The sequence below is a fragment of the Bos grunniens genome, chromosome 22, assembly GCF_055505025.1.
Source record: "Bos grunniens cultivar Pamir isolate PY7600 chromosome 22, Bosgru_T2T1.0, whole genome shotgun sequence".
In the NCBI taxonomy this organism is placed as follows: Eukaryota; Metazoa; Chordata; class Mammalia; order Artiodactyla; family Bovidae; genus Bos; species Bos grunniens.
Genome location: NC_141186.1, coordinates 477,427 through 597,719, shown reverse-complemented (window position 1 = coordinate 597,719; position 120,293 = coordinate 477,427). Strand labels below are relative to the sequence as shown.

The following is a 120,293-nucleotide window of genomic DNA, read 5'->3' as shown; positions in this document are numbered from 1 at the left end:
ACATAGAAGGATTAAGTAAACAATATGAAAATTCTAAGAACTATTGCTTTAATAGACGTGAAATGTCAAGACAAGATTACCATTGATCAAACCACATTTAGAATATACAGTGAGCAGAGGAAAGATTTCCCACTGTTTCCCCATCTATTTCCCATGAAGTGATGGGACCAGATGCCATGATCTTCGTTTTCTGAATGTTGAGCTTTAAGCCAACTTTTTCACTCTCCTCTTTCACTTTCATCAAGAGGCTTTTTAGTTCCTTTTCACTTTCTGCCATAAGATTGGTGTCATCTGCATATCTGAGGTTATTGATATTTCTCCCGGCAATCTTGATTCCAGCTTGTGCTTCTTCCAGCCCAGGGTTTCTCATGATGTACTCTGCATAGAAATTAAATAAGCAGGGTGACAATATACAGCCTTGACGAACTCCTTTTCCTATCTGGAACCAGTCTGTTGTTCTATGTCCAGTTCTAACTGTTGCTTCCTGACCTGCATATAGGTTTCTCAAGAGGCAGGTCAGGTGGTCTGGTATTCCAATCTCTTTCAGAATTTTCCACAGTTTACTGTGATCCACAGTCAAAGGCTTTGACATAGTCAATAAAGCAGAAATAGATGTTTTTCTGCAACTCTCTTGCTTTTTCCATGATCCAGCGGATGTTGGCAATTGATCTCTGGTTCCTCTGCCTTTTCTAAAACCAGCTTGAACATCAGGAAGTTCACGGTTCATGTATTGCTGAAGCCTGGCTTGGAGAATTTTGAGCATTACTTTACTAGCATGTGAGATGAGTGCAATTGTGTGGTAGTTTGAGCATTTTTTGGCATTGCCTTTCTTTGGAAGTGGAATGAAAACATCTTTTCCAGTCCTATGGCCACTGCTGAGTTTTCCAAATTTGCTGGCATATTGAGTGCAGCACTTTCACAGCATCATCTTTCAGGATTTGAAATAGCTCAACTGGAATTCCATCACCTCCACTAGCTTTGTTCATAGTGATGCTTTCTAAGGCCCACTTGATGTCACATTCCAGGACGTCTGGCAGAATACGCAGTATATGCAGAATACATCATGCAAAATGCCTGGCTGGATGAAGCACAAGCTGGAGTCATGATTTCCTGGAGAAATATCAATAACCTCAGATATGCAGACGACACCTTCTAGGGGACCCATGTCCCTGTCCAGGGTACAAATGGCTGCAGCAAAGATAGTCTGATCTTTATTCCATTTAGGCCGCCACGGATCAGCTGCTTCACTCTGAGCCTCAAATGTTTCTCCTCTGACCCAAACAAGTGCTCTTTTGTGGGGATCAGACCCTTCCTTCAGTTCCCCCACCCACCTAAGGCAGGTCCAGTCCAACTAACTCTCCTGTTTCCCCCCCTACTTCCTTCATCCAAGTTTTGCATTGGTCTATATATTCCTTTCTGGTGGTTAGGTACTCCTGTCCATGTTCAGCTGTTGTTCTGCAAGCACTTTTGTGTCTCTGTTATGTATATTTCATCACAGTAAAAAAAAAAAAAAAAAAGACAATTGAGCCCATGTGCACTGGAAACTTAATCTTTGATCTTGACAGTTTTGACAGCCTTGTGAATAATGGAGTCAAAAATCAAATCCAAGACTTGTTGTTGTTGTTCAGTTGCTAAGAATACGACTCTTTGTGACTTCATGGACTATAGCATGCCAGGCTCCTCTGTCTTCCACTTACTCCCAGAGTTTGCTCAGATTCATGTTCATTGAGTTGGTGATGCTATCTAACCATCTCATCCTCTGCTGCCCAAATCTTTAATCTTTCCAAAAATCAGGGTCATTTCCAATGAGTTGACCATTCTCATCAGGTGGCCAAGGTATTGGAGCTTTAGCTTCAGCAACAGATCTTCCAATGAATATTCAGGGTTGATTTCCTTTAGAATTTACTGGTTTGTTCTCCTTGCTGTTCAAGGGAGTCTATAGAGTATTCTCCAGCACCACAATTCAAAAGCATCAATTCTTTGGTGTTTAGCCTTTTTTATGGTTTAACTCTCACATCTGTAGATGACTACTGGGAAAACCATAGCTTTGACTATATGCACCACTGTTGGCAAGGTGATATCTCTGCTTTTTAATACACTCTAGGTTTGTCATGGCTTTCCTTCCAAGGAGCAAGCAGCTTTTAATTTCATGACTGCAGCCACCATCCAAAGAACAATAATAACAAAGGAGGCAAAAGAGCTGGAGCAGGCAATGGCAACCCACTCCAGTACTTTTACCTGGAAAATCCCATGGACGGAGGAGCCTGGTAGGCTGCAGTCCATAGGGTTGCTAAGAGTCAGGCACGACTGAGGGACTTCACTTTCACTTTTCACTTTCATGCCTTGGAGAAGGAAATGGCAACCCACTCCAGTGTTCTTGCCTGGAGAATCCCAGGGACAGATGGCAGACATAGTGGGCTGCCGTCTATGGGGTCACACAGAGTCGGACGCGACTGAAGTGACTTAGCAGCAGCAGGCAAAAGAGCTATACTCTGAAAACTTTAAAACACCGATGAAAGAAATCAAAGATGACAAACAGATGGAGACATATACCATGTTTTGTATTTGAATAATTAATATTCTGAAAATGAATATACTACCCAAAGAAATCTATGGATTCAGTACAAGTCCAATCAACTACCAATGACATTATTCACAGAATTAAAACAAATAATTTTACAATTTGTATGGAAACACAAAACACTTTGAATAGCAAAAATATCTTTAGAAAGAAAAACAGAAGTGGAGACATCAGGATCCTCAACTTCAAACTATACCACAAAGCTACGGTAATCAAGACAGCATGGTACTGGCACAAAAACAGAAATATAGACCAGTGGTACAGAATAGAAAACCCAGAGACAAACTCATGCACCTGTGGTAACCTAATCTATGACAAAGGAGGCAAGAATATACAATAGAGAAGACAGCATCTTCAAGAAGTGGTGCTGAGAAATCTGGACAACTACATATAAAAGAATGAAATTAACATTACCTAGCATCATACACAAAAATAAACTCAAAATGGATTAAAGACCTACATGCAAGACCATTCACTATAAAACTCTTAAAGGAAAACATTGGAAAAACACTCTTTGACATAAACCACACAAGATCTTTTTTGACCTACCTCCTAGAATAAAGAAAATAAAAACAAAAATAAGCAAATAGTACCTAATTGAACTTAAAAGCTTTTGTGCAGCAAAAGAAACCAAAATAAGATGAAAAGATAACTGTCAGAATGGGAGAAAATATTTGCAAATGAATAACATAAACAAGTTTAATCTCCAAAATATACAAATAGCTCATGAAGCTCAATATCAAGAATACAAACAACCCGATCAAAAAATGGATGCAAGGCTTAAATAGATCTCTCTTCAAAGAAGACACATAGATGGCCAAGAAGGACATGAACAGATGTTTAACATCACTAATTATTACAGAAATACAAATCAAAACTACAATGAGATACTGCCTCACACCAGCTATTGTAAAAAATTTACAAACAATACATGCTGGAGAGTGTGTGAAGAAAATGAAACCCTCTTACACTGTTGGTGGGAAGGTAAATTGATACAGCCACTGTGGAAATAGTATGGAGATTCCTTAAAAAACTAAACATAGAACTACCATATGACCAAGCAATCCCACTACTGGGCATACATCCTGAGAAAACCATAACTCAAAAAAAAAAAAAAATGTGGTAAATGGATTAAACACACCAATCAAAAGACATAGACTAGCTGGGTGAATGAAAACATGTGCATGTATGCACTTTCACTTGCCATATCACTCTACTTAACTTCCAAAATTGTATTTAATTATTTTATATTATTAGGTGAACCATTTTTCCATTATGGCTCACAAATGCAATAATCTTTCTTTTCCCTGGCTATTGTTTATAAAAAATGATAAATATTTTTTTACTATTGAAATTAACTGTTATTCATTTTAATAGTATCTTTATTGGTCAACATAAAATGATATAATTCTATATCACTAAAACTACCATTTATAGAAAAACCTGTAATTACTTTTCAAAATCCAAATGTACATTAGAATTATCTTGGAATTTTTTGAAAAGTATTAATGCCCAGGTGCGTGCTGAGATTCATCGGGTCACAAAGAGTCAGACATGACCGAGTGACTGAACTGAACTGAACTGAATGCCCAGGTATTGTTTTTTTTTCTCGAAAGCTCCAGATACAATTATAATGAGCAGCCATGTTTAAAAACTGGACTATATCATGATCTTTTATCTAGTCTGTTTCACTTTTTCTATTCCATATTCAGTGCTCCCATTTCATTTAATCTATACTTTCCAATTTCTCGATCTCTTTTTTTGTTGTTCATTCTTAAGCCTTTATCAAGTATAGTAGAAAGCTTTTGTATACATATATATCTATAAATAGCATGTATAATATAATACATATGTTAGAAAACTTATGTTTTTGCATAAATAAAAACAATATAACATTAATTCCACTTGTTTGACTAAGTATGAATAGAATGTTAGATTTCTAATTTTATTCACTCAAAACTTTGATATAGTTCCACTTATTCTGGCATCTAATATTACAGCTAAAAGTCTAGAAAGGTATTATCTTAGTGATTTTTCTGGTCACGTGAGCTGCTCGGACCTCGGAAGGGCACAAAACGCAGGCCCAACTGAGTCTGCGCCTTTGTGGAGTACCCGAGAACCTGAACCTGAGCAACTTAGACCTGGGAAGCGCACGCAACCCAGGGCCTGCCTCTGACAGTTCCCAGCAGAGCAACCTAGAGCCTGAGAAGTGTAGACCATGAAAGCACACAAGCCCTGAGCGGGGGCAAACCCAGTGCGGCTGACAGCTAGCACTCCCCACACATGCCAGTGATGTTTGAAGTGTTCCTCCCTCCCCACAGCACGACTGAACAAGTGAAGCTAAAAAAGTGACCACCATCGCCCCCTTGTGTCAGGGCGAAAATTAGACACTGAAGAGACCAGCAAACAGAAGCTAAAATAAACAGAGGGAACCGCTTTGGAAGTGACAGGTGCAACAGATTAAAACCCTGTAGTTAGCACTAACTACATAGGAAGGGGCCTATAGATCTTGAGAAGAAATATAAGCAAGATCAAGGAATTATCTGAAAATGAATTGACCCCACACTGTCTGCAACAGCTCCAGAGAAATTCCTAGATATATTTTTACTACTATAATTTTTTAAAATTAAAAAAAAATTAAGTCCTATATTACTCTTTTAATTTTCATTTTTATAACCTACTATTACCCTGCAAAGAAAGACCTTCGTACATATATATTTTACAATTGTTGTGACTTTTTTTTTTTTAATATTGTATTTTTGAGAATCTAATCTCTACTCAAGATTTTTAAACTTTGCTTTTTGGTATTTGTTATCAATTTTGTACCTTTAAGAACCCAATCTTCAGTATCCATTTTGACTTGGGAGTGAAATTACTGGCTTCATTGTTCTATCCCCCTTTGGACTCCTTTTTCTCCACCAGGTCACCTCTATCTCCTCCCTCTCCCTTCTCTTCTCTATCCAACTCTGTGATTCTTTATGTGTGTTCCGGGCTGTGGAGAACACTTAGGGAACTGATTACTGGCTGGATCTGTCTCTCTCCTTTTGATTCCCCCTTTTATCCTGGCCACCTTTGTCACCGTCCTCCCTCTTCTCTTCTCTGTGTAACTCCATGAACATTTCTGAGGGATCCAGATTGTGGAGAGCACATAGGGAAGTGATTACTGGCTAGCCTGATCTCTCCCTTTTTGCTTCCCTGTCTTCTCCTCCTGGTCACCTCTATCTCCCTCCTCCCTCTTCTCTTCTCCATGTAACTCTGTGAAACTCTCTGGGTGTCCCTCACTGTGGAGAAACTTTTCATCATTAACCTAAATGTTTTATCATCAGTGCTGTATAGATGGAGAAGTCTTGAGGCTGCTGTAAGAATAAGACTGAAAACCAGAGGCAGGAGGCTTAAGTCCAAAACCTGAGAACACCAGAGAACTCCTGACTCCAGGGAACATTAATCAATAAGAGCTCATCCAACGCCTCCATACCTACACTGAAACCAAGCACATACCATGCAAATTCTCCAGCAACACAGGAACATAGCCCTGAGCTTCAATATACAGGTGCCTAAAGTTACTCCAAACCCACTGACATCTCAAAACTCACTGCTTGACACTTCATTGCACTCCAGAGAGAAAAAAATCCAGCTCCACCCACCAGAACACTGACACAAGCTTCTCTAACCAGGAAACCTTGACAAGCTACTCATCCAACCCCACACACAGCAAGGAACCTCCACAATGAAGAGGAACCACAAAGAGCCAGAATACAGAAAGGCCACCTCAAACATAGCTGTTGGGGGCCAGCGTGAGGTACTCCGCCCATGGCAAAGGTCATGAGGAAGGAGGCTCGACATACGCAAAGGCGGGATCGAGCCTCAGGAGTCCCCCTGGAAATCCTCGAGCATCTACCTCCATAACCAGAGCCTGCCTACTTTACTACTTTGTGCTCTCCCCTACACCTCTGACTTTACGGGGGGCTGTCCCCCACCACCTCTTTCGGAGAAGGAGTTAACCTAGAGCTCCAGTTAATCAAAACTCCTGGGCGTGATAAGAGTGTTTTAACCTACAAACTCCTCTGAAGGTTCTCTGGCCTGCCTGACAGGCTTGTCCGGCCACATGTGATTGCTCACAGCCTCCCAACCGTGAGAGGCATGAGATGCTTTAAACCTTCTAAAAACAGGTTCCTTAGAAAAGTTAGAAAACTATTAGTATAAGTATAATGGGCTGATTAGAAATTGTATTGGTGAAGGGTTTTTCATTTGTTGAGCCAATGTTTGTTGCTAAGACTCCACATCCCCTGCCCTTACACACATTAATGAATATATAGAAGAAATAAGTATTAACCTTTGATATTAATCACGTTAGACCTTAGGCTAAGTAAATTCTTTCCTTAACTAAAACCCACTATACCCTCACCCTATAGGAATGTAACTTTATTTGGGTGGCGTCTGTTTTAAGAATAATCACCCTTGGAGAAAAAAGTGTTCTGGTTGACTGACCACTGTCACAAGGAGAGGGTCATAAATTGTCAGCAGCCCCCCCCTGGCCAGAAGATGATGTAACACCCCTAAGACCTCTGTATACATTTGTGTGAAGCACCTGACTTTTTATTTTTTTGAATTAAAAAAAAATTTTTTTTAAGGCTTAGAAGCTGTAATTTCCTGCACCCAAAAGACTAGATCACTAAATCCAAATGCTCTGTGGCTCCTAGCCTGAGAAGTCAAGTTTTTTCTTGTCTGATAATAAGGTAAAAAGCAAAAGCTGTGTTACTCTTTGACCTTTATTAATTTGCACAGTTTTAGTAGGTGGTGAGGTCAAAACTTTAATTTCTCAATATAATCAGAATCTACTACACCATGCACCACCGAAATTTTTCCTTTTTTCTTTTTCTTTTCTTTCTTTCTTTCTTTTTCTTTTCTTTTTTTTTTTAAAGAAAGCTAGCTACGCCCTAGCACAAGTCCTACAATGCCCTCAGGTAGGGGGCCAGCCACTCCCGTTGGCTTGTCAGGGGTTAATATTGTTGCTAAATCCCCTTACCATTTTGTTTTTCTCTTAGCGTGGGTGAGACCCCCCTGAGGGGGGTTTCTCCAAGGAGCACGCTCTGCATATTGTGCATGCAGTCTGTTTTAAAAGCTCCACTCTTTAAAAAACTTTTTATCTTTTTCAGGCTTAGGCAACACTTTGAGAGGCTTTGGGGGCAAAGTGGGGAACTTTTGGGCCCTGAAAGGCACAAACGGAGGTGGCAGCGATCGCCTTAAATCAGAAACTGGTGGATAGGTTTTTTTAAAGGTTTGCGCAGAGAGGGAGGGAGCTCGCCAGGGCACCTTGCCACAGTGTCCTGTAAGTCCTCTCCTCTCTCCTCTGCTGATTTTTTCTTCCTTCTTCTCTTTAAATCTTTCTCAAGTTTTCTTTCCCTCAGTCTATCTTTTTTCCTTCCTCTTCTCTTCTTTTACTTTCTATCATTTCCTTCCTGTTTCCCTCTTTCATTCTCCCTTCTTCCTTACTTTCTCTTTCCCTCTCTCCCTCTCTTCCTGCCTTTCTCACTTTTCTCTCCCCCTTCCTTTCTTGCTACCTTCTCTTTCCTTCGTTTCTTTCCTTTTACCCTGTTTCTCTCTAACTTTTTCTTCCCTCCTCCCTCTTTCTCTCTGTATCTCTTTTTTTTAACTTCCTTTTTTCCTTTTTCTATCTTGCTGCGTTCCCTGATTCCTTCCTCCTCTGTTGCTCTCTCCTTTTCACTCTTTAGTTCTTTCTCTATCTTTAGATCTTTCTCTATTGTCTTTCCTTTTTTCCTTATTTTTTCTTTTTCACTTTTTTTTTTCTCTCTCTCTTTTTTTTTTTTTTGCTTGGGCGAGGCGCCCCCTGAGGGGGATTTCTGCAAGGAGCAGGCTCTGTATATTGTGTATTTTTTTTAAAGCTCCTTTGTTTAAAAAGAAAACTTTTTTTATCTTTTTCAGCTTTAGGCAATGCTCTGGGAGGCTTTGGATGTAAACTGGGGAATTATTAGGCCCTGGGAGGTGCAAGCGGAGGTGGGGTAGTCATCTTAAATCAGAAATTGTTGGATAAATTTTTTTAAAGGTTTGTGTAGAGGAAGAGGGGGCTCGCCAGGGCGCCCCGCCGCAGCGTCCTGTAAGCCCTCTCACTCCTCGGGAGGTAGAGCACAGTCTCCCTCCTTTTCTTCGTCAATGGCAGAAAATATGATCTGCGCAGAAGGTGGAGACCCACTACCATCCACCGCTATAGCCTCTCCCATAGGTTATCCCACAGCCTCATGACGGGGTTCCAGAACATTTTTAATCATATTTATAGGATAAGTTTTTAGTTGTGTTTTGTTTTGTTTTGTTTTGTTTTTTTACCTTCACCCATGTATCTAAATTAACAGTACCCTCTTCTGGAAATCAAGGACATTGTTTTTGTACAAATGGAAAAAAATTACTCATATAAAGAGTTGTCTTTCGTTTGATTCAGTGTTACCCATGTCAGAAAATTAAGTATAGTAAAAGATTTTGCTTTTAGCTATCAAAAGATTAGGCCTTTTTTGTCAGCCTTTTTGGAATCCGTTTTTTATCACTAACTCTTCAACACTTTCAACACTTCCCACCCCTCTTCACCCTGTCTATCCTACAGGGGGGTCTGCAGCACCCTAAGTGGGGTCCTAGCCGTCCCGAAAACTCAACACTGGGGGAATAGGGCTGGGGACTTACCTTCGAAGTCCCTGTCTCGGGCGCCAGCTGCCGGGGTCCAGCCCTGGCTGATCCAGGGTATTCGAAGGGGAGACGGCTTAGGCGACTATTTAAATATTCATCAAAGATATAAAGAGTAATAGAATGAGGATAGCTCAGTAGGAAAATTCAGTGAAGAAAAGAGGCTGAGTAGCTTGGTTTACGCGGGAGACCAATAAAACTTCAAGACAAGAAGCTTGCACCAGTTATGTAGGCCGCAGGCGTCCTTCCGTTCTCCCGAAGGAGAGGAGACACTGAGGCTTCCCCGGTTGGATCTTAGAAGCCCAGGCATAATTAGTAAGCATGGTGGGTTCCATGCTCCAGATGGAGACTCAGCCAGAGTGAGAGAGAGAGAGAGACATGGGGAGACCAGTCTTTCGAGGAACTGATCCCAATTCTTTATTTTCCAGAGTCTGTTTTTATACACTGAGATGTTATACAAAAGTCATGTGGGGACAGCAGTCCTGACTTTTATTAAAGTCAGGTGCTTCACACAAATGTATACAGAGGTCTTAGGGGTGTTACATCATCTTCTGGCCAGGGGGGGCTGCTGACAATTTATGACCCTCTCCTTGTGACAGTGGTCAGTCAACCAGAACACTTTTTTCTCCAAGGGTGATTATTCTTAAAACAGACGCCACCCAAATAAAGTTACATTCCTATAGGGTGAGGGTATAGTGGGTTTTAGTTAAGGAAAGAATTTACTTAGCCTAAGGTCTAACGTGATTAATATCAAAGGTTAATACTTATTTCTTCTATATATTCATTAATGTGTGTAAGGGCAGGGGATGTGGAGTCTTAGCAACAAACATTGGCTCAACAAATGAAAAACCCTTCACCAATACAATTTCTAATCAGCCCATTATACTTATACTAATAGTTTTCTAACTTTTCTAAGGAACCTGTTTTTAGAAGGTTTAAAGCATCTCATGCCTCTCACGGTTGGGAGGCTGTGAGCAATCACATGTGGCCGGACAAGCCTGTCAGGCAGGCCAGAGAACCTTCAGAGGAGTTTGTAGGTTAAAACACTCTTATCACGCCCAGGAGTTTTGATTAACTGGAGCTCTAGGTTAACTCCTTCTCCGAAAGAGGTGGTGGGGGACAGCCCCCCGTAAAGTCAGAGGTGTAGGGGAGAGCACAAAGTAGTAAAGTAGGCAGGCTCTGGTTATGGAGGTAGATGCTCGAGGATTTCCAGGGGGACTCCTGAGGCTCGATCCCGCCTTTGCGTATGTCGAGCCTCCTTCCTCATGACCTTTGCCATGGGCGGAGTACCTCATGCTGGCCCCCAACACACAGCAATATAAACAAGATGAAAAGGCAGAGAAATACACAGCAGGTAAAGGAACAGGATAAACGCCCATCAAAACAAACAAAAGAGGAAGGGATAGGGAATCTACTTGATAAAGAATTCAGAATAATGACAGTGAAAATGATCCAAAATCTTGAAAACAAAATGGAGTTACAGATAAGTCGCCTGGAGACAAGGATTGAGAAGATGCAAGAAAGGTTTAACAAGGACCTAGAAGAAATAAAAAAGAGTCAATATATAATGAATAATGCAATAAATGACATCAAAAACACTCTGGAGGGAACCAATAGTAGAATAACAGAGGCAGAAGATAGGATAAGTGAGATAGAAGATAGAATGGTAGAAATAAATGAAGCAGAGAGGAAAAATGAATTAAAAGGAATGAGGACAAACTCAGAGACCTCTGGGACAATGTTAAATGCCCCAACATTTGAATCATAGGAATCCCAGAAGAAGAAGACAAAAAGAAAGGCCATGAGAAAATACTTGAGGAGATAATACTTGAAAACTTCCCTAAAATGGGGAAGGAAATAATCACCCAAGTCCAAGAAACTCGGAGAGTCCCAAATAGGATAAACCCAAGGCGAAACACCCTGAGACATATATTAATCAAATTAACAAAGATCAAACACAAAGAACAAATATTAAAAGCAGTAAGGGAAAAACAACCAATAACACACAAGGGGATTCCCATAGGAATAACAGCTGGTCTTTCAATAGAAACTCTTCAGGCCAGAAAGGAATGGCAGGACATACTTAAAATGATGAAAGAAAAAAAGTACAGCCCAGATTACTGTACCCAGCAAGGATCTCATTCAAATATGAAGGAGAAATCAAAAGCTTTACAGACAAGCAAAAGCTGAGAGAATTCAGCACTACCAAACCAGCTCTCCAATAAATGCTAAAGGATCTTCTCTAGACAGGAAACACAGAAAGGGTGTATAAACTCGAACCCAAAACAATAAAGTAAATGGCAACGGGAATCATACTTATCAATAATTACCTTAAACATGAATGGGTTGAACGCCCCAACCAAAAGACAAAGACTGGCTGAATGGATACAAAAACAAGACCCCTATTATGTTGTCTACAAGAGACCCACCTCAAAACATGGGACACATACAGACTGAAAGTGAAGGGCTGGAAAAAGATATTCCATGCAAATAGAGACCAAAAGAAAGCAGGAGTACCAATACTCATATCAGATAAAATAGACTTTAAAACAAAGGGTGTGAAAAGAGGCAAAGAAGGACACTACATAATGATCAAAGGATCAATCCAAGGAGAAGATATAACAGTTATAAATATATATGCACCCAACATAAGAGCACCACAATATGTAAGGCAAATGCTAACAAGTATGAAAGGGGAAATTAACAATAACACAATAATGGTGGGAGACTTTAATACCCCAGTCACACTATGGATAGATCAACTAAGCAGAAAATTAACATGGAAACACAAACTTTAAATGATGCAACAGACGAGTTAAACCTAATTGATATCTTTAGGACATTTCACTCCAAAACAATGAATTTCACTTTTGTGTCAAGTGCACATGGAACCTTCTCCAGGCAGATCACATCCTAGGCCATAAATCTAGCCTTGGTAATTCAAAAAAATTGAAATCATTCCAAGCATCTTTTCTGACCACAATACAGTAAGATTAGATCTCAATTACAGGAGAAAAAATATTAAAAATTCCAACATGTGGAGGCTGAACAACACGCTGCTGAAAAACCAACAAATCGCAGAAGAAATAAAAAAAGAAATCAAAATATGCATAGAAATGAATGAAAATGAAAACACAACAACCCAAAACCTGTGGGATACTGTAAAAGCAGTGCTAAGGGAAGGTTCATAGCAATACAGGCAAAACCTCAAGAAACAAGAAAAAAAGTCAAATAAATAACCTAACTCTACACCTAAAGCAACTAGAAAAGGAAGCAATGAAGAACCCCAGGGTTAATAGAAGGAAAGAACTCTAAAAAATTAGGGCAGAAATAAATGCAAAAGAAACAAAAGAGACCATAGCAAAAATCAACAAAGCTAAAAGCTGGTTCTTTGAGAAGATAAATAAAATTGACAAACCATTAGCCAGACTCATCAAGAAACAAATGGAGAAGAATCAGATCAACAAGCTTAGAAATCAAAATGGAGAAATCACAACAGACAACACAGAAATACAAAGGATCATAAGAGACTACTATGAGCAACTATATGCCAATAAAAAGGACAACTTGGAAGAGATGGACAAATTCTTAGAAAACTACAACTTTCCAAAACTGAACCAGGAAGAAATAGAAAATCTTAACAGACCCATCACAAGCACAGAAATTGAAACTCTAATCAGAAATCTTCCAACAAACAAAAGCCCAGGACCAAACGACTTCACAGCTGAATTCTACCAAAAATTTAGAGAAGAGCTAACACCTATCCTACTCAAACTCTTCCAGAAAATTGCAGAGGAAGGTAAACTTCCAAACGCATTCTATGAGGCCACCATCACCCTAATACCAAAACCAGACAAAGATGCCATAAAAGAAAACTACAATATCACTGATGAACATAGATGCAAAAATCCTTAATAAAATTCTAGCAAACAGAATCCAACAACATATTAAAAAGATTATACATCATGACCAAGTGGGCTTTATCCCAGTAATGCAGGGATTCTTCAATATCTGCAAATCAATCAATGTAACACACCACATTAACAAATTGAAAGATTAAAAACCAGATGATTATCTCAATAGATGAAGAGAAAGGTTTGACAAAATTCAACATCCATTTATGATAAAAACTCTCCAAAAAGCAGGAATAGAAGGAACATACCTCAACATAATAAAAGCTATATATGACAGTTCAGCTCAGTCGCTCAGCTGTGTCTGACTCTTTGCGACCCCATGAACTGCAGCACGCCAGGCCTCCCTGTCCATCACCAACTCCCGGAGTTCACTCAGACTCACGTCCATCGAGTCAGTGATGCCATCCAGCCATCTCATCCTGTGTCGTCCCCTTCTCCTCTTGCCCCCAATCCCTCCCAGAATCAGAGTCTTTTCCAATGAGTCAACTCTTTGCATGAGGTGGCCAAGGTACTGGACTTTCAGCTTTAGCATCATTCCTTCCAAAGAAATTCCAGGGCTGATCTCCTTCAGAATGGACTGGTTGGATCTCCTTGCAGTCCAAGGGACTCTCAAGAGTCTTCTTCAACACCACAATTCAAAAGCATCAATTCTTCTGTGCTCAGCTTTCTTCACAGTCCAACTCTCACATCCATACATGACCATTGGAAAAGCCATAGCCTTGACTAGACGGACCTTTGTTGGCAAAGTAATGTCTCTGCTTTTGAATATGCTATCTATGTTGGTCATAACTTTCCTTCCAAGGAGTAAGCGTCTTTTAATTTCATGGCTGCAGTCACCATCTGCAGTGATTTTGGAGCCCTAAAAAATAAAGTCTGACGCTGTTTCCACTGTTTCCCCATCTATTTCCCATTAAGTGGTGGGACCAGATGCCATGATCTTCGTTTTCTGAATGTTCAGCTTTAAGCCAACTTTTTCACTCTCCTCTTTCACTTTCATCAAGAGGCCTTTTAGTTCCTCTTCACTTTCTGCCATAAGGTTGGTGTCATCTGCATATTTGAGGTTATTGATATTTCTCCCAAATAATCTTGATTCCAGCTTGTGCTTCCTCCAGCCCAGCATTTCTCATGATGTACTCTGCATATAAGTTAAAAAAGCAGAGTGACAATATACAGCCCTGACGTACTCCTTTTCCTATTTGGAACCAGTCTGTTGCTCCATGTCCAGTTCAAACTGTTGCTTCCTGACCTGCATACAAATTTCTCAAAAGGCAGATCAGGTGGTCTGGTATTCCCATCTCTTTGAGAATTTTCCACAGTTTATTTTATTTCTTTTTCTGTTCTGATTGCTGTGGCCAAAACTTCCAAAACTATGTTGAATAGTAGTGGTGAGAGTGGGCACCCTTGTCTTATGCCTGACTTTAGGGGAAATGCTTTCAATTTTTCACCATTTTAGCAAACAGTATCCTCAATGGTGAAAAATTGAAAGCATTTCCCCTAAAGTCAGGCATAAGACAAGGGTGCCCACTCTCACCACTACTATTCAACATAGTTTTGGAAGTTTTGGCCACAGCAATCAGAGCAGAAAAAGAAATAAAAGGAATCCAAATTGGAAAAGAAGAAGTAAAACTCTCACTGTTTGCAGATGACATGATCCTCTACATAGAAAACCCTAAAGACTCCACCAGAAAATTACTAGAGCTAATCAATGAATATAGTAAAGTTTCAGAATATAAAATTAATGCACAGAAATCCCTTACATTCCTATACACTAACAATGAGAAAACAGAAAGAGAAATAAAGGAAAAACTTCAGTTCACCATTGCAATGAAAAGAATAAAATACTTAGGAATATATCTACTAAAGAAACAACAGACCTATATATAGAATACTATAAAACACTGATGAAAGAAATCAAAGAGGACACAAATAGATGGAGAAATATACCATGTTCGTGGATTGGAAGAATCAATATAGTGAAAATGAGTATAATACCCAAATCAATCTATAGATTTAATGCAATCCCTATCAAGCTACCAATGGTGTTTTTCACAGAACTAGAACAAATAATTTCACAATTTGTATGGAAATACAAATAACCTCGAATAGCCAAAGCAATCTTGAGACAGAAGAATGGGACTGGAGAAATCAACCTGCCTGACTTCAGGCTATACTACAAAGCCACAGTCATCAAGACAGTATGGTACTGGCACAAAGACAGAAATATAGATCAATAGAACAAAATAGAAAGCCCAGAGATAAATCCTCGCACCTATGGACACCTTGTCTTTGACAAAGGAGACAAGAATATACAATGGAGAAAAGACAATCTCTTTAACAAGTGGTGCTGGGAAAACTGGTCAACCACTTGTAAAAGAATGAAACTGGAATACTTTCTAACACCATATACAAAAATAAACTCAAAATGGATTAAAGAGCTAAACCTAAGACCAGAAACTATAAAACTCCTAGAGGAAAACATAGGCAAAACACTCTCTGACATAAATTACAGCAGGATCCTCTATGACCCACCTCCCAGAGTATTGGAAATAAAAGGAAAAATAAACAAATGGGACCTAATTAAACGTAAAAGCTGTTGCACAACAAAGGAAACTATAAGCAAGGTGAAAAAACAGCCTTCAGAATGGGAGAAAATAATAGCAAACGAAGCAACTGACAAAGATTTAATCTCAAAAATATACAAGCAACTCTTGCAGCTCAATTCCAGAAAAATAAATGACCCAATCAAAACATGGGCCAAAGAACTAAACAGACATTTCTCCAAAGAATACATACAGATGGCTAACATGAAAAGATGCTCAACATCACTCAGAGAAATGCAAATCGAAACCACAATGAGATACCATCTCATGTCAGTCAGAATGGCTGCGATCCAAAAGTCTACAAGCAATAAATGCTGGAGAGGGTGTGGAGAAAAGGGAACACTCTTACACTGTTGGTGGGAATGCAAACTAGTACAGCCACTATGGAGAACAGTGTGGACATTCCTTAAAAAACTGGAAATAGAACTGCCTTATGACCCAGCAATCCCACTGCTGGGCATACACACTGAGGAAACCAGAATTGAAAGAGACATGGGTACCCTAATGTTCATCGCAGCACTGTTATAATAGCCAGGACATGGAAGCAACCTAGATGTCCATCAGCAGATGAATGGATAAGAAAGCTGTGGTACATATACCCAATGGAATATTACTCAGCCATTAAAAAGAAAACATTTGAATCAGTTCTAATGAGGTGGATGAAACTGGAGCCTATTATACAGAGTGAAGTAAGCCAGAAAGAAAAACACCAATACAGTATACTAAGGCATATATATGGAATTTAGAAAGGTAGTAACAATAACCCCACGTGTGAGACAGCAAAAGAATACATATATATAGAACAGTCTTTTGGACTTTGTGGGAGAGGGTGAGGATGGGATGATTTGGGAGAATGGCATTGAAACATGTATATTATCATATGTGAAATAGATCGCCAGTCCAGGTTCAATGCATGAGACGGTACTCAGGACTGGTGCACTGTGATGACCCAGAGGAATTGGATGGGGAGGGAGGTGGGAGGGGGGTTGTAATGGGGAACACATGTACACCTGTGGCAGATCCATGTCAATGTATGGCAAAACCGCTACAATATTGTAAAGTAATTAGCCTCCAATTATAATAAATAAATTTATATTAAGAAATAAAATAAATAAATAAATTTTAAAAATAATAAAAGGAAAAGAAAGACTGAGACTAAAAAAATTTTTTTTAATAAAAATAAAATTTGAATGAGGCTTGAAACTTCTAATCCAATTCTGAGAATATAACGAAATACTATGTTGTAAAGAAAACAGGAAACTAACCTTTCATGGGGTCACAAAAAGTTGGACATGACTCAGCGACTGAACTGAACTGAACTGAACTGATGATAAATTTATATATATATTATAAATTTTAATTGATATGCACAAATACCAAATAATCTACATGAAAAGAAAATAATTTTAAATGTCTTATTACACCTAATCTACCTCTTTTGAGGAAAAGTTCATTAATCATGTTACATTAGATAACAGGATTTTAAATTTTCACTATGTTTTTTCTTGTATTTTCATCTCTTACATCACTTATATTTTCTCTCTTAAGTAAAGAGCTATGTAATTTTATTTCCAATTGAATAGTATTTACAAAAGTATTTACAGAAGCAGAAGGTACAGTATCTTGATATATTTCTGTAGCCATGAAGTTAAAAGATACTTGCTCCTTGGAAGAAAAGCTGTAACAGAGCTAGACAGCATATTAAAAAGCAGAGACATCACTTTGCCAACAGAGGTCCATATAGACAAAGCTGTGGTTTTTCCAGTAATCATGTACAGATGTAAGAATTGGACCACTGAGTGGCTTAGTTCTGAAGAACTGATGTTTTTGAACTATGGTGCTGGAGAAGACGCTTGAGAGTCCCTTGGACAGTAAGGAGATCAAACCAGTCTATCCTAAAGGAAATCAATCCTGAATATTCATTGGAAGAACTGATGATGAGGTTAAAGCTCCAATACTTAGGCCACCTGATGCAAAGAGCCAGCTCATTGGAAAATATCCTGATTCTGGGTAAGACAGAAGGAAGAAGGAGAAGAGAATGACAGAGGATGAGATGGTTGAATGGCATCACTGACTCAATGGACATAAGTTTGAGCAAACTCTGGGACATAGTGAAGGACAGGGAAGCCTGGCATGCTGCAGTCCATGGGGTCGCAAAGAGTCAGACATGACTAAGTGAGTGAAGAACAATAACAAAAGCCTGTCATACAGAGTCAAGTAAGCCAGGAAAAAAAAAAAAGACCATATATTAACACATATACATGGAATCTTGAAAAATGGTACTGATAAACTTATTTGCAGGACAGGAATAGAGACACAGATGTAGAGGATGGACTTGTGGACACAGGAAAGGAAGGAGAGGGTGGGACAACTGAGAGAATAGCATTGACATATATACACTATCACATATAAAATAGAAAGCTAGTGGGGAGCTGCTGTATAGTACAGGGAGCTCAGCCCAATGCTCTGTGGTGACCTAGAGTGGTGGGATGGAGGGGTAGGAAGGGGGCTCAAGAGGAGGGGATTTCAATGGCACCCCACTCCAGTACTCTTGCCTGGAAAATCCCATGGATGGAGGAGCCTGGTAGGATGCAGTCCATGGGGTCGCTAAGAGTCGGACAAGACTAGACGACTTCACTTTCACTTTTCACTTTCATGCATTGGAGAAGGAAATGGCAACCCACTCCAGTGTTCTTGTCTGGAGAATCCCAGGGACGGGGGAGCCTGGTAGGCTACCATCTATGGGGTCACACAGAGTCGGACACGACTGAAGTGACTTAGCACAGCATAGCTATTTTACATTATTGTACATCAGAAATTAACACAGCATTGTAAAGCAATTATATTCCAATAAAAAAAATAATAAGGAAAAAGCTCAATGGAAAAAGCAGGTGAACAGTATGAATAACAACTTACAATGGAGCAAATCCAATGATTGAAGACAGTTTGAAATGATTCCTAGCCTCATTAGTGATCATGGAAAATGAAATTGAAAAACAACAAAGGGATATTCTTTTCCATTCAGCAGATAGTCACAATACTACAGAGCAGGGCCTCAGATCCTCCTGATGGGAGTATGGATTGCTCTACTCTTTGGGAATAAAAGCCTGGAGGTCGATTTAAGATGAAAAATACACATACTCTCTGAAATTTCATTTTAGATAATGTATCTTGTGAAAATTAAGCTTACGTGAACACAAACAAACATGCATTTTCCACAGATATTTTTCTATGGACATAAATATATACACAATTAACAACTGAAAGCTACCTTAATGCCAATCAATAGAATGTTTGGCCAAACTAGAGTACATCTTTACTATGGGTTATTTATTATGCAGTCATTAGAAAATGAATTCCATTTGTTATGGTGATCTGTGATCAGTGATCTTGATATTACTACAGTAATTGTTTTGGGATGCCACAAACTATCCTTAAGGAAGACAGTGAATTTAATCAATAAAAGTTGCATGCATTCTGATATATACTATGATAATGAACATCATGTTTTTCACTGTCAGAGGGAAAAATGCTATGCTATTGCTTGCAGTGAATTAGATTCTGAGGTATTAGTTTGACCTTTTTAATATGTATTTTTATTGTGGTAAAAATACATAACACAAAGTTGTTATTTTGATAATTTTAAAGTATTAGTCCAGTGAAAATAGGTATATTCACATCATTGTACAAGCATTACCATTATCAATTTCCAGAACATTTTCATAATCCCAAACTGAAACTCTGCACCTACTAAACAATATTTCCCCATTCTCCCTCCCCCCAGCCCCTTATAATTTCTGTTCAACTTTCTTTGTGTTTTTAACTCTTCAAACTCCTTCATATAAATGTATGCATACAATATTTATATTTTTTTGTTTGGCTTATTTCATGTAGCATAATGTCTTCAAGGTATAGCTACATTGTAGCATGTATCAGAACTTCATTCTTTTTTAAAGACTATATATACCACACTTTGTTTATCCATTCATCCACTGATGGACATTTTGGTCATTTCCACCTTTTGGCTATTGTGAACAATGTTTCTTTGAACACTGATTACAGACAACTGCTTGAGTTCATCTTTTCAATTATTTTAGTTACATACACAGAGGCAAATATCTGGGTTAAATGTTAAGTCTATGTTTAATATTTTGAGGACAACCATATTTGTCCACAATGACTGCACCATTTTATAATTCCACTATAAACCCACAAAGGTTCCAGTTTCTCCACATCCTTGCCAACACTTTTTGTTTTCTGCCTATATATATATGTGTGTGTGTGTGTGTGTGTGTGTGTGTGTGTGTGTGTGCTAATGGATTTTTAAATATAGATGTGTGTCTATATGACTTAGTATATACATATTTCCTTTTTCTGCCAGCTGAGAGGACCTAGAAGCAGCAACACAACAGTGGTGATGAACTAACTACCTAGCACAGAGATTTTGGTTTCTAAATACCATTCTCCATTAAAAATGACCAGGGCCCCCTGGAGAAGTGGTTAATTTCAGGGCTGAGACAAGGAAAATGTGAGATAATTCTGGAGTTTCTTTTGTAGCAGAAAGTCAGGAAGTGCTAGGGGAAACCTGAGAGAAAATGGGAACATGTAGAAAGACACAGTAGTCAGCCTGAAAGAGCTCCCGTTATCACAGCTGGAAAAATTTGAGTAATATTTCTGTGATATTTCCCAAAACTTATAACCTCAGACTACTTATAAGATAACATCAGGCAAACCCAAATTGAAGGACATTCTTTGAAATACTGAACCTGTACTTTTCAAAAGTGTCAAGGTCATGAAAGGCAAGTGCCGGGGTCCAGCCTCTGCTGATCCAGGGAGTTCGAAGTGGGGACGGCGTCGGCGAGGGTCAGGATATGATAGCTTCAATTAGATATTAATTAGAGATATAAAGAGTAATAGAATAAGGATAGCTCAGTAGGAAAATTCAGTGGAGAAAAGAGGCTGAGCAGCTTGGTTTACACGGGGGACCAATAAAACTTCAAGACAAGAAGCTTGCACCACTTACGTAGGCCGCAGGCGTCCTTCCGTTCTCCCGAAGGAGAGGAGACACTGAGGCCTCCCCGGTCGGATCTTAGAAGCCCAGGCAAAATTAGTAAGCTTGGTGGGTTCCGCGCTCCAGATGGAGACTCAGCCAGAGTGAGAGAGAGACATGGGGAGACCAGTATTTCGAGAAACTGATCCCAATTCTTTATTTTCCATAGTCTACTTTTATACACTGAGATGTTATGCAAAAGTCACGCGGGGTCAGCAGTCCTGACTTTTATCAAAGTCAGGTGCTTCATACAAAGGTATACAGAGGTCTTAGGGGTGTTACATCATCTTCTGGCCAGGGGGGCCTGCTGACAATTTACGACCCTCTCCTTGTGACAGCAGTCAGTCAATCAGGACACTTATTTCTCCAGGGCTGATTATTCTCAAAACAGACGCCACCCAAATAAAGTTACATTCCTACAGGGTGAGGGTGTAGTGGGTTTTAGTTAAGGAAAGAATTTACTTAGCCTAAGGTCTAACGTGATTAATATCAAAGGTTAATTCTATATATTCATTAATGTGTGTAAGGGCAGGGGATGTGGAGACTTAGCAACAAACATTGGCTCAACAAATGAAAAACCCTTCACCAACACAATTTCTAATTAGCCCACTATACTTATAGTTTTCTAACTTCTCTAAAGAACCTGTTTTTAGAGGGTTTGAAGCATCTTGTGCCTCTCACGGTTGGGAGGCTGTGAGCAATCACATGTGGCCGGACGAGCCTGTCAGGCAGGCTAGAGAACCTTCAGAGGAGTTTGTAGGTTAAAACACTCTTGTCACATCCAAGAGTTTTTATTGACTGGAGCTCTAAGTTAACTCCTTCTCCGAAAGAGGTGGTGGGGGACAGCCCCCCGTAAAGTCAGAGGTGTAGGTAAGAGCACAAAGTAGTAAAGTAGGCAGGCTCTGGTTATGGGGGTAGATGCTCGAGGATTTCCAGGGGGACTCCTGAGGCTCGATCTCGCCTTTGCGTATGTTGAGCCTCCTTCCTCATGACCTTTGCCATGGGCGGAGTACCTCACTCTGGCCCCCAACATCTCCCCCTTTTTTATTTCTTAAAACAGCCAGATGCAGCTCAGTCGCGAGCCTCCGAATGCTCTGCCGAAGAATCCTGACAATACAAGGAAGAATGATTACGAGAAGTAGGATTAGAGCACCAAAAACAACATAACTAGGGATATTAGACAGAATATTTTTTCCAGAAATAAAATTAGAGAAGGTGTGAAAAAAGTCATTAGCTGCTCCAGTGGCGGTAAAATCCAGTCGAGAGTGTTCCAAGGTCTGTATTTGATTATGAAGTTTCCCTAAGTCCAGGCCAATATCAGAACTATTCCAAACACCTGAGATATGATTTTTAATCTTTTCCCATTCATAATCTGTCTCGTTTACCTTCAAAGATGTCACGCATATCCACCTGTAATCAGCGTGGCATGTCAAAGCCATCTTCACCTTCAAAGCCTGTAACTCAGTCCCAATATGCATAATTGCTTCTTCTAAGGCGTCTACTCTCATCTCTAATTTCCTATCTATAGCTTCCTGAGTTGCTAGAGTTAAAGAAACATTTTTAGACATGGTATCAACATATTGCGCAGTATGCACTTGTTGAGTCAATGATATTGCTGCTGCAGTAACAGAACTAATTGCTGCTATTAAAGCTGATATTCCTAAAATAAGTAAGCCCACAAACCGTCGTGATCGCATTAAATCCTGTAGTTGTTGTAACACGGCGAGACCGTAATTGTCATACCAGTGGGAGGTCACTGTCACGGGTATCATGAGATAGGGTGGGCGTCGCAACACCACAAAAGAGCAAACATTATATTGAGGGGTCAAACAGGATGAAAGCATACATTGTTCACAATTTACCACGTTAGGTCCACCTGAATAATTCATGCGTACATTAAGTTTGTTGGAGTCATTAGTAAAAAGGAAAACATAAGGTGAGGGTAAACAAGCTAAAACAGAATAAGTGGAATCGTTATCTGGGCGAGATAAAGAAACGGGGGCAGTAGCAGCAAGGGCTCTCCAAATCTCAGGTTGCCAATAGGTTTTGCTTTTAGTTGTATAAGACAGCATGGGAGGAACAAATTGGTTAATATGCCATCTAGTGGCTTGCGCAGGCCAAGGGAGAGGAATCCTATTCCAATTCTCAAATCTGCCTTTAAATGTTATCTTGATCAATGGATCCTCACCCGGATACGGGTTGCTCCAGTCCTGAATAGTATAATTCCCACCGTCTGGTATTCTATAATTGATCCTTGAACTATAAGTACAAGTTGTCCAAGTCGGATACCCAGTACGGCCATCTATGGTCTTCCACACTTCATCTGAAGGAGCAACCTTATAACACTCTGGATAACCGGGAGGGGGTGTAAAACGCAGGGTCACAAGGGTCACGGATCCCGGGCAAGCGGGCCACTAATACCCAAACTACCCGATGACGTAAAGACTGGGAATCTATTTTTGAGGAATCTGTTACAATTATTTTTGTAGAGGCCCCAATGCACCCTTCTTTAGTGGGTGTAATAAAACTCTTTGGATTATTGGGGAAGTTAAAGCAAACAGGAAGGTCGTCTACTAAACCCCTGAAGGTATAATTAAAATTAATAGGATATTTATCTTTGGTGTAAGAAGTATAGAATCCTCCCAAAAGCTGAGATTGGTCTGTGTTGACCTGTATAGGCTCATTATTCCAGGAAACAACCTGGAAAGTTGGAGGATCTGGGAGATATGCCCAATACTTAGCTGGAATAGGAGAGGCGCTTACCTAGCAGGAAAGCAAGGCAAGCATGGCAATAAACATTTTCTCAGGAGAAGCTGGAGATCCCTGCGAGGAAGTCATTCCTCGTGCCTGGTGACAAAGTGTTTTTATTTGTCCCCATGTGGCTATGGGGGCATTCCGGGTCGCCTGAGTTGGGCGGCCTGGGATGTTTCTGCGGTGCAGGGAATCAGGGGGAGTAGTGTCCCGTATGTGTAGTTGAGACATCTGTTTGGTGGGCGGATCCGTTCCTTGCTCATCCGAGGTCCCTGAAGTTAATTGTCTCGATGTCGGCGACATTTCCCGTGCTGGCGGGGGAAGCGGAGGCAGAGGGGGTCCCTTCCTCTTGCGGGGTCGTGGCAGCCGTGGAGTTCGGTATCCGAGGGGCTGAGACATGACGAATCAATCTGTCTGGAACCCAAATTGGAGAATCTGCGTCCTGTGGAAAAACACAAGCATATCCTCGACCGCTGGTTAACAATGAGTCGGGACCTTTCCATTGTCCGGAGAGGAGGTCCTTCCATTTGACTAATGGCTTTGCATTCAGTTGCTCCGGGCACCAACGGCGAAGCATTGCAGTAGTTCCGGCCGAATCGGCATTTAAAATATTTATTACAAAAAGAGCATGTTGCAAGATTTGATGGGGACAGCTATACTTAAACTCTCCTTCTTTTAATTTTTGAATTTGAAGCTTTAATGTTTGATGTGCTCTTTCCACAATGGCTTGTCCCTGGGGATTATAAGGGATGCCTGTATTGTGTTTAATTTGAAACTGTAAACAAAATTCATGAAAAGACTTAGAAGTATAAGCAGGGGCATTATCAGTTTTCAAAGCCTTTGGCAGACCTAGATATGAAAAACAAGTAAAGAGATGTTGTATAACGTCTTTAACTGCCTCTCCGGTACGAGCAGTTGCAATAATAACATGAGAAAAGGTATCTACAGTTACATGAACAAAGGAAAGTTTTCCAAATGAAGAGACATGAGTTACGTCCATTTGCCAGAGTACGTTAGGTTTGAGACCACGAGGGTTAACTCCCATAGGTAGACTATTATAAACAGTGGGGCAGTGTAAGCAAGAGCGCACAATCTCCCTAGCAGTTTCTCTGGGAATTTGGAATTGATATCTTAAAGCAGTAGCATTTTGATGATGAAGTAAGTGAGAGGCTCTGGCTTCCTCAATCGCCGTAGCCACTGTATTTCTGGTTAACAAGTCAGCCAAGTCATTAAAGGCATTTAAAGGGCCAGGCAATCCGGAATGAGCCCGAATGTGTCCAATGAAAAATATTTTATTTCTTTTCCAAATTTGTTGCTGTAAATTACTTAACAAATGAAATATGGTAGTCTTATTTTCAGGCAAAACCGCAGTTTCAATGTGTGGAAACAACCTGACAATATACTGAGAATCAGAATAAAGGTTAAATTCTTCATCTGCAAACATAGCAAAAGCCTCTATGACTGCTGTTATTTCAGCTTTTTGAGCTGAAGTTTCCCGTGTTTCTAAAACCTTTTGGTGATTTTTAGTGACTATGGAGGCTTTACCGTTTGCTGACCCATCAGTAAAAACTATCTGAGCATTTGGAATAGGAGATTGTTTACATCTGACAGGGAAAATAACTGGATGTCTGGATATAAAATTCAGCAAAACATGCGAAGGTAAATGATGCAGAATTTGACCACAATAATTTCCTATGGCAATCTGCCAGTCCTCATCAAACATTAGAAGAGCATCAAGTTGTTCTTTATTATATGGAATTACAATTTCTGCTGGTTCTTCACCGAACATTTCAATGCTCCGCTTTCTCCCTTTTAATATCAATGTAGCTATCAGTCCTGGATAAGAAGCCACTACTTTTTTAGCTTGGGCGGGGAGATGGACCCATTCTAGGGGGCCGTTTTGCCATAAAACTCCCGTAGGTGCAGTTGGAGTAGCTAAGCAGAGGAATTGCCAGTTTGTCTGTAAATTAACTCTTTTTACATAGCTATCAGATAAGGCCGCTTCTACTTTGTCTAAAGCTTCTTGAGCTTCAGCAGTTAATTGTCTTTTAGAAGTTGGGTCAGGATCCCCAAGTAAAATATTAAAAAGAGGCTTTAATTCAGCAGTGGTTAACTTCAAATAAGGTCTGATCCAATTAATATCGCCTAAAAATTTTTGATAATCATTTAAAGTAACAAGGTGATCTTTTCTCAATTTTAAGGGGGCATGAGTTACAGTTTCTGAACTGATAACCCGTCCTAAGTAGGTTATGGGCGGATTGACTTGAATTTTCTCTGGGGCAATTTTTAAGCCTCTGTCTGTTAATGCCTGGGTCAAATCCTGGAGGACAGTTTGTAAATGAGCCCTATCAGGGTGGGCAATTAAGATGTCATCCATATAATGGATCATATAGACTTGTTCATATTTACTTCTATCATCTTCTAAAGCAGCACTAACAAACTTTTGACATAGGGTGGGGCTATTTTTCATTCCTTGAGGCAAAACCTTCCATTGAAACCATAGATAAGGCTGTTTAAGATTTTCTGACGGAAGACTAAAGGCAAATCGCTTTTTATCCTCAGTATTTAAGGGAATGGTGAAAAAACAATCTTGTAAATCAATTACAATTACATTGTATCCCTCTGGAATGGCTACTGGGGAAGGGAGCCCAGGTTGTAGGGCCCCCATGTCCTCCATGGTGGCATTAATAGCTCTTAAATCTTGTAAAAGTCTCCATTTACCAGACTTTTTCTTAATAACAAAAATAGGAGTATTCCAGGGGCTATTGGAGGGCTCGATATGTCCCAAATCTAGTTGTTCAAAAATTAATGTTTTAGCTGCCAGAAGTTTTTCTTTAGTCAGAGGCCATTGTTCTACCCATACTGGGTCCTGAGATTTCCACGTAATGGGGTCGGCAGCAAAAACAATGGCCTCCATCAAAAATTTGGATACCTTAATCCAGCACGGAACTTTAGAGGAGCAGGGCAAATTGGCTCAATTATTCCTGTCTGCTGTCTACCTAACCCTTTTGAGGGATCATAGCCCATTTGTAGCATTTGAGAAGTTACTTTATCATCAGGGCTAAAAAGTAACATGCCCATTTGAGACAGCACATCCCTCCCCCACAGCGAGAAGGGCAGCGAAGGAATCACATATGGTTGGAATGTTCCACGGGTATCCTCAAATTGCCAGTCTAAAATTTTTGCACTTTGGGCTACTGCAGGAGCTCTCCCGATGCCCACTAAGTTATTTGCGGTAGTATGTGTGGGCCAGGAATTGAGCCAGTCTTTCCCAGAAATACAGGAAACATCTGCTCCTGTGTCTAATAGCCCTTCAATAGACTTGCCACTGACAAGAATAGATTTCATAGGACGCTTTTTAGTAATTTCTGTTACCCAAAAAGCCATATCCCTAGACCCAAATCCTTTGTCCTGTCTTTCATTTTGGGTGGCTGTTTGCCCAATTGCAGTATGATAAGGCAAAAGTAAAAGTTGGGCTATTCTCTGTCCCTGATGTATTTGGAAAGTTTTAGTCGGGGGTGAAATCATTATTTGAATTTCTCCTGTATAATCTGAATCAATTACTCCAGGAATAACTGTAAGACCTTGCATAGCTAGTATAATTCCTACCAGGCCAGTTGGTAATGGCCCTTTAATTCCTGTAGGAATTTTTACACTCGGGCTATCTGGAGTTAATATTGTTGAGGTGGTGGAACTGAGGTCCAGTCCTGCACTGCCTGGGGTTGCTCTAAGAAGCTCTACGACGGGACGAAGGGAATGAATGGGTTCAGTGAGGCTGCCCCAATCGTTGTCGGGGCCTGGGGCTGGCCCCTCAACCCGTTTCCCGAGTGCTGGTCGGGGCCTAAAAAAATTCCGTTTCTATGGAATCGTGACCTACAGTCCCTTGCCCAATGATATCCTTTTTGACAGCGAGGGCAAAGAGACCTAGTATTCATGGGCAGGGGGGCCTGCTGACAATTTACGACCCTCTCCTTGTGACAGCGGTCAGTCAATCAGGACACTTATTTCTCCAGGGCTGATTATTCTCAAAACAGATGCCACCCAAATAAAGTTACATTCCTACAGGGTGAGGGTGTAGTGGGTTTTAGTTAAGGAAAGAATTTACTTAGCCTAAGGTCTAACGTGATTAATATCAAAGGTTAATTCTATATATTCATTAATGTGTGTAAGGGCAGGGGATATGGAGACTTAGCAACAAACATTGGCTCAACAAATGAAAAACCCTTCACCAACACAATTTCTAATTAGCCCACTATACTTATAGTTTTCTAACTTCTCTAAAGAACCTGTTTTTAGAGGGTTTGAAGCATCTTGTGCCTCTCACGGTTGGGAGGCTGTGAGCAATCACATGTGGCCGGACGAGCCTGTCAGGCAGGCTAGAGAACCTACAGAGGAGTTTGTAGGTTAAAACACTCTTGTCACACCCAAGAGTTTTTATTGACTGGAGCTCTAGGTTAACTCCTTCTCCGAAAGAGGTGGTGGGGGACAGCCCCCCGTAAAGTCAGAGGTGTAGGTAAGAGCACAAAGTAGTAAAGTAGGCAGGCTCTGGTTATGGGGGTAGACGCTCGAGGATTTCCAGGGGGACTCCTGAGGCTCGATCCCGCCTTTGCGTATGTCAGTGATGCCATCCAGCCATCTCATCCTCTGTCTTCCCCTTCTCCTCCTGCCCCCAATCCCTTCCAGCATCAGTCTTTTCCAATGAGTCAACTCTTCGCATGAGGTGGCCAAAGTACTGGAGTTTCAGCTTTAGCATCGTTCCTTCCAAAGAAATCCCAGGGCTGATATCCTTCAGAATGAACTGGTTGGATCTCCTTGCAGTCCAGGGGACTCTCAAGAGTCTTCTCCAACACCACAGTTCAAAAGCATCAATTCTTTGGCGCTCAGCCTTCTTCACAGTCCAACTCTCACATCCATACATGACCATAGGAAAAACCATAGCCTTGACTAGATGAACCTTTGTTGGCAAAGCAATGTCTCTGCTTTTGAATACGCTATCTAGGTTGGTCATAACTTTCCTTCCAAGGAGTAAGCATCTTTTAATTTCATGGCTGCAGTCACCATCTGTAGTGATTTTGGAGCCCAGAAAAATAAAGTCTGACATTGTTTCCACTGTTTCCCCATCTATTTCCCATGAAGTGATGGGACCAGATGCCATGATCTTCGTTTTCTGATTGTTGAGCTTTAAGCCAACTTTTTCACTCTCCTCTTTCACTTTCATCAAGAGGCTTTTTAGTTCCTCTTCACTTTCTGCCATAAGGGTGGTGTCATCTGCATATCTGAGGTGATTGATATTTCTCTTGGCAATCTTGATTACAGCTTATGCTTCTTCCAGCCCAGCGTTTCTCATGATGTACTCTGCATATAAGTTAAATAAGCAGGGTGACAATATATAGCCCTGAAGTACTCCTTTTCCTATTTGGAACTAGTCTGTTGTTCCATGTCCAGTTCTAACTGTTGCTTCCTGACCTGCATACAGATTTCTCAAAAGGCAGATCAGGTGGTCTGGTATTCCCATCTCTTTCAGAATTTTCCACAGTTTACTGTGATCCACAGTCAAAGGCTTTGACATAGTCAATAAAGCAGAAATAGATGTTTTTCTGGAACTCTTGCTTTTTCCATGATCCAGCGGATGTTGGCAATTTGATCTCTGGTTCCTCTGCCTTTTCTAAAACCAGCTTGAACATCAGGAAGTTCACGGTTCACATATTGCTAAAGCCTGGCTTGGAGAATTTTGAGCATTACTTTACTAGCATGTGAGATGAGTGCAATTGTGTGGTAGTTTGAGCATTCTTTGGCATTGCCTTTCTTTGGAATTGGAATGAAAACTGACGTTTTCCAGTCCTGTGGCCACTGCTGAGTTTTCCAAATTTGCTGGCCTATTGAGTGCAGCACTTTCACAGCATCATCTTTCAGAATTTGAAATAGCTCAACTGGAATTCCATCACCTCCACTAGCTTTGTTCGTAGTGATGCTTTCTAAGGCCCATTTGACTTCACATTCCAGGATTTCTGGCTCTAGATGAGTGAGCACACCATCGTGATTATCTGGGTTGTGAAGATCTTTTTTGCACAGTTCTTCTGTGTATTCTTGTCACCTCTTCTTAATATCTTCTGCTTCTGTTAGGTCCATACCATTTCTGTCCTTTATCGAGCCCATCTTTGCGTAAAATGTTCCCTTGGTATCTCTAATTTTCTTGAAGAGATCTCTAGTCTTTCCCATTCTGTTGTTTTCCTCTACTTCTTTGCATTGATCACTGAGGGAGGCTTTCTTATCTTTTCTTGCTATTCTTTGGAACTCTGCATTCAGATGCTTATATCTTTCCTTTTCTCCTTTGCTTTTCGCTTCTCTTCTTTTCACAGCCATTTGTAAGGCCTCCTCAGACAGCCATTTTGCTTGTTTGCATTTCTTTTCCATGGGGATGGTCTTGATCCCTGTCTCCTCTACAATGTCACAAACCTCATTCCATAGTTCATCAGGCACTCTATCTATGAGATCTAGGCCCTTAAATCTATTTCTCACTTCCACTGTATAATCGTAAGGGATTTGATTTAGGTCATACCTGAATGGTCTAGTGGTTTTCCCTACTTTCTTCAATTTAAGTCTGAATTTGGCAATAAGGAGTTCATGATCTGAGCCACAGTCAGCTCCTGGTCTTGTTTTTGCTGACTGTATAGAGCTTCTCCATCTTTGTCTGCAAAGAATATAATCAATTCGATTTTGGTGTTGACCATCTGGTGATGTCCATGTGTAGAGTCTTCTCTTGTGTTGTTGGAAGAGGGTGTTCATTATGACCAGTGCATTTTCTTGGCAAAACTCTATTAGTCTTTGCCCTGCTTCATTCTGTATTCCAAGGCCAAATTTGCCTGTTACTCCAGGTGTTTCTTGACTTCGTACTTTTGCATTCCAGTCCCCTATAATGAAAAGGACATCTTTTTTGGGTGTTAGTTCTAAAAGGTCTTGTAGGTCTTCACAGAACTGTTCAACTTCAGCTTCTTCAGTGTTAGTGGTTGGGGCATTGGCTTGGATTACTGTGATATTGAATGGTTTGCCTTGGAAACAGAGATCATTCTGTCATTTTTGAGATTGCATCCAAGTACCGCATTTCGGACTCTTTTGTTGACCATGATGGCTACTCCATTTCTTCTGAGGGATTCCTGCCTGCAGCAGTAGATATAATGGTCATCTGAGTTAAATTCACCCATTCCAGTCCATTTTAGTTTTCTGATTCCTAGATTCCTGATTCACTCTTGCCATCTCTTGTTTGACTACTTCCAATTTGCCTTGATTCATGGACCTGACATTCCAGGTTCCTATGCAATATTGCTCTTTACAGCATCAGACCTTGCTTCTATCACCAGTCACATCCACAGCTGGGTATTCTTTTTGCTTTGGCTCCATACCTTCATTCTTTCTGGAGTTATTTCTCCACTGATCTCCAGTAGCATATTGGGCCCCTACTGACCTGGGGAGTTCCTCTTTCAGTATCCTATCATTTTGCCTTTTCATAGTGTTCATGGGGTTCTCAAGGCAAGAATACTGAAGTGGTTTGCCATTCCCTTCTCCAGTGGACCACATTCTGTTAAATCTCTCCACCATGACCTGCCCATCTTGGGTTGCCCCACGTGCATGGCTTACTTTCATTGAGTTAGACAAGGTTGTGGTCCTAGTGTGATTAGATTGACTAGTTTTCTGTGAGTATGGTTTCAGTGTGTCTGCCCTCTGATGCCCTCTTGCAACACCTACCGTCTTACTTGGATTTCTCTTACCTTGGGCGTGGGGTGTCTCTTCACGCCTGCTCCAGCAAAGCGCAGCCGCTGCTCCTTACCTTGGACGAGGGGTATCTCCTCACCGCCGCCCTTCCTGACCTTCAACGTGGGATAGCTCCTCTAGGCCGTTCTGCATCCGCGCAGCCACTGTTCCTTGGACGTGGGGTTGGTCCTCCCAGCTGCAGCCCCTGGCCTCAGGCATGGGGTAGCTCCTCCCGGCCGCTGCCCCTGACGTCGGATATGGGATAACTCCTCTCTTCACCGCCCCTGACCTCAGACGCGGGGTAGCTCCTCTTGGCTGTTCCTGCGCCGTCGCAGCCTGGCACTCTCGGCTGCTGCCCCTGACCTTGGACGTGGGGTAACTCCTCTTGCCACCCCCCTTCAGGCATGGGGTCCTCCCGGCTTCTGCCCCTGACCTCGGATGTGGGGTAGCTCCTCACGGCCCCACTTAGTGCGCCGGTCACAGCCGCCTCAAATACATCCTTATTGTTTTTAAGGCCAATGTTAGTTTAAATTTATCCACAAAGTTACTGCTTCTTGTGCTCTTTATTACCTCTTGCTGCCCAGATCTTCTACCTGCTAATTTTCCTTTTCCCTAGAGTATATTCTGTGTATTATGCATTTCATTCTTATATAACCAGGTATGGATTTCTTTTTGTTTCTTCAGCTTGAGATTTGTTTAGCTTGTTGGATCTGTGAGTTGTTCCCTTTCCTCACTTCTTAGTCATTATGTTTTCAGATATTGCTGCAGGTATTTCAGATATTGCTTCTTCTCCACATTCCCTTCCTTTCCAGCTGGATCAATAATTACATATACATTAAACTTTCTTCATCTTCTGTGTTTCTTAACCCTTATTCATATTTTATCTTTGACTTTTTGTTCCATTCTAGATAATTTTTTAACTTCTATATTTCAACTCACCAATTTCTTTTCAGTATGTCTAATTTGCAGTTAAACCCACCCATTACACTTGTGATTTTAATTATAATTTATTTGTTTTGATTATTTTTCAAATCTCATTCACATGTTTTGATAAATATATTTAAGATTATCTTTTATTTCTTTAAAAATATTAAACATAGTTACTATAAAATCTATGGATAATAATTCCATTTACTTAGAATTCTTGAATGTTTGAGTTTTTTCTCACTCATGGTGCCTTGTTTCTGTTTGTGTTATTTTCGACTATCAGACGCTCATTTTTCTTGGAATTTTATTTCAGAAATTCTTTGAGGCCTAGAATAAAATGTGTATTTTTCCAGAGGGGATTTGTGCTTGTGTCTTCCAGGCTCCTGGAAGGACTCCCAATCCAGAATTTACTCTAAATTTACTTCTCAATTTTCAGATTTTCCCAGGTAATATTAATTCAGGCTGTAAACTCATGTGAGGACCACCTCTCACTTTGATATTCTCAGAGGTTATCCTCCTAAGCCAAACTGGAGACAATCAACTCTCCTCTGAAATGGATGCCAGTTTGCTCCTATTTCACTCTCAATCCTGTGTATATGGCCCTTTGTGGTACCAGCTTTAGAGATGGAGGCTGTTCTTTTACAGTTATTGCCTTGGGTGGGTCCTGAGATTTGTTTTCTGTTTTTCAGACTCTCAAACTTTCACTTGGTAAGACAAAGATCTCCAAGAAGAAAGAGTTTGAATATACTCTGTAGGTTCACTTTGTTTCTAACCAAAGAATTCTTAACTTCTTATGAACTCATTGGAGAGATTTAATATTTTTAAAATTTCCCAGAGTTTTAAAATTCTTTATAGCATTAGGGTCAAACTGAATAAGATAGTCTGGATTTTTTGATAATCAAAATCCACTCTTTCAGCCCTTTAACTTCAATGTGCTAAGTCACTTTAGTTGTGTCTGACTCTGCAACCTCATGGACAATAGCCCACCAGGCTTCACTGTCCATGGGGTTCTCAGATTTTCCAGGCAAGACTACTGGAGTGGGTTGCCATGCCCTCCTCCAGGAGATCTTCCTGACCCAGGGATCGAGCTTACGTCTCTTAAGTCTCCTGCATTGGCAGGCAGGCTCTTTACAACCAGTGCCACCTGGGAAGACTTTTGCCTCCTTCGGTACATTTATTCCTAGGTATTTTATACTTTTTGTTGCAGTGTTGAAAGGGATTGTTTCCTTCTCTTATTTTTCATTGTTACTGTATAGGGATACATGGGAATTCGGTGCATTAATTTTATATCCTGTGACTTTATGATATTCTTTGATGAGCTCTAGTAATTTTCTAGTGTTATCTTTAGGGTTTTCCATGTATAGTGTCATGTCATCTGCATACAGTAAGAGTTTACTTCTTCTTTTCCAGTCTGGTTTCCTTTTATCTCTTTCCTTCTCTGGTTGCCATGGCTAGGACTTCCAAAACAATGTTGAATTATAGTGGCAAGAGTGTGCACCCTAGTCTTGTTCCTGATCTTAGAGGAAATGCTTTCAGTTTTTCACCATTGAGAATAATGTTTGCTGTGGATTTGTCATATATGGCCTTTATTAAGTTGACGTAGGTTCCTTCTATGCCTACTTTCTAGAGAGTTTTTATCATGATTTGTCGTTGTTCTTCAGTTGCCAAGTCCTGTCTGACTCTTTGCAGCCCCATGGACTGCATGCAGCTCGCCAGGCTTCTCTATCCCTCACCATCTCCCAGAGTTTTCCCAAATTCATGTCCAGTGAAATAGTGATGCCATTCAACCATCTCAAGCTCTGTCACCCCCTTCTTCAGCCTTCACTCTTTCCCAACATCAGGGTATTTTCCCTATGTCACTGTTGAAGATGGGGTCCTGAAGTTTGCAAGTGTGCAAAGTTAGGTTATTGCAGCAGTGATTTCTTGTCTCTCTGGCAGGCCCAGGCTTTCCCCTGGACTTGCTCAGCTGTGTCATACTGGCCTCCTCAGAGTATATTCATGGCAAGTAACCAGAGTCCTCTCTCTGGGGTCCAGCCCCTAAAGCCTGAGCCTCAGCATCCAACCCCTACTCACCGCGGCAGGTGTGCAAACAGTGTTTTGGCTAGGAAGTGTTGGTTTGCAATGATTTCTATGGTGAACTTTCCACTTTGTTTTCCAAGCACCTGTTGCTGGTTCCCCTCTGAGATTCTATATCTCCACCTGTCCCTACCTTTAAGGGAGTTTCCAAGTGTGCAGAAAGTGTTTCTCCTTCATAGCTCCCTTCCCAAGACACAGGTCCCTGTCCCAAATCCTTTGTCTATTTACTTTTTTATATCTTTTGCCCTACATCATTCTCTGGAGATTAGCTTGCTTTTTGGAAGTCTAGGGTCTTCTGCCAGTGTTCAGGTGTTCTATAGGGGTTGGTCATATGCAGATGCATTTTTGATGTATTTGTGGGCAGGAAGGTGATATGCCTATTTGACTCTTCTGCCACCTTGTGTGGGTCTCCCAAATAGACTTTAGAACAAAGTCCATGAAGAAAACAATGGACATTACATAATGATAAAAGGAAGAAGAAGGGTATATTAAACTCTTTAATATATGCACCCAATAGAGGAGTCCCCAAATATATAAACAAATAATAATAGAAATAAAGACAGAAATGGACAATAATACAATAATAGTAGGAGACTTTAACAATCTACTGACACCAATGGACAGATATTCCAGAAATAAAATCAATAATGCAATAGAGGACCAAAATGATACAATAGGCCATTTGGACTTAATTGATATCTACAGGACACTACATCTAAATACATATTCTTTTCAAGCACACAGGAAAAGTTCTCTAGGTGGACCACATTTGATGTCACAAAACAAGTCTCAACAAATTCAGTTGGATAGAAATTAAAGCAAGCATCTTTTCCAACCACAGTCATATGAAATTAGAAATCAATTTGCAAAAAGAAAAATGGGAAAAGAACATGTGGAACCTAAACAAAATACTACCCAAAAAATCCAATCAGTCAATTATGAACTCAAAGAGGAAATCAGAAAATACCTCAAGACAAATGACAATGAAAACATAGCCTTACAAAATGTATGGAGTGCGGAAAAGAAGTTTTAAGAGCGAAGTTCATAGCAAATAGGCCTTCCTCCAGAAGCATACAAACAAACAAAAACTCAAATAGAAAAATCTAACCTACCACCTAAAAGAATTGGGAAAAGAAGAACTAACAGAACCTAAATTCAGCAGAAGGAAGGAAATAATAACAATCAGTGAGGAGATAAATAAAATATATATTAATATTAAAAACAATAAAAATGATCAATGAAACTAAGAGCTGATTTTTAAAAAGGTAAAGCCAACAAACCTTTAGCCAGATTCATCAAGAAGAGAGAGAGAGAGGACCCAAATAAACAAAATAAGAAATGAAAGAGGAGAAGTAACAACCTCAGGAAAAAAAAATTATAAAAGAAAGTTATTAACAGTTATATGCCAACAAATTGGTCCACCTAGAAGAAACAGACAAGGTTCTAGAAATATAGAGCCTGCCAAAACTGAGTAAAGAAAAATTAGGTAATTTGAACAGGCCAATCACTAGAAGTGAAATAGAATTTGCAATAATAATAATAAAAACTCCATGTGAACAAAATTCCAGGATTGGACAACTTCTCCAGGGAATTTTACCAAACATACAAAGAATTTACAACTATCCTCCTCAAAATATTCCAAAAAATTGAAGAGAAAGGAACACTTCTAAATTCATTCTATAAAGTCACCAGCACCTTGATACCAAACTCAAAGACACCACACAAAAAGAGAAAGAAAGAAAAAAGAAAATTACAAGTCAATATCTTTGATGATTATAGATATAGAAATCCTCACAAAATGTCAGCAATCTAAATCCAACTATACATAAAAAAGGATCATACACCATGATCAAACTGGATTTATTCCTGGTCAAAAGTGTGGTTCAACTTATTCCTTATTGAGTTATGGTTGACAGTGTGTTTCTAGGAAAACTTTTTTAGGTTATCCAATTCATTGGTATACATCTGTTATAATGTTCTCTAAAATTATTTTTGTTTCTGTAAAGTCTATAGTAATGTCCTCACATTTACTTCTGATTTTAGTAATTTGAGTCTTCCTTTGTTTTTTCTGAGTTGAGCAAAGATTTGTTAATTTTGTTGATCTTTTCAAAAAGTCAACTTCTTAAAAAATATTTGGCTATGCTGGGTCTTAGTTGTGGCATGTGGGATCTTCTATCTTCATTGCAACGTGGAATCATTTTAGTTTAGGCATGAGGGATCTTTAGTTGTGGCATACGAACTCTTATTTGTGGCATGCAGGATCTAGTTTCATGACCAGGGGTCAAACCCAGGACCCAAGCACTGGGAGCACAGGATTTTAGCCAGTAGATCATCAGGGAAGTCCCAGAATCAACTTTTTACTTCATTGATTTTTCTCTCTAGTTTATCCTCTACTCTTTATTTTCTCTGCCCTAATCTTTAATTTTTTTTTTTTTCATTTTGCTACCTTTGAGTGCTCTTCATTTTTTTGTTTGTTTGTTTTGTTTTTCCTTAAGATACAGAGTTAGGTTATTAATTGGAGATCTTTCTTCTTTAACACAGATATTCACAAGTATAAAATTCCTTCTTAGCCTTGATTTTGCTGTGTCACATAAGCTTTAACATACTGTGTGTCTTATTTTTATCATGGTATTTCCTAATGTTCCTTATGATTTATTCTTTAATCCACATTTTTAGAGTCAGTTTTTTAATTTCCACATATTTGTGAATTTTCTAGTTTTCCTTCTTTTTTCTAGTTTCATTCCACTGTGATCAGAAAAGTAACTTTGTAGTATCTTTAAAGATCATTAAGGATGATTTGTCTTTTAAAAATTTGGCCTAACATAGGGTCTATTCCAAACAACGTACCATGTACACTTGAGAAGAATGTGTACTCTGCTGTTATTGAGTTGAGTGTTCTGTATATGTCTGTGTGGACTGCTATATCAGTAATCAAATTATGTTGCTGCCATCAGTGCCTATAGCCACCCCAGACTTTATATCCCAAGGAAATTCAGGATGGTTAAGAACAGGATACTGGTCTTAGACAGTTAAGGTGCACATCAAAGGAATATTTTTAATGAGCCTATACTCTTGAACCTTGCCATACATAGAAAAGTGCTAAATTCATTAACTTGAGATGTCTGGGTTTTCTTTAATTAATCATCTTTTGAAGTTCTGACTACCTGATTTTTGTTGCAAAACTTCTATATGTCCTGTCTCCTCCCTTACCTCTTCAGAGCAGTCCCTCAAAGCTATATGAAAGGCTGTCTTCTAGAATTAAGTCCTCAGAAAGCCTTAAAACATAATTGCCAGCTTTTAGATTGTGCACTTTTTTCAGTTGACACCTGTTAAGTAAAACTGACTTGTAGTACTGTTTAGGTTATCTATTTTCTTTTGTCTGGTTCCATCTACTATTGAAAATGATTACTGAAGTATTCACCTATGACTGTGGAACTATTTTCCCTTCAATTCTGTGAATGTTTGCTTCATTATATTTTGAGGCTCATTTTTGTACATATATGTTTATAATTAGGTCTTGTTGAATTAACTTTTGTTTACTACATAATGTCTTTATCCTTTGTGAGTTTTAAAACTGAAGTCTATTTTGTCTGAATTAGTATAGCCTACCCAGCTTTCGTTTGGTTAATATTTACATGGAATATCTGTTTCCATCCTTTCATTTTCAGTTTTCTATCTTTATATCTAAAGTGAGTCTCTTGAAGACTGTATATTTGGATCATTTTTCTAATCCATTCAGCTATCTCTGCCTTTTGATCAGTTTGATCCATTTACATTTAAAACAACTACTTGTGAGGAGGAACTTCTTACTGTCACTTTGCTACTTTTGAAAAAGTCTTATAGGGTTTTTTGTGGTTTTTTTTGGTCTCTATTACTGCCGTCTACGGAGAAGGCAATGGCACCCCACTCCAGTACTCTTGCCTGGAAAATCCCATGGACGGAGGAGCCTAGTGGGCTCCAGTCCATGGGGTCGCTAAGAGTTGGACATGACTGAGCGACTTCACTTTCACTTTTTACTTTCATGCATTGGAGAAGGAAATGGCAACCCACTCCAGTGTTCTTGCCTGGAGAATCCTAGGGACAGGAGAGCCTGGTGGGCTGCTGTCATGGGATCACACAGAGTTGGACACGACTGAAGCGACTTAGCAGCAGCAGCAACTGCCGTCTTTTCTATTCAGCTTTTTTTTTTTTTTTTTGTAATGACATGTTTTTAGTTCCCTTCTCACATATACTTTTCTGTATATTCTATAGATATTATCTCTGTGATGACCATGAGGAATTCATATAACATTCTAATGTTATTAACAATCTAATTTGGATGATACCAACTTAGCTTCAGTTGCATACAAAAACTCTACTCCCTAAAAGTTCTGTTTCCCCTTTATGTTAATATCACAAATTACATCTTTATATGTTGTATGTCCAATAATATATTTATAATATGTATTTTTAAAGTCTTTTTGGAAATAAAAACTGGAGTTGCTACCAAAATTAAAATAATATTGCCCATGCATTTCTTTTATATTGCCCATGGATTTCTTTTTTGGATTATTACATCTTCATACTGCTGTGATTACCATATAGCATCTTTTCATTTCAAACTGAAGGACTGATTTTACCACTTCTTACAGGTCAGGTAGTATACAAATAAAGTCTGCTCTGCTCCTTCCAGTTCAAGGTGACAGGAATGTGGGGATTGGAAAATAGGATGCTACTATCTCAAGACCAAGACCACTGCCACACTAGAGAATGAGTAGGGCAATGGAATCTGAAAATGCCACAAAATTTTTGTGTCATTTTAAAGATGGCTTTTTCTTTCTTGAATGTTTGCTTGGTTCCTATGAATCCTTGATTTTTTTCAGAGTATCTACAAAATTAGTTCAGACAACTTGTTTGCTTTCTTCATGTTTCTTTCTATGGGAAAAGGAGAGCTTGGAACTTCCTAGTCTACCATTTTGTCAAAATACTGTTTTTTAATCTACTAAATTTGCAATGATAAAGAAATAATAAAATTTATTGAGAGTTTTGGCAAACTGGCACCATCATCGGTGTTGGTGACTGCTGGGACAGCAATCTCTATGTGTGTGTGTTAGTATATATATCTGTGTGTGTGTGTGTGCTCTTAAGTATATATGTGTGCATGTGTGTTTGTGTAATTAAGTACACAAATACAAACAGAGATTATATATGTATCTGAAGAGACCTAAAATACTAGTATCATCTGACTCCTGGGAACTTAGCTTAAGGAAATACTCATGGGTATATATACAGAGTTTTTGCTATATTTATAGTCCACATTTTCTATAATAATGAAATATTGGAAGCAAAATTTTGTCTAATAATATGTATGGAAAAAGTGAAAGTGTTAGTCGCTCAGTCATGTCCAACTCTGTGACCCCAAGACTGTAGGACTGCAGCCCACAAGCCTGCCCACCAGGCAAGAATACTGGAGTGGGTTGCCATTTCCTCCTCCACGGGATTTTCCCGACCTGGGAATCCACCTGCACTGTAGGCGGATTCTTTACCATTGGGGCTACCAGGGAAGCCCAAAGTCATAGGTGTGGAGCCCTGTACGAAGGTCACAGGACCAAAACCTCTGGAACTGACCAAGCCTCATAGCAACTGTTGCCTTGAGCCTCTGGATCTAAACAGGCCAGTTCCTTGACCCCATATTAGGTAAAATGTCTACCCTATTACCCACCCTGAGCTTCAATTCCTAGATCAGGAAGATGCCCTGGAAAAGGAATAGGTTACCCACGCCAGTAGTCTTGAGGTTCCCTGGTAGCTCAGCTGGTGAAGAATCTGCCTGCAATGAGGGAGACCTGGGTTCGATCCCTGGGTTGGGAAGATCTCCTGGAGAAGGGAATGGCTACCCACTCCACTATTCTGGCCTGGAGAATTCTATGGACTGTATAGTCCACAGGGTCGCAAAGAGTTGGCCACAACTGAGTGGCTTTCACTTTCACTTTTCATTACCCACCCTATAGAACCCTAACCAATCACGTAATGCCACCATTCCAGTAGGAATTTTCTGTGTCTTGAGGCTATAAAAATTGGCTATAAGCCTTCGAAAGGGTTCTGCTCTCTCTCAGGCCGGCCTTCTGTTCTAACAGTGCCTCCCACTCTAATAAACTTTATTCTCCTCTCATTCTGCCTCACATATGAAAATTATTTTCCAATCCACACATGGACCACAACAATAGGGGTTGGTTAAAACATATGGTGCTCCACCATGCAGTGAAATGCTACATACCTAGTATAACTCATATTGAGGAAGAATATTTACTTTCATTGAACTAATACTAGTCATTATTTCAAAATACATTTTAAAACCAACAGCTTATTTTAAAAAAACACTGGACCTCCTCTGCTCCAATGGAAACCACTGCTGCCTGGAATCAGGCCACTTTATCAGTTGAATGGGCAACTGATAGAGTTTGCCCATTCCCCAAACTCTTCCTTAACCCTCTAAGATTCACATCTACTTTGGGTCTCACAAACCCCTGTAGCTTTACTTTTCAGCTCACACTTACAGAGCATTATCTTCTGAACTCAAGGCATCAATTGTGACATTCCATTTTACTGAAGGAAAGAGGATTCTCAAAACATTGGATGGGTTCTCTGGAGGTTAAGAGACTGAGAAATGGAATATTTCCTCCCATATCATTACACAAGAATGTCACAGTCACCAGTGATTACAGCTACCATATATGGTGAGCTGGTGAGCCACGAGGGAACTTAGGAAGGAAAGAATACCTGCCATCCCAATGTTCACTGCGGTACTATTTATAATAATTAGGACATGGAAGCAGCCTAGATGTCCATCAACAGAAGAATAGATAAAGAAGCTGTGGTACATATATATAATGGAATATTACACAGCCATAGAAAGGAATGCATTTGAGTCTGTTCTAATGAGGTGGATGAACTTAGAGCCTATTATATAGAGTGAAGTGAGTCAGAAAGAGAAAAACAAATATTGTATATTAATGCATACATATGGAATCTAGAAAGATGATACTGATGAACCTACTCACAGGGCAGCAATGGAGACACGGACACAGAGAACAAACGAATGGACATGGTGCGGGGGGTGGGGGGGGAGGGAGAGAATGGGACAAATGGGAGAGTAACATGGAAATATATATGCTTGTTCAGTCACCAAGTTGTATCCAACTCTTTGTGATCCTATGGGCTGCAGCACGCCAGGCTTTGCTGTCCCTTATCACCTCCCAGAGTTTGCCCAAGTTAATGTCCATTGAATTGGTAATGACATCCAACCATCTCATCCTCTGTACGCTACTGTACATAAAATAGACAGCCGATGAGAATTTGCTGTATGACTCAGGGAACTCAAATGGGGACTCTGTAACAACCTAGAGGGGTGGGATGGGGTGGGAGGCGGGAGGTGGGAGGGAGGTTCATGAGGGAGAGGATGTAGGTATACCTATGGCTGATTCATGATGATGTGTGGCAGAAACCAACACAATATCATAAAGCAATTATCCGTCAATTTAAAATAAATACATAAAATTTAAAAAAACAGAGAGAATATATGCCATCTAGCAGCTGTCAGACTGCAGTCACTACCTACAGTGAAAGCTGGAGTACATATCAAAGGAATGGTTTCAGGAAGCCCAGACTCTTATATCTCTCCATACATAGAAAAGTGCTAAATTCCTTAACTTGGGTTATCTAGTTTTCTTTAATGATAACCTTTTGATATTCAGACTACCTGTCCTTTGTTACAAAACTTCTATATAACTTGGCTCCTCCCCTCACCTTCTCCAAGCAGTTCTCCAGGCTTAAATTCCTAAAAATTCCCACTGAATAAAACATAACTCTCAGCTTTTAGGTTGTTAATCTTTAAGTCAACAAGGCCATCTACCAGGCAATGTATTAATCACTTTACAAATATTAACTCATTCAATTCTCATAGAGAGGAAGGGGCCTATCATGATCCTGTTTTTCAACTGAAGAAACTGTAGCCCTTGGAAGGTTCTATCTTCCTAAGGTTCCACAGATGATAATTAGTAGAGGTGAGATTTCAATCCAGGTATTTTGGCTCCAAAGCCAAGGCTTTCAGTCACAACTTTATTGTCTCTTAACTCTTATTATTAGTAAAAATAATGAAATAATGATTAATAATATTTAATATAACACAGAAGTGTAATCAACGATGATTTTCATTGTCCAGAGCTTTTTACTAAGTGTTCTTACTTACAAGAGCTCATTTACCTCTGAAAACTCATTTTGTTGAGACAAGCGCTGAGGTTCAAGTACCCATCATTGATGCTGTGAAACCCACTGCAGGAATTCCAGAGCCATTACTATGGATAAATAGTATAATGTAAAGAATAATAAAAAAGTGCCCCCACAATCCTCAAGCCTTCACAATGTGATTTTACACATCTTTTACAATGGATAACTGACTCCGAAGCCAACATTCATGCAACACAGTACACCAAGTAAGAAATAGTGAAGTTACTGTTTTGCTTAATAACAACACATCTTCACACACCAGCGCTAAAGGATTTTCTTAAGGAAATCAAACTCAAATCTGGGAGGTTCTGACTTCACCAGGGTCCTGCAGCTGTTTAGTGGCCCCAGGGCAGGTTCTCCCGCTGGTTTGGCACCGGAGGCGTCTTCCAGCGACTGCTGGCCTCTAGGCAGCGGTGCACCTGAGCAGGTGGGAGGTTCAGGCCTGCGGGTCGTGCACCGCCCCCGTTCTCGGTGCCACCCAGCGCCGTCAGCGCGCCAACTGCCCCCCGCCCCCCACCCTGGGCCGCTCGGAGCGGGCCCTGGACCCCTCCCAAGGCCCCACCGCCCTAGACGCTCAGAACCGATGCCCGGCTTCAGCCTCATCTGGCCGCCGGCGCGCTCACACCCTTCTCCGGCTGACCCCGGGCCCTCCCCGCCGCCCCCGCCGCCTGCTGGTGGAGTCGGGCCGGCGAGAGGCCCCTCCCCGGCGGAGCGGCTCAGCACGGAGGAAGCACAGGCGGCGACAGTACCGAGGCCTCGTCGCGCTCATGGCGTCGTCCGGGTGAGTGCGGCGCTCGCGGCCGCGCCGGTGCGGGCTGCGCGGTGGGTGCTTCGGCCCACCGCCGGCGGCCTACCCCGGCTCGCGGCTCCGGACCCCCGCCCACCCGGCCCTGCGGCCCTCTGCTGCCGACCTTGGTCGCGGGCGGCCGAGGCGGGGGCAGGGGCGGGCTGGGGGCGCGGGCTGAGGCTCTGAGCGTGGGGGGCGGGATCGGGGTCCCGGGCCGCGGAGGCGGGCAGCGCGGGGGGCCGAGGGCTTGGAGCGCGGGCGCGGCAATTCCCCACCCCCACTGGCGCCCGGGGCCTGAAGCCGCAGCGCCCGGAGCTCGGCTGGGGTTTGCCACCCTGCCTTCCGCATCTGTTTTCTCCTCTTGTTCTCGTTAGAGTTGATGCTGGGCTCTCATCGCAGTCAGGACGCAGCCTGAATGTACCCGAAACGTCAGGGGGTAAGGGCAGGGTCAGCCCTCGACTTGGCCAGGTCGGGGCCTCCTTCTTGGTCTGGGCCGTGGGCCTGGTTACAGTGGCTACCGCGATTCCGACATCACCTCCATTCTACCGTCTTGGTGTTAAAATGCTTCTTTAGGAAGTGATGGTGACACACGGAGTTTGTAATTAAATTTTTTTTTTTTTATTGCAAAGTAAAACCTCAGCAATTCATTATGATCATGAAAGCTAGGATTGACAGAATTAATCAAACAGCTATGCTTAACAGAGGAGGAAAATTAGTCTCAAGGTCATTGCTTTAGTCGTTACTAGTTTTCATTTGACTATTGTCCACTGTTGAAAGTGACATAGATCTAGTGGCTGTGATAGCAATTCAAGTTGTAGATCCTTTCACATCTCAAAGGGCTTTTACCTGTTCGTGGTGTGGGGGTGGGGTTGCTGGTAGAAATGATGGATATTACGACCCTTACAGGGGATGGGAGTTCACTCATGCCATGGCTTAATGAACTGACTCAGTGGAGTGGGTCTTAATGGAGCAAGCTGGATTTGACTCCAGCCAAGTCATGGGCATTTTCCATCTACCTGCTGTCTTTCTAGGTTTGGGGAGGAGCAGTCAGAAGTACCCAGTACTTGGAGGTTGTAAATGTAATAAACAGTCATTCCTCAGAAGGCCAGGTTGATTCACCCAGAGGTTCAAGGTCCCACTGTGTTGCTGGCCCTCTTGTCAGGAGAGGGTGAGGCAGGGCAGACTGGAAGCAGCAAGGGCTGGCTGAGCCAGTGTGGGGCTTCCATGAGGCCTTTTAACAAGTGATGGTGCATTTGGTGTCCACTACTTTGTAGTCATGGGTCAGAGGTGGACTTAATGCTGGGCTGGTATGCCCTTCTGTGTGCCAATAGTCCCTAAACTGTGTCCCTGTGGTAGATCATATAAGTGCAGATTTGATATTTGCAGTTTGAAGTATTTTTGAGTGATCTCATAAGTCTGCAGTTGTTACTTATTTCTTAGAGGTACCCATTTGAAAACTGAGGTCACATTTTTAGTATACTTTATTTTCATTTCATGGAAAGAACTAAGTACTTACTATGGTATGTACAAATTTGGGAATAGTCTGCATCTCCAGATGTCTGCAGGTTTTGCTGATAGACCAGTGTCTAGCCAGGCAGACCTGGTTTCCTAAGATCCTTTGGCCTTTCCAAGTCAGTCTACTAGATGAGGTGCTGCAGGAATAAGTCCAGAGATTCAGGGCAGGGATGGGAGGGGAGCCATGATTTCTGCCGGGCTGTTTATGGAAGAGCCTCCAAATCTAGTGTTCTTTTCTACGTGACAATTTCCATAAGAGGATTGGTAAGGAAAGAAGAAATTCTGACAAGTTTTGAGGACCTTACCAATGTGCTAGGCATTATACAAAGAAAATGGCAAAATGAAGTCATGAAAGGGAAAAGATATATTTGAGATGACTCACAGCTCAGTGTGTTTGGAGCTACATAGAGATAAGGCCAGAGATGGAGGCAGGGTCAAACTGCAGGATCAGATCAGATCAGTCGCTCAGTCATATCTGACTCTTTGCGACCCCATGAATCGCAGCACGCCAGGCCTCCCTGTCCATCACCAACTCCCGGAGTTCACCCAGACTCACGTCCATCAAGTCAGTGATGCCATCCAGCCACCTCATCCTCTGTCATCCCCTTCTCCTCCTGCCCCCAATCCCTCCCAGCATCAGAGTCTTTTCCAATGAGTCAACTCTTCGCATGAGGTGGCCAAAGTACTGGAGTTTCAGCTTTAGCTTCATTCCTTCCAAAGAAATCCCAGGGCTGATCTCCTTCAGAATGGACTGGTTGGATCTCCTTACAGTCCAAGGGACTCTCAAGAGTCTTCTCCAACACCACAGTTCAAAAGCATCAATTCTTCGGCGCTGAGCCTGCTTCATAGTCCAACTCTCACATCCATACATGACCACAGGAAAAACCATAGCCTTGACTAGACGGACCTTTGTTGGCAAAGTAATGTCTCTGCTTTTGAATATGCTATCTAGGTTGGTCATAACTTTCCTTCCAAGGAGTAAGCGTCTTTTAATTTCATGGATGCAGTCACCATCTGTAGTGATTTTGGAGCCCAGAAAAATAGAGTCTGACACTGTTTCCACTGTTTCCCCATCTATTTCCCATGAAGTGGTGGGACCGGATGCCATGATCTTTGTTTTCTGAATGTTGAGCTTTAAGCCAACTTTTTCACTCTCCACTTTCACTTTCATCAAGAGGCTTTTGAGTTCCTCTTCACTTTCTGCCATAAGGGTGGTGTCATCTGCATATCTGAGGTTATTGATATTTCTCCCGGCAATCTTGATTCCAGCTTGTGTTTCTTCCAGTCCAGCGTTTCTCATGATGTACTCTGCATATAAGTTAAATAAACAGGGTGACAATATACAGCCTTGACATACTCCTTTTCCTATTTGGAACCAGTCTGTTGTTCCGTGTCCTGGTCTAACTGTTGCTTCCTGACCTGCATACAAATTTCTCAAGAGGCAGATCAGGTGGTCTGGTATTCCTATCTCTTTCAGAATTTTCCACAGTTTATTGTGATCCATACAGTCAATGGCTTTGACATAGTCAATAAAGCAGAAATAGATGTTTTTCTGGAACTCTTGCTTTTTCCATGATCCAGCAGATGTTGGCAATTTGATCTCTGGTTCCTCTGCCTTTTCTAAAACCAGCTTGAACATCAGGAAGTTCGTGGTTCACATATTGCTAAAGCCTGGCTTGGAGAATTTTGAGCATTACTTTACTAGCATGTGAGATAAGTGCAATTGTGCGGTAGTTTGAGCATTCTTTGGCATTGCCTTTCTTTGGGATTGGAATGAAAACTGACCTTTTCCAGTCCTGTGGCCACTGCGGAGTTTTCCAACTTTGCTGGCATATTGAGTGCAGCACTTTCACAGCACCATCCTCCAGGATTTGGAATAGCTCAACTGAAATTCCATCACCTCCACTAGCTTTGTTCATAGTGATGCTTTCTAAGGCCCACTTGACTTCACACTCTAGGATTTCTGGCTCTAGGTCAGTGATCACACCATTGTGATTATCTGGGTCATGAAGATCTTTTTTTGTACAGTTCTTCTGTGTATTCTTGTCATCTCTTCTTAATATCTTCTGCTTCTGTTAGGTCCATACCATTTCTGTCCTTTATCGAGCTCATCTTTGGATGAAATGTTCCTTTGGTATCTCTGATTTTCTTGAAGAGATCCCTAGTCTTTCCCATTCTGTTGTTTTCCTCTATTTCTTTGCATTGATCGCTGAAGAAGTCTTTCTTCTCTCTTCTTGCTATTCTTTGGAACTCTGCATTCAGATGTTTATATCTTTCCTTTTCTCCTTTGCTTTTTGCTTCTCTTCTTTTCACAGCCATTTGTAAGGCCTCCCCAGACAGCCATTTTGCTTTTTTGCATTTATTTTCCATGGGAGTGGTCTTGATCCCTGTCTCCTGTACAATGTCACAAACCTCATTCCATAGTTCATCAGGCACTCTATCTATGAGATCTAGGCCCTTAAATCTATTTCTCACTTCCACTGTATAATCATAAGGGATTTGATTTAGGTCATACCTGAATGGTCTAGTGGTTTTCCCTACTTTCTTCAATTTAAGTCTGAATTTGGTAATAAGGAGTTCATGGTCTGAGCCACAGTCAGCTCCTGGACCTAGCCTCCTTTTGTGGGTTTACTGCCCACTGTTCATGGGAGGATGTTTGTCATACAGTTCTTGGGCAATCCATGTGACAGCAGTTTGGAGGTGGCAGAGGGGACAGGAGAGATGGAGCTCATCAGCCTGCTACTGGCTACTCTTCTGCAGGCCTCCACTCCTTACAGCCTGCATCTCTTCTTTACTCTGCCTGCTCCTTCATCGTTGGGGGTTCTTTGGGTTCTACAGTCTATCTCTGTTAATTCCTACGTAGCACATGTTCTTTGCATGATTGCATCCATTTCTGCAGCTTTAAATGTCCAAATCAAAGGTTCGTAACCTGGGGTTCATAACTTATGGGTGGGCTTCCAAGGTCCTGCATTCCTTGAAATTGTGTAAAGTATTTGGATATACTTGAATTTGTATAAAATACTAATAAAGAATTAGTATTCTTTATTATATAAAGAATTGTACAAAGTGTGTGTTTTCCTGGGACCATAGTCTGTGGCCTTCATCATCTGCAGCCTGTCTTGAAGGGGCTCCTACCCAGAGCAACTTTACAACCATCCATCCATACCTATCTAGAGTGATAGCAAACCTAGTTAACTGTTAACCTAGTTAACCTATATACACATATATATTCTATGCTATGCTAAGTCACTTCAGTCGTGTCCGACTCTGTGTGACCCCATAGATGGCAGCCACCAGGCCCCGCCGTCCCTGGGATTTTCCAGGCAAGAACACTGGAGTGGGTTGCCATTTCCTTCTCCAGTGCATGAAAGTGAAAAGTGAAAGCGAAGTCACTCATATATATATATAAGTATATATATATATGTAAGTCACACATATATATATCATATTGTTAATGGCAGATAATTTGATAAACAAAAGTATAAAATTTAAAAACAAAAAAAGTATAAAACAGAAAATAAAAATCAAGTGTAGTCTGAGTTTCTATAGACCACCAGTTTAAACATTTTGATATTTTTAAAATCAGGCCATTATTTTATCAGAGAGACATGCTCTGCTCCCCACCACCCCGCCGCCCCTGCCACCATCTTAGTTAGGCAGGTATCCTGATAGACATTTTCTATTGCATTTACATGTTTTATCCTCCCCCCCCCATTTTTTAATTTATTATTTTACAAATAACATAAAATTTGCCGTCTTAAATATTTGCTCTCTCTTTTACATAAGTGGTCTCATACTGTTCTGCAGCTTGCTTTATTCACCGGGCAGTATGCTTTGAAATGCTTTTCATGTGAAAACAAAGAACAGATCTACCTAAAATTTGACAGTTATATAATATTTTGTCATGCTTATGTTATCTAGTTAAGAATGCTTTCAGTTTTCTTTGTAAGATAATGCTGTACAATTGGTGTCTCCCTATGGACATGCACAAGTGTTTTTCTAAAATAGATAACAATGCATTGTGGTTGGAGGACCTGTCTGTTTTTTAGCTGATGCTACCAAATGCTACCTTATAAATGACTGTACCACATTCCCCTTCCACCACCACATTGTAAGGGTCCTCTACACCTTCCAACATGTGATGACATCAAACTTTAAAAGTTTTGCCTGTCTGATGGAATTATTGAATCAAGAAATAGTAAGCTAATGGCATCTTCATTCACCCTGTCTTCAAAATAGAAACTTCATCCCTGACTCCTTATATCCCCTTGGTGCTTAGTCGCTCAGTAGTGTCCAACTCTTTGTGACCCCATGGACTGTAACCCACCAGGCTCCTCTGTCCATGAGGATTCTCCAGGCAAGAATACTGGAGTGGGTTGCCATGCCCTCCTCCAGGGGATCTTCCCAACCTAGGGATCATACCCACGTCTCCCACATTGCAGGTAGATTCTTTACCATCTGAGCCATCAGGAAAGCCCTTGGAAATAGTCCTAATTTCTTTGATCTGGTTGATAACATTGAACTCTAACCACCCATAATATCTCATAAGTAAACTCATACCCTCAGGTTTTTGTTTCAGAAAATGTGCTCATTGTAACACTTAAGTAGTCTCTACACAAGGCCTGGAGTGATGATGAGATCTGTCCTGGACTGAAAGTAGGGGAAGCAAGGAGAGCCACAGAACACCTCACCTGCCCTCCTGACCACTCTCCCAGGATTCATCTCCCTTGGCAGCTGAAAGCAACTCCCATTAACATTGACTGGATATTTAAAAGTCCCCCAGACTTAATGCAACCTTTTGTCTTTCCTGTCCAGGAAGATTCTCTCCAACACCAACATTTTGTGGGAAAGGAAAGGATCCTGGGCTTCCCTTCCTGGGAAGGACTCAGCTTTCCCAGTGAAGCCTGTTCTGGTCCAAATGGACCACAAGAGCTTCAAGCTCTTCACACTGGGTGGAGGATGGGTCTTATGGCCAGGCCAGGGGGAGGAAGAAAAGGGCCCACAGATCACACCATAGGAATGAGACACTGAGGAATTCGTGTGAGGTATATATATTGCTCCTGGGTAAAGTCCAAAAGAGCTGTGAGCCTCTGCTCAGGAGCTGCTGTGGCTTCCAAAGAATGCATGCATGTGGCTTTGGCAGCAGGATGCAGACTTCGCTCTTCCTCTGTAGATCTGGGGTTGCTCAGTGAACCAGCAGCCACCCCAGTGGCTCCCCGCTGGAGAAAACTAGAGAACTGGGAGGGTTGTTATAGCTGAAGCATCCCTGGCTCTGCAAGAGCAGCTCACCAGACTCCACTTACGTGCTCACGGGTGTCAGATGTGTCAGTGCTTCGTCAGATGGAGTGCCATGTGGTGACTTCTCTCTCAACTTAAAGGAGAACCTCTTCTTACACATAACCATGAGTGTCAGGAGTTTTCCAGCCCAAAGGAATGTTCTTTTAAATTTAGATCCTGCCTGCTTCTAAGGAGTGTGTTGTTAGGCCCTCTTGAAGTGTTTTTGTTTATATTGTGTTATTTAATCTTCATAGCAACCCTATAGTAAGTACTATTATTACCTGCATTGTAAGGATAAAGAAATTGAGGCCCAGCTAAGCAGTTTAAGTTAAAACTTGATACCTAACAGGCCCATTATGGATAACTGGTTTAAATTTATTTACTGAGCACAACAAAAATGTTCGATTCAGTATTTTGTTCTGATCACAAAGCACGTGCAGCATCTCTGGCATGCTCGGAATGAAAGTGAAGTGAGGATGTGTTCACTTGGTTTATTGGAGCAAGAAGCTGTTTTAGCAGAGTGGTTATACCCTCAATTTTGCTTGTATGAAATATGGCTCAGTGTAGAATAATTTAGACACAGCTCTTTCTTTTAAAGAAGAATTCCCTCTAGGAGGTTTTACATTCCTAGTGAGATGACCTGCATGTCAGGAAGGCCTTTTTTTCTGTTATAGTTCAGACGTGGTTCTGTCTTAGATTCTCTGCATTGTAACTTTTTATAAAACTGTTAGTTGTCTTAAATGCACATGGTAAAATTTTCAAAATGAACATAAATGAAAACTCAGGCACCTTGCCTCCTGCTCCTGTCTGAGAAGCTGGCTTCCTCATTAGAGAAGCATCTCCCTGGGAGGCAGGGCACAGGGTGGATTCCAGTCCTTCTTGTTCTGTTTTAAACCCAGAATGTTTTTTGGAGATATCTTTGTTACTTTGTTTCTATTTAGCTTGGTTCTTTCTCATGGATTTGTAGATCTTTGTACATTGAGAAAACTAACTTTCATCCTTTGCGTTATACATGCTTTTCCACTGTCTGGCCTTTTGACTTTATGAAGTCAAATTTTAAAGTCTTAAATATTTATTTCAGTGCATTTTTGTTTCATTTTCTAATTTAACTTTTTGATCCAGGTAGTTTCCATTTTGGTGAAAGGAGTAGTAAGAATTTACCTTTATTTTTTCCAAGTTGTTATAATTGAATAATCACCAGATACTTGGAGCTACCTGGATCAGGGACAAAATTCCCAACTGTATTTGGGCCTACTCTGGGGTCCTCTTTTACTGAACTCTTAGTCTATTTGTGAACCAGTACTACACCTTTAATTTTTTGTGGTTTATACTATGTTTTACTGTCTGGCAGGTTTTGTCCTCCTTCATTACTATTCTTTTTCAGAATTTTCCTGATTATTATTGTACAGATATTCCTGAGTAGAGCCAACTTATCTGTTTTTAAACGTAAATTCACTTATAGGTCAATTTAGTGAGAATTGACTTTAAAATTATGGTAAGACTTTCTTTATCCAAAAAGGATATGGGCTTTCATTTGTTCAAGTCTTTTTTTTTTTTTAATATAAATTTATTTATTTTAATTGGAGGTTAATTACTTTACAATATTGTATTGGTTTTGCCATACATCAACATGAATCTGCCATGGGTATACACGTGTTCCCCATCCTGAACCCCGCTCTCTCCTCCCTCCATGTACCATCCCTCTGGGTCATCCCAGTGAACCAGCCCCAAGCAACCAGTATAATACATCGAGCTTGGACTGCCGATTCGTTTCATATATGATATTATACATGTTTCAGTGCCATTCTCTTCTTTAGTATTTAGAAATTCTTTTCATTTAGAGGTTGAACATTTTTATGTATATTAAAATTTTTTTTTCTTTTTGATACTCTACATGGGAGTCCTCCTTTCACATTGTTAAACTTGTTTGTATATAGGAAGGCAATTTGGTTATTACAATTTTTTTGTATGTCCCCAGCTTACCAAGTTCTCTTCTTGCTCACAGCAATTTTTCAGTTGATCTCTTCTATTTTCTTTCTGTTATCACGGATAAATAACAAGTTGATTCTTCCTTTGCTATGGGCAGACTGTGTGTCTTTTGGGTCCATGGTGCAATGCTGCTTTCCCTAAGTGCCCCCAGCCCCTTTGCTGCTCAACATCTCCAAGGAGGTTGTTTGTGGGTCCTGGGCCAGAACATAAACATTGGCTTACTCATGGTGCCCTCCAGCCAGGCTCATCTATAGCCTTCCCATTTGAGACAGTAGCAGCTCTACTGAGTCTTAACATTTGAGGTTTACCAGACTCTTTCTCACATGCTCTCCAGTCCTGCACAGAGTTCAGAGCCCAACCCTGTGTTGTTGCCTCTGGTGCTGCCACCCAGATCTGATCTTCCTCATCTCTAGTCTGTTCCCAATATGAAACAGGCATATTGACTTGCACTCAGACCACCTTCCAGAGTAAAAACCGGAGTCTTTTCTATGGCCTGGAAAGTTTGCTCTTACCTGACCTCTTCTGTGTCTTCCTCCTACTCACTCCATACCAGTTGCACCATCTTCCCACTGAATGCTGAGCACCTTCTGGCCTGTGTGGTGCCTGAAACACTCTCCTCATGGAGCCAACCATATGCCCCCACTTGCCAAGCTTGCACTTGATGTCCCCTTCTCCAGGAGGCCCACCCTGACCTAATTATGCAGTATGTGCTGCCCGTTCACCACATGTCTGGTACCCTGATCTTAGTCTACACTTTCTTTCTTTCTTCCACAGTGTTTGAACACCTCCTAGTGTATCTTCTATTTAAACTTTCAAAAATAGTTTGTCAGTTTCCCCTACCTCCTTGAATGTAAGCTAAGAGCAGAGGTATTTATGTCCTTCACAGATAAATCCAGAACTCCTAGAAAAGTTCCTCAGTTCAGTTCAGTAGCTCAGTTGAGTCCGACTCTTTGTGACCCCATGAATCGCAGCACGCCAGGCCTCCCTGTCCATCACCAACTCCCGGAGTTCACTCAGACTCACGTCCATCAAGTCAGTGATGCCAGCCAGCCATCTCATCCTCTGTCGTCCCCTTCTCCTCCTGCCCCCAATCCCTCCCAGCATCAGAGTCTTTTCCAATAAGTCAATTCTTCGCATGAGGTGGCCAAAGTACTGGAGTTTAAGCTTTAGCATCATTCCTTCCAAAGAAATCTCAGGACTGATATCCTTCAGAATGGACTGGTTGGATCTCCTTACAGTCCAAGGGACTCTCAAGAGTCTTCTCCAACACCACAGTTCAAAAGCATCAATTCTTCAGCGCTCAGCCTTCTTCACAGTCCAACTCTCACATCCATACATGACCACAGGAAAAACCATAGCCTTGACTAGACGGACCTTTGTTGGCAAAGTAATGTCTCTGCTTTTGAATATGCTATATAGGTTGGTCAAAACTGTCCTTCCAAGGAGTAAGTGTCTTTTAATTTCATGGCTGCAGTCACCATCTGCAGTGATTTTGGAGCCCCCCAAAATAAAGTCTCACACTGTTTCCACTGTTCCCCATCTATTTCCCGTGAAGTGATGGGACCAGATGCCATGATCTTCATTTTCTGAATGTTGAGCTTTAAGCCAACTTTTTCACTCTCCACTTTCACTTTCATCAAGAGGCTTTTGAGTTTCTCTTCACTTTCTGCCATAAAGCTGGTGTCATCTGCATATCTGAGGCTATTTATATTTCTCCCGGCAATCTTGATTCCAGCTTGTGTTTCTTCCAGTCCAGCGTTTCTCATGATGTACTCTGCATATAAGTTAAATAAGCAGGGTGACAATATACAGCCTTGACATACTCCTTTTCCTATTTGGAACGAGTCTGTTGTTCCATGTCCAGTTCTAACTGTTGCTTCCTTACCTGTGTACAGATTTCTCAAGAGGCAGGTCAGGTGGTCTGGTATTCTCATCTCTTTCAGAATTTTCCACAGTTTATTGTGATCCACACAGTCAAAGGCTTTGACATAGTCAGTAAAGCAGAAATAGATGTTTTTCTGGAATTCTTTTGCTTTTTCCATGATCCAGCAGATGTTGGCAATTTGATCTCTGGTTCCTCTGCCTTTTCTAAAACCAGCTTGAACATCAGGAAGTTCACGGTTCACATATTGCTGAAGCCTGGCTTGGAGAATTTTGAGCATTACTTTACTAGCATGTGAGATGAGTGCAATTGTGCGGTAGTTTGAGCATTCTTTGGCATTGTCTTTCTTTGGGATTGGAATGAAAACTGACCTTTTCCAGTCCTGTGGCCACTGCTGAGTTTTCCAACTTTGCTGGCATATTGAGTGCAGCACCTTCACAGCATCATCTTTCAGGATTTGGAATAGCTCAACTGGAATTCCATCACCTCCACTAGCTTTGTTCGTAGTGATGCTTTCTAAGGCCCACTTGACTTCATATTCCAGGATGCCTGGCTCTAAATGAGTGATCACACCATCGTGATTATCTGGGTCGTGAAGATCTTTTTTGTACAGTTCTTCTGTGTATTCTTGCCACCTCTTCTTAATATCTTCTGCTTCTGTTAGGTCCATTCCATTTCTGTCCTTTATTGAGCCCATCTTTGCATGAAATGTTCCCTTGGTATCTCTAATTTTCTTGAAGAGATCCCTAGTCTTTCCCATTCTGTTGTTTTCCTCTATTTCTTTGCATTGATCACTGAGGAAGGCTTTCTTATCTCTTCTTGCTATTCTTTGGAACTCTGCATTCAGATGTTTGTATCTTTGCTTTTCACTTCTCTTCTTTTCACAGCTATTTGTAAGGCCTCCCCAGACAGCCATTTTGCTTGTTTGCATTTATTTTCCATGGGGATGGTCTTGATCCCTGTCTCCTGTGCAATGTCACAAACCTTATTCCATAGTTCATCAGGCACTCTTATCTATGAGATCTAGGCCCTTAAATCTATTTCTCACTTCCACTGTATAATCATAAGGGATTTGATTTAGGTCTAGTGGTTTTCCCTACTTTCTTCAATTTATGTCTGAATTTGGTAATAAGGAGTTCATGATCTGAGCCACAGTCAGCTCCTGGTCTTGTTTTTGCTGACTGTATAGAGCTTCTCCATCTTTGGCTGCAAAGAATATAATCAACCTGATTTCGGTGTTGATCATCTGGTGATGTCCATGTGTAGAGTCTTCTCTTGTGTTGTTGGAAGAGGGTGTTTGCTATGACCTTATGTTCAATGTGTCCTCTTGTTCTCTCAGAGAGAGAGCAAGCTCTTGGGGGTCTCCTCTCATAGGACACCAATCCCGTCACATCAGTGCCTTACCCTGGTGACTTCATTCAACAGTAATTACTCCTCTAAAGGTCATATATCCAAATATAGTTTCATAGGGGGTTATGGTTTCACTATAGGAATTTGGGGGAATATAATTCAGGCCGTGCAATCATTGAAAGGAGAGTTGTAAACTAAAATGCATGAGACAAAGGTGTGATTCTGCTGCTGCTCTCTCTTGCAAGACTTGGCTCTGCTTCCAGTTGAAACACAGAGACTCAGTTAGATGTGAAGTTCTTTGATGAGAAAAAAGAAGAGATTGTATATTTTTATAAATGGGCACAAATTCAGGGTTGTCCCTGTGATAATTACACTCTTGTCTTCTACCTCTTGCATGGAGAAGAAAGGGCTGAAGTTAAGTTCCTGTCTTGGTAAGTTCTGACGAGTGTGTCCTGAAAGCCTGTGTGCAGGGGGAAGAGGCCAGGGAATACCCTCGGTGGAACTACCTGTCCTCTGCCCTTGTGCTCCCTGTGTTTCAGCACAGGGCTCCATGTCACCGCCACGACAGGCCTGCTTCTTCCCCTCTGGAAAACTATTTTTAACCAGTCATGGTTAATTTTTTATTCTTTTTACAAAAGCTATATATGTTCTTTTCAGAAAAATGAAGCAAAGACAATGAAAACCTCCATTTTTGTCAGCAATAGGATCAGATTTAGTTAGAGAGTTGCCTAGTACTCTGCAATGATAACCTGGAGTAGGAAATAGCAATCCACTCCAGTGTTCTTGCCTGAAAATTCATGGACAGAGGAGCCTGGTAGACTATATAGTCCCTGGTGTCACAAAGAGTTGGACACAACTGAGCACACACACAGTGCACTGTTAAAATGGCTAAAACAGCTGTGAACACAGTAACCACTGGGGTTACCAGATCTCTTTTCAGAGAGGGCTAAAGATGAGACCTTCAAGGAACATGCTGGAATAATAACCAATGGTCCTGAAATCCTTCTTTCCTCTAGGAGGATGAATTTCATTAACACAAAACATTTGTTTTGCTGATGAATTAAATGGAGCTAGATTACTTGTCTCTAAGGGGGCCTGCCACAGTGTTTTACACTCTTGGAAAAACATTGGTTTGAAGGGGCAGCAGATTACAAGTTTTCTTGGGGCAGACACACATACAGTTCTCACCCTGACCCTGAGTAATAGTATTACTTTAATAGCTCATTTAGCTTTATTAAATCAGTATGTGCCTCTTCTATTTAAAAAATTCAAATAAGACAAAATAACCTGATATCGTACTACCCACAAATAACTAACACTATTAACTTTAACACATTTTGTTTGGAAATAACTTCTACTTAGAAATAAGTTAGAAAATTAAAAAGGCACCTCATACAGAGTCTCCTATTCTTAATCTTTTAGCTCATTTACCATTCCCATTTATCGTTCTATGGGTATGCATGTGTATACACACACACATAAATACATACATATATACTTTTTTCTTAACTAGAAGTTAGGAAAAAGTTAGAAACTAACTTGCATGTATCATTACCCTTTATTCCTAAATTCTTCAGTACCTTATTTCCTAAGAGTAGAGATATTCTCTTACATAACCACAGTACCAGTTCTCAACATCAGTAAATGTGACATGGATAGCATCTATATTTCAATTTAGTCAATAGATCACAAAATGTCTCCTTCTGGTTTAAGATCCAGTCTAGGGGTAGTTACTACATTTTTTCCTTATCTCTGTAGCACCCTTAATCTGGAAAGTTCCTCAATAATTTTTTTTTCTTTTGAGACATTCATTGTTGTTGTTTAGTCGTGTCCAACTCTGTGTGACCCTATGGACTGTAGAGGAGCCCCATTCTTCAGGGTCCTCTGTCCATGGAATTCTCTGGGCAAGAATACTGGAGTGGGTTGCCATTCCCTTCTCCAGGGGCTCTTCCCAACCCAGGGATCAAACCCGGGTCGCCCTCATCACAGGCGGGCTCTTTACTGCTGAGCCACCAGGGAAGCCCAAGACGTTCATACTTTGTGATAATATTTTTTTCCCCTGTCACAATACATTTCATTTTGGGTTTGTCCTTATGCTTACATCAAGGTTCTACAGTCTCAGCCAGAGTGCTGCATAGGTGATGGTGTGTACTTCCTCAGGGTACCGCAGCTGGAGGCACATGCAGCTCTCTATCCCCATGTTCACTGGCTTTGCTTACCCCGTCAAGTATAATTGCTAGTTTTTTCTTTTTTCCTCCTGGCACCTAATAAGCAATCTGTGAGGAAACATTTTGGGCCTGGGCAAATATCTTACTGCCTGTCAACATTCTCTTGCCAGAACTGGCATTCATTGGTGTTTCTAGCTTGACCCATTCTTTATTAGGATAATTCTAAAAGTCATGCTGTGCTACCTGCAGCACCGTCCACATTAGCATTCTATTATAAGCAAGAGCCCTCATTTCCTCCCCCTGCCATTTGTTTATCTGTTTGTTATCTATACAGACTCACTAATACCTGTTTTTCAATGGTTTTAAATTGATTACTGTATTTAATTATATTCATGCTCAAACTGACTAACACTTGGTAGTGGGAGCCCCTTCAAGGTGGCTTCTGTGTCCTGTGACGTACACCAGCATTTTCTTTTTTCGAGTACTTCCTAGTTTTCAGAGGGATTCTCTGGTAGCTCAGCTGGTAAAGAATTAGCCTGCAATGCAGGAGACCCCAGTTCAATTCCTGGGTCAGGAAGATCCGCTGGAGAAGGGGAATGGCTACCCACTCCAGTATTCTGACCTAGAGAATTCCATGGACTGTATAGTACATGGGGTCACAAAAAGTCGGACACAACTCAGCGACTTTCACTTTCACTTTTAGTCTTCAGAAATAAAATGCTCAGGCTCATCTTGTTCTTTTGCTGCTCCAGCCCTGGACTCTCTAATTTCTCCAAGGAGACCTGATAGCTTTTAGTGTGGTGTGATATTGAAGGGTACTTGGTATGCTCACTAATATTGTAGTGTCTTTGCTTCGGGCCTTTTCAATGGACAGAGCTAGGAAATGTATGCATGTGTACACAGATACACGGACATGCATGTAGAAATCACGAGTGCGTACCAGTACCTCCAATCCCAGAGTACCTCTGTGAATTCTTTTTCTAACTTCCTTCATTCTTTATTTGTGTGCCCTTTCTTCAACAATGGAATCCTGACTTCTGACAAAATGAACACATTTAATCATTCCTATAATATACCTTAAATAGTTTATTCTTAAATAGATTATACTTATCAAGGCTACTTAAATTAATTCAGGATCATCCCTCCCTGCCCACACTATTAACTTTTGATGAACATCCTTCTAGATCTCCCTGTATACACCTTTAGATAAAAAGACAGTTTTATTAAATAGTAATCAGACTCTACATACTCTTCTGTAACCTGGCTTTTCCCAACCAATGAAAATATCATTAACATCATCCCATATCATACAACATCTTTTTTTTCCACAAAATGAGATCCATAGAATATTTTTTAATGATTGCACAACAAGACTGTACCATAATTCCTGTTATTGGACTTTGATTTAAAAGATGTCCAATTTTTCACATAATAGTGTAAAAGAATGAAAATCTATCTTTTATCCACTTGGCATCAACATATTTGTAACTAAATTTTAATTGTTTCAGTAGGATAGAAGTGCACTTACTGGTCAAAGGAGATATATATATATATATATATATATATATATATTTTTTTTTTTTTTTTTATGCTTTTCTGGATGGCTGTTTGCTCTGTTCCACAGTTTTTGAGTGCTGGTTTTTCTAGACACATACGGGCCTGGCTTCGAGATTCTACTTTTGAGGATCTAGAGTGTGACCAGGATTTGTAGTTTTTAAAGGCTTCTTAAGAGATTTTGATGTGCATCCAATTTGATAGGTGAAAGTGGCATTTCATTAATTTAATAATAATTTTCTTCTGAAATTGTTTCAGACACTCAGATTTGGGAGAAGTAACATCAGAAATAAAAGCTTCGGAGAGACGAACAGCTGTGGCCATTGCAGGTAAAGTTGGGCTTGGGCCCACCCCGAAGCAAATCCATTTCTTCTGTCCCATTGGGATTCTGGATTCCAGAATCATACTGGGCAGGATCATGGACCTCAAAAATAAATAAGCATAAGGAGCTTGCCAGGCTCCTCTTTCCATGAAATTCTCCAGGCAAGAATATTGGAGTGGGTAGCCATTCTCTTTTCCAAGAGATTTTCCCAACCCAGGGAAGCCCCCATTTTGGATCTATCTTTTATTAATTTGGTGCTCCTCAAAATGAATGTGTCCTATTGGATATTAATAGTGTTATGCAGAAATAACCCTACAAAAATACGCAAATAAGTTTGGGTTAATCAAATTTTATTTTATCCATTCAAACATTTGTTGACTATTTACCATGTGTTGGGTTTATTGTAGGGATTGTGAATATAAGAAACAATAGTGAATGCAATAACCAAAAATCCTAGTCTTTTGGGAACTTAAGTTCTAGAAGGTAGGCATTGTGGGAGTTCATGGTCAGTTGCTCAAGGCTAAGCAAAGCTGAGATCAAGCAATAATTGCTCAAAGCCCTTCAGTTTCTCCAGACCTTGAATTGTACTATTCATTAGCCACTAGGCACACATTTAAAATTAAATAAAATTAAAAATCCAGTTCCTCAATCACACTAGCCATATGTCAAGTGCTCAGTAGCCATACAGCTAGTGACTGCATGTTTAACAGTGTAGATAGAGAACAAGGCAATCTATTGGCAGGCAGTGCTGTATAAAATTGGGAAAGAAAATTTCAGGGTGGGCTGGGGAAAAGCAGTGGCCTTACTGGCTTATTGTGAGCTACTGCTGCTCCTAAATCACTTCAGTCGTGTCTGACTCTGTGTGACCCCATAGACGGCAGCCCACCAGGCTCCCCCGTCCCTGGGATTCTCCAGGCAAGAACACTGGAGTGGGTTGCCATTTCCTTCTCCAATGCATGAAAGTGAAAAGTGAAAGGGAAGTCGCTCAGTCGTGTCCGACTCTTCACAACCCCATGGGCTGCAGCCTACCAGGCTCCTCCATCCATGGGATTTGCCAGGCAAGAGTACTGGAGGGGGGTGCCAGCTAGGTTGCCCTATTTAGTTCTTTACAACAGCCTCATAAGATAGTCATTATCAGCCCTTTGTTTCATTTGAGGAAACTGAGGCTCAGAGATGTTCTAGCCCTTCTCCAAAATTCTATCTTCCCAGTGAATAAGGCTTTTGTAATTATTAAAAAAAATTTCTTCCTGAGGCATGTGAATTCCTCTTAAGCATATTTTTAAGACCTAAAGCAAGCTTTTCAACCTATAAGATTAAAAAAAAAAGTTGTATTGAAGTATAATATAAATATGGAAAAGAGCCCATATTGTAAGTGCATAGCTTCATAAAGTTTCACAAAGACTGACCTATGTTAGCCAGCATCCAGGAGAAGAAGCTAAACAAAAACATTGCCTAAGAAGTCCACCTTCTAATCACTTCCTACCATGCCTTTGCCAGACATAACCACTCTCTAGACTTCTAAAAGCTTAGATTAATTTTGCTTGGTTTGTGCTTTATATAATTATCCTATAGAATATATTTGCTTTTGCTTTATCTCAAGTCTGAGGACTCTAATTACTTCATAACTTTTTCTTTAAAAAAATTATTTAAATCATTGAAGAGAATTCTGGAATATGGCATAGCAAGATGTGCCAGGAATACCTCTCCTCACCTGGACAGCAGTTGTGCTGGCAGAATCTGTCTGATGTAATTACTCTGGGACTCTGCAGTCTGATGGAGGCTTCCAACTTCCAGGGGAACAATTAGAGGGTAAACTGCAGTTAATTTTGGTCAGTTTCAGCTCTTAATACAGTAGCAGTTACCCATCTCTACCCACAGCCAAGTGGCAGGCAACTGTGTACATGGTCTTGGAATAACTTGACACAGCATGTGGGATCCAGGGTGAGCAAAAAAAACCCACCCTCTAAATATCCAGTATCTGTGCTCTAATTGCTGATTGCTGTTTCTGATCACAGAACTGAAGGCAAAGAGGGGGACAGCAATTGTCAGAACTCCAAACATTGTTGCAAGCCCCTCCCCCTCTGGCTGAAGGGCCTTACAGGGAGAATCAAAAGATCAACACCTTCCCACCTATCATTATTTGCTTATTTCTATTTTGTAAGCCACACATTAAAGAGTAGAACATTCAAAAACAACTGCATATCTGGGAAAAATTAGAAAATAACTGTGCATTCCCAGGAAAATGCTCAAAAAAGATCAGTTCAGTTCAGTTCAGTTCAGTCGCTCAGTTGTGTCCGACTCTTCGTGTCCCCATGAATCGCAGAACTCCAGGCCTCACTGTCCATCACCAACTCCTGGAGTTCACTCAGACTCATATCCATCAAGTCAGTGATGCCATCCAGCCATCTCATCCTTTGTCGTCTCCTTCTCCTCCTGTCCCCAGCCCCTCCCAGCATCAGGGTCTTTTCCAATGAGTCAACTCTTCGCATGAGGTGGCCAAAGTACTGGAGTTTCAGCTTTAGTATCATTCCTTCCAAAGAAATCCTAGGGCTGATCTCCTTCAGAATGGACTGGTTGGATCTCCTTGCAGTCCAAGGAACTCTCAAGAGTCTTCTCCAACACCACAGTTCAAAAGCATCAATTCTTCAGCGCTCAGCTTTCTTCACAGTCCAACTCTCACATCCATACATGACCACTGGAAAAACCGTAGCCTTGACTAGACGGACCTTTGTTGGCAAAGTAATGTCTCTGCTTTAGAGAAGACTTTAAGTTTACATCTTAAGCTGAATCTCAGCACAGCAACAGCCAACTGCAATCAAAAACAAACAATAAAAAAATAACCATAGCAAACCCCGAGTAAGGGGAAATAATCTGATTTCCATAATTAGCACATTATTAGATTCAAAGGTGTTCAACAAAAACATCAGAAAGCATAGAAAAAATAGGAATATGTGGTCCATTCAAAAGGAAAAATATATCAAGAAAATCTGTCCCTCAAAAGACTTTGTGGCAGATATATTAGACAGACTTTAAAACAACAATCCTAAAGATGCTAGAAGAACTAAAGGAGGATATGGAGAAAGTCAAGAGAATGGTGAGTGAACAAAAGGTGAATATCAATAAAGAAATAGAAAACCTAAAAATAAGCCAAAACAAATTCTAGAGCTGAAGAGTACAACAACTGAAATGAAAAATTCACGAGCAGGATTCAAAGGCGTCTGACTTGGCAGGCGGAAGAATGAATTAGTGAACTTGAAGATCGGACAGTGGAAATTATCAAAGCTGAGGAACGGAAAGAGGAAAGATTGAATAAAAGCAGACAGAGCCTGTTTGACACCATCAAAAGGACCAAGATACTCATTGTAGGAGACTCAGAAGGAGAAGAGAAAGAAGCAGAGAGAATATTTGAAGAAATAATGGCTGAAACTTGCTGAATCTAAAGAAAGATGTGTATGTAATCATCCAAAAAGCTCAGTGAACTCCAAGTAAAATGAATTCAGAGAGACCTACACCAAGACACATAATACAAAGAAAAAGAAGAAATCTTGAAAGCAGCAAGTGATAAGTCACTACAAGTGATTTTCAAAGAGATAATCTGCAGATTTCTCATTAGAAACTTTGAAGGCCAGAAAATATAGTCAAAGTGTTTAAAAAAACTGTCAACCAGGATTCATATATCCAGCAAAATTGTGCTTCAGAAATGAGGGAGAAATCAAGACATTCCCAGATGAACAAAAGCTGAGGGAGTTTGTGACCACTAGTTATCCCTAAAAGAAGTGCTTAAGGGAGTGCTGCAAAGAGAATGGACATTCATTGGACAGTAACCTTATGCTGTATGAGAAATAAAGATCTCGGTAAAGTAGATACATGGGCAATTATATAGTTAGTATTATTGTAACAGTTGTTTGTAACTGCAGTTTTTGTTTTCTATGTGATGTAAGAGACCAATATATATAAATTAAAAATTAATATGCTAGCTAGCATTACTGTAACATTGATTTGTAATTCCAAATCTTGTTCTGTATGTAATTCAGGAGACTAATACATTTGAAGAGTTATTAGTTTATGTTTAGGGGCATACATTATATAAAGATGTAATTTTGTGATATCAAAAAACAAAAGGGGTTTTGGGTTTTACAGTGTGTAAACAATTAGAATATATGTTGTTGACATTAAATTAGTATAAATTCAAATTAGAATGTTATAAACTTAGGAGACTAAATGTAATCCCCATGGCAACCACAAAGGAAATTGTTATAGAATATACACAAAAGGGAATCAAGAAGGAATTTAAACATTTCACTACCAAAAAATAAATAGAAAAAGAAGATAGGAATGCAGGAAATGAGGGACATAAAGATATAGCACAATGACAGAAATAAGTGCCTCCTTATCAGTAATTACTTTAAATGTAAGTGGATTAAACTCTCCCATCAAAAACCAGAGATTGGCAGAATTGATAAAAACACATGACCTAACTCTTGCCTGGAAAATCCCATGGATGGAGGAGCCTGGAAGGCTGCAGTCCATGAGATCACTGAGGGTCAGACATGACTGAGTGACTTCACTTTCACTTTTTACTTTCATGCTTTGGAGAAGGAAATGGCAACCCACTCCAGTGTTCTTGCCTGGAGAATCCCAGGGACAGGGGAGCCTGGTGGGCTGCCATCTATGGGGTCGCACAGAGTCGGACATGACTGAAGCGATTTAGCAGCAGCATAAGAGACTCACTTTTGAGATCCAAAGACAACTTGTAAAAGTAAAAAGATGGAGAATGTGCAAATAATTATCAAAAGAGAACTTCAGTGGCTATACTAATTTCAGATGAAATAGGCTTTAAGTAAAAAACAACTACAAGAGAAAGAGAAGGACATTACATGTTAACAAACATTTCAATATAGCAAGAATATATAACAATTATAAGCATTTATGTAATGTCAGACCATCAAAATATAAAAAGCAAAACCTGAGAGAACTGAAGGAGAAAATAGACGGTTCTACAGTAATAGTTGTGGATTCCAATACCCCACTCAGAATAATGGATAGAACAACCAGACAGAAGATAAGTGAGGAAATAGAGGCCTTCAACAACACAATAAACCTACTAGATCTAAGAGACATATGCAGAACATCCCCCTCCCCCGGCCAGCAACAACAACAGCATACAGATTCTTCTCAACTGGATATAGGATATCCATATATAGATATATGGATAGACCATATATAGGGCCACAAAGTAAATGTCAGTGGTTTCTAAAAGATATCATACAAAGTATCTTCTTTGACCATTGAGATAAAGTTAGAAATCAATAACAACCTGGAGAATTCACAAAATTTTGGAGACCTAATAATGTCCTTTCAAACAACCAATGGATCAAAGACAAAATCACAAAGAAATTAAAAAAATAGTTAAGAAGACATGAATGAAAATATAAACACATCATATTAACACTTATGGACTGCATCCAAAGTGGTACTAAGGGGAAATTTATAAATGCTCATGTTAAAAACAAGAAACATCCCATATAAACAGACTAACTTTACAACTTTAAGTTGTAACAGGAAAAGAAAAACAAGCTAAATGCAAAGCTCACACAAAGAAAGAAATAATAAAAGATTAGAGCAGAGATCAATGAAATAGAGAATAGAAAACTAATAGATTCCAGTTCAAGATGGTGGAGTAGAAGGATGTGCGTGTATCTCCTCCCATGGGAGCACCAAAATTGCAACTAGCTGTTGAACAACCATCAACAGGAGGATGCTGGAAACCACCAAAAAAAGATACCGCACATCCTAAGACAAACAAGAAGCTGCAGTGAGACAGTAAGAGGGGCATGAAGAGAAAGAGAAAGGACCTGGGAAAATATTTGAAGAGATAATAGCTGAAAACATCCCAAACATGGGAAAGGAAATAGTCAGCCAAGTCCAGAAAAGACAGAGTCGTAGAAAGTAAAACCCCAAGGAGGAACACACCAAGACACAGACTAATCAAACTGACAAAAATTAAAGACAAGACAAAATATTAAAAGCAACAAGGGAAAAACAACAAATAACATACAGGGAACTCCCATCAGGCTATCAGCTGATTTCTAAGCAGAAACTCTACGAGCCAGAAGGGAATGGCATGATTTATTTAAACTGATGAAAGGGAAGTACTACAACCAAGAATACTTCCTCTACCCAGCAAGACTCTCCTTCAGATTTGATGGAGAAATCAAAAGCTTTCCAAGACAAGCAAAAGTTAAGAGAATTCAGCACCACCAAACCAGCTTTACAACAAATGCTAAAAGCACTTCTCTAGGCAGGAAACACAAGAGTAGGAAAAGACCTACAGAAAATAAACCCAAAACAATTAAGAAAACAGTAATAGGATTATACATATCTATCAGTTCAGTTCAGTTCAGTTCAGTCACTCAGTTGTGTCCGACTCTTTGCAACCCCATGAACCTCAGCATGCCAGGCCTCCTGTCCATCACCAACACCTGGAGTCTACCCAAACCCATGTCCATTGAGTCGGTGATGCCATCCAACCATCTCATTCTCTGTCATCCCCTTCTCCTCCTGCCCTCAATTAGATGGCCAAAGTATTGGAGTTTCAGCCTCAGTGTCAGTCCTACCCATGAACACTCAGAACTGATCTCCAGTAGGATGGACTGGTTGGATCTCCTTGCAGTCCAAGGGACTCTCAAGAGTCCCTGGTGGTCCAGTGGTTAGGACTTTGCGCTTTCACTTCCCAGGGCCTGGGTTCACTCCATAGTCCAGAAACTAAGATCCTCTCAGCTGTATGGCATGCCCCTCCGACCCCGCCAAAATAGTAAATTTTATGTTACGTGTATTTTAACACAATTTTTAAAAACGGAAAAATACTGAAGGAAAAAAGTGTTTTATGGTGAACAATTCTATGACATTTAGTACATTCATAAACTTATGAAATCACAACTTCTTATCTATTAATTTCCAAAACATTTCCATCACTTGAAAGTAAAACTCTCTACCCCTTGAGCAGTTTCTCCCATCTCTCCTCCCAATTTCCAGGCTGGACCACCAATCTGTGTTAAGTCTTTGTTTATATTTATGTTAAGTATTTTCCTATAAATGAAGTCACACAATATGCGCCCTTTTGTGTTGTTGTTGTTTTTCACCTAGCGTAGTGTTTTGGAGTTCCTCCGTGTTGTTCCTTTTTCGGGTTGAATCATATGCTATTGTATGGATAGACTGCACTTTGTTTATCTATTCATCTGTCAAGTGGACGTTTGGCTATTTGGTTTCCACCTTTTGGCTATTGTGAGTAATCATGCTATGAACATGCATGTACATGTACTTGTTTGAGTCCCAGTTTTAAGTTCTTCTAGGCAGATACCTCAGAGTGGAATTACTGAATCAAATGGTAATTCTGTGTTTAACTGTTTGAGGAATAGCCAAATTGTTTTCCCAACAGCTGCAGCGCTTAAAGTCCTACCAGAAATGTACAAGGGTTCTGATTTCCCCCCATCCTGTCAATGCTTGCGATTTTCCATCCTTTTTTAAAGTCACCATCCTAACAGGTGTGCAGCGCTATCTCACTGTGGTTTTGATTTGATTTCCCTTGTGACTGATGATGTTGAGCATCATTTTATGTTCTTGTGATCATTTGTATATTTTTTTGGAGAAATGTCTATTCAAGTTCTTTGAATATTCCACTTTTCAATTGAGGTTTTTTTGTGTGTGTCTTTTTTGTTATGAAGTTGTACTTGTTTACATATTCCAGATACTAGATCTAATCACATATGATTTGCACATATTTTCCACATTCATAGGTGGTCTTTCACTTTCTTGAGAATGTTCTTTGATGCATAGAGAATTTTACTTTGATGAAGTCCAGTTTATGTATTTTTTGTGGCCTGTACTTTTGGACTGATAATCCTAGAGCAAATCATTATCTTGTGTGTGTGGTTATTACTACTTTGTGTCCTGTTTGGGATTGTAAGCAAATTAAATTTACATAGGAAAAACTGAAACCAATAATAGTACTCAAAATAAACATTGTATCTTCACTTGAATTTTCTGGTAGAAAGGTCCTAAGTTGCTGATGAAACTAAATGTGTATATATGTTTTTTTCTTCCAGATTTGGAATGGAGAGAAATGGAAGGAGATGACTGCGAGTTTCATTATGGAGGTAGAAATTACAGGATTGGCAACAGATTGGATTAGGGAAAGAGATAAGGAAGTGATGGGCAAAGATAGGCAAAGTGAAAAAAATTACTGGGATTTTAGATTTTGAACAATTGGGAGAAGTTACTACCTTAGTAAGAAAGAATGGGGGTTCTAAGTTTAGCCTAAATTAATTTGTGTCAATTCAAGCCCCCTAATTTGATTGATATTTCATTTTCCTTTGCTTTTTTTTAGAGGGTCCAAATGAAGCTCAGGATAATGACTTTCCAATAGGTATGTTTCATCTCTCTGCTCTGTCTGTGTTATTGATGGAAAACATCATCTGGGCTGATAGTTTCAACCCCTGACTGCATCAAAAGCACTGCTAGTCCATTAATCCTTTATGTGCCATTAATAATACTGCCAGGAAAATAACGCCTGGGGAGCTGTTACCATACAGAGTAACATAATGAATTTGCATATTTGTACATAAAGCTCAAAAACCTTATTTTTAACAAGTTCCTAAAGTGATTCTAAAGCTTATCCAAGTTTGGGAGTCATTCATCTGATCTGGTGGTTTCATTTATAGATCTGCCAAGGGTCATGGACTGGGCATGGGTGTACACATTAATAGGTTTGTTTGCTCTGGCTTTCCCTGTCACATTTAGCTACATGCTGCTTAAAAAAGTTATTCTATGCCTGGATAAGAAAAACAATGTCCCTGGTTTTAATTCAGGCAACAATCAGAAAATTAAGTTACTTATATGATGGATTTCTACTAAGGTGTCTCTCCCCATGTGGTTCTTTTGTTTCTGCAACAAGTTTGCCAGCTCTTGACTCTCTGGGATGGTATGGCCAGTTAGCCCCTGTGGAAGGCTGAGCTTCTGAAGAGAGACATTAGGCAGCAAGTGGATCCCTACAGGGGAATGAGTGCTTTGAGTCCTGCTCTTCACCCAGGCATGGTCCTGATCCCATCATATAACTTACTGGGAACAAGAAGGCTGATAACCTGCACTTCCTCCTGTGGTTTCTGTCAGCACCTAACGTAGCATCATAGGCATAGCTTCCTCTTTTAAGGAAAGAATGGAGAGAATCCTAGAGCTCAGCAGGATTTATGTTTATTTGTTTTGTTAATATATTTAACATTTAAAGTTTTCTAATTATATGCAGTGCTGTCAAAGTGCTGCCCTCGATATGTCAGCAAATTTGGAAAACCCAGCAATGGCCATAGGACTGGAAAAGGTAAATCCTCATCCCAATCCCCAAGAAGGCAATACTAAAGAATGTTCAAGCCACTGGACAATTGCACGCATGTCCCCTGCTAGTAAGGTTATGTTCCAAGTCTTGCATGCTAGACTTCAGCATTACATGAACAGAGAACTTCTAGATGTCCAAGCTGGGTTTAGAAAAGGCAGGAACCAGAGATCAAATTGCCAACATTCACTGGATCATAGAGAAAGCAAGGGAGTTTCCAGAAAAACATCTACCTCTGTTTCATTGACTATGCTAAAGCGTTTGACTGTGTGGATCATAACAAACTGTGGAAAACTCTTAAAGAGATGGGAATACCAGACCATCTTACCTGTCTCCCGAGAAACCTGTATGTGTCAAGAAGCAACAGATAGAACCAGATGTGGAACAACTGACTGGTTGATTGAGAAAGGAGTACGACAAGGCTGTTTATTGTCACCTTGTTTATTTAACTTATACACAGGGCATATCATGTGAAATGCCGGGCTGGATGAATTACAAGCTGGAACCAAGATTGCCGGGAGAAACATGAACAACCTCAGATATGCAGATGATTCCCAATGGCAGAAAGCGAAGAGGAACTAAAGAGCCTCTTGATGAGGGTGAAGGAGGAGAGTGAAAAATTTGGCTTAAAACTCAATGTTAAAAAAACTAAGATCATGGCATCTAGCCCCATCACTTCATGGCAAATAGAAGGGGAAAAAGTGGAAGCAGTGACAGATTTCCTCTTCTTGGGCTCTAAAATCTGCAGCCATAAAATTAGAAGCCAACTGCTTCTTGGCAGGAAAGCTATGACAAACCTAGACAGTGTGTTAAAAACCAAAAACATCACATTGCTGACAAAGGTCCGTATAGTCAAGGCTGTGGTCTTTCCAGTAGTCATGAACGGTTGTGAGAGCTGGACCATAAAGAAGGCAGAACACTGAAGAATTGATGCTTGAACTGTGGTACTAGAGAAGACTCTTGAGAGTCCCCTGGACTCTCAAGCAAAGAGATCAAACCAGTCAATCTTATAGGAAATCAACCACGAATACTCATTGGAAGGACTGATGTTGAAGCTGAAGCTCCAGTTCTTTGGCCACCTGATATGAACAGCCAACTCATTGGAAAAGACCCTGATTCTGGGAAAGATTGAGGGCAGGAGGAGAAGAGGGTGACAGAGGATAAGATGGTTGTATAACATCATTGATGCAATGGACATGAACTTGGGCAAACTCCAGGAGATGGTGAGGGACATGGAAGCCTGGTGTGCTGCAGTCCATGGGGTCACGAAGAGTTGGACACGACTTGGCGACTGAACAAATTATATGCAGTAAATTATATGCAATGAAAATTGGTAAGATGCTGTGGCCAAGAACAGGGATGGTGGAGGAAACCTTTGCAGGTGACATTACTGTTCTGAGCATCTAGTGCTTGTAAGAATTCATACTCTATTGGATGTTATGGCTGAAAGTCTGAACAAATAAGTACAGACTTATGATCTCTACCAAATATTTTAATACAGTGAAAATTTAGAACCATACTAGCAGCTTCAAGTTTGGAGAAATGTTATTTAAAAGTGATTGCTATTACTCTGTACCAAGAGTAACTCCCTGTTTCCTTTACAAAATTTCCAGCTTGTTTGTAGACAGAAAAGAACATCAACCAGAAAACCACAGTGAATCAGTGATTGTGTCCACTGTGGAAAGTTCCTGGTAACAGTGTGAGGGAATCCACTGCTGGGCCAGAAGCACAGGAGTATGTTGAAGGGAGCGGGGTATGGCCAGAGAATGAGGCCTGTGTTCCACATCTCAAGCGCATAGCTGCTCACTCTAGCCAATTAAATTTGGGCTTGGCATTGCTAAATCTTGGTAGCTTCAAGAGAAACAAGACATTTTTTACATAAAATCTCCCAATTCTTAAATGTAGCCCCTGGATGTCCCTTTCTTTTTCGTCTCTAATGTCACATGTATCTGGCCACACTTGGGTCTGGGGTGGGTGATGTTACCTTTGTCTTGTTCTCAGGTGGCCTAGGGGTGCCTGCATTTTGCTCTGAAGGAGGCCATCTCCTACCTGCTGAGTTCGGCTCTCCCTCCCCACCTCTAACCTGGATCCTCTGACATGCAGAGTATGTAATTATATCTTCATTTCTCTCCACAGAGGAGAGGAGCAGACTACAAGAAATGCTGTTCCTTTTGGGACTAGAGACATACCAAACACAGAAACTCAGCCTCCAGGACGCCTTACAGATCAGCAGTGACAGCATGAAGAACTGGGCTCCTCAGACTCCCAAAGACTTGCCCTGGAATTTCCTCAGGAAGCTGCAGGCCCTCAATGCTGAAGCCAGGAATACCACCATGGTCCTGGACCTTCCCCTGGACACCAGGCCTGTGGAGAAGGAGAGCCAAATGGAAGAGGAGATCATCTACTGGGACACGGCTGAGGACATCTCAGCAGACATCTATTCCTTCTCCGAGCTGCCAACACCCGACACACCTGTGAATCCCTTAGACCTTCTCTGTGCCCTTCTGCTTTCCTCTGATAGTTTCCTGCAACAGGAAATTGTGTCAAAAATGTCTCTCTGCCAGTTTGCACTCCCTCTCATTTTGCCTGACCCAGAAAACCACTACCACACATTTCTGCTGTGGGCCATGAGGGGGACTGTGCGGACATGGGGGTCACAGCCCCCAAGGGTGATGGGAAGCTTCAGAGAAGACAGCATGGTCCTGTCCCGAGCACCTGCCTTTGCCTTTGTGCGCATGGAGGTCAGCAGCAACTCTAAATCCCAGCTTCTCAACGACGTGCTCAGCCCTGGCCACAGGCAGCAGGACTGTTTCTGGCATCGGGATCTGAACTTGGGCACTAACCCTCGGGAGATAGCAGACGGGCTGGTAGAAATTTCCTGGTTTCTTCCCAGTGGCAGGGAGGACTTGGACATTTTCCCAGAGCCCATGGCCTTCCTAAACTTGAGAGGTGACATTGGGTCTCACTGGCTGCAGTTCAAGCTCTTGACAGAAATCTCTTCGGCCATATTCATCTTGACTGACAACATCAGTAAGAAGGAATACAAATTGCTGTCTTCCATGAAGGGGTCAGCCACAAAATACTACTTCATCCTGAGTCCCTACCGTGGGAAACGAAACACAAACCTGAGATTTCTGAACAGGTTAATTCCTGTGCTGAAGATGGACCACTCTCACGTCCTCGTGAAGGTCAGCAGCACAGACAGTGTAGGCTTTGTGCGTAGGGTCCGCGCCATCATCACACATGTGACCCGGTCCCCCTGCAGGAGGGTATCCGTGGAGGACATGGCGAACGCGGCCCGCAAGCTGGGGCTGAAGGTCGATGAGGACTGTGAGGAGTGTCAGCGGGCAAAGGACCGGATGGAGCAGATCACCAGGAAAATCAAGGACTTGGATGCCTACCGCAGGGATGAGCTGAGGCTACAGGGGGAAACTTGGAGAAAGGTGGCCCAGGTGGAGAAGGAGCTCTGCCAGATCCAGTGGGCCAGCGACCCTCCTGAGAAGTACAGGGCTGAGCTGAGGCATCGGTTACTGGAACTTCGAATGCAGCAGAATGACCATGACCCTTCCTGGGGGGTCCAGGAGTTCATCTCGGGCATCAGCAGCCCCTCCCTGGGGGAGAAGCAGTATTTCCTGAAGTGGATGGAGTGGGGACTGGCCCGGGTGGCCCAGCCAAGGCCAAGACCATCTCCAGAGATGATTTTTACCCTGAGACCAAAGCACTGTGGGGCCGTGGACTTCAGTGAGCCGTTCTGGCCTGAGCCCCTGGGGGTGGAGCATTTCCTGCGGGAGATGGGACAGTTTTACGAGGCCGAAAGCTGCCTTGTGGAGGCAGGGAAGCTGCCAGCAGGGCAGAGGCGGTTTGCCCACTTCCCAGGCTTGGCCTTGGAGCTGCTGCTGAAGGGGCTTCCTCTGGAGCTGATCGATGGGAACACCCTAAGCCCCGCCTTGCGCTGGGTCACAGGGCTCCTGAAGGAGCTACACGTCCGCCTGGAGAGGAGGTCACGCCTGGTAGTCCTGTCAGCACTTGGCGTGCCAGGCACGGGCAAGTCCACTCTTCTCAATACCATGTTCGGGCTGCGGTTTGTCACAGGAAGGGGCCGTGGTCCTCGAGGGGCCTTCATGCAGCTCATTAAGGTGGCCGAGAGCTTTAGCCAGGACCTGGGCTGTGATCACATCCTGGTAATAGACTCTGGGGGCTTGATAGCTGGAGTCCGGACCGAGGCAGGGGAGAGGTTTGAGCGGGAGGCTTCCCTGGCCACTTTGATTATGGGGCTGAGTAATGTCACTGTGGTCAGTTTAGCTGAAACAAGGAACATTCCACCAGCTATTCTGCATGCATTTCTAAGGCTGGAAAAAACAGGGCACATGCCCAACTATCAGTTTGTATACCAGAACCTTCATGATGTGTCTGCCCTTGGCTCCAAGCCAAGAGATCGGAGGCAGCTTCTGGACCAGCCCAGTGATGTGGGCAGAGCCACAGTGCAAATGGAGAAACACGGTGACGGGATCCAGACGCTGGCTGACCTGGCCTTTTGGGACCCTGAGAAGCAGCACATTTGGCACATCCCTGGCTTATGGCATGGAGTGCCTCCCATGGCCGCTGTGAACTTGGCGTACAGTGAAGCCATTTTTGAACTGAAGAGATGCCTGCTAGAAAACATCAGGAATGGCCTGTCCAACCAAAATAAAAACATTCAGCAGCTCATTGAGCTAGTAAGACGGCTGTGAGTCATCAAAAGAAAAGATCAGCTGCCAGAGGCCTCCTCTGGGCAACCTGTTCTGATGGGCCTGTCCACGTGGGGCTGTGCCCAGCTTCTGAGAGGGGAGAAAAGTGAAAATGGGGCTGGGTCTGGAGTTGCCTACACAGTGTTAGGAAAGGAAGTTACCTCACAGACCAGCTCAGAGATGCTTTCAGGAGTATAACAACCTGGGGCAGGAGCTGTTGACACAAGCAGTAAAGTGTTCTTTGTCTCTGAACTTTGCAGCCCCTGGTGGTTTGCCTTTTGTACAGCTACTCTCTGTCATTAGCCTCTGAAGCAGAGAGTGGCTCCTGAAAACTGCAGCCCAGGCAGACAGTAATCAGGATAGGGCTGGGAAGGTGCCCTGAGGAAGCAGGTAGGCCTTCCCAACTAGCAAACTTCAGCGTCAGCATGGGTGACCCAGTCCTGCCCACTGAGGGAGTGCCTGCTGTGTGCACGCGATGTATGGACTGCCCGTGCCCCAGGAGGGCTCCTGCTGGTTCTGTTGCACCCACAGCACTTTGTTTACACCTCCGCCACAACACTCAACATGTGCAGTGTCTTACCTGTGCATATGTTTGCCTCTTGCCTAGACCTGTGAGCTCCTTGAGAGTACATGACCCACATCTGTACCCCCAGAGCCTGACACACTGTAGGCACTTAATAAATGTGTGTTGAATGAATGAAATTAGTGAATGCACAAATGGTAAGTAATGGGCAGGTTCCTCTCTGTGCCTTGATTTTTCTTTTTCTTCAAAGAGGATCACAGTGTCGTCTTAGAGGGTTGCTTACTAGAACATCTGAAATAGTGGACACCTGGGAGAGCATCTTTAAAAATGCCATCATGTCCCCTTTCTTTAAGCAGAGATCCAGTCTTCAGGGTATTAATAGAAAACTGAACTAAATATCTTCACGGGAACTCTGTGATGGTGATGATAGCTCCGTCATTACCCATTTTAGGAAAGGAGGCCTGGAGCAGTTCAGCAGCTCATCCAGCCTGCAAACCTGCATCAGGGGTGAGGAGCTGATGAGGAAGCGGGTGCCCTCTGCCCTGCACCTCTGCTTGTGACCACTTATTGTCCCCAGACTTCCACAGCTTCCAGGCTGAACCTGAGCCTGGCCCCTTGGGTGTCCCCAGTTTCATGCCTCCAGGACAAGACCCCTGACATCATCCATGGCCCACTTGACACCATGAGCCAGAACATGGAGTTTTTCCTCTGGTGAGTCTCCAGCTGGAATCTGTCTGTGCTGGAACAGCTTGAATCAATGTTTAAAGGAACTGATTGGTTTTCATCCATCATAAAGAGATTTCCAGTGCTTGAATTTGGGACCCAGGAATGTCCTGGGTGAAATTCCTATAAGTGCTAGAGAGGCAACTGGGTAGTTTTCATGACTCTAAGAGGGAAAAAGGAAGGACAGGTTTTGGTATTTCCAGGTAAACCAACATCTTACTATTTGTGTATATAATGATCTAGGAAGAAATGAATTTTTAGTGCCTGAGCACTAGAAACTCTTTTGAGTTTCAGAAGTGATATGTGAAAGTCATGTCCAACTCTTTGTGACCCCACCTACTGTAGAGTTCATGTAATTCTCCAGGCCAGAATACTGGAGTGGGTAGCCTATCCCTTCTCCAGGGTATCTTCCCAATCCAGGAATTGAACCCTAGTCTCCCATATTGCAGGTGGATTCTTTACCATCTGAGCCACAAGAGAAGCCCTCAGAAGTGATAAGGTTTTCCTAAATTTGTTAGCAAAAGACTAGGTTCCCCAAGTTCCAGCACTTCTTCCAACCTCTGTTTCACATATCCAGAGCCAGGCTCCCAGAGCACAGGGACCACATTCTGAACATCAGGGGCAGCAGGCGGAACATCCTGGGGCTCTGGAACAGGGGCTGAGCAGCCTGCCATTAAAGAAAGGGTTCCAGTCTGGAGGGCTCCCTTTCCAAGTCTGGTAGAAGGAGTTCAGGGAACAGACAAGTTCCTGGTCCCCACCTGGAGGCCTCATTTTCCTGAAATTGCAAATTACAGAGGGGAGGAGGCCCTAGGCCCAAGCAAGAGACTTCCAGAACTAGTGACACAGCTAGGGTTGGGGTCTGCGGCTCAGACAGGTGACCCTGGTCCTGGAGCTCAGAACACTAAGCATCAGCCTACTGTAGCCATTCACGGGTACACCACAGTCAGAAGGCCTCCCTGCATCAGACCTGAAGACATCTTTAGGGTCTGAGAGGTCATGGAACTTGCTGTAGGGCTACTGGGCAGTAATGTCTTTAGAGCCCAGCTTTGTAATGTGAGAGTGTCTCAGAAGAATGGGTGGGTGGACAGCTCACAGGGTATCAGGTGCTTTGATGAAAACATAAACCATGTCAATGATCTTGGAGTAAATGGGCCTATGAGTCTTAAGATTGGGCACAGAACACCTGCCCCATTCTCTGGAGACAGAAAGTAGGATGTGGAACTCAAGGTCTGGTTTTGAACTTGGCCTTGCTTCCTGCTAATTACATGGCCCTTGAACAGAGTCATTCAACGTCTCTAAGCCTTATGTCACTCCTAGCACCTCCTCTGTGGTGAGTGCACAAAAGCTGGTTTTGGAGGAGCCAGTCTGTGTGCACAAACAAGTAAGGCACCTGAAGATGTGTCTACACCAGTCTGCATGCCCATGAGACTTACGCAAAGGAAGCTGCCGGCCTTCTCCATCAAATTCATTTTAACAGGCCAAAAAGGATTTATCTTGTAATTGATTAGTGATATCTTAATTTACAGCCTTTTCTCCTTCTAATTAGTGATGTCTTCTAAACGATGTGATCTTAGATTTACTGAAACATATTGTCTAGCAGGGCTACTGTTGAGAAATCTGTGCCAGTGTAAACCTGATCTGGTAGCTCTCCCCAGCTCCTCAGATATGAATTAGCCCAATAAAGAGAAATCCTTTCTTTCTGAGTCAGTAGTAAAAAAAATGATTTTTGCTGCAAACCTATCCTGAGTTCCTAAAATTTCAACAAAATTATATCAGAATGCAGCCTTACAAGCACTGTAAGTCAGAGCCGCAAAAGAGAGCTCCACGGTGGTCTTGCTCTGGCTTCTGTGACTTTCCAGCCCCCATCCACAGCACCCACACTTGGGCTCCATGGCTGCATCTACGCTGTCTGTCTGGGGCCTCCGTCCACCTCTCCTTGGTCCTGGCTGACCCTTCTTCAGGATGGCTTTGACGGCAACCCCACCTCCACTCTACACCTAAGGTCATGGTCCTCATCTAAGCCCCTTTTACTTGTCTCCTTCTCTGCCCTCCCCATCAGAAGAAAGGATATCAAGCCTATTTTTTTGTGTCCAGGTCTAGCACAGTAGCTAAGGACCAGGGAGTGACGTCTCAATGCCTTTCATACATGTGGCCCACTCCTATCCATCTACTTCAAGGCGTCCTGAAGTAGGATTGTTTTAGCTTAGGCTACCAGTGTAGCAAAGGGTGTTTCTAATTGGTTCCACCATCAGAGACTGGACTTCCTCAGGATGGCAATGCTGGTCAGTAATGATAGTTTTGGATGTAACCCCTCTTCTTGTGCCTCAACGGAGAGTTGAGAGGTAGGAGTAGAGGCTCATGGGGAAACATGGGATTAGGGCCCCTTCAGCTTCCTATGCAAGAGAGAAGACAATTCAAGACTCTGCTTTAATTTGGTTTCAGTGGTTGTTTGGCACAATTCACAGAAGAGAGGTCGTGAGAACCTCTGGGATTCTCTTGGTGAATGGGTTGGTTATTAGCAGAAAATGAATTACCAACAGTGACACAAAAACCATAGGGTTACAAAATTTAAAGTATCAGCAGTTCTGAATTAGAACAAGTCCATCTTGTGAGGAGAATCAACATGAATGGAGCTGTCTCCATGACCCCACAGCCAACAGGATTGCAGACGTCTCTGCCTAAGACACCTCTCCCAGAGGGTGCATTCTTGTGCGTTCTAGGAAACAAACACTGTTCTAGGCTGTGCTGTGCTATGCAGAGTCTCCTTCTCACACAGTGCCACCCCACAGCCTAGCCACTGCTCTATCCTTTGATACAAGTCAGCCTTTGGGCTACACTGGACCCACCGAACAGACCATCTTCAAAAAAAAGTCCAGACCACACAGCAGCCCCCTCCTTTTTCTAGTCCCCTCAGAATAAGAGCTGTGATGGTCTCACAAGACTGGTGGTAGGAAAGGGTTGTAAGAAGCATCTAATGTCCCTCTCCTGCAAAGGGGTCTCAGGTTCCGAGGGTCTTTCACATAAACCTGGAGTTGAGGATGCTGTTTCTCAACCTGGGCTGTAAATTGGGATCATCTAAGGAGTGCTGCCACTCCTCTGCCCAGTACTGTCCTTGTGGTATGGGGTCCAGTGGGCTCTAATATGCAGTCAGGGTGGAGAATCGCTGCTCTGAGAGTAAATAGGGGAATCTGGATCCTCCTGGCTACCATGAGGAGAGCAAAGGAGCTCACCTGTGAGAATAAACAGCCGGACACCCTTGTCTCCCCAGGGTTCTGGTCTGGACTCCCAGCAAGGGAGTCCCCCAGGGCCAATCCTGAGCACTCTGTGCCCAACCACAGACACATGGGCCATTCGTCCATTCTCTATGGTTCTGAACACTCACCCCCACTCAGTGATGCAGTGGAACCCCAGATACGGAATGAGCACATGCTTTGGAACAAGAAGTCCGCTACCCTTTGCTAGTTCTGTAACCTCAGAGGAGTCTCTGAGCTTCCATCTTCTGATCTGCAAAACCTGGACAATACTGCCTCCTTTCTAGGATTGATGGGAGAAGCAAAGTACATAAAAACACCGTTAGTGTTTTGTTAAATGGAAATTACAGAAAAATAAATATCCTACTAAATTATTTTTCTTGGTGATCTAAAACAATGTAAGTTCATGCTAATGTATTAAAATGTACTTTTAAGTTGTTTAAATCATGCAAACACATTTATGTGATCCCCCCTCCTCCCCCACCCCCTTTCAAGGAACCAGCTGAATCCCTTTTTGCAACAAGGCATAGTATAAAATAAAGATAATAAACAAAAGGTAGCAAATGGTCTGGATCAGTTTGGAATTCCTGGGAGACTCTCAGGCATAAGGAAGAGTGGCAAAACTTGAACCCCAAGCACAATAGCTCCTGCTCGGCTGGACAGCACTGCCTTCGGCTGTGAAGTCCAGGCCATTGTCACCTTGATGGAAAACCAGGCCTTTCCTTGGGTGAAGGTGGTATTTCAGTGAATTCTCATGAACCCTCAATGGCTGGTTCATTTCTCTAAGAGGATATAGATACCAGGGACTTTATTATTTAAACAATAACAACAAAATATTTATTAGCTGCTCACTCCGTCAGGCATTTTACAATGTGAGTTTCACAACAACCATCATTGTCCTCATTTTATAGATCAGAGAAACTGAGACTCAGGAAGGTCAAGTCACTTGCCAAAATTTACAAGCCAGGAAGTTGTAGTTCTACCTGATCTATATCTACCAGATCCCACGTGCCTCACCACTTTGGAGATTTAAAAATGCTTCTCTTGTGGCTCAGCTGGTAAATAATCCACCTGCAATGCTGGAGACACAGTTTAATCCCTGGGTTGGGAAGGTCCCCTGGAGAAGGGAAAGTCTACCCACTCCAGTATTATGGCCTGGAGAGTTCCATGGACTGCAGTTCATGGGGTTGCAGAGAGTCAGACATGATTGAGCAACTTTCACTTTTCAAAAATTTACCAAAATATAAATTACCAAACTTTATGGAAACTTTTAAAAGAAAAAAATACTATCAGCTTAAAAAAGTCCTTCAGTTAAAGTTGAAATTTCTTATATTTGAAAAATATTGTGATTGAAGAACATCTCAGTCCTATTCTGTCCCCTTATTCAATATGCAGAACAGCTGGAGGCCACAGTTAAACATTTTAGAAATAAAATGTTCCTAGTAAAGTGGGCTTGAAAGACGTTGTCCGTTTTTGGAGAAGCCAGCTCCCAATGGTCAGAGGAAACGTGATCATGGAAAATGGACTGCACTGAAGCCAAGAGTCCCCTCCAAACCTCCCCGTGTCGTCTGAGGCAGCTCACCGTTTGCCTTTGCCTCTGTTTCCCTTCCACACACATGATAATCTAGTCCTCCCTCCCATGGGAAAGCACAGCAGTTTTAAGCAGCATTAGGTGAATGATTTAAGTCAAAATGGTCAAACGGTGGCAACTTCACATGATTCACCCTAACAGTACCAATAACAGCACTATGAGGTGGTATTATTAACAAAACCAATTATATAGATTATGGAACTGAGGCTCAGTTGTACAAAAATTGTTATATCTGAATCCAGAGTCTGTGTTTTTTCCATTACTATGTTGAATTCTGAACTAAGATATCCAGTGTTGATATTTTCCCCTCTGACAATTTCTGGATATAATTACAATGGCAATGCTTTGGCAATGCTGAGTAGACCAGGTTCTATAATATCTTCAAGAATTTTCTGACCATCAGTCCTTTCTCCTTTAAAACTTCCCTTCCTCAAGGACCAGATCCTAGGGTATGGTCAGATGTGAAAACCTACCCTCTGCATAACGCATCCTTGAAGACTTGGATGATTTTTAAGTTTAAGTTACAGCTAATTGAAAACTTACCCTCTGCATAACCCATCCTTGAAGACTTGGATGATTTTTAAGTTTAAGTTACAGCTAATTTATTAATATTAGTGTACAATATTATATTAGGTGCTAAACTAAAAAACTAAACTAAGTCACTTCAGTCGTGTCCAACTCTGTGCGACCCCAGAGACGGCAGCCCACCAGGCTCCCCCGTCCCTGGGATTCTCCAGGCAAGAACTCTGGAGTGGGTTGCCATTTCCTTCTCCAATGCTTGAAAGTGAAAAGTGAAAGTGAAGTCGCTCAGTCATGTCTGACTCTTAGCGACCCCATGGACTGCAGCCCATCAGGCTCCTCCATCCATGGGATTTTCCAGGCAAGTGTACAACAATATTAATAATTCAATATTTTTTATAGATTTTGCTTCATTTAAAGTTATTATAAAATTAAAAACTTTTTATATTCCCTGTAGTGAACAATATTTCTTTTACCCTGCTTATTTTTACATTGCAGTCTGTGTCCCTGAACCCTGTCAACTAAAAAATATTAGTTACAACCTGTAAATAGTTGTTTTATTTGGTGGGAATGTTTAGGACCCTGAGCCTGGGAGACAGCAGCTCAGTAGCTCTGAGAACACTGCTCCAAGGAGGCGGGCGTGGGTGCCAGGTGTGCAGTCAAGTTTGCAACAAAGGGAGAGGTAGGGGCAGGCAATCTAAACATCGAAGATTATTGTCAAGTAAAGAAACCCAGCTATCAAGTTTAGGAATTTAGTATTCTTCTATGTAATGGGAAGATGCAAGAGTGTGGGATTATTTAAGTCATTCCTTTCATATGCTTCTCAGCTTGGGGCCACCATGTTGCGTATTTACAGAGATAATTTCTCTTTCCTGAGTTCCCTTAGGGCCTTCTGGGTCACACTGGAGGCTGTAACTGTGACTTTGGTCAATCACTGGTGACTGTGACATCCTTAAGTACGTTATGTAGGGAGTGGTGCCGACTGCCAGCATGGCTCAGTAATTCACATTTGGAAGGCTGGACTCACGCAGAAAGCTGTGACATCGCTTGCCCACCAATATGGCAGGAAATATTTCATTTCACAGTTTCGTACCCCTATCTTGCCCCTCCCAAGAACTGTATAAAGTTTTAACCAAAAGATATTTCTTCTTTATCTGTGGATAAGTCAGTACCCCCCACCTTTTTTTTTTTAAAGGATATTATTTGAAGACAGAGCTTAGCAGCCTAATCTGTCAGAGGTGGTAAAACGCTGTTTCCCTAGAGACCCTGGCCAGGCGGTAGGGTTAGCACCAACCCTCCGAAACACTCGTCATTCCACCTGTGAGAACTCTCAAGACAGCGAATCCTCGCGTTCAGCATCCTTCAGTTTCCGCATAGATGACGCAAACCACGACTGTGGCACGGCGGAGTGGTGCGAGACATGCACAGGGCTGCGGGGGGAGGCGCTGAGTCCAACTCCCCGCACCTCCCGGCCCCACACAGCCCGTCTCCTGAGCCGGGAGCCAGGGCCTCCACCACCCACAGCAGGTCGGTGCCGACGGTGCGCGCCCCTGCGCCGGCCCGCGGGTGGTCTCGCCCTGGTGGAAGCCTCGCGCGGTTTGTCTTTACGCGGCCCGCTCCGCTCCGCCCCGCCCCGCCCCGCCCCCACGTCCAAGATGGTGGCGCTCCACTGCGGTGGCGGGCTCAGGCCTCTGGTGAGTGGGCGGTGCGGGCCGGACGGCCGGGTGGAAGTGAGGGCCCCTGTCTGGGTCTCACCCCTCACTGTCCCTACAGATGCTGTCCTGGAGCCGGGATCTGCCATGCATCTGGCGCGCCCTGCATACCTCCGCGGTCTGCTTCAAGGTGAGCGCAGCATGGGGACTCGCGGCCTCGGGGTCTGGGACCTGGGGGTGGGGACATGACCCAGGGCTCGTCCTTGGTCAGTGGTCGCGGAAAGTCACGGCTTCTCTTTTCAGAACCGGGCGGCCCGAGTCCGAGTGGGCAAGGGGAACAAACCAGTGACCTACGAGGAAGCGCATGCGCCTCACTACATCGCCCACCGCAAGGGCTGGCTGTCACTGCACACAGGTGAGGGGACGGTGCGGGACAGAGACGTGCTGTGTCGTGACTGTCACATAAAACACGAATTGAACACGTGTCAGATATTTAGTTAACTCAGTAATAAATGGGTGGATCAGAAATCAATTAAAGTAAAGGAGAATTAATATAGATGAGAGGTATGTGATACGGTATGTCCAAATGTATTTGAAGGGATGCAAAATTGGTTTTTTTCCATGGGGGGTGGGCAAGGACTTTGTTGAACTTCCACAGAAATTACTTGCATGCCTAAAGATAATTGTTTTGCATTGCTGTCGGTTATTTGGGGCTTCCTGCATGGTTCAGCCTGGAGAAGGCAATGGCACCCCACTCCAGTACTCTTGCCTGGAAAGTCCCATGGACGGAGGAGCCTGGTGGGCTGTAGTCCATGGGGTCGAGAAGAGTCGGACAGGACTGAGTGACTTCACTTTCACTTTTCACTTTTATGCATTGGAGAAGGAAATGGCAACCCACTCCAGTGTTCTTGCCTGGAGAATCCCAGGGACGGGGGAGCCTGGTGGGCTGCCGTCTATGGGGTCGCACAGAGTCGGACACGACTCAAGTGACTTAGCAGCAGCAGCAGCAGCAGCATAGTTCAGCAGTGATGAATCTGTCTGCAGTACAGGAAACCTGGAGACACTGGTTTGATCCCTGGGATGGGATGGCAACCCACTCCATTAATCATGCCCGGAAAATCCCATGGACAGAGGAGCCTGGTGGGTAACACAGTTCAAGGGGTTGCAAAAAAAGTCAGACATGACTAAATGACTAAAACAATAAAACTTGATTATAATTTAGAGATATAAAATAGCCCAGAGGCAGTGAAAAAAGTGAAACCTTGTAGAATTTGAACAACCCAGGAAACTGTTCTAAATATTGCAGTTTTCCACCAGAGCACAAATCTACATACAGTTGATACCATTATTTGCAGATTCCATGTTTGTGAATTTGCCTGCTTGAGGTGCTTTTTGATTTCAGACCTGCGTAACACTAGGCGGTAGCTTGCAGCAAGTAGCAGTAAGCGGTAGCTAATAACAGGCCCTTTGTTTCCCAGACAGGGAGTCCTAACCACTGTACCACAGAAGCCAGCAATTAGGGCCACGTTCCCTAGTCTTGCCTGCCTAGTCAAGAACAAATTCAGGTAAGGAGGCAGAAGATAAAGAATAAAGTAGAAAGTTTATTGAAAGGAAAAATACATGTAGAAAGGTGCATAGACAAGCTCAGAGAGAGCCAACCCTTTGGGAAGTTTAAATCCTTTGTAAAGGGGCAGTTTTCTAAGTCTGTGTCTTCCCTCAGGCCAGTCACCTTGCTTTGTTCCCTTTGGTTAATTTGTCTCGGGACCCTCCTCTAGGGTGCCTACGCACACCCTAGCCAAGATGGATCTTTAAGTGAAGGCTTCTGGGAGGAGCAAGAGTCACTGTGGCCTGGAATTATCCTCTGACTTTTGACCCCAAGGAGCCCTTCCGTGCATGTGTAGTGTTCCCCTTATCAGACAGGGTTTTTTCCTTTCTTTGTCCTTGCCATGATTATTCCCTTGAGGTGTTAGCAAGAGACAAAGACTGGCTATATGCCCTGTTTTTGTTGCCTGTAAATTCCTCAACTGAAGCGCACCTGTCTCTCATCTCAGGAAATGCAAGCAGAAGAGTGGCTAATTATAAATGTCCAACCTGAATTCCATCTATCTCCTACCTCATTTTGACATTCATCCTCAGATGTGGGCGGAGCAACAACTCTGCGTATACCTTCCCAGCTGAGGTTGAATAAGGCTCTCTGCCTTCTTGTTTCAGCTTTCATGCTGTAAACAAGTAGTCTTTTTGAGATCTGTTAGAAGGCAGTGGCAACCCACTCCAGTACTCTTGCCTGGAAAATCCCATGGAAGGAGGAGCCTGGTAGGCTACAGTCCATGGGAGGCGAAGAGTCTGACACAACTAAGCGATTTCACTTTCAGTTTTTACTTTCTTGCATTGGAGAAGGAAATGGCAACCCATTCCAGTGTTCTTGCCTGGAGAATCCCAGGGATGGAGGAGCCTGGTGGGCTGCCATCTATGGGGTCACATAGAGTCGGGCACGACTAAGCAACTTAGCCAGAGTGCAGTGTTTTCAAGTTTTGTGCTTTTTGTTGTTGATTCCCCTGACATGCTCTTGTTACCAGCAAAATCTTGCTTTTCTCTGTCCAATGATGCTGAAAAAAAAATACAGGCAGAGTTTCGAGAGAATAGAAAGATGGCTTTAATCTTCAGCCAGCTGAGGGGAGAACACAGCAGGCTAGTGTCTGAAGAGCTGCGCCCCACTCCTAGGGGAAACGAGAGTTTATATAGCCTGGGTCTTGTGGTCTTAGGGTAAATGATAATGCTTAAAGTAATGAAGATCTTGAATTTTTCTTGAATTCTTTCAAAACAGTCATAGTTGGCATCAGGTAACCTGGTAATTGGGTTTTGCAATCTGGTAGCCCAGTAATTGGGTCCATTTGTCTCTGGTTTATTGTACTGTGGCCTTCTTTCTGAAATGCAAAAAGCTACAAGGGTGGTCTGCAAAGGGAGTGCAATGAAGGTAAGTAAGCACAGGTCCAGGATGTAATTAGCATTAGAGTTAAAGCGTAGTTGTGCAGGATGTAACTCATGCAGAATTAGGGGGCAGTAGGCACAGGATGTAGTTTATGTAAAGTCAGGTTAGTTTTAGGAAAAGCAACCCTAGTTGCAGACAAAAATTGGGAATAGGTAAAGTAAAACTAGGTAAACTAATCTAAAGTAAAACTAGTAAAACTAAAATTAGCTCTTTCAAGCCTGTTTATGTTTCTTCTCCAGCCTGTTCAGTATTCTCTTTATTTTCTTTATTTTCAGGAAAGGGAAAGGAAAATAAAGAGAAAGTCATTCCTCTTTTTTCCTTTTCACTGCAACAAATTCCCCAGTGTTAATTTATTTACTCCCTATCAGTGGAGGATGGGAAATAGGCATCATTCTTGTCTGGCTGAGGATAAAACCTCAGTTTTGCTCCACTTGACAGTCACCAGCTGTCCAACCAAGGGTCTCATTTATGTCGTATTTCAAATCCCCTTTGAGAGATGTGAACCCCAAGAAATCTTTATTGGGAGGATGAGGGACGATGGTCTGTCTTCTGTAGCTTGTTCAGACTGACAAGGGACTCGTTGACCCTACCTGGTTGGGGTTGCGGAGTTCTCGCTCTGTTTCATTATGTTTTATTAAGGGGCCCTCTGGTGAGTTCTCTTGTTTTTCCTCTAGGATCTGTTCTTCAGTTCAGTTCAGTCGCTCAGTCGTGTCCGACTGTTTGTGACCCCGTGAATCGCAGCACGCCAGGCGTCCCTGTCCATCACCAACTCCCGGCGTTCACTCAAACTCACGTCCATCGAGTCAGTGATGCCATCCAGCCAACTCATCCTCTGTTGTCCCCTTCTCCTCTTGCCTCCAGTCCCTCAGAGTCTTTTCCAGTGAGTCAACTCTTTGCATGAGGTCAAAGTACTGGAGTTTCAGCTTTAGCATCATTCCTTCCAAAGAAATCCCAGGGCTCATCTCCTTCAGAATGGACTGGTTGGATCTCCTTGCAGTCCAAGGGACTCTCAAGAGTCTTCTCCAACACCACAGTTCAAAAGCATCAATTCTTCGGCGCTCAGCCTTCTTTACAGTCCAACTCTCACATCCATACATGACCACTGGAAAAACCATAGCCTTGACTAGATAGACCTTTGTTGGCAAAGTAATGTCTCTGCTTTTGAATATGCTATCTAGGTTGGTCATAAGTTTCCTTCCAAGGAGGAAGCGTCTTTAAATTTCTTTAAATTTAAGCGTCTTTAAATTTCATGGCTGCAGTCACCATCTGCAGTGATTTTGGAGCCCAGAAAAATAAAGTCTGACACTGTTTCCACTGTTTCCCCATCTATTTCCCATCAAGTGATGGGACCAGATGCCATGATGTTCATTTTCTGAATGTTGAACTTTAAGCCCACTTTTTCACTCTCCACTTTCACTTTCATCAAGAGGCTTTTTAGTTCCTCTTCACTTTCTGCCATAAGGCTGGTGTCATCTGCATATCTGAGGTTATTGATATTTCTCCCAGCAATCTTGATTCTAGCTTGTGTTTCTTCCAGTCCAGCGTTTCTCATGATGTACTCTGCATATAAATTAAATAAGCAGGGTGACAATATACAGCCTTGACGTACTCCTTTTCCTATTTGGAACCAGTCTGTTGTTCCATGTCCAGTTCTAACTGTTGTTTCCTGACCTGTATACAGATTTCCCAAGAGGCAGGTCAGGTGGTCTGGTATTCCCATCTCTTTCAGAATTTTCCACAGTTTATTGTGATCTACACAGTCAAAGGCTTTGGCATAGTCAATAAAGCAGAAATAGATGTTTGTCTGGAACTCTCTTGCTTTTTCCATGATCCAGCGGATGTTGGCAATTTGACCTCTGGTTCCTCTGCCTTTTCTAAAACCAGCTTGAACATCTGGAAGTTCAGGATTCACGTATTGCTGAAGCCTGGCTTGGAGAATTTTGAGCATTACTTTACTAGCGTGTGAGATGAGTGCAATTGTGTGGTAGTTTGAGCATTCTTTGCCATTGCCTTTCTTTGGGATTGGAATGAAAACTGACCTTTTCCAGTCCTGTGGCCACTGCTGAGTTTTCCAACTTTGCTGGCATATTGAGTGCAGCACTTTCACAGCATCATCCTCCAGGATTTGGAATAGCTCAACAGGAATTCCATCACCTCCACTAGCTTTGTTCGTAGTGATGCTTTCTAAGGCCAACTTGATTTCACATTCCAGGATGTCTGGCTCTATGTAAGTGATCACACCATTGTGATTATCTGGGTCATGAAGATCTTTTTTGTACAGTTCTTCTGAAACTCCAGTACTTTGGCCACCTCATGCGAAGAGTTGACTCATTGGAAAAGACTCTAATGCTGGGAGGGATTGGGGGCAGGAGGAGAAGGGGATGACAGAGGAGGAGATGGCTGGATGGCATCACTGACTCGATGGACGTGAGTCTGAGTGAACTCTGGGAGTTGGTGATGGACAGGGAGGCCTGGCGTGCTGCGATTCATGGGGTTGCAAAGAGTCGGACACGACGGAGCGACGATCTGATCTGATTCCTTGGAAGGAAAGTTATGACCAACCTAGACAGCATATTAAAAAGCAGAGACATTACTTTGTCAACAAAGGTCCCTCTCTCTCTAATCAAGGCTATGGTTTTTCCAGTGGTCATGTATGGATGTGAGAGTTGGACTATAAAGAAAGCTGAGCACCAAAGAATTGATGCTTTTGAACTGTGGTGTTGGAGAAGACTCTTGAGAGTCCCTTGGACTGCAAGGATATCCAACCAGCCCATAATAAAGGAGATCTGTCCTGGGTGTTCATTGGAAGGACTGATGCTGAAGCTGAAACTCCAGTACTTTGGCCACTTGATGTGAAGAGCTGACTCATTTGAAAAGACCCTGATGCTGGGAAAGATTGAGGGCAGGAGAGGGCAGGAGGAGAAGGGGATGACAGAGGATAAGATGGTTAGATGGCATCACTGACTCAATAGACATGGGTTTGGGTGGACTCCGGGTGTTGGTGATGGACAGGGAGGCCTGGCGTGCTGCAATTCATGGAGTCGCAAAATGTCAGACACGACTGAGCGACTGAACTGAACTGAGAATGATAGTAAACAGGATAGAAATTATTTTTTTTTTTAGGAAAAGACACCTGAATCCTAATCTAGACTTTACACTTCAAGGAGACTTGAAGCCAGGGTAGCCAGTTGTCTGGTCTTATCCAAGTAGGTTTTAACCTTTAATATGGCTATTGGTCACTCCACATGTGTTTTCTATTTTTGTTAACGTGATCTGAGGCAGTTTCATTGTCTAAACATAAAATAATTACAAGAAGAGACCTTTAAAAGGTAACATTGTGTGACCCACTGCTAGCAGACATTGTTTTGAGAATGGCTAATGGCATCCTGGATGGCATCACCGACTCGATGGATGTGAGTTTTGGTGAACTCCGGGAGTTGGTGATGGACAGGGAGGCCTGGCATGCTGCAATTCATGGGGTTGCCAAGAGTTGGACATGACTGAGCGACTGAACTTAACTAAACTGAATGGTATCCCAAGTTGGATACAACTCAGAAAACTCAAGTTTTTAACAATACAAGGACTTGTCTGAAATCATACCCATTGTGCCATCTAGTTATTTCCTTGAATGTCTGAACCACAGCTACTCTATTTTGACTTTTAATTGTAGTTTTCTCCTTAATAGCCATAGCAAATGTCACTGTCAATGGCGTTAGTGTTTCTCTAGGTATGAGAAGATGAGCTAGGTATGAGCAAGAGTCTGGGCTCATAAAATCTCCTCTTGAAAGTATTTTAAGTATTTGAAGGTCTGTTCTGCCAGTTGTTCCAGAGCACAGAGTGCTTCATTCCTGATCTCCACCCAGAACCCTTTCAAGAGATGTTGAAAGTCAGCAGCTGCAGTGGCCATGATTTAATCTTTGTAGAGGTAGATGGCAAGTGCCAATATCTAGTTGGTAGATTCCCTTCAGGGTCATAAATTTGACCATGGTTTGGGGACATTCATGGCCATTTGTCCCAGTGTGCTGTTTGGTTGGTACAAAAGTAATTGAGGTTCAAAAGTAATTGTGGTTGATGCAAAAGTAAGAGTAATTACAGTTGGTGCAAAACTCAACTGCAATTACTTTTGAACCTCAATTACTTTTGCCCCAACTGCAATTACTTTGCACAGTCCAAATAGGAATGCTTATTCCCAGGTCTGGTGAAGATTTCATTGACAGGCCACTCAATGTGCTGTTACTGGGTTAGGCCATAAAACAATATCCAGAATTCTCTGAATTACCTGTCTTTACTAGTCTCTTGTGGTCCAGGAAGATATCCCCTCTTGTTGCTTCTTCTCATATCTGGAGTTACACTGTTAGAATCACTGCTCTCATATGGAACTACATATCATCATTTTATCAAAGGCTCAATCACACATTTGGTAATGTAAGAAACACTTTTCTGAAGCAGGCAGTATAGAAAATAACTAATAGTATTAGTAGGGTTAAATTAGAATTTAAGTCAAGAACTTCCATTAGGTGTAACCCAGTATATCCCCAGGTTATCTTAGTCTGTTCTGTTACAGTCCCTATCTTTAAGGGAAATTATATATTGTCACTGTTTAGAAGACACCCAGCTTAATTTCCTAATGTTACTAGACTGATTATCCTTAGTATAGTCTACTTGTTTCTAACATAGAGGACCATTAAAACTTAAATTACCGTAGCCTGGTGTTAACTGCATAAATCTCATACTTATGAGAGGCTTTTATTCCTTGGCTGAAATTTTGCTTGTTGCTGTGACTGAACTTGAGTGATAAGGAAATTTTATGTTTAAGGCCAAATTCAGAGCAGGTATTATTAATTGATCAGGTGACGGGATATCTATTAATATCAATAGTGGCCTGAACATGACTATAATTTTTCTTTAAAATAAATTCCCTAACAGTCAGCTAGTTAGAGCCTTGGAGTGGAGAAATCCACCAAAGTAACCCAGAAGCACTAGACACAGTTAATTGGCCACAAACCCAACAATTGGATTGATGTTTAAAATTAGCATAGGATCATGTCTATGGTAGAAAAACATTTGATTCATATGCAGAGGTCCAAGAAGTCAAGAAAATATTTTAAAGAATCATATGAGTCAGGTCCAGGATCTTGAGCAAGCTGTCTACTTCTGATGTCTTCTCATCCTGGTATGAATGTAGTTTCTCCTCTGAGCATTGTTTTAAGGTAATTTTGAGATCAGCAGTCTTCACTATAAGCCAATCCAATGCAGAGACCCTTTGTGAGTGAAAATTAATCCAAGAGATAATTCCTCTTAGTTTCACTGTGCATGAGCTAATTAAGAGTACCTGATCCTTCCATCTAGGTTGGTGATTGTCCTTTGAATTAGATCTTTTCCAGTATGCATAATACCCTGGTTTCAGGTCACAGGGCATCTGATCTCCCTTCAAAGATAAGATTACTGAGATAAGCTTCAGAAACAAACTTAAAAGTACACCTTAATTAAACTTTTTTAGCATTATAACATAATAGCAAGAAACTGGGAAATGAGTCTTGGTAAACGAAGACCTTAGTTAACAAAACTCTTAAGTGAAACATAATTGTTTCCATTGTGAGGACATTAAACCCATCAAATTAAAAAATTTTTGATTTGTCAGGGGGCTGGGAAAAGCCAGGTGGCCGTCTTGGGTTTTCCGTAGTCCTGAGTCTGATTTACAGCTATTGTTTACCCATTTTAATCCCCTGATGTAGTAGTAGATTGTTGCCATGTTAAGATAACAAATTTTGTAGAAGCAGAATGAGCTTTATCTACACGTGCCATAACCTTTGTAGATCATTGTGAGATAATACTTGTTTACCTTACCAAAATAACAGAAGATTTTAACAACAAATATAAGTCACTTAAAAGCAAATAAGTTTACACAGACTAATTAAAAGCAGCCTTCCAAGAAAATTTTGTTCTCTTAAGAGAAAGAACCAAATTTCAGTCTAGTTTCAATGAACTTGGCCTGATGATTTATATAATTACAGTTGATCTTAGAGGCTTTTTGCTTGCTGAAACTTTTTAAGGAGTCTCAGACTGAACTTTTAAAAGACTTATCAGGGCTAAGAAAATCACACCAAGGGCTTGTCACAGATTTTACTTATCAGACCCACTGACTTCCTTCCTTTTTAAGGTCCCCCAGATCTTGAGATTTTTGTACCTGTTAGTGAGGTAGGCTTCCTGATTTACCTAATAAGCTGCTGGGAATCTAAGAGTTCCTAATCTCTAGAAAGCAGACAAAGGGGAAAAGATAAATGTTTCCATTCTGCTTACAAAGAAAATTTACCAAATTACTTTACGTCATAATCAGTTTGAGAAGAAGGTTTTCCTTACACCGGAAAACACAAATTCAAATCTGTTATTTTTCAGATAGAAATCATAAAATTAAAACCATATCTTCCATCCATTTAATCCTTCTGTTAGCATTTTATGAAGCCATCAGGTACTTATTAGGATTCTTTGATTTCTTAGCCAGTTCAGCATTATGGTGTGAAAATCAGAAACTTGTATTTATCTAAAAATCCTTCTATAAATCTTGAAGCTGAAGCATTTTTCAAAGGCATCAGAGTGAACCCATAGGTATATATAATGACAGAAGACTTAAATCATGTTTAAAATCTGATTACAATGCAATTGACAGAGTAACTAGGTTACTGGTGTGTCATAAAACACTTTCAGATAACTAGGGTTATGGTTGATGACATTTTACCAGGTCCGCCTGCCATGCTGGAGATGCAGGAGACGCAGGTTTGATCCCTGAGTCAGGAAGGTCCCCTGGAGGAGGGCATTGGCAACCCACTCCCGTATTCTTGACTAGAGAATCCCATGGACAGAGTGTTACTGAACATAGTCAAGTCTGTGTGCTTGATGCACAGTAAGGCCAAACAATACTAAAACATTGGAGTTTGGGACAGAGAAAAGTTTTTTTTTCAGGGCCATGTAAGGAGACAGGTGGTTCATGCCTTAAGAATCCCAGTTTTCAGCAAAGTCCTTGTAAAAGCAAAAGGTGATGGAGGGACGTGGTTAGTTGTTGCAAACTTCCTGATATTAGATCCTTTGTTCTTGAAGTCAGGTCATGTTCAGGTAATGATTTTCCTGTAAATCTCTACCAAAACGAATGTTATTGTCTTGACAAGAAAGGACAAGGTCTCAAGGCACAGCTTTTACACTCCAGAGTCCTGGTCCTGGCTAAGAGGAGGCAGAGCTCAATTGACAGTTCCTTCAGGGCCAGGTCTCCAGGCTTTGCCCAACCCAACTAGTCCTCAGGCCTCTAAAGAGGGGAGACCAGGTCCCACAGACTGTGTCCCAGGCAAACTGCCACTGTTACTGAGCCCAAGCTCATTCTGCTCGCGGCATAACAGGCCAATAAATTTGGAAATGAGTTGTTGGAGCAAGAAATAATGACTTTAATTGGAAGGTCAGCAAACAGAGAAGATGGCAGACTAGCCCCTCAAAAACCCTTAGAATTCAGAGTCTATACAGTAGACAGAGGGGCTTTCAGTAGCACTGACCAATGGCAGAGCAGGACTGTTAATGGTCACTTCTCTATGGTTGCTCACTTGCTTTGGGGGAGGGGCCCACCGGGGTGGGCCAGTGGCTGAGAGAACCATTATAGCTGGTGTCTGTCTTAGTGGAGCATGCAGGCCAGCGCCAGGGAGGGAAAGGCCCCTTATGCCTTGGGTCCCATCTGGGACCACCACACCACCATGGCTGTTAGGTCGCAGAGACCAGGATGGGGGAGAGGTTCACCGCTGCCTCAAGGCCTGGGCCAAAACTAGTGAGTGGCCTTGGTGAGGGCTCTGAAAAGCCCTACAGTACACAGACCCAAGCCTGTTCTTTGGGCCCCTCATCTGCCCCACTGGCCCAAGGCTGGGTGAGCTGGAGGGCCTTGGGAAGAAGGCCGGGATCCGCCTCTTACCTCACTCTCCACCTCATGACCAACACTCAGCTATTGTCTGAATCCTCTCACTAACTGTTGTTCATTGACAGTTGGTTGCCAGTGGGTGAGGCACACTGAGGCACTAACCAATAGCTGAGTAGGACCCGTTGCCTGATAACAGGGTACAGAGTATGATGCACAGCAGTGGCTGTATGCTAAAGGCTGAGCTCACTGTGCTGTTACAAGAGGATCCTGGCGGGCTGTAACAACAGGATGAGCATAGCCCTTAGCAGGCAGCCGTTGCTGTCCCTTGTTACTCTGCACCCTGTTACTAAGCAACAGGTTTTGCTCAGCCACTGCTTGCGGCCTCAGTGGGCCCTGCTCACAAGCAACCAACTGTCAGTGAGCGACCGTTAGTGGTCCTGCTTAGCTATCGGTCAGTGCCACAGTTGGCCCCATCCACTGGTAACTGTCAATGAAGGACTACTGGGGAAGTGATTCAGTCAAGGGTTAGTGGTGTGGTCATGAGGTAGACATTGAGGTAAGAGGCAGATTCAGGCCTTCTCCTGGAGGCCCTTACAGCTTACCCAGCCTTGGGCCAGCAGGTGAGCTGGAGGGCCCAGGGAATAGACTGGGGATGTCCTGCAGGGCTTCATAGCCCTTACTGAGGCCCTCCACTAGCCTTGGCCCAGGCCTTGAGGCAGCAGTGAACCTCTTTCCTCATCCCTGTCTCTGCAACCTGATAGCAGTTGCTTTCTGCCTGGCCACAGTCTGGGGGACCTGGTCTCCTCATTTGGATGGGCTGAGGAGACTGACGATCAGTTGGTTGGGTGCCTGGCTCCCTCAGGGATGACAGCTGGGCAGACTGTGGAAGGAGCTGCCTTCTCTTAGCCAAACTGGGACCTTAGAGGGTGAAAGTTGTTGTGCCTTGGGACTTTGCCCTTTCTTGTCAGGACAGAGAATAACATTCAGCTGGTAGAGATTTACAGGAACATTGTTACTTAACCATGACCTGACTTTGAGAACAAAGGATCTGACATGGAGAAGTCTGCAACAAGTAACCATGCCCATCCCTCACCCTTTCTTTTAAAGGGCTTGCTGAAATCTTTTTAGTAACTTTGGGGTTCTTAGGGAATGAGCCACCATCTCTTTGTATGAATCTATAATAAACCTTTCTCTGTTCTAAACTGTAATGTTTTAGTATTGATGGACCTCACCGTGCATCTGGCACACAGACTTGCAATTTCGGTAACAATTTAGGGCTACAGTCCATGTGTTCACAAACAGTCAGACATGACTGAGCATGCACACATGTACCATACAGTATAATCTTTGTTGTTCAGTCACTAAGTCATGTCTGACTCTTGGCAATACCATGGACTGCAGCATGCCAGGCTCTTCTGTCCTCTGCTATCCCCCGGAGTTGCCCAGATTCATGTCCATCGAGTCAGTGATGCTGTATAACTGTCTCATTCTCTGCTGCCCTCTTCTCCTGCCCTCAATCTTTCCCAGCATCAGGGTCTTTTCCAGTGAGTCGGCTCTTTGTATTAGGGGCCAAAGTATTGGAGCTTCAGCATCAGCCCTTCCAATGAATATCCAGGGTTGATTTCCTTTAGGGTTGACTGGTTTGATCTCTTGGCAGTCCAAGGGCCTCTCAAGAGTCTTCTCAGCACCACAATTTGAAAACATCAATTCTTCGGCTCTCAGCCTTCTTTGTGGTCCAACTCTCACATCCATACATGACTATTGGAAAAACCATAGCTTTGACTATACAGACCTTTGTGGACAAGGTGATGTCTCTGCTTTTTAATACTCTGTCAAGGTTTGTGATAGCTTTCCTTCCAAGGAGCAAGCATTTTTTAATTTTAGGGCTGCAGTCACTGTCAGAAGTGATTTTAGAGCTGAAGAGAAAAAAAATCTCACTGCTTCCATTTTCTCCCTTTTTATTTGTCATGAGTAATGGGACTGGATGCCATGAGCATAGTTTTCTTAATGTTGAGTTTAATTGGAGGATAATTGGTTTACCATATTGTATTGGTTTCTGCCGTACATCAACATGAATCAGCCATAGGTGTGCTTATGTCCTCTCCCTCTTGAGCCTCCCTCCCATCTCTCACCCCATCCTACCCCGTAGGTTTTCAGAGAACACCGAGTTTGAAGTTTCCTCAGTCATAACACAAATTCCCACTGGCTGTATTACATATGGTAATGTATATGTTTCTGTGCTACTCTCAGTTCGTCTCATCATGTCCTTCCCCTACTGTGTCCACAGGTTTGTTTACTATGTCTGTCTCCATTGCTGCCCTGCATATAGGTTCATCAGTACCAGCTTTCTAGATTTTATATATATGCGTTGCAGGAGTGCTCAGTCACTCAGTTGTGTCTGACTCTTTGTGTCCTCATGGACTGGACCCTGCTAGGCTCCTCTGTCCATGGAATTTTCCAGACAAGAATATTGGAGTGGGTCGCCATTTCCTACTCCAGGGAGCTTCCTGACCCAGGGATTTAACCCACGTCTCTTGCATCTCCTGCATTTGCATGTGGATTCTTTTACCATTGCATCAATATGTGTTAATATAGGATATTTATTTTTCTTTTTATTAACTCTGTGTAATAGGCTCTAGGTTTATTAGAGCCTTATTAGAACTGACTCAGATGCGTTCTTTTTTTTATGGCCGAATAATATTCCACTGTATATATGTCCTACAAGTTCTTTATCCATTCATATGTCCATAAACATCTAGGTTGCTTCCATGTCCTAGCTATTGTAAATAGTGCTGCAGTGAGCATTGGGGTACATGTGTCTTTTTCAGTTATGGTTTCTTCAGGGTATATATTCAGTAGTGGGATTGCTGGGTCGCATGATAGTTTCATTCTTTATATTCTAAGGAATCTCCATACTGTTCTCCATAGTGGATATATCAGTTTACATTCCTACCAACAGTGCAAGAGGGTTCCCTTTACTCCACACCCTCTCTAACATTTATTGTTTGTAGATTTTTTTGGTGATGGTCTTTCTGACCAGTGTGAGGTGATACCTTATTGTAGTTTTTTTTTTTTTTTTTAACTTTAAACTTTTTATTTTGTATTGGGGTATAGCCAGCTAACAATGTAGTAGTTTAAGGTGAACAGTGAAGGGACTCAGCCATACATTTACATGTAACCATTTTCTCCCACACCCCCCTCCCATCCACGCCCTCACCACTCTAACACTGAGTAGAGTTGCATTCAGTTCAGTTCAGTTCAGTCGCTCAGTCATGTCCAACTCTTTGCGACCCCATGAATCGCAGTACACCAGGCCTCCCTGTCCATCACCAACTCCCGGAGTTCACTCAGACTCACATCCATCGAGTCAGTGATGCCATCCAGCCATCTCATCCTCTGTCGTCCCCTTCTCCTCCTGCCCCCAATCCCTCCCAGCATCAGAGTCTTTTCCAATGAGTCAGCTCTTCGCATGAGGTGGCCAAAGTACAGGAGTTTCAGCTTTAGCATCATTCCTTCCAAAGAAATCCCAGGGCTGATCTCCTTCAGAATGGACTGGTTGGATCTCCTTGCAGTCCAAGGGACTCTCAAGAGTCTTCTCCAACACCACAGTTCAAAAGCATCAATTCTTCAGCGCTCAGCTTTCTTCACAGTCCAACTCTCACATCCATACATGACCATTGGAAAAACTATAGCCTTGACTAGATGGACCTTTGTTGGCAAAGTAATGTCTCTGCTTTTCAATATGCTATCTAGGTTGGTCATAAGTTTCCTTCCAAGGAGTAAGCGTCTTTTAATTTCATGGCTGCAGTCACCATCTGCAGTGATTTTGGAGCCCCAAAAAATAAAGTCTGACACTGTTTCCACTGTTTCCCCATCTATTTCCCATGAAGTGATGGGACCAGATGCCATGATCTTTGTTTTCTGAATGTTGAGCTTTAAGCCAACTTTTTCCCTCTCCACTTTCACCTTCATCAAGAGGCTTTTTAGTTCCTCTTCACTTTCTGCCATAAGGGTGGTGTCATCTGCATATCTGAGGTTACTGATATTTCTCCCAGCAATCTTGATTCCAGCTTGTGTTTCTTCCAGTCCAGCGTTTCTCATGATGTACTCTGTATATAAATTAAATAAGTAGGGTGACAATATACAGCCTTGACGTACTCCTTTCCTATTTGGAACCAGTCTGTTGTTCCATGTCCAGTTCTAACTGTTGCTTCCTGACCTGCATACAGATTTCTCAAGAGGCAGGTCAGGTGGTCTGGTATTCCCATCTCTTTCAGAATTTTCCATAGTTTACTGTGATCCACACAGTCAAAGGCTTTGGCATAGTCAATAAAGCAGAAATAGATGTTTTTCTGCAACTCTCTTGCTTTTTCCATGATCCAGCAGATGTTGGCAATTTGATCTCTGGTTCCTCTGCCTTTTCTAAAACCAGCTTGAACATCTGGAAGTTCACAGTTCACGTATTGCTGAAGCCTGGCTTGGAGAATTTTGAGCATTACTTTACTAGCGTGTGAGATGAGTGCAATTGTGCGGTAGTTTGAGCATTCTTTGGCATTGCCTTTCTTTGGGATTGGAATGAAAACTGACCTTTTCCAGTCCTGTGGCCACTGCTGAGTTTTGCAAATTTGCTGGCATATTGAGTGCAGCACTCGGACAGCATCATCTTTCAGGATTTGAAATAGCTTAACTGGAATTCCATCATTACTATGTATAATAGTTCCTTCTTCATTTTCCATTTTGAGTATATTAGTGTATACGTGACCTCCCCAAACAACCTAACTATCCCTTCATGCCAACAACCATAAGTTCATTTTCTGAGTCTGAGTCTCTGTTTTGTACGTAAGTTCATTTATATTCTTTTTAGATTCCACATATAAGCGATGTCATATGATGTTTCTTCTTCTCTTATTTGTCGGTTTGACACTGTCTAGGTTGCCCATGTTGCAAATGGCATTATTTCATTCCTTTTAATGGCTAAATAATATTCCATTATATATATGTAGCATCTTATTTATCCATTCCTCTGCCTATGGACATCTAGGTTGCTTCCATGTCTTGGCTATTGTAAATAGTGCTGCAATGAACATTGAGGTGCATGTATCTTTTCGGATCATGTTTTTCTCCAGATATGTGCCCAGGAGTGGGATTGTAGTGTCATATGGTAGCTTAGTTTTTTAAGGAACCTCTGTACTGTTCTCTATAGTGGCTGTACCAATTTATATTCCCACCAACAGTGTAGAAGGCGCCCCTCCTCTGCACACCCTCGCCAGCATTTACTGTCTGCATTTTTTGTGATAACACTCTGACCCCTGTGAGGTGGTATCTCGTTGTAGCTTTGATTGCGTCTCTCTAATGATTAGCAATGTTTAGCAGCTGTCCATACGCTGTCTGTATGTCCTCTGGAGAGATGTCTGTTCAGTTCTCCTGCCCGAGCAGGCTGTTTTTTTTGATGCTGTTGAGGATTATAAACTGTTTGTAAATTTTGGAGACTAAAACCCTGTCAGTCACATCATTTGCAAATATTTTAATATTTTCTCCCAATCTGTGGGTTGTCTTTTTGTTTATTCCTTCACTGTGTAAAAGCTTTGAGTTTTAAGTAGGTTTTTTTTTTTAATTTACATTATTCTGGGAGATGGCTCAAAAAAGGTGCTGCTATAATTTATGTCAGAGAGCATTCTGCTGATGTTTTCCTCTAGGAATTTTATAGTGTACAGTCTCATATTTGGGTTTTTAATCCATTTTGAGCTTATTTTTGTGTGTAAAGTTAAAGAATGATCTATTTATCTATTTTTCTACCAGTACCATACTGTCTTGATGACTGTAGTTCATAGTATAGTCTGAAGTCAGGAAGGTTGATTCCTCCAGCTCCGTTTTTCTTTCTCAACATTACTTTGGTTGTTCGAAGTATGTTGTGTTTCCATACAAATTGTGAAATTTTTTTGTTCTAGTTCTGTGAAAAATACCATCAGTGGTTTAATAGACACTGTGTTGAATTTGTAGATTACCTTGGGTAGTTTAGTCATTTTCACAATATTGATTCTTCCAGTCCAAGAACATAGTATATCTCTCCATCTCTGTGTCATCTTTCATCAGTGTCTTACACTTTTCTGCATACAGCTCTTTGTCTCTTTAGGTAGGTTTATTCCTAGGTATTTTATTCTTTTGGTTGCAATGGTGAATGAGATTGTTTGCTTAATTTCTCTTTCTGATTTTTTATTGTTAATGTATAGGAATGCAAGAACTTTCTATGTATTAATTTTATATCCTACAACTTTATGATATTCATTGATTAGGTCTAGCAATTTTCTAGTGGTATCTTTAGCGTTTTCTATGTATAGTATCATGTCATATGCAAACAGAATTTTCCTTCTTTTCTGAACTAGATTTCTTTTATTTCTTTTTCTTCTCTGATTACCATGGCTAGGACTTCCAAAACTATGTTGACAAATAGTGGCAGGAATGGGCAGGTTACTCCATTTCTTCTAAGGGATTCCTGCCCACAGTAGTAGATACAGTGGTCATCTGAGTTAAATTCACCCATTCCAGTCCATTTTAGTTTTCTGATTCCTAGAATGGCGACGTTCACTCTTGCCATCTCCTGTTTGACCACTTCCAATTTGCCTTGATTCATGAACCTAACATTCCAGGTTCCTATGCAATATTGCTCTTTCCAGCATCGGACCTTGCTTCTATCACCAGTCACATCCACATCTGGGTATTGTTTTTGCTTTGGCTCCATCCCTTCATTCTTTCTGAAGTTATTTCTCCACTGATCTCCAGTAGCATATTGGGCACCTACTGACCTGGGGAGTACCTCTTTCAGTATCCTATCATTTTGCCTTTTCATAGTGTTCATGGGGTTCTCAAGGCAAGAATACTGAAGTGGTTTGCCATTCCCTTCTCCAGTGGACCATATTCTGTCAGACCTCTCCACCATGACCCGCCTATCTTGGTTGGCCCCACAGGGCATGGCTTACTTTCATTGAGTTAGACAAGGCTGTGATTCATGTGATCAGATTGGCTAGTTTTCTGTGATTATGGTTTCATTGTGTCTGCCCTCTAATGCCCTCTCGCAATACCTACTGTCTTACTTGGGTTTCTCTTACCTTGGACGTGGGGTATCTCTTCATGGCTGCTCCAGTAAAGCGTAGCCGCTGCTCCTTCCTTACCTTGGACGAGGGGTATCTCCTCACCGCCTCCCCTCCTGACCTTGAACATGGAGTAGCTCCTCTAGGCGCAGCCACCGCCCCTTTGATGTGGGGTTGCTCCTCGGCCACCGCCCCTGACCTCAGGCGAGGGGTAGCTCCTCCCGGCCGCCACCCTTTGTTATATATAGGTTGACAATAACTTAGAATTTTTCCTAGGGGACTCTGTGATGGAACCTTAGAGGAAGTGCTTCCTATTCTAGCTTGAACAGTTAGTACTGGATGTTTGCATGCTCATAACAATATAAACAAACCAAACTGCAGCAGCAGAAAGTCACTAAAAAGAAAGAGAATGGCAAAGACATGCCCAGAAATCAAAAGCAAGGGGGCAGAAAAATGCCCCAAAAGGATGGCATGAAGATGTCCAAAAATCAAAAAGCCAAATGGCAAGAATGCCTCAAATGTGACTTCCAAGTCCTGCTAAACCTGTGACATTTGTCCAAAGTGGCACCTTGTGAAAGCAGTTTCTCTTCATAGAATTTTCCAAACTGGGACTGAAGCTATTCCCCAAATAGGAAACATCAACTGTCTCTAGAGGGCTTACCAAACATAGCAGTTTGGGACATACCAAACTCCCTCTTTTTTATCCTCCACGAATTAATGTCTTCTCGGAGTAGAAATCTGTGTCAGAGAGGGCAGTGGAAGAGAAGGTGTCCTCAAGGCAGAAATAAAGCTTCTGCAGCTGTAGGGCATCTTTTCCCCTGTTCTCCACCATAGCCTCAGATTTCTGCAGCCAAGTTGGCCAGTTGGGTGTGTTTGGGGTATAGCCCTACAACAGGGAGTCCCAGGCCATCTGGCCTCAGAGAAATCCCCCAATAAGCTATTCTTCCTGAAAGAGCCTTGTATGGAGAGAGATCCCTAAACTTCCAATCAAGCCAAGGGGCCCTGTGGGGTCACCTGCCCGCAAGCAGATTCTGCATGAGCTCCCATTTATTGCTGCCAAAATCTTCCTTTCTCTGCCCACCCATGCCAAATAAAAATTATGGAGACAGAGTTTAGAGGAAGAAGTTAGCTGAGGGGAGAACACAGCATGCTAGTGCCTCAGGAACTGTGAATCAAGAGACTTCATTTTTTTTTTTTTTTTTCCCTTTAGACTTTATATAGCCTGGGTCTCCTGGTCTTAGGGTAAATGATAAGGCTCAAAGTAATGAAGGTCTTGCATTCTTGCATTGTTTTAAAACAGTAATAGCAGGCATCAGGTAACCCAGTAATTGGGTTCATTTGTCTCTGCTTTATTTAATGTGGCCTTCTTTCTGAAATGAAAAAGCTACAAGGAGTGGTCTACAAAGGGAGTGTGATAAGGGTATGCACCAGGTACTGGATGTAATTAGTAAAGAGTTAAAGGGTAATGGAGAAGGAAATGGCAACCCACTCCAGTGTTCTTGCCTGGAGAATCCCATGGACGGAGAAGCCTGGTAGGCTGCAGTCCATGGGGTCGCACAGAGTTGGATACGACTGAAACGACGCAGCAACAGTAACAACAACAACAGTGGAGAAGGCAATGGCAAACCACTCCAGTACTCTCGCCTGGAAAATCCCATGGACGGAGGAGCCTGGTAGGCTGCAGTCCATGGGGTTGCTAAGAGTCGGACACGACTGAGCAACTTTACTTCACTTTCACTTAAAGGGTAATAGGCTTCCCTAGTGGCTCAGATGGTAAAGCGTCTGCCCACGATGCAGGAGACCTGGGTCCGATCCCTGGGTCGGGAAGATCCGCTGGAGAAGGAAATGGCAACCCACTCCAGTACTCTTGCCTAGAAAATTCCATGGATGGAGGAGCCTGGTAGGCTCTGGTCCATGGGGTCACAAAGAGTTGGGACACGACTGAGCAACTTCACTTAGGAAAGGGTAATAGGTTCTGGATGTAACTCATGCAGTTTGGGGGCGATAGGTGCAGGATGTAATTTACATAGTGTCAGATTAGTTTGGGGAAAAGTAAACCTAGATACAGACTACAGATTGGGAATAAAGTAAAATTAGGAGTGATTATCTCTTTCAGGCCTGTTTATATTTGCCCTCCAGCTTGTTTACTGTTTTCATTATTTCCTTTGTTCTCAGGAAAGAGAAAGAAAAAAGAGAAACTCATTGCTTTTTTTTTCTTTTCACTGCAACACCATCTAGTGTTTCTAAGCACAAGAAGACTGTGTTGTACTTTACAGGGCACGATTGTTAGAAAAGCTTTCTTCAAGCATGTGTTACAGAGTTGTTGGGAGAGAGTTCAGTGTTAATCAGCCATTTGTAGGTGTCTTTAACAGAGAAAATAAAACAATATCAATCTGTTGATAAAAGTATTGTAACCAGAGACTTGCAGAATTTCCACCAGGAGCAGTGGTTTAGTTTAGTATTTACTAATTTCTTATTCATTTTGATTATATAGAACATAACTCTTAACTTTACAAAGCATAACTACTGTGAATTAATGAGAATCAACAATATTTTGTTCATTATAAGGGTTCTCAACTTGAACGTTTGAGATACATCTGTCTAGAGAACCTACTTAAAGTATGGATTTCTATCCCAAACCCTTTTCAAGTTCTTGTTCTGAGGTCTAGCGGGTGGGTGTGGAGACTCATAACAAATATTGTAAGAGGTGCAAAGGTTTATGGTCTACAGTGAGAATTTACTTGTTGAGGCCATGGCTCTAGTTAATGAGAGAGCTCACACCTCAGAAGTAGCTGATGGCCTCATCTCTCTGGCCCATGGCATGACCAGTGCTTTTGTATGGCAGTGAGGAGAGAGTGGGAAAGGGGTACTCTGTGTCTACATAAAGGAATCTCAGTTTTGTGCCCTTCTTTTTTGTGAGACAAGATAATGATAATAAATGCTTCACAGGATTTCGGGATTACTGAAATAATGTTCTTGAAGCTTCAAAGTATTATTCTTTTTCCACTGTAGAAGAAAAGAGAAGAGGCTAAGGTGGGGAATTGAATGCCCAGTGCTTTTGGATGTTACCTCTGGAGTTTTGGCCAACTCACCACGGTACGCTTCTCTTTTCAGGTAACCTGGATGGGGAGGACCACGCTGCCGAGCGAACAGTGGAAGATGTTTTCCTTCGCAAATTTATGCTGGGCACCTTCCCAGGCTGCCTGGCTGACCAGCTTATTCTGAAGCGCCGGGCTAACCAGGTGGAGATCTGTGCCCTGGTTCTGAGGCAGCTACCTGCGCACAAGTTCTACTTCCTTGTGGGCTACAGTGAGACCCTGCTGTCCCACTTTTACAAGTGTCCTGTTCGTCTGCACCTCCAAACTGTTCCCTCAAAGGTTGTGTATAAGTATATCTAGGACATACATCAAGCTTTTTACATCAAGTTGTAGCCTGCGAAGGACAGAAACTTGTGAAAACGGACTGAAGTAGAAATAGGGGAAATACATCCCTTCAGATTTCTGAGACTTTGTCTTCAGAGTTGCTATTGAATAAATAGACTCTCCATGTTGTCTTGCTTCTTCGTCTGTCTAGAGAACTAGAATAGGGTCTTTGAGGATGCTCCAGGGTTCCGAAGAAGGCTGCCAGTTACCTGAGGTTTAGGTAATAGCTATGGTTCAGTGCATATCCTGTGCCAATCACTGTGTCAGGAACTTTACCTGAAGTTCTTTGTTTTCTCTTAAAATGGAAAGATCCATTTTCGGAGATTATAAAGCAGTTATTTTTTTAAAAACCTTTTTCAATTTAAGTCTGAATTTTGTAATAAGGAGTTCACAATCTGAGCCACAGTCAGCTCTTGGTTGTGTTTTTGCTGACTGTATAGAGCTTCTCCCTCAGCTGCAAAGAATATAATCAACCTGATTTTGGAATTGACCATTTGGTGATGTCCATGTGTAGTCATCTCTTGTGTTGTTGGGAAATTGTGTATGTTATGACCAGTGCATTCTCTTGGCAAAACTTTGTTAGCCTTTGCTCTGCTTCATTTTGTACTCCAAGGCTAAACTTGCCTGTTTAGCCAGGTATCTCTTGACTTCCTACTTTTGCATTCCACTTCCCTATGACATAAGGACATCCCTTTTTTGGTTAGTTGTTTGGTTAGTTCTACTTCGGTCCAGTGTATAAAAAAGTGGAGACATTGCTGCTGACAAAGATTCGTATATACCTAGCTATGGTTTTTTCAGTAGCCATGGATGTGATGGTTGGATGTGAGAGCTGGACCATAAAGAAGGTTGAACACTAGTGCCTTTGAATTATGGTGCTGGAGAAGACTTTTGAGAGTTCCTTGGACTGCAAGAAGATCAAAGCAATCAATCCTAAAGGAAATCAACCCTGAATATTCATTAGGAGGACTGATGCTGAAGCTTCAGTTTGGCCACCTGATGGGAATAGCCAACTCATTGGAAGAGACCCTGATGGCTGGGAAAGATTGAGGGCAAGAGGAGAAGTGGGCAATAGAGGATGAGATGGTTGGATGGCATCACTGACTCATTGAACAAGTTCTGAGAGATGGGCAAGGACAGGGAAGCCTAGCATGCTGCAGTCCACAGGGTCACAAAGAGTTGGACATGACTGAGCAACTGAACAACCACAACTTCCTTATCCATTCAATGTCGATGGACATCTAGGTTGCTTCCATGTCCTGGCCATTGTAAATAGTGCTGCAGTGAACTTGGGGTACATGTGTCTTTGCCAATTCTGGTTTTCTCAGGGTATATGCCCAGTAGTGGGATTGCTGGGTTGTATGATCGTTTTATACCTAGTTTTTTAAGGACTCTCCATACTGTTCTCCATAGTGGTTGTACCAACTTACGTTCCCACCAACATTGTAAGAGGGTTCCCTTTTCTCCACACCCTCTCTAGCATTTACTTGTAGATTTTTTTATTATGGCCATTTTGACTGGTGTGAGCTGATACCTCATTTTGGTTTTGATTTGCATTTCTTTAATAATGAACAATATTGAGCATCTTTTCATGTGTTTATTAGCCATCTGTATATCTTCTCTGGAAATATCTTTAAAAAAATTTTTTTCCTTGCTATTGCAGGAGCTGCTTGTATATTTTTGAAGTTAATCTTTTGTCAGTTGTCTTATTTGCTATTATTTTCTCCCATTCTGAGGGTTGTTTTTCATCTTGTTTGTAGTTTCCTTTGTTCTATAAAAGCTTTTAAGTTTAATTAGGTCCCATTGTTTATTCTTATTTTTATTTCCATTACTCTAGGAGGAGAGTCATATAGGATCTTGGCTGTGATTTATATCAGTGTTCTGCCTCTGTTTTCCTCTTAAGAGTTTTATAGTTCCTGGTCTTACGTTTAGGTCTTTAATCCATTTTGAGTTTATTTTTATGTATAGTGTTAGGAAGTGTTCTAACTTCATTCTTTTACATTAGTTGACCAGATTTCCCAGCACCACTTATTGAAAAGACTATCTTGTTTCCATGTATATCCTTCTTCGTTTGTCAAAAATAAGGTGTTCATAGGTGTATAGACTTTTCTCCGGGCTTTCTGTTTTGTTTCATTGATCTATATTTTTGATTACAGTTTCAGTTTCCATGCATGTGCTTGGTCTGTTCATATTTTCTATTTCTTCTTGGTTCAGTTTTGGAAGGTTGTACTTTTCCAAGAATTTGTCAATTTCTTCCAAGTTGTCCATTTTATTGGCATATAGTTGCTCATAGCTGTCTCTTACAATCCTTTGTTTTTCTGTGTTGTCTTTTGTAGCTTCTTTTTCATTTCTAGTTTTATTGATTTGAGTTTTTTTCCCTTTTTCCCTTGATGAATCTTGCTAACGGTTTGTCAATGTTATCTTCTCAAAGACCCAGCTTTTATTTTTATTGATGTTTGCTATCTTTCATTTCTTTTTCATTTATTTCTGCTGTGATCTTTACTATTTCTTCCCTTCTACTAACTTTGGGTTTTTTTGTTCTTCTTTTTCTAGTTGCTTTAGGTGTAAGGTTAGGTTGTTGATTTGATTGTCTCTTGTTTCTTGAGGTAGCCTTTTATTGTTATGAACTTCCCCCTTAGCACTGCTTTTACTACATCCCATTGGTGTTGGATTGTCTTGTTTTCATTGTCATTTTCTTCTAAGCTTGTTTTGATTTCCTTTTGCTATGCTATGCTATGCTAAGTCACTTCAGTCGTGTCCGACTCTGCAACCCCATAGACGGCAGCCCACCAGGCTCCCCCGTCTTAATGATCTGTTGGTTATTCAGAAGTGCATTGTGTAGCCTCCATGTTTCTTGTTGTTTATAGTTTTTTTATCGTGTTGTTGTTCAGTCACCAAATTGTGCCCAACTCTGTCACCCTGTGCCTCCTGTCCTTCACTGTCTCCTGGAGTTTGCCCAAGTTCATGTCCATTGAATTGGTGATGCCATTCAACTATCTAATCCTCTGTCATTCTCTTCTCCTTTTGCCTTAAATCTTTCCCAGCATCAGGGTCTTTTCCAATGAGTTGGCTTTTGCATCAGGTGGCCAAAGTATTGAAGCTTCAGTTTCTGCATCAGTCCTTCCAGTGAACATTCTGAGTTAATTTCCTTTAGGATTGGTTGATTTGATCTCCTTGCTGTCCAGGGGACTCTTGGAGTGTTTTCCAGCGCCACAGTTCAAAAGCATCAATTCTTTGGCACTCTGCCTTTATGGTCCAACTCCCACATTCATAGATGACTACTGGAAAGATCATAGTTTTGACTATACAGACGTTTGTTGACAAACTGATGTCTTTGCTTTTTAATACACCATTTGTAGTTAATATCTAAGCTTACAGCGTTGTGATCAGAAAAGATGCTTGAAATGATTTAATTTTTAAATTTTTCCAAGGCTTGATTTGTGGTCCAGGATTTGATCTATTCTGGAGAATGTTCCATGTACAATTAAGAAAAAAATGAAATCTATTGTTTTGAAAAGACCCTGATGCTGGGAAAGACCCTGATGCGGGGGGAGAAGGGGACGACAGAGGATGAGATGGTTGGATGGCATCACCGACTCAATGGACATGGGTTTGGGTGGATTCTGGGTGTTTGTGATGGACAGGGAGGCCTGGCATGCTGTGGTTCATGGGGTCGCAAAGAGTCAGACACGACGGAGTGACTGAACTGAACTGATTGTTTTTGGATCGGATGTACTGAAGATATTAATTAGGTCCACCTGGTCCAATGTATTGTTTAAAGCTTGTGTTTCCTGTTAATTATCTGTCAGGATGATCTATCCATCCATGAGTGGATGGATTAAAGTCCCCCACTATTACTGTGTTGCTGTCGATTTCCTCTTTAATAGTTATTTCCACTTGCCTTATACATCTTGAGGTGCTCCTTTGTTGGGTTCATGTGTGTTAATAATTGGGCTTCCCTGGTGGCTCAGAAGTTAAAGTGTCTGCCTGGAATGCAGGAGACCTGGGTTCCATCCCTGGGTTGGGAAGATCCCCTGGAGAAGGAAATGGCAACCCACTCCAATACTCTTGCCTGGAGAATCCCATAGAAGGAGGAGCCTGGTAGGCTACAGTCCATGGGGTCGCAAAGAGTCAGACATGACTGAGCGACTATGGTAATAATTATGTCTTGGATCGATCCCTTGATCATTATGTAGTGTCCTTCTTTGTCTCTTATAACCATCTTTATTTTAAAGTCTACTTTACCTGATATAAGCATTGCTACTTGTATTTTCTTTTGGTCTCAATTTGCATGGAATAGTGACTTCCCTGGTGGCTCAGATGGTAAAAACGTCTGCCTACAATGCAGGAGACCCGGGTTCGATCCCTGGGTTGGGAAGATCCCCTGGAGAAAGAAATGGCAACCCACTCCAGTATTCTTGCCTGGAGAATCCCACGGACAGAGGAGCCTGGTAGGCTATATAGTCCATGGGGTCGCAAAGAGTCAGACATGACTGAGCGGCTTCACTTTCACCTTCACTTTGCATGGAATATCTTTTTTCACTCCCTACTTTCAGTCTGTATGTGTCCCTAGGTTTGAGGTGGGTCTCTTGTAGACAGAATATATAGGGTACTTGTTTTGTATCCATTCAGTTAGTCTGTGTCTTTGGTTGGATCGTTTAACCCATTTATGTTTAAGGTAATTCTTGATAAATATGTTCCTGTTACCATTTACTTTATTGTTTTGTGTTTGTTTTTATAATCCTGTTTTGTATTTCCTGTCTAGAGACATTCCTTTAGCATTTGTTGAAGAGCTGGTTTGGTGGTGCTGAATTCTCTTAGCTTTTGCTTATCTGAAGCTTTTTATTTCTCCTTTGTATCTGAATGAGATCCTTGCTCGATAGAGTATTCTTGGTTGTAGGTTTTTCCCTTTCATCACTTTAAGTATATCCTGCCATTCCCTTCTGGCCTGCAGAGTTTCTGTTGAAAGATCAGCTTTTAGCCTTATAAGAATTTCCTTGTATGTAATTTTTTGCTTTTCCCTTGCTGCTTTTAAGATTTTTTCTTTGTGAATAATTTTTGTTAGTTTGATTAGTATATCTCTTAGCATGTTTCTCCTTCGGTTTATCCTCTGTGGGACTCTCTGGGCTTCCTGGACTTGGTGGCTATTTCCTTCCCCATTTTAGGAAAGTTTTCAACTATTAACTCCTCAAATTTTTCTCATGCCCTTTACTTTTGTCGTCTTCTCTTGGAACACCTATGATTCTAATGTTGGGGTGCTTAGTATTGTCCCATAGGTCTCTAAGGCTGCCCTCATTTCTTTTTATTCTTTTTTCTTTTTTTCTGCTCTGCTTCAGTTATTTCCACCATTCTATCTTCCAGCTCACTTATCTGTAACTGCCTCAGTTACTGTACTGTTGGTTCCCTCCAGAGTGTTTTTAATCTCAGTTATTGTGTTGTTCGTTGCTGATTGACTATTCTGTATTTCTTCTAGATCCTTATTAAACATTTCTTACCTCTTCTCAATCTGTTCCTCCAGTGTCTCTGTTTTCTTTTCAAGATTTTGGATCATCTTTACTATCATTCTGAATTCTTTTTCAGATAGATTCCCTATCTCCTCTTTGTTTGATGGGTTTTTACCATGTTCCTTCACCTGCTAGATATTTCTCTGTTTTATCATTTTGTTTAGTTTGCTATACTTAGGGTCTCCTTTCTGAAGGTTGTAGAGGCATGGTTCCTCTTAGTTGTGGAGTCTGCTCCCTGTGGGTGTGGTTGCACCAGTGCCTTGTGAAGGTTTCCTGGTTGGGGGGATTTGTGCCTGTGTTTTGGTGGATGGCGCTCCATCTCATCTTTCTGGAGGGCAGTGCAGTGTGCAGTAGTGAGTTTGGGAGTGTCTGTGGGTTTGATGTGGTTTTGGGCCTCCTGTCTGTTAATGTGCAGGGTTGTGTTCTTGCTGGAGGATTGGCATGTGGTGTCCTGCACTGGAGCTTGCTGGCTTTTGGGTGGAGCTTGGTCTCCGTGTAGTTATGGAACTTTTTGGGCGGGATCTCGTCTATTACTGTTCCATGGGTTTGGGAGTTCTCTGATGTTCCAAAGTCCTGGACTTGAGTCTCTTGCCTTGGATTTAGTTCTGACCTCTTACAGGAGGACCAAAACTTCTCAGGCCACATAGCACAGGAGACAAAACCCATAGGTTAATGGTGAAACAACTCTCAACAGCCAGTAACACCCAAAGAGATTCACAGAGCTATGTAGAGAACAGAAGAAGATGAAAAGGAGCAAAGGGAAAGTCAGAAGAGAGCAACCAAGCCAACAATCAAATTCTTAAGTGAAAATGGAAACTTAGATTCTCAAAGATTAAAATTAACAAAGGAAAAAAAAATAGTTAACAAAAGATCATAAAGCAAAAATTAAAAACCTAGTATAAAAATTAGTCCTTCAAAAGTCCAATGTAAAAAAAAAATATCAAACACAAAAGTAAAGTATGGAATTTATTTTAAAAATAAGGTTTTTTTTTTTTTTTTAAGAAAGGTAAAAGGCTATAAAAATAAAAAAGCAGTAATAAAGAACTGTATTAGGACACTATAAGGGGGGAAAGGGGAGTTAAAAGAATAAAAAATCTAAAAATAATAAATTTATAGAAGGTAGATAGTATGTATATGGTGGTAGTGAGAAAAATGTTTGTGTGATTCCTCCCTTTTTCTGCTCCAGTCGCTTTGCCTACTCAGAAGGTTCTCCAATACATCTTGGAAGGTCTCTGGACTTGTGTGCAGTGTGGAATCAGTTCAGTCTCAAGATCTTCCATTGTTCAGGTTTTTACTTGCTCTGAAAGCCTACAGTTTTGCCTAAAGCACACAGTCTGAAGTTAACTGTAGGATTTTAATCTGTTACACTTGCCACTTCTGGTGCGATTCCGCCTTTGCTTTGCTCACACTTCTGCTTTGTTTTTTGGCCTGCCTCTGCTTGCAAGTCTCTCTTCAATGTCTTACCTACCCCTTGACATGAGGGGGTGAAAGGGGCCACTTATTTGGGCTCACTTGCTCAGTTATGCTGTGGAGAGGGAGGGACACTGTAAACGCTGCTGCGTGTATGGGGTGCAGTTGCTATGGCTGGACCACATGGGAGGTTGCCACTGCCGTAGGTGGGCATGCACCTCCCAGGAGAGTCGGTCTCAGTCTGTGGGACCCTTGGCCAAGCCGCTTGGGCTCCTGGCTAGTCCATGAGGTCACAGTCCCAGGTGGGTTGTGCGCTTCCCTAGGCTGCTGGCGGATACGAGCTGCCAAGGATCACAGGAGGAAGTGGGTGGCAACTGGTGGCTGCTCACAGCTTGGCAGCAGCAGGCCCTTGCCTTCTGATTCTGGCAGTCATGCGCCTGCCTGTCTTCCTCTGGAGCTGTAGACTACAGCTAGCCCACCCCACTTCGGTATTTGCTAGGGTGCAGTCCTTTGTTCTGTGAGTGCACTGAGTTAGAGTGCAGCATTAGAGCCTTCCTGTGGGAATGATCTTTTGTTTTTCTGGTGGTTCCAGGATTTTCTGGCTATGCTGTGTCACATTAGCCTCCTCAGCATGTCTTCATGGCATTCACCCTCAGTCCTTTTCCTTAGGACCGACCCACACGGCCTGCGCTTCTGCACCCAGCCCCCATTCACTGCTGCTGGACACAAGTGTGGGAGCTGCTGCTTGGCTGGAAGTTGCATTTTGGTGCAGTCTTTGTGGTGAATTTTCTCCATTTTGCCTCATTGTGCTTCCCTCTGACATTCCTAAACTCATCCCTGACCCCACCTGTGAGAGGATTTCCTATTGTGTGAAAATATATTCTCCTTCATGACTCCCTCCTTAGGATGGGTCCCCTGTACCAAAATCTTTGGTCTTCTTCTCGTCTTGTCCCAAAATCCTTTGTCTCCCTTCTCGTCTTCTTGTGCCCTACCTCATTCCGAGGAGACTGGTTTGCCTTTCTGTAAGTCTGGGGTCCTCTGACAGTGTTTAGAAGTTGTTCTGTGGGAATTGTTACACATGGAGATGATCTTTTGATGTATTTGTGGGGGAGAAGGTGGTCTCCCTGTCCTATTCCTCTGCCATCTTGAAGCTCCTCATAAATCCTACTTAATCATGGTGTATAATCTTTTATGTGCTTTTGAATTCTGTTTGCTAATATTTTGTTGAGAATTTCTGCATCTGTATTCATCAGAGATATTGGTCTAGTTTTCTCATTGTGTCCTTATCTTGCTCTATTAGGGTAATTCTGGCTTCCTAGAATAAGTTTGGAAGTATTCCATCCTCCTCAGTTTTTGAAAGTTTGAGAAGGACTGGTCTTAAATCTTTGAATGCTTGGTAGAATTTGTCATTGAAGATTTCTGGTTCTGTGGTTTTCTGTTGGGAGGTTTTTGGTTATTGATTAAATCTATTTACTTGTTATTGGTCTGTTCAGATTTTCTGTCTCTTCAGTCTTGGTAACTTGTGTGTTTCTATAAATTTATCTATTTATTCTAGGTTATTTAATTTTTTTGGCTTATAATTGTTCATAATAATTTCTTATGAACCTATGTATTTCTGTTAGATCAGTTGTAATGTCTCCACCACCCCACCATTTTCATTCCTAATTTAATTTATTTTAAGTCTTCTCTTTTTTTCTTAGTCTAGGTAAAGTTTTGTCAATTTTATCTTTGGGGAGACCGCCTCTTAGTTTTGTTGATTCTTCCTATTGTTTTTCTGATCTCTCACTCATTTCCACTCTGATCTTTATTATTTCCTTCTTTGTGCTAACTTTGGGCATAATTTGTTCCTTTTCTAGTGCCTTGAGTTGTGTTTTTTGATGTCTTTCTGATGATGATATTTGTATTTATTGCTATAAACTTTCCAAACTGCTTTTGCTGCACTCCATAAGTTTTTACATGTTGTTTTTTCATTTTCAATTGTTGGAGATTTTTTTTAATTTCACCATTGACCCATTGGTTCTTCAGAAATATGCTGTTTTGTTTCTATATATTTGTAGATTTTCAAGGTTTTTCTGTTGTTGATTTCTAGTTTTATACCATGTGGTCAGAAAACATAGTTGATAGGATTTCAGTCTTCTTAAATTTTCTGAGATCTGTTTTCTATCTAATTATCTGTCCTGAAGAATTTTCCATGTGCCCTTGGGAAGAACTTGTATTCTGCTGCTATTGAATGGAATTTAAAAATATAGATATTTGTTAATTCCATTTGTTCTGGAGTATTTTTCAATTCCACTGTTTCCTTGATGATTTTCCATCTGAATGATCTACTTATTGCTGGCAGTTGGGTGTTGAAGTCCCCTACTATTAATATGGGCTTCCCTGGTGGCTCAGTGGTAAAGAATCTGCCTTCCAAGCAGGAGATACAAATTTGATCCTTAGGTCAGAAAGAGCCCCTGGAGGAGAAAATGGTAACCCAGCCCAGTACTCTTGCCTGGGAAATCCCACGGATAGAGAACCCTGGGAAGCAACAGTTCATGGGGTTGCAGAGTTGGATACAACTTAGTGACTGAGCACGCATGTACACACTATTAATGTATTGTCTGTTTCTCCTTTTGGATATGTTAGTATTTGTTTATGTTGTGGTGCTCCAGTGTGATTTACAATTGACCTTTTTATCAATATATACTGTCCTTCTTTGTCTCTTATTATCATTTTTGGGCTAAAGTCTATTTTGTCTGATAGCTCTATGACTGTGCATACTTTTGGTTTCTACTTGCATGGAATATCCTCTTCAATATTTCCACTTTAAACCTGTGTATCTGTAGAGCTGATATGAGTTCCCTATAGGTAGCTTATAGTTGGGTCTTGTCTTTTAATCAATCCATCCATTTTTGTATTTTTTGACTGGTGACTTCAGTCCATTTAGAGTAATTACTGACAGGTAAAGACTTACTGCTGTCACCTTATTTATTGCAGGCTGTAGGCATATGGGCTTCAGTAGTTGTGGCATGTGGGCTCAGTAGTTGCAGCTTGCAGGCCATAGAGTGTGGGCACAGTAGCTATTACCTGGGCCTGGCTGCTCTGTGGCATGTGAAATCTTCAAGGGATTGAACCTATGTCCCCTGCACTGGCAGGTAGACTCCTATCTACTGTACCACCAGGGAAGTCTTGCATCATTTCTTTTCACCTCTCTTTCTGTCTGTTTTTTTATGGAATTTTCTCGGCTTCCCTCTCTTTGTGTGTGTTTCATGACTCTACTGTAGGCTTTTGCTTTGTGGTTACCATGTGATTTATGTGAAACATCTCAGGTGAAATAATCATTTTTATGCAGATAGCACCTTAACTTTATCTACTTATAAAGTTTCCACCATTTTACATCTCTTAATGTTGCAATTTACCTTTTTTATGCTGTGAATTTTTTGAGAAATTATAATAGCTGTAGTTGTATGAATGCTGTGTCCCTTTAGCCTTTATATTAAGTGGTTGATGTACCATTGTAATATATGGAGTCACAGTTTTCTCATTCTGTTTACTTTTCATGTTTGTTAAGAATATTGTGTACTTTCATTTGCTTTTATGTCAGTAGTTAGTGTCTTTATTTCAGCTTGAAGAGCTCCTTTCAGTCTTTCTGAAAGGTAGATCTAGTGGTGGTGAAGTTTCTCAGCTTTATCTGAGAAAGCCTTTAATTTTCCTTCTGATCTGGTGGCTAACTTTGCTAGATAAAAGTATTCTTAACTGGCAGTTTTTACCTTTTAACACTTTGAGTATGTCATTCTACTTTTTCTTGGCCTGTAGAGTTTCTTCTGAGAACTTTGCTGATAGCCTAATGGGGGTTCCTTTGTGGATTACTTTCTTTTCCCCCCACAGGCTGCCTTTAAGATTTTTTCTTTGTCACTGACTTTTGACAGTTTTCATATGTCTTGGAGAAGGTTTTTGCATTGAAGTAGGTAGATATTCTCTTAGTTTCATGGACTTATATGTACAGCTTCTTCCCCAGGTTTGGGAAGTTCTCAGCTATTATATAAAAGATGCTTGTTCCTTGGAGGGAAATCTTTGACAAACCTAGGCAATGTATTAAAAAACAGAAACCTCACTTTGCCAACAAAGGTCTGTATAGTCAAAGCTATGGTTTTTCCAGTAGTCATGTACAGGTGTAGTTGGACCATAAAGAAGCCTAACTGCCAAAGAATTGATGCTTTTGAGGTGTGGTGGTACAGAAGACTTTTGAGAGTCCCTTGGACACCAAGGAGATCAAACCAGTCAGTCCTAAAGGAAATTAACCCTGAATACTCATTGGAAGGACTGATGCTGAAGCTGAAGCTCCAAAACTTTGGCCACCTCATGCGAAGAGCTGACTCATGAGAAAAGACTTTGATGCTGGGAAAGATTGAGGGCAAGGAACAACAGAGGATGAGGTGGTTGGATGGCATCACTGACTCAATGCACATGAGTTTGAGAAAACTCTGGGAGATGGTGAAGGACAAGGAAGCTTGCTGTGCTGCAGTCAATGGGGTCATAAAGAGTCGGACACAACTGAGCAACTGAACAACAACAGAATAGATGATGGGTGTGAAGTGGAAGTATGATAATCATTCACAGTATATACAAATATTCAGTCATCATATTATACACCCGAAACTAATATAATGGTATATGTGAATTATACATCAATTAAAAACAAGAAAAAAGCCAGGGGAGAGTGGGGAGAGGGCAACAAGTATTCTAACAATTCCAAACAAAGCCAAAACGATGAGCTTTCCTTCAGGGTTTGCAGTCTTCCCTTCTTGTCATTAAGGTAAAGGATACATACGGCCATTGATACAATGGGATGGGATGGGACTGGGATCCTGCATTTCTCACAAGCACCCAGAAAAGAAAATGCCAGTACTGCAGGTCCCTGGGTTGTATTTTGAATTTGTTGTTTAGTCACTCAGTCATGTCTGACTCTTTTGCAAACCCATGGACTCTAGGCCTCTAGGCTCAAAATGCTCTAAACAGGATTTCCCAGGCATGAATTTTGGAGTGGGTTGCCATTTCCTTCTCCAGGGGATCTTCCCAATTCAGGGATCAAACTCATGTTTCCTGCCTTGGCAGGTGGATTCTTTGCCACTAAGCCACCAGGGAAGCCCACAGCAAGGTCTTAAAGCACCTGAGGGTGTAGATTAGCTGGGCTGGTTTCTAAGGGATCAGATTACAATTATAGTGAGTGGAGCACAAGGGCCATTTTGGCCTCCTTTCCTGACAACCTGAAATAGCTGTGGGATGAACTGAGGTAGTGTTTCCTTGCTACAGAGAAAAATAAATCAGTGGTTTTCACAGACTGGGTTATATAACTCAAGTGGTTTAACATTCTGGGCATTTGTTTTAATTTTTCTTGGAGGGCTCATTGGGAACCCTTCTTAGTGTCTACAGTCACACTTTCCATGAGGACTTCACTGAGCTTGTCATCATTGTTTCAAGGCTCCAGTGGGAAATTAACGATTTAAAGCAATATAGGGAGGAATCTTTGCTACAGTTGGTAAAAAATGAAATGGACTTGCTTGAGAAGCTTTAAGTTGTATTTCACTGTGAGGAGTAGAAAGTTGGGAAGGAAAAGAAACATCTGTGCCACACAGGAGCCAGATGGGCTACTCCTAGCTCTCAGCTTCTGTGACTAAAGGTGATGTCCACGCCCCCAAGCCTCGGACACACCTCCTGATGGCCCAGTGGCCCTGAGTGGCCTGGTGTGGACACAGGGCTTTTATTTCTGATGTGAGAGAAGGCAGTGGGCTCAGGAGAGACCCTGGGCTCTAGCTCTACCACACACTGGGTGACACCTCTGCGGTCAGCGTCCTCATGTGTAAAATGAGGCTACTCTTAGAGTTCCTTGGGGTGACTTGATTTTCCAACTGTTTGGGCATCAGCAAAGTTGGCAGGTGTCAGAAGTGTGAGGTCTCTGTCTGTCTGGCAACTCCATAGTACCAGAGCCCCTGCAAACAGCTGGGGAGGCTCTGGCCAAGTGGTGTCACTGCAGACACGGAGGGGACAGCTGTGGTGCTGGGGCAGCTACAGGCGTTATCTGGTCCCCACCATGTCCTGAAATGACGGCCCTCTTCTTCTTACCTTTTGATGCACACAGGCCAGCATCCTGGGAGTCAGTTGGGTAGCCAGTCCTCTCTCTGCACCCCATCTGGGCCATCCATGTGGTCTGTGCATGTTGCAGGAATGGGGACCCCTTCCTAACACTCAGAAATGAATTATCCAACATGTGCTGACAAGAGACTTTATTGGGAAGGGGGCACCCTGATGGAAAGCAGGAGGGTTTAGGGAAATGAAAATTGTAGTCTTATTCAGGCTTCAGAGACAAAGCATAGCAGGCCTCTGACTTGTCCCTGTTCTGCCTAGATGACACCCTGGCTACATGCCTGCCTGCACTTGTTACCAGCCAGCTGGGTAGCATCATAGAGAGGATAGGTAGTGAGTCGTGGAATTCTCCCAAGCCCTGGAGATCCAACCAATCTCCCAGACCTAGAGAATATCAACACTCACAAGATAAACAGCATTAACATGAAACCGGAGCTGCAGTTTGCTCACAGACTGATGATGATATCAGTTTGTGGCCCTAGGATGATAAGCAGGAACACCAAACTGCAACTTTTGAAGTCTCACCCATGGAGCAAACGTACTGCCTGGGACCTTTTCCCAATTGGAACCGTGGACAAGCTATGACATGGGATGTCCCAGTGCTGTTGAAGTCTAAATGTTGATTGAAATCTGCTGATGAATCCTCTGCTGTTTCTTTTTTCCTTTACTGTTAGTGTCTTGAAAATAAGCTTGATAATTCTCTAATAAATATTAGTATTGTTAATATGTATATAACAAGTGGTTTATTTTGTTAACAAATCATTTGAACTTAAGATGAAAATTAAAACTCGGCAGAACAGAGGGTAAGGGAACCCAGGAGAACTGCTCTGCCACATGGCTCACATTCTCAGGTTTAATGATAAGGGGTTGGTTTCCAGGTTGTCTCTGATCAGTCATTCTCACTCAGGGTCCTTTATAGTGTCACATATGTTGCTCAGCCAAGATGGATTCTGGGAGGTGGTAGGGGAAGTCTCCTTTTGCCCTTTACCGAATTCTGGTTCAGTTCAGTTCAGTTCACTTCAGTTGCTCAGTCGTGTCCAACTCTTTGTGACCTCATGAATTGCAGCACGCCAGGCCTCCCTGTCGATCACCAGCTCCCGGAGTTGACTCAAACTCATGTCCATCGAGTCAGTGATGCCATCCAGCCATCTCATCCTCTGTCACCCCCTTCTCCTGCCCCCAGTCCCTCCCAGCATTAGGGTCTTTTCCAATGAGTCAACTCTTCGCATGAGGTGGCCAAAGTATTGGAGTTTCAGCTTCAGCATCAGTCCTTCCAATGAACACCCAGGACTGATCTCCTTTAGGATTGACTGGTTGGATCTCCTTGCAGTCCAAGGGACTCTCAAGAGTCTTCTCCAGCACCACAGTTCAAAAGGATCAATTCTTCGGTGCTCAGCTTTGTTCATGCTCCAACTCTCACATCCATACATGACCACTGGAAAACCATTGCCTTGACTACACGGACCTTTGTTGGCAAAGTAATATCTCTGCTTTTTAATATGCTATCTAGGTTGGTCATAACTTTCCTTCCTTTTAATTTCATGGCTGCAGTCACCATCTGCAGTGATTTTGGAGCCTCCAAAAATAAAGTCTGACACTGTTTCCACTGTTTCCCCATCTATTTGCCATGAAGTAATGGGACCAGATGCCATGATCTTAGTTTTCTGAATGTTGAGCTTTAAGCCAACTTTTTCCCTCTCCACTTTCATCAGGAGGATTTTTAGTTCATTTCTGCCGTAAGCGTGGTGTCATCTGCATATCTAAGGTTACTGATATTTCTCTCGGCAATCTTGATTCCAGCTTATGCTTCTTCCAGCCCAGCATTTCTCATGATGTACTCTGCATATAAGTTAAATAAGCAGGGTGACAATATACAGCCTTGACGTACTCCTTTTCCTATTTGGAACCAGTCTGTTGTTCCATGTTCAGTTCTAACTGTTGCTTCCTGACCTGCATATAGGTTTCTCAAGAGGGAGGTCAGGTGGTTTGGTATTCCCATCTCTTTCAGAAATTTCCACAGTTTATTGTGATCCCCACAGTCAAAGGCTTTGGCATAGTCAATAAAGCATAAATAGATGTTTTTCTGAAACTCTCTTGCTTTTTTGATGATCCAACGAATGTTGTCAATTTGATCTCTGGTTCCTCTGCCTTTTCTAAAACCAGCTTGAACATCTGGAATTTCACAGTTCACGTACTGCTGAAGCCTGGCTTGGAAAATTTTGAGCATTATTTTACGAGCGTGTGAGATGAGTGCAATTGTGCGGTAGTTTGAGCATTCTTTGGCATTGCCTTTCTTTGGGATTGGAATGAAAACGGACCTTTTCGAGTCCTGTGGCCACGGCTGAGTTTTCCAAATTTGCTGACATATTGAGTACAGCACTTTCACAGCATCATCCTCCAGGATTTGGAATAGCTCAACTGGAATTCCATCACCTCCATTAGCTTTGTTCGTAGTGATGCTTCCCAAGGCCCACTTGACTTCACATTCCAGGATGTCTGGCTCTAAGTGAGTGATCACACCATCGTGATTATCTGGGTCATGAAGCTCTTTTTTGTACAGTTCTTCTGTGTATTCTTGCCACCTCTTCTTAATATCTTCTGCTTCTGTTAGGTCCATACCATTTCTGTCCTTTATGGAGCCCTTCTTTGCATGAAATATTCCCTTGGTATCTCTAATTTTCTTGAAGAGATCTCTAGTCTTTCCCATTCTGTTGTTTTCCTCTATTTCTTTGCATTGATCGCTGAGGAAGGCTTTCTTATCTCTCCTTGCTATTTTTTGGAACTCTGCATTGAGTTGCTTATATCTTTCCTTTTCTCCTTTGCTTTTCGCTTCTCTTCTTTTCACAGCTATTTGTAAGGCCTCCTCAGACAGCCATTTTGCTTTTTTGCATTTCTTTTCCATGGGGATGATCTTGATCCCTGTCTCCTATACAATCACAAACCTCTGTCCGTAATTCATCAGGCACTATCTATCAGATCTAGTCCCTTAAATCTATTTCTCACTTCCACTGTATAATCATAAGGGATTTGATTTAGGTCATACCTGAATGGTCTAGTGGTTTTCCCTACTTTCTTTAATTTAAGTCTGAATTTGGCAATAAGGAGCTCATGATCTGAGCCACAGTCAGCTCCCAGTCTTGTTTTTGCTGACTATATAGAGCTTCTCCATCTTTGGCTGCAAAGAATCTAATCAGTCTGATTTTGGTATTGACCATCTGGTGATGTCCATGTGTAGAGTCTTCTCTTGTGTTTTTGGAAGAGAGTATTTGTTATGACCAGTGCGTTCTCTTGGCAAAACTCTATTAGCCTTTGCCCTGGTTCATTCTATACTTCAAGACCAAATTTGCCTGTTACTCCAGGTGTTTCTTGACTTCCTACTTTTGCATTCCAGCCCCCTATAATGAAAAGGACATCTTTTTTGGGTGGTAGTTCTAAAATGTTTTGTAGGTCTTCATAGAACTGTTCAGCTTCTTTAGCGTTACAGGTTGGGGCATAGGCTTGGATTACCGTGATATTGAATGGTTTGCCTTGGAAACGAACAGAGATCATTCTGTCGTTTTTGAGATTGCATCCAAGTACTGCATTTCAGACTCTTTTGTTGACCATGATGGCTACTCCATTTCTTCTAAGGGATTCTTGCCCACAGTAGTAGATATAATGGTCATCTGAATTAAATTCACCCATTCTGAGTTAAAGAATCTTTAACTGAGATTCTTCTGGTAAGTGGTGGCTTATTTGTTCTATGTTCCTTGCCAGGACCTCCTGTCATAAAATAGCTCATGCAGATGGTTATAGGGTGCCTGGGTAGGGTGAGTGGTTTCAGTTATTGTTTTCCCTAACACACATAGGGCCTGTATGAAGTGGCATGCTCAAATTCCTTCCTGTCTGTTCCTTCCCCACACCTCCCACTGCTCTGGAAGCTCCTGGAATGCAGGGCTGATGGATCCTGCACATCTGTGTTCTTGGGCTCCCATAGCCCTGGTAGACAGCAGACACTGAAGAGTGAATGGGAGAAGGAGTAGAGTAGGATAAACTGGAAAGCATATGACTCTGT

The 120,293-nt window shown here is 41.9% G+C and overlaps 2 protein-coding genes across 3 annotated transcripts; both read left to right on the top strand.

The window, feature by feature from the left end:
- Nucleotides 1–43,305: 43,305 nt before the first annotated feature.
- Nucleotides 43,306–74,258, top strand: URGCP (upregulator of cell proliferation). The gene is made up of 5 exons (XM_086365484.1): nt 43,306–43,381; nt 59,381–59,451; nt 67,550–67,600; nt 67,831–67,869; nt 70,966–74,258. The coding sequence occupies exons 1-5, from the start codon at nt 43,368–43,370 to the stop codon at nt 73,557–73,559; spliced, it is 2,769 nt and encodes a 922-aa protein (XP_086221610.1). The 5' UTR covers nt 43,306–43,367; the 3' UTR covers nt 73,560–74,258.
- Nucleotides 74,259–78,866: 4,608 nt separating this feature from the next.
- Nucleotides 78,867–103,333, top strand: MRPS24 (mitochondrial ribosomal protein S24). 2 transcript variants are annotated; one of them, XM_086365512.1, is made up of 5 exons: nt 78,867–81,857; nt 81,937–82,005; nt 82,119–82,230; nt 83,294–83,380; nt 102,898–103,333. In XM_086365512.1, the coding sequence occupies exons 1-5, from the start codon at nt 81,584–81,586 to the stop codon at nt 102,899–102,901; spliced, it is 546 nt and encodes a 181-aa protein (XP_086221638.1). In that variant the 5' UTR covers nt 78,867–81,583; the 3' UTR covers nt 102,902–103,333. The 2 variants fall into 2 exon arrangements, with proteins under 2 accessions (XP_086221638.1, XP_086221639.1); XM_086365513.1 differs by lacking the exon at nt 83,294–83,380 and having other exon boundaries at nt 81,810–81,857.
- Nucleotides 103,334–120,293: the final 16,960 nt, after the last annotated feature.

Bases quoted from the DNA above. Each gene is read 5' to 3' on its own strand.
- URGCP (XM_086365484.1), top strand. The intron at 67,601-67,830 runs GTAGAAATTACA...GCTTTTTTTTAG, and splicing joins CTGCGAGTTTCATTATGGAG to AGGGTCCAAATGAAGCTCAG. The intron at 67,870-70,965 runs GTATGTTTCATC...TTCTCTCCACAG, and splicing joins GGATAATGACTTTCCAATAG to AGGAGAGGAGCAGACTACAA.
- MRPS24 (XM_086365512.1), top strand. From the start codon at position 81,584: ATGCACAGGGCTGCGGGGGGAGGCGCTGAGTCCAACTCCCCGCACCTC. The intron at 82,006-82,118 runs GTGAGCGCAGCA...TTCTCTTTTCAG, and splicing joins CCTCCGCGGTCTGCTTCAAG to AACCGGGCGGCCCGAGTCCG. The intron at 82,231-83,293 runs GTGAGGGGACGG...TTTGTTTCCCAG, and splicing joins CTGGCTGTCACTGCACACAG to ACAGGGAGTCCTAACCACTG.